Raw genomic sequence first — 144179 nt, 5'->3', positions numbered from 1 at the left:
TGAACGGAATTGAACACAATTGCAGCTGAACATGATGAAAAAGAAGGGAAAGAAAATGATCCGTATTTTGAAGCACATGTAAAGACTAAGGCACTTTTTTTATTTATAGCACAATACTTACTCAAAACAACAACCACTTGTTCCTTCCTTCAACTAGTTTTATAACATTTCAGTTGTATAATGCTTCTCACAAAATGTGCCAACCATTGCATTTGCTTCACAATATAGAACTCCAAATGTTGAAGGCTTTTTTTGGGGTTTGGATAAATAAGTATTAATCACTCTATTTGTTTATTGCAGTACGTCATGGTAAGCATTGTAAAGTTTTATGAAACATGGTAACAACAGTGTGGCAAAAGTTTTCAAAAAATCAACTGAACAAAAATGCATTTTTATCTTGTCTAAAAGATCATGCATTATAAAAAGGGAATTCATTCATCTTGCTTGAGGATGACTATTCTGGCTGTTCATGATTAATACACTATGTAACACAGTTTTTGTTCCTGGGTAGTAAGTGCTCTGTCCTAATTGCTTATGCCACCAAAGTATAGAAAATGGCTATTATTCCCCACAAACTTTGCTTTTGTGACCAGGACAGTGATATTTCAAAATATCACTATTTCCAATGGGAAAACGGGCAAATGTGTGTCTTTTCGTTCACATAAAGTCAGAAAAAAACAACATATGAATCCAAATTAACATGTATTTATACTAAAGTAATACAAAGATGACTACAAAAGATTTAGAAGTGAGTAGTTTTTCGAGATTTACAATTATACTGTATTTACAAAAGCAAAGTTTGTGGGGAATAATAGCCATGTTCTATATTTTTGAGGCATAAGCAATTAGGAAATAACACTTACTACCCAGGAACTAAAAAATACAATTTTGTTACACAGTGATCTTAGAAGAGAATCAGACAACACATCCTAAATATGAGAAACTTAAAAGTGCATTTAGTAAATGTGTCCATAGTGTCTATAAAGTCATATAAACGCAGCGCATTAAAGTTATTTTGTCCAGTATTCCTGCTGGACTTTGGCCTAAAGCAAAGCATAGCTCGAGTGATAATATAAAAAGAGAATTGCTGAAACAGTAGGCTTCAAGTTACGATGTGATATTTAAATTTATAAGAATACAAAGCGTTGCAGTACAAACAATGGTCACAGATAAGCTAGCTAGGTTACCAATTGAAAATTAAACAGGTACATTTTTTTTTTTTTTCTTATCTTCCTGATTTACTGTACAACTAACGGTCTTAGCAGTCCGACGCATAGCCACTCCACTGTGGGCGTCATGTTGCTCAGGTTGAGCGTGAACATAGCATATGATGATAGATTGCTCTGTAATGGTGATAGCATTTAATTCCTGCCGGTGAATAAATGCAGCTTGATGGGAGTTCAACCTTATATTTATCCTACTCAACAGCATAGAGTTCCAGCAGCACTCAAACCACACCATGTAGCAGCTTAGGTGCGTGCTTCATCATGTTTACAAAGAAACTCTTCAGTTTACAGTACACATACGAGTATAAACAATCACGTTGCTCGATTCCGGCTGCTTTGTACATTCCTTACAGTCTTTAGACTGTGAAAACTAAACTAGTTTTATCAAAAATAATATAATTCCAACCTTTGTTCAGGGGAAACACCAAACGCAGGACATGACTGTATTAGGAATGCATACCTAAATTAAACCATCTCATGTTTCCCATAGACTGGTTCCTGGTTACACAGTATTGTACAACTAGGGCCAAAAGTTTTACATCCCCCTACAGAATGAACTCATTTAGTTTCATAAAGTCTGCTGAAACCTGCTGAATAATGTAACACTCCCACATTGAATTACATACCCCTTTGTAGTTTTCCATATACTTAACAAAAAACTGACAATCTGAAAAAACTGAAAATCTAACATGAAATGCTGTACTACTGCTAGTAGACTTTTGCGATCTAAGTTATTTTCATACATTATTATAATTTATTTATTTATTTATTTTTTAATGTCGCAATCCTAAAATTCTAGGGGATGCAAAACTCTTGGTCACGGCTGTACACTCTATGCAAAATAAGTCAGCTTCCTTACTTGACATTGAACTGCAAGGTTTTACTGCACGTCATGCCATGGAGTGCAGTCGGTCACATGCTTTCATATCTAGTGTTTTGAGGAAAATTGTTGTAACACTGCATTTTTTGTACAGATATTATTTTGTAGCCATTTCTGTACTTTTGCAGCTGTTATTTGTGTGTTGCTATTTTAACAAGGGTATTTCCATTAGTTTCCAGGAAAGCGTATGTTCCTCACACCGGTTTCAGGCAATGTGAGTCACATGTTATTTCTTAAGATAACCCTTGCTCCCCTCCTCCACATCAGGACACGGTCCCAGTGGTGCAGGAGTCATTTAGACCTTGTGGAGATAGATAAGAGTGTAAAGCTTTACTGTAAGACACCGTGGTAGCGCTCCAGTACACTGGGTGAAATCAAAGCATAAGTAAGCATTGTAAATCACACAAAAGTATGTTAAATAATAAAAAAAGCATGAACAGCGTAAGTACACTCCTCTCTGAATCTATTTAAATGAATAAAGGACTGAAAGGGGTAATAACGGATAAAGCATGTTATCATGGTATGCTTTTTCAAGGCATTACACTACACTTGGGTTTCTGAATACACTTGTGTTTTGTTTAGGGTTAGGCTCCTGGTTGTATATGCCATGTAGTGGCAGCCACATGGTTTCAGAGATTTGCCTCGTCCTGATTTTTAAACTGTATATTCCGGATCTTTGAAATAAAGCCTCCCTGGTGTTACTTCGTAATGTTTTGTTACTGTGCATATTAAAAGTGAATGTGAACTAGTTGCACATAAAACCCTGTATGGTAATAGAAGGCACATTAGAAAGAATATAAAAGCTGATAATATAAATGACCTCTGTGTTAAATTAAATATGCAATGCGTTTGTTGTTGAGTAGTTCTGTACATTCCGTTGAAAAATCCAAGGGAAAGGATTGTGATGGGGAGCAGGTTTGTGAAGAATTCATGTTAGGGTTTAAAACACTGTTTGTAAATGAGTATGGGAGGCTGACACATTTTAACTACCCTCCTAGACAGGTATTTACTTTCAAAGCAGTCCTCTTGTTTTAATAAGTCATCTTTAAATTTTACTAACTCAACAGCTGAAACTCCCAAGGTCATTTTTTATGAACATTAATCTGCTGTGACCATGCGTTGCAGATATCTAAACTGCCTTGCTTTTCTTTTTGGTCTTTCATTCTTTAGATCTAAGCACGAATTGAATGGTTTTGACATAATGACAGCTGAAGATTCCACTGTCACCAAGAGCAACAGTTCCTCCAACATGTCAGCATCCAATGTCCCAGAAGGAGTAGCGGGAGCCCCCAATGAGACCGCACTGCTGGCCCTGATGCAGCATTCGGGATACGGAATGATCCAAGAGAATGGACAGCGCAAGTACGGCCCACCACCTGGCTGGGAAGGCCCCTCACCTCCCCGTGGCTGTGAGGTCTTTGTGGGGAAGATCCCTCGAGATGTATATGAGGATGAGTTGGTCCCTGCGTTTGAGACTGTGGGGCGTATCTACGAAATGCGATTGATGATGGACTTTGACGGGAAGAACCGGGGATATGCTTTTGTCATGTACACGAAGAAGCATGAAGCCAAGCGAGCTGTCAGAGAGCTCAACAACTACGAAATCCGCCCAGGCCGGCTCCTTGGGGTCTGCTGCAGTGTGGACAACTGCAGACTCTTTATTGGGGGCATTCCCAAGATGAGGAAGCGGGAGGAGATCCTGGAAGAGATCTCCAAAGTGACAGAAGGCGTGTTGGACGTGATTGTTTATGCCAGTGCTGCTGACAAAATGAAGAACCGGGGCTTTGCTTTCGTGGAGTATGAGAGCCATCGTGCCGCTGCCATGGCCAGGAGGAAGCTGATGCCCGGCAGGATCCAGCTCTGGGGGCACCAGATCGCAGTGGACTGGGCAGAACCTGAGATTGATGTGGACGAAGACGTCATGGAAACAGTCAAGATCCTCTATGTTCGCAACCTGATGATAGAAACAGCAGAAGAGACCATCAGGAGCATCTTTAGCCAGTTCAACCCAGGCTGTGTGGAGCGGGTTAAAAAGATCCGAGACTATGCCTTTGTGCATTTCACCAGCAGGGATGATGCTGTGAACGCTATGAATAACCTGAATGGGGCTGATCTTGAAGGGTCCTGTATAGAGGTTACCTTGGCCAAGCCGGTAGACAAAGAGCAGTACACCCGGTACCAGAAAGCATCAAAAGGAGCAGCACCAACACCAGCACCAGAGACACCGCAACCAAACTACGTTTACCAGTGCGACCCCTACACATTGGCGTATTATGGGTATCCCTACAATGCACTGATTGGTCCCAACAGAGAATACTTTATTAAAGGTTAGGCATAATCTTTAAAACTGACTGCCTATTATTCTTAGGTTGTTTTTTTTTAATGGATGATTGAAAACTGTCACTTGCAGGAGACAGGAAGATTAAGTTCTGCTCTTACAGAGATATGTTGATTTGACAATTGAAAGGAAACCCTCTTCCTCACTTTCTGCTTGAGTGTTTTCTGACTTGTAATCACCATCTTGATTTGGTGTATCCAAGTAGCCTGGGTATAATAGAAGGTTCAAATTGAAATCTACATAATCCTTATGTTTTTTACTCTTCATCTTTCAGGGTAAAGCTGTAGTGTAACCAGCTATTGTCACGGTCTGAAATTAACCATATTGTACATCTGGTCTTCACTGGGGTACAAGGTGGCTAACAAAAGGACTCTATGGGTCAAGCAATGAATCAGTCTTCCAAACTAAGGCTGCTTCTGACACCTACACTATTACTGTTCTTAGAGCAGCTGTGCTTTAACAAAAAGAAAGCTTTACAGCACATAAACAAAAAGGTTCTGAACACCTACCTCTCTCATCTGTATCTCAAGCAGGTACTGTAAGGGGTCGTGGGCGAGGGGCGGCTGGGAATAGGTCCCTGGGTCCCAGAGGCTCCTACCTGGGTGGATACTCTGCAGGTCGTGGCATCTACAGCAGATACCATGAAGGGAAGGGCAAGCAGCAGGAAAAAGCCTATGAACTGATACCCAACTTGGAGCTGACTGCAGTCAACCCAGTGGGCATGAAACCCGGCACAAGTTAGTGCAAACCATTAATACCTGTAGATCCTTCACAGCTCTGCCCTTCAGCTCTGATTGTATTGTTGTTCTCAGTGTTTACCGCTTTGCTTTTGCATGCTCATGTATAATCTTACTAACATCTTCCTTTTTTTTGATTTATGCATGAGCTGATTTTCTGTTGGTGGTTCATCTCTATCAAACGACAATGGGTCATTAAATTTAAATATGCCAAAATATTAGCCTCACGTGAACTTAAATCTTGCCCGAATGATCAATTCAGGGTAATATTCATGAAGCATTAGAAAGCAGGTTTGTATCTCCTTATCACCTTCTCTGTTCTTAATAGGTACTATTTTCTATGTTGGACAATATTATAATTAATTGACTTTCAAGGTGAAAGAGTCTTCACATAGATAACAAAAGTTAATATTTGCTCAACAGTCTTTTGTTTTAGTGGTTAATGAGTTAGGACCTCCTTTAAGTGAAGTTACTGTCGTAATCAAGCAGTACTGGGTATTATTTCCCACTATGTGGTAGTGATAAGCAGTGATAAGGTAGTGACATTTAATTTTCCACTATGAGCTGTGTCTGCAGTACGTATTATAAGGGCACGGTAGTTGAGTTGGGTGCTCGGTGTTAACGCCCTAAATTTGTTAATCTTTCCCTTTTCACCCTATTCTTAACATGTTTTTTTGGGGGGTTTTTTTGCACTCGTATACAGGCTACTTGGACCAAAGACGATAAGGTACATGTGGCCTGTTCTAAGGTAGGGCCTTTCTAAGGTCCGATTAAAAAATATTAACCGATTACTGAATTATAATGAAAAATAAAAAGCCGCCTGGCATCCGGGTAGTTGTAGTACACGTCACGACACTCTGGGTTCTGTAGTTCTGATAGGGCCTGTAACAGTACAATCACTTAGGAATGCTCTCCAGTTTGAACTACAGCTCCCAAAATGCACGCTGAATGGTTGCTATGTAACGTTAAGCCTTTCACAAGCGTGGCAGAGCATCACATTGTACTGTACTCAATAAATAAATAAATAAATAAATAATGCACACAGACTGAGCGCTAAAACAGCGATAAATAATAGCAAAACATTTCAAATGGGCCTACCATTACTTGCACAAAACTCACCATATAACATATTAAAACCCAGAACGTCCAAAGAAACCCTTTGTTTATTTATTTAGAAGCAGAACAAAACCAAAATAAAAAGGCTTGATTTGCTTACAGGTAAATTTACTTAAAATCTTAAAAAAAAAAAAAAGGGAGGGCTAGGTCGGCCAGGGTGTCCTCCAGGCTTGCCTATAAGCTGCCCAGGGCTGCGTTGTCCTCCGACGCTGTAGCTCTGAGGTGGCTGCATGGTGAGCCCGCAGTGTGTACAGAAGCGGTCTTCGCCTCTCTCGAGTCAGCGTAGGGTTGGTAGCGGTGAGCTGAGCCTAAAAATAATCAGACACTACTAAACGGGGGAGAAAATAATAAAAACAATAATAATTTGCGACGACTACATTTTAAAAAAACACACCTTATTATTATTATTATTATTATTATTATTATTATTATTATTATTATTATTGTTGTTGTTGTTATTGAATTCCTCATATTTAAAGAGTCAAGAATCACAACTGCAGTACAGTTAAATTGTTCTTGCCGTTTAATAGTAGATGTAAATTTAATAGAATCATTTTTAAAATGTATCATTTTAGTAAATAATGAGAGCAATATGTTAAACATTTGCCCTCAATTGTAACATACAGTACAACCTCACATATCCGACCCCCTGTGGACTGGGCTATAGGCGGATATGTGAAAAAGTTGGATTTGCGAACATCTATAGAAAAAGCATTTACACATCCATAAACAGGTTAATAAACAGAAACAACACGCAAACTGCTTTAAACATGGGGACATTTTTGCATTAAAAGTAAACGCAAGCAAGATTAATTAGGCTACACAGTGTTGCTATGCGGTTTACTACAAGCCATCTCCAAGCAAAGCTTAAAAAAAAAAAAAAAAAAAAAGGTAAATGTACAGTAACCTGCAACTGATGGCTTCTTTCTTAACTCTGGAAGTCCCTGCCTCCTTTCTTAATATCTCTGTCACAGTACTTTGCGCTCTTTCTTGATATTGCTAACAGCCGATAAGCAGCGCGGTTTGAATATTACTTCGGCTATTTTAAACAAACAGCCGGTAAGCATTGCATTTATGAAGCTTGCTTTGTTTAATTCAAATGCATTTAAAAGCTACAACAACACGCTGAAAATATCTAGAAAGAGTAGCATGTTCTGTGTGTTCCCTGACGACGGCAGTCTGCGGTTGCTTGTTGTTTGCTTCCTTTGGCTGCTTGTGTAGGGGTGTGAATGGTGAGTTAGGGTTGCAAACACCAACGCTACATTTCCTTGCTTTTGTGGTGATGAGTTCACCCTAACTGCTGCATTAACGTAGTATTTTGCAATGAATTTAATAAGAGAGTCAGTCAAAGTAATAAGAGAGGCAAGGTTGGGTAGTAAATATGACTTTATATGCTGTAAAGCCATAAATATTTGCGGGCCTATTATAAAGCGTTTTTCGCATATGTAAAAAAAAAAAATTCACATTTTTGACACGAATATCTTAGTGCTGTACATAGAATAGAGTAATATACTACTACCAGTGCAACAGGTTGCAAACATTTCTGGAGCAAAATAAGTTTTTATGGGTGTCATTCGACAAAAATTTTGGTTGCAAATATTTATGGCTTTACAGTATTGTTTAAATATAGCTGATACAGCATAAGTAAATACCAAATAACATAAATAAATAACAGAAAATGCTTTCATACCGCAAGTTTTTTTTTCTTTGTTTTAAATTCATTTTCTGCTAAGTCACAGAATTGCCATTCAGCAGTTTTTTTCATTCAGCCATTTTATATTGCTGTTATGAGTGGAGGTGGAGGCGTTCCTTTCAAAAGGGGTGGGACTGACAGTGATGTGAACCAATCAAATGACAGAAGGAGGCTATTGCCTGGTGATGTAAGGATGTCAGGGCAATAGTTCAATCTATTTTTGCTCCTATGATGAGGTTTGAACCAATCACAGGACAGAATTTCCAAGCACTGACGTAACTCTTCCCTTAGTTTGTACTGACAATCCATTTCTCTGTTTTTAGTGGCCATCCCTGGGTTGAGTGGCCAGTATTCCGTGTTTTCAGCTGGTCCAGCACCTAAGCTAATGGAGGACTGCAAGATGCACACAATAGAGCATCTAATCAATCCTCTTGCAGTCCAGCACGATCCCTCATGTGGTGCTACAGCAACAGCGATCCTCCCTGCTGTATCCACGCCCCCTCCATTCCAGGTAATGCTGGTATTTCATCCAGAACACTCCATCATAAATAATGTTTAATACCTATCAGGCAGATTTTCAGAGCGCTTTTGCTGCGATGCAAATTTTGCAACAGCACAGTTAATGCTTTTTCGGTGTTCTGTACCACCTGCTAATTACATAAGCAGTCAGTAAACTCTCCATTCCTTCCTTCCTCTCTCTCTCTCTCTATTTCTCTCTCTCTCTCTCTCTCTCTCTCTCTCTCTCTCTCTCTCTCTCTACAGGGTCGACCCATTACTCCAGTGTACACGATGGCCCACAATGTTCAAAGAATTCCTGCTGGCAGTCTCTATGGTACAAGTTACCTCCCCATAGCAAACCCGGGAGCATCAGCCACCCTCGCAGCGCTACAGAAGAACGCGGCTGCAGCTGCAGCGGCCGCTGCCTACGGAGGCTATGGCAGCTATACCAGCTACATGCCACAGGCTTTCCCTACAGCTACCTTTCAGGTCCCTATACACGATGTCTACCAGACATACTAAACACTCGCACAGGAAACGCTGAAGGGACACTTTAGTATTTATGAAGAGAGAGCCCCGCGATGAATGTTTTTTTTTTTTTAAATAAAGACTCCAAGAAACTTCCAACTGGAAATGAAAGTGAAGACTTGAATAATATTGTGCTTGCATGAACATATATAGAAAATATATATTTCAAGGATATACTTAAGGTTAACGTATTCATATTAGAACTATTAATATAAGTGAAATGCCATTTTATTTGACAGTTATTGATGACTTACCGTCCATAGCTGTAAGTGTATAGGTTATTCTTATTATCTGAAGGTGTTTAGTAGGAAAGTGTATCTGCACTCCAGCTACTGTCTCTATTATATACACAGTAGTGCCTTTTATAAAACTCCAGCTTCTTAAAAAGCAGTTTGACTAAGAAAAAAAAACTGTTCTCATTGCTCCAGAAAGTTAAGATTTACTAAACTAATCTATTAGTTTTTAGAACTATAATACTAAAAAAAAAAAAAAAAGGGGGGGGGGGGGGGTTTTGGGAGGCTTTAGTTATTTTTTTAAATAAAGACTCCATCACACCACTGAGAGGTACCATTGCATCCTGTATAACTAAATGCAATACTAGTTTAAAAACAGCCTAAGACAGACAACCAAATAGATTTGAACAGAATGATTTATATTCCCGGTAAGATGAAAAAAAAGGGTTAAGGAATATGGGAGTTTCCACTGTAAAAAGAAAGTTACCTTTAACTGCCAGTCTCCATGGACTGGAAATATCAGACAGATAATATCTGCTAATACCTTCAGGTTTGAAAATACAACCGTTCAAGTATTTAGTTTAAAACATACTAAATACCCAAATGCCTACATAAACAATATAGAAACTTGTATCTTGTACCTCAAAAATACTGTGCCTTACAACAGGAAGTAGAATACTGTTTCATATGCTGTAAAGTTGTTTTCTCAGTGGTTTTCAAGGAACTCAAAATTAGTTGCCATTCATTTTAGCAATGAGTAACAAACAGTAAAATGGTATTTCAGCATACACTGAAGTACACAATTAAAACCCTATTACACCTTAATAGGGTTTATAGTAAATAAACATATACTGTGCAGGAAACAAAATAACTGATGGCTTTATGAAATGGGGAAAAATTGTCCTAAATCTCATTGCTTTAAAGTAAACATAGCCCTGCCGCCCCCCCCCAAAAAAAAAAAAAAAAAAAAAAAAATATTTTGTGTTATTTAAAATATATGCGTAGACATTTTTTTGTAGGCTGGCTTTTATTCATTATAAATGGTTTCTTTCGCTTTTATTTAAGATTTGTATAATGTGGTGGGGAATGTCTGTATTTTGCATTATTGTTTTTTTTATTTCATGGACAAGACCCAGTCTCTTGTCAGAAGGAGTTCTACTGTATCCCAATGACCTCTATCATTTTCAAGCCTAAATTCTGAAAACAGATTGAGGGGTGTGTACAAAAAATGTGGTATGTAAATATATTATGGTCTAAAATACATTTTAAGTAAAACATTGTTTAGTGTGTCATGGAATGCAATTTACCATTTATTTCAATGTTATCTAAGCAGGTATTATTGTCAGGTTAGGAAGATTATCATTGTAGTTTTTATGGCCTGTTTTAAAGGCTTCATTTTGGAGAGTACATGCAATTAAAATGCAGCCTTCCCTCTTCATGGTTGTTCTTTCTGGGTACATTTCCCACAACATGCAGGGCATGAGGAAACAGTCTAGTTAAGCATTATATACCTTCAACATGGCAGCGGGGAACATTATTTGGCATATATTTTCTCTCAAGCAAACAGGAAAGAAAGCAATTTGCAGGTCTCAACAAAATTAGAGCGAACAGTAAGAACATAAGAAAGCCCATATTGCTTATTTGGTTGTTAATAGCTTACTGATCCCAGAATCTCATTAAGCAACTTCTTGAAGGAACCCAGGGTGTCAGCTTCAACAACATTATTGGAAAGTTGGTTCCAGACCCTCACACCACTTCCTATGCCACATGTTTTTAATTAACTGAATTCAAATGCATAGAGGTTGAAAGCATTACTGTGTTTTGCATGTGGTTTGAGTTCAAATGTGTAAAATGGAGCTTAAGTACCCACCTAGGCTTAACATTATGCTATTCAGATTCAGGTGATATATACCGTAGATTAATTTAAAGAAAAATGCCTGTTAGGGAACTGCCTCCCTCCTTTTCCAGAAAGCCTTTCTCTAACCCATTTCATTTATACTACAGGAGTACTATTTCAACTCCAAATGTGAGTTCCTTAGTACTGAAACAAACAAGGTGTGCATAGTTTAAATAATAATAATAATAATAATAATAATAATAATAATAATAATAATAATACATTTATTGTGCCTTCTTGCCAAAAAATGTGTTTTACTATTAGGTATTTACAGTCTTTTAACTGTATTTGTTTTTATTCCATGTTTTTAAAAGCATATGCGTTTATGCAGGATTGCATTTATATTTCTGCAGAAGTAGTCAATAAAGCATTTTAAAACCAGACCTGTATGTCTTTATTTAAAGATGAGCTTGTACTGCTGTGACCAAGTTATTTAATAAATGGGGATATATATATATATATATATATATATATATATATATATTATATATATATATATACTTTATTTATATATTTAACCCTTCTCAACCCGATAGCTGTGGAAAATTGAGACAGTGGTACTAAAATAATGTTGATTTTATTATGCAGCGAAAAGGTTTGAAAGCACTTCCTTTTGAAGGGGTGGTGTTTTAAATTGCAATGGAATCACTGAACCAATAGCCGCTGATATTATGTAATGTGGGATCCCACAATAAGAGGCTTTGCTCCACTGTTTCCAATTTGGGCAGTCTTGTTTTTATCTAGATCTGAGCTGTCACTGCACCCTCTTTTTTTCTGATTTGTGTATGACCATATTGAGCACTTGTATCAAAGAAAGGTTGTTGAGGGATAAATAGTTAATTACAAATAAAGGTAAAAAAAAAGTACCAGCAAGGTAGCAGTAACATGAAGGGTTTCAGTTACAAATTGAATGTTTTTAGCTAAATACAGTAAATGACTTCTAATCTAATTATTTAGCTGTACAATGTAAAAAGATAAGTTATATAATTAATTATACCTCCAAAAAGGTGTTGTTATTTATTGTATACCTTCAGAAGGAATACATATTCTTCAGCCTCCTCATATACCATTTTATATTGTTTTTAGGTTTAAATTAATTAAACTCTTATAGTTTTTAACTATAGAACATGCAACAGGTCATCCATTAACTCCTCAAGATGAAGGGGAAATCACATTTGAAAAGCTGTATTGGAAAACTAACACAACTCTGCAAGTAGCTGATTAGGGTTCTGAACTTTAATGCAGAGGCTTTTCGTGGCTGGAATGTTCGTAATTATAAGGGCCTTATAGGGAGGGATTAAATCAGTTCTGATGTATAGTTTCCTTTGATGGAATTACATTGGGCACTAAGGTTTCAAAACCCATTAAAACATTCTCATTCTGAGAGTACCCTTTGTCCACTTCATTGTTTGTTTGTTTTTTGTTTTTTTCAGACTTGCAGGTGCCATGTTCCCACATGTTTTGTACACATATCATCTTCCCTGCTAGCTGTAGTGTGACAATGACCTTGGAGAAAAAAAAAAAAATTGTGTGAATGAAGTGCACTATACTATACTATACTATATACTGCTAAACGTTCCATGTATATTTCATATTTATATATTTTACATCCTCACATACAAACTACTGTATAGATCACTAAGCAAGACTAATTCAATCGCACAGCATCATGCAGCATAATGTAACTTTTTGCTAGAACAAACAAGCTAGAGAGACACCACATTATTATTTGTAGCTTTTCCCATTGTTTTTCAATGTTTGACAGAGAAATGCTCAGAGTTTCAAGGTGACTTTTATTGAAATCAATATTCTTCCAGGATTAAGTGTTCTTTTTATGAAATCCTTTCTCCCCACCTTTTCTTTCTTACCGATAGCATTTATTTTTAACTGTAACTACTGCCTTCATCAATGATTAACTTGAGGGCTGCAAGGTCAACGCATGCCTGAGTCATTCAGGAACTGTTCACATGAAACGTGCGTTTGAAACAAACATGTCTGCCTGAGCATGAGTTCCCATGGCAACAGAGACACCTGCCAAAGTAAGGCTGTTTTTCTTCCTTTACTTTAAACCTGTGACCATAATGAGGCTTTTTAACTTCTACTTTTTGTGACGGGCATGTATTTTACAGTTAAGACAGTTAAGACACTACAGCAACAACACGCTGAATTTGCTTTACTAGTTTGAGTATTGCGGTGAAACAGCCTTGAAGCTGCAATGAAACAGTGCTTGAAATGTGGCACCAGTCCAGTACTGGCCCTTTATATATCTAGAAGTAAATACACGGCAATGTACCAGGGTTTAACCTGTGGAGATCTGCTACGTCGTTCTCGTATATGAAACAATAGCGCTAGTGCAATCCCTATTGTTAATAAGTATGCAGTGCAGTGGGCTGCTTTTTTACACTGGATCCCCTGAGCCCAGAACTATCAGTTCACAAATGAGTTACTTGATTGTTGCTGCATAGACCTTATTAAAGTCCTTAAATTGGCAAAGGCGGCAGTTGCTATAGAAATTATGTTGTAACCACATGTAGCTTAAACAAGCACAAAAAAAAAAAACATTAACAAAACATATGTCTGCCAAAAACCAGTCACCCTGAAGTTGCTCCTCCTCTCCCCAAAACCAGTCACCCTGAAGTTGCTCCTCCTCTCCCCAAAACCAGTCACCCTGAAGTTGCTCCTCCTCTCCCCAAAACCAGTCACCCTGAAGTTACTTCTCTTCTCCTCCACAGCACCCAACAGTGCACAAATATAGGAGAATTCTTTTAATAGACGCTATTTCAGGTTTTACATGAATCCACACATGCTTGGCAAAGCAACAAGCACTCTGGAAACTGACATTGTGGCATTCAGGTAGCAGGATGTTGTCAGTTTCACAAGATTTCCCTTTGTTTAACGTTCAGAGGGTGTGGTCTTATTGCATCAGCCCTACATGCCGAAGGAATTAATGTTTGGCTTCCTACTACCTGGGTGTTCCATACAGGCAGTACGACTCATCACAGCTTTCTCTACACCTGGGGCCATATTAATAACATTTAACCTGCTCTGTGCACAGAAACCCATAGGTGAACTGAAGCCTGTATAACACTGATATGTTTCCCCACCTCAATTCCTCCCAATCACCCTTTCCAGAAGCACTTCATGATCTAAGCAAAAACAACCAAGGTTTCACTTCCTCAAGGAACATTTCTGTTTATTTTGTTCAGCCATATTTTTGTTGCTTGAGACACAGCATGAGCCAAATTGCAGCAGGGATGTAGAAACATTTGCTCTAATCAACAATTCGGCTGATGGTTCAATCCAGAGAAGCTTGGATGGCAGCGTCTGTAACAAGCTGCTTCCGGGGCATTGATACAAGCATTGTTTACTTGCATCTGTCACCCAGGTCAACCGTGCTTTATCAAAAGCAATGTGAAATCACGTATCCGACCCACATGACCCCGGGTAGTTTCTAACCCGGGTAGGTCCTGACCCGACTAGGTCCTGACCCGGGTAGGTTCTAAGCCGGGTAGAGCATGCCAGTGTGAAAGAGCTTTAGTTACCTCTAGTGCTCAGGTGACACATGTTCTTGTGTAATGCTGTCTCTTGTATATAATTTCCCTACCAAGAACCTCTACTCGTATTATATGAAGACTGAAGCTTTAATAAGGTTGCTTACCTTTCTTTTAAAGCACTTCTAATTGAGTTGTTCTTATAAAGAATGCAATGGGCTTCAATTCAGAGTTTGCATTAATGCAATGTTTTCACGTATTTTTGAGAACTTTAAGTTCGGCGCTCTGACACAAACAATCGGTATACTTCTCTCTCTCTCTCTCTCTCTCTCTCTCTCTCTCTCTCTCTCTCTCTCTCTCTCTCTCTCTCTCTCTCTCTCATACCTTATTTCTTGCTTACTTGTGTACTGTCCATAAATGTAAATACTATGCAATGCACTCCTTCATCCACTAGAGGGTACTGGAGAAACAAGCACTGCAATAAAAAAGACATTCTGAAGAAAACCAACAACCAGACCCAGCTCCATCCAACCAAAAGCAGCCTGACTGGCTGTGGATGCATTGTTTAAACTGCCGTAATTAACCCATTTTGTGGTGTTGTGACATTGCAGCAATACAACACCCTTCAAGTATAGTCCCAAGGACCAGGGGTACCAGGGAGGGACATGTATCCCAGCATGCTGTTCTTGTGTACCTTGTTTTTGTGTTTGCAGACTGCCAGCAAGCAATAAAATAGAAGGCAGAAAATGAAAACAACATTCTGTTCACACACGTCAGCAGCAAGTAAAGCACAAGTGAGATTACCCATTTCTAAGGTTTAAATGCCAAGGTTTTAATGCCTTATGCACATGTTGATTAGAGACTCAGATTGCTGCTAGAAGTAAAAAGATCCATGCCCATTTGGTTCATAAAATGATGTACACTGTAATGGCAAGCAGGTTGCTTATATGGCATGAGTAAAACCATAAGCTGAAAAGTCTAAATCTATGTTTCTATTAACCTATTGTATTTACTTAATAAACAGGTTACTATTACCAATATAATTAACAGCATGTGTTAATATTGATAGGAAAGTAACTGTTTCTGCTAAGCGTTAATCAACATAAATATGTCCCTTGCACTGAAGTTATCTACAAGCATATTGGTGGTACTGATCTCTGAAGAAAGAGAAAGTTTAATGTAACGATATTATCTTGAAATTGCATTGTGCAGTGCACTGGTACTACAGTATTAGTAGAACTTTTATTGTTAGAAATTGGATTCTCGTGGAATTGTTCATGACATGATCTTCTATAGATTGCGTATGTTTAAATATGTATACAATTACATGAAAGTAATAAAACGTACAATACCTGAAACTGGAAGCATCATTTCAAATAAATTACTTCCCTTGCTTTTTTTTTTTAATTACCACACAGACTTGATGCTATATTATAGATTGAGTGCTAACACACTTCTCCAGAAGCCTTTTCTGAAATAAGACAATAATGATCAAACTGAAATGAAATGGAGACAGATGGAGCTCACTGAAGCCTCTTTCAGCCCCAGTTGCAGGGTTTCTTCTGTTGCTGATCAGATATCCTGTGATTCTTACTTATACCAAAGGGCTTTGACAGTGAGAGGTCTTCCTGCGGAACATACTGAACTGTTAACCCCATTTTATGTATGTGTCATTAATTTAGGCTTTGTACGTGTAATTGCTGCTGGGGGCTGGTTATTGTGCAGTGTACTATATACTACACAACGTTTGCAGAGTAACTGGTGGGCTGAAGTCAGTGTTGGGGAAGTTACTTTTAAAAAGTAATCCATTACTTGAACAAATGTCTAACTGGTTACAGAAAGATTACTTTGGAAAAAATAAACCAGTTACAATTACAGTTACAAATAGGCACAGTTTACCCAATGACGTTTGGTATAATAAAATATAAAAGGAGTCCCTGTCTCTTGCTTGCTTTACCTGTTTTAGAACTGAGAATATCAAACCTACAGTTCAAAGGCACTGACAATCCTGAAAAATATGTTGGAAAGGTCGACATAACTGTGTCATTACAGTGTAGGATTTATGACTATTGAATGTAACATTTAGGATTTAGGATTTTTTTTATGGACTACTGGTTTGTTATGTATTATGCAATATTATGACAGTTTATCGTATTCTGTTAATCTCTATATTTTATGCAGTCTGATTTGAGTTGTTTTAGTTTTCATATATTAAGGGTTTTTTATACTGTCTATAAAATTTTTTTAAAAAATCTCTCCTTAACTTTGTGTTTAGTCTGATTATAGCAAGAACTCCATGGTGATAACAGATGAATAAATATGGCCTTAAGATTCTGCAATGACCTAATGGTAACAAATCACCCTGCTTATCTCAGGTCCAGTTTATCAAATACATATTATTATTCAAGCCCAGTGGAAACTGATTACCAAAATGTTCCTCCAAACTGTTTGTCATCCAGCTTCAAGATTATCTATTGTGAAGCACAGATCCACATACATAATACATTCAAATGTATTATTTATGTGAATTTCCATCGATGAGGATTGACTTCCAGCTGCAACCCTGAGGAAACTAAGTTGCTCATTAAAAATTCACTGGACCATTTTGAAACCATCACTCTCGTTTATCCATTAGGGGAACCTTTGATGGGAGGGGTTGGATAAACGAGTGCTGACTATATTGTAACCTGTGATGGGAGGGGTCAGTTGAGTGCTGACTATATTGTAACCTGTGATGGGAGGGGTCAGGTAAACAAGTGCTGACAGTACCTGTATATTGTAATAATTTATATATATTTTTAAAAATACCAGCACTACTTCCTTGTTTTCAGTGTTATTCAGAAAAGAGATACTGTTCAAGAACATGGTATAATAAAGGGAGTGTCTTTTTATGAACTGAATGCTGCCCTAAAATGTATAAGCCTTATCTTTCACAGAACATTTCCTTGTATTTTCACTATCTGAAGTTAACTCCCAATATGATTAATGTGGAGTTTACGGGGACGGCAGTTTAGATCACTAAAATAGACCTCTCTCAAAGGTTGTGTGTTGGATTATTCATATTGAAAAATAACAATGTATAAACCGTATGGGTAATGACTGCCATGTGTACAAGCACTGTCCCACGGCTGCACTAGTGGCATGCATGCGGCAGAACGTTCTCTACTATCAGGCTGCCTATCGTATAATGGAAATGCTCATGAGGAACACCATGATAAAGAAAACCCACATGAAGAATCTGTCCATAACTTTGGCCACTTTCTTCCACTCGGCTCCTTTTGCACAGGTGGCTTTCTGCTCCCTAAAGCAGTTGGCGATATATTCAATGTTCTTTGTAATTTTATTGTGATGGGCGCAGGTGCACATGTACAGGTTAATGTTCTCAGGGGAATGTTCCTCTTTCAGATCCGCGTTTGGGTGGCCGTTGGGTTTGTCCGCAGCAGATACATTGTACTTGTTATGAGACATGGATGCTTCACCTTGTACTTTTGCACTGGCATTTTCCTTCATCTGCAGCTTGGCCTCTTTCTCTTTTTCCTTTTGAGACGTTGTGCAGTTCTCACCTACTTCGTAGACGAAGAATATCTTGGACATGTAGTCCAGTATGAACACTTTTGCCCAATCCGGTACCGGTTTTGCTTCTGCTCCACAGTGGTGGATATTCATAATAAAAATAGTCAGTGCAGTGGATGCTGTAATCATTGTCATCGTCGCTATGTAATATTTACCTGTGAAAGATAGACTAAAAAGATTATATAAGCAATCAAGCTTTAGTTGATACCTAAAACAGAGCAAATCAATATTTTTAAGTCCCATCTCTACTGATGAATATCATTTTGTTCTTTGCTTGTATTTTGTACTTTGATTTGGAATATGCAGATATTTAAAAGACAATGCTATGGAAGTTGCTGCTGGTGTTACAGAATAATTTTACGTCTTGTGTTTTCAACTCATTCCAGTGATTTTGCTACAGTTAGACCTTGTGATCTGCAGCATAGGTTCAAGGATAGGGTCTGTATTTGAAATATCTGAAATATAACCAAAAATAGGTATAGTTGAAGTCAAAAGTTTACATACTCCAATGGAAATGTATAATTGCTCAATTTCTCGAAAACAAATCATTTTAAGAAAAATCTTTTGTAGTAAAAGTTTTGCTTTTGTGGATGTGGAAAAAAGTTACAAGAAATAGATGTCTGCAATTATTTATTTATTTCAGCGATTTTTTTTTTTTTTTTTGCAAAAATGCTAATTCACAAGTATTCATACCCTTTGATGCTATGCTAGTATTGTCAACAAGGTGCTAAAAATTTCAATATGATGATGCAAAATCTAATTCTTGAAAAGTCTAGAAAATGCTGGATTGTAGGTGAACATTCTTTCAGAGTATAAAAGGGTTAGGCATAGGACGATTGCTGTCATTACCAATAAGTCAATATGGGACAAAGTAAAGAGCTATCTGAAGACCTTAGGCAGAAAATTATTTATTGTCATAAAGCTGGAGAAGGATACAAGAAGTTTTCCAAGCATCTGAGTATCCCAATTTCAACTATTGTTTCTATTATCAAGAATTACAAGACTCATGGTACTGTCACAACACTCTCTCGGCCAGGAAGAAAGAAGGTTCTTTCAACAAGAACAAGTAGAAGAATTGTGAGGAAGGTTAATAACAATCCGAGATTGACTGCCAAAGATATTCAAAGTGACCTGGCTGCAAGTGGGACTGGGGTTTCCATTTCAACCACAGGTTGAGTATTGCATGGTTAAGGTCTTAATGGTCGCAGGACAATGAAAAAGACACTCTTAGGAAAACATCACAAGGACAATCGCTTAAGTTTGCAAAACAGCATTTCAATGATGGATATGAGTTCTGGTCAAAGGTTTTGTGGAGTGATGAAACAGAAATCAAGCTATTTGGTCACGCTGATAGTCGATATGTTTGCAGAAAGTCTGGTAAGGCGTACAAAGAAAAGAACACCATACCTACTGTCAAGCATGGAGGTGGTAATATCCTTCTAATGGCACAGGAAATTTAGTTCCAGTACATGATAAAATGAATTCCATCGCATACCAAAAGATATTGGCCAATCATTTGAAACCCTCCGCTACAAAACTTGGTTTAAAGCAAACCTGGATGTTCCAACATGGCAACGATCCAAAGAAAACATCAAAATATACTTCAGAATGGTTAAGAATAAAATCAAGCTTATGGAATGTCGTAATCAAAGTTGAAGAAGGCTGTGCACAAAAGAAATCCTCTGAATATGAATAAACTGGAACAATTTTGTGTTGAAGAATGGTCAGAAATCACTGAATAAACATTTTTGGAGCTTTGCAAAAAAAAATGCTGAAATAAATAGACATCTATTTCTTGTACCTTTTTTTCCTCATCCACAAAAGCAACACTTTTACTACAAAAGATTTTTCCTAAACTTATTTGTTTCTGAGAAATTTAAGAGGTGGGTAATATGATAGCGACATAAATGTACGATGCCTAAATCAGATTAAAGGGTTCTACTCGGTTTTATATCTCCTATTTGTACATTTAGCAGTGATAAAGCTACAGATTTTTGAACAGCAGTATTCTGAAGGACGTTTTACTGTCTATGAAGGTCCTTTTGTTTGGCCTGTCTAGGGAAGACCACACCCACCTATTAAGGGTACACTCTCAGAAGGCGGCATGCTCTCAGCAACCATCAGCTGAAACACAGTGAGGGCGAGGAGGACGGTCACTCCCAGGGAAACCTTCTCTCCTGAGTCTGCAGGCAGGTAAAACCCCAGAGGGGCCAGGAAAGATATCATCACACAGGGAATCAGGAGGTTGAAAATGTAAAACGACGACCTCCGCTTGAGAAGCAGAGTGTAAGTGATGTCAGGGTAAGGGTCTGAGCAGCAGCCATACATGATGACGTTCTTAGCGGCAGGCATGCCGTGGCATTCCCACTCCACATTCTCCACAAAGTCCGACAGATCCCCGCTGTCCATTCCCATGTCAATATCGATCTGATTGCCATTGTAGGTCCAGGAGCCAAAGGTAAGGTTGCACTGCTGATTGTCAAACGGGAAGTAGGACACGTCTACAACACAGGAGCTCTTTGTTATCGCTGGGGAATCCCAAGTTATTTGACCATCGTACCTCAAAACAACATTGGTGTCTACTGGTCCCGAGTACTCATCATCTGCCCTAGAGAGAGAATAAAAACAGCTTTGTAACCGAATGCTGTAATAAGAGAGACACAACAACCCAGCCCATTGATGGAATTCTTATTAGCTTCGCTGAAGGAGCCAGTGAAAGGCCTAGGAGCAGAAGCTTATGAGTTGCAATCCTGAGATCCTCAGTGCAAGGTTTCAGCAGCTGACTCTTGCATAGGGTGGGATATCTCCAGACCAAGAAAATAATTGACCTGGCAAAAATGTGGGACTTCTCCCAGAATGCCTGAACAAGCTTACCTGTTGAGAGGTGCATCACTCATCAAATGAATCAAATCTAGGTCATACAAGCACACTCCTGCTATCTTATATATAGCATTAATTAATTGGAGAAAAGAAAACTGGTGGGTAAGAACTGCACAACATCTCCTTGTCACTGGCTTCTTTTCTGTCAATAACCAGTCAGCTGCTTCTGCTATTGACTGACATGCATTGCCCCAGAAGAAACTGATGGAGTGAAATGACCAAAGAAGAAAAGCAGTAACAGACTTCCTGGAAGGCAAGACAAGCAAACTGAAAACTGTCTTTACCTAGTGCAGTGCCAGATGTCTATTTTTAAAAGACATTACCTGTGTGCTATAACATGTGTTTCCTTCAAAACTGCACATTTAAGACCTATGTCGTTAATAAAAGTGCAAACTATGTATGATTTATGGGATTCTTTTGTTAGCTACAATTAACATAGGGATAAATTAATACATTGGTATATAATGTACACAGTTGGTTGGTTTATTACATGTAATAGATCTCATGTTAACTCCTTAGGACTGGATTTGATATCATTTTGAATGTGTATGATATAGTAGGTTGTCAAATTTGCCTTTGTGTTTTGGTAAAGAGATCCCAATGAGAAATCTGAAATGATATGAAGTGAAAATGGAATGGAAATGCTACTAAAGCTATTTGAAGGCATGGAGATACATTGTACACGTTAGCTGCATTTCAGAAAAAAATAACTTGTTAGCTTACTGCAATTACTAAAGTATTCAAATTAACTTAATAAAATAATTCTGAAGACAATGAAAAAGACTTCTTGTTCAATTACTTCATTGTGCTACCATTGTGTGTTTTTAACAGCAAGCGTAATTCACAAGCAATAGATGATTACTTCCATAGCTAATTGGAGGACAAAGTAATCAGCTTGCCCAAACGCAGGTTTTTGGTGTGTAATTCCAAAGACAAAGTAACCTGTAGGCTCGATTCTGCTGGTAAAAGGCCTGCATGCTTAGCCCAGCTAAAATATTCATGCACTGAATCAAGTTCTCCCTTTCGTCATTGCAATTGACACAGGGACAGTGGGTCATTCAATCTTGGAATGGCTGTGTAACAAGACCCTGTTCAGGTTTTACAGTCTCCCTCACAAACCAAAGAAGAATTGGTGTAGTAAAGGTTATTTAGTGATTGCCAACTGCAAGGGAAGTGCCAGTTGCTTACACAACTTAACCGACAATGTAAAGCAAAGGGGTTCAGGCAAAATGTACGGGGCATTGCTGTTAACAGCCAAGAAATAGCAACACCAGTTGCTTACTTTGTCTCTTGCTGACAAGAACTCTCCCTTTAGTTTGGAAGGTAATTAAATGTCACCACTACACAATGAAGTCCCGTAGCAGAAAACTACCACCCGCTTCTGCATAGATAACCCTTAACACAGCCTATAAAAGAAATATGTTTATCACCAGTGAATACATCGAAACATACATGGACACCAATAGTTACTGCTTGGCCCTTGCAAAATAATAATCATTTACTGTTCTAATGTCATAACAGCGAGTCTTCAATTTCTCTGTCAATAACAATTTCAATTCTCACCCAGATGCATACTTTTGAATGAGCTGTACTAGCGTACTGAGGAAGGCTTTTGTTTACTGAAAACCCCAACCTTTGATTTCATCTCCCAATCCATGAGCCTATCCTCAAAATACCAGTAGAGCATAATACGAGTTTAATAAAAAGGGTGTATTGTGTACCTGCTGCAGACATCTCAAGCATACATTAGCAGAGCTCTCATAATTTTTCATGTAATGACCCTTCGCCTCTGACAACACAATTTTATCTCTTTTTGGTAATTCGCTTTCCATTGTTGTTGAAACCCTTCAGTCAGATCAAAAAGTCATATTTTCCATTTATTTTTTGCTTTCAGAAACGTCCCTTTGTTTTTGCACTCAATTCAAAACAAAGCCCAGTTCAAATAAATGTATAACCAGCATTACAGTAGCTTTATTCACATGTAAAACACATCTCAGTCTGGCTTCAAGGTCTGCTTACTGTAACAACACAAAGGGAGCTGCAATTGAACAGTACTTACTTATTGTACAGGACAATGTCAGGTCTCCATACCAGATTGCTAGGGAGCCGGATACTGTCAAGGCCATCATAGTCATCCTTGTCCCATTTGAGATAGGCATCATACCAGGTCTGCCTGATCCACAGGTACGCGGTCAAGATCTGATTCCTTTCATCCTGTGGGGAAAGGAAGCCCTCAGGACTGGACTGCAGTCACAATGTCTGGATATTACAAATGAAATACTGTGACTGCTCAACTCAGGTGACACTATACTGGGTATTGTGTCGTGGTAGACAGTGAGAATGATTCATTCATCTCTACTTTGGAAAACATTTGTTTTCTTTTTTTAGCAATAACCACAAGACTGGTCAAGACGTGTTAATATGGAAGGTCATCCGGGTCAAAAAACCTGTTATTTATTCTTTAGTACTGTTTCAGATATTTAGTACACAGTCTAATTTTACATTAGTACGTGTTGTAATTACTAATTTGGCCAACCAGATCACTGAAAATGAAATGAGAACCAATGAATTTAAAGAAAATAGTATGTGTAATAAATGATCCAATTAAAAGTCACCTTACATCTGCAATTCCCGCCCAATTTATGGCGGTATATGGACTTGGCTTTGGGTAAAGTGAATGATGGATCAACCTGGACCCTCCAAGACAAGCATCAACCAGCGGCTTCAGAGCCTCAGAAAGCCATGTGCACCATATACTACAGTATTTAACTATCCATCATGCATATAAAATATAAAAATGTGTTATTATTTTATGCCGTATAACCATATTTTCTACCTTATAGTTTATGTCTTTTAACCAACATTTTACTAATGCACTCCCAAATGTTGTTCTTTTTGACAGAAAAGTTACCTATTTCTAAACTAATAGTGAGCATGTTATTTTATAGAAACCCTGCTCTTACGTGCCAAACACTATTGCAGTTTAACACATCCTCAGGAGCTCCTTCAGTCACGTGTATCTTTATATGAATGATACCGCTGGCCTGGAGCTTTCTGAACAGGTTTAGGTGGCCTTTATTATTGTTCTTGGATCATTTGGATTTGAATCACCAGACTTGCGCTGCCTGTAGTTCTGTTTCTGAATTTATTCAGAGCAGGAAAACACTGACCACGTCATTTCAGTCATTTCAAACACAAGTCAGTCTTTTATCTCACCATGTCTTTAATCTGCGAGAGGGTGATTTGCAGGGTGACATTTAAGGCCTTGTCTGTGTCCTCCACTGGCCTCAAAGCATTCGAGTAGTCCTGGAGTAAATCGTGAAACAGCATCTGTGCATATTTCCCTTGTGCTGAATCTGCAACTGTGCAAATATGAAAAACAAACACAAAATGCAATCTAAAAAACATGCCATGGGTTATTATTATGCAACAAGGCAGAACAGCACAAGTCAAAACATACATGCAATAAAGGGTACAATGTTGTACCACACAAGCTGGAGTATCACCTACATTGCTATAATTTTTGACAGTATTTCATGGATTTAGAGAAAACAACCAGCTGACATTATGATTTTTTTTTTCATGCAATGTCATGTAAAGCATTATGATATTTAAGACATTAAGACATTCATAACATCAGCAAACAGTTATTAAAACACTGTGAGAGCTCACACTTTATTTATCCCAAGAGTGTGCTTCAGATAAACATGGTCGAAACAGCAAGTCACTACATTGATCAGCCACCAGAGGGAGTTTCATCAGCGTTTCATACCAGCAATAACTGAAACTTTGTTTACTTGAAACAATGTTAATTTTATTTTATTTTTGAGCTTCTAATACGATAAATATAACACGCTTAAAATATGTCATGAATATCTAAAATATCCAGCTTTTTTTTTTTGTGTAGATTTCATGTCTAATTCAGATGTAAAAAAAAAATAAATAAATACATGATTTCTAGGTAAACAGATATGTTAGCATTATATATACACTGCACTTCGACGTGTTTTGGGACACTATTATGATGTAGGGTTTCTTAATAGGGTACGTTTCAATACCCATAGTTTTAAAAATCATAGTTACCCATTTTATTCTGTTTAATACAAAATTCCCAGTAAAACACCTCTCTTTAATAACTCAGAAATAAAATGAAAAACATTTTGAAGACTATAAGTCTGAAGTCTATTAACAGTTTACATGTCTCCCATAGGAATGCATTGTGCTAACGTCACAATTATTCATCAATGCAAGTATCAGCTACGCTACAGGTTAATGGTTATACAATCAAACCTAACAATACAACTGTATAAAGCTACAGGTAATACAATTTTGGGTAAATGCAAGAACAAGTTTAGGTGCCAAATTAAGAAAAATTGTGCAAAACGCTCATACTGAAGCCAACTGAGTAAGTATTGGCCAAAGTAGTAATAGCGGTACTACAGCAGTTACATTACCACATCAAACGCTTGCTGTGCAAAGTTCAAATCCTGTCGCAGGAACTGTTTCATCGCCTACCTCGAAACAGCACAGAAAAGCTGAGGCACTTCAACAGGTAGCTGAAGACGCAGTTCTTCATTCTTGCTGACATCATCATAAAATAAAGAGAAGAAATGTAACTGAGCTCTGAATGCAGGGCCTTATATTATACCACGGGTCTCACAAGATCAGCATTGTCAATTAAATACCAACTGTCCACTGGAGAAAAAGTATGTGGCTGTGTAACCAGCTGGGTTCAGGTTGCATAGTGCTGTCCAGACTCTCAAGTGAGTAAAATGCTTTGGCAGTCTGGAATGAGAGATGGGATATCACGTTGCACAGGGCCCTTTTGAGAAATTGGAAAGGTTGCACGCACTGTGATGAGCTGCAGCTCTCAGAAAATAGAATAGCGACAGATTCCTGCACCTTGTCATTTGTAGAATAGGCACTGTACCTGGTAAGTAATTGCATTGTCCCATTTGCCTTCCAATCTATAATTAGGCAGGTAATGCAAATATGTAGTTATCATGTATCGAAACACATGAAATTAATCTTTTACTTGTGTCAAACTGATGCACCGTTTTCCTGGTTAATAAAAGTGTGGGTAACACTATATACTGCTTCTGTGGAATTCCTGACAGAACCCTGCTCAGTGTATGATCATGCAGTCATTCAATAGCAGGGCAAAGTACCCATACTGCAGACCTTTCCAGGAACAGTTAGGAACAGCTGTGGCCTCTGTAGCTGAAACACAGTCGGGCTTCTCACCTTGCTCATCACATCACATTAAAATTGTGGGAAACTGCCAGCACACAACTGTGCCAGAATAACTTAATGCACCTTAGAAACTGGTGGCTGGCCACTGTCCTTAAAAGAAAGTGGAAAGAAAGCGTTCCCACAACTCTAGCAAAGGTTACAAGCATACATCCTATTTGTTTCTAAATAGATTTAGTAGGTTATTTTGTTTGTTATGTAAATTTGGCCGTAGGCGTTTTGCTTTTCAGTGTTAAATTCATATTCCTGAAGAGGGCACTAGATAACGTAGATTCCTTTGAAACAACGTGTGTTTTTTGTTTTGTTTTAAACAATAGAGACTTGTGTTTAGAAAGCCCAGCCTCATTTTGATTGTGTCTGAGTTGGGTGGCATATGTTTGCCTTTCTTTGGTGTAGCGGGTTCTGGAGCTAAGAATGCTGGGCAAAATTCTAAAGTGACAGCTTGTGATAAGTGTACAGGGACACAAAAAACAAAGCAATCAAGACTATCCTTATTTATGGATTTGAAGCTCTACAAAATTAACCTGCTAGTCAACACACAGCACAGCATATCAACACACATACACAGCCAATGCGTCCTAAATATGTTTCACTGGTTGAATACAACCACTTGCTGCTTTTGTAAGTCCAATTGCATTTCCCAGAACGAAAGTCTTTTTCTCATCTATGTTACTTTCCCTTCTCTGAGTAATGTTTGAAAATCCTGTTTTATTGTCATTTAAATCAGATTAACAAGGCATGTTCAGAAACTTGAGTCGTAAAAGAGAAACACATTGGCCTACAGTCCATGTGTAAAGCAAACATGACAAAAGAGAAATATTACACATTCAAAAAGAATTCCCGCTCTATGAAATTTGAATTATAGAACACCTTTACCAGTTTCAATGTCAAACCGCTAATCCAATTTGGCATTCATAAAACAAGAGAAACAAATATTGAAACAAGAAAAATTGGAAACACATTAATTTTAATGGGTACTATTTAAAGTTTATTTACTATTATTTACTAGATTAATAACCTGTTAACAAATGTGTTTCGATATGACTTGTGACTTGTTTATCAGTGAAGGATGGGTATGCCCGTCTTCCTTACTTATGATTCTTTACTTAGAATGGATCAGTGAAATGGGCTGAAGTTTGCTAAAAGCATTTTTAACCCTTTACTGACCTGATGTGTTGCCGAGGTTACATACACTTCCGCAATGCCCTGTGTTGCCTATAATAAGCACAACGCAGCTATATGGCTACAAAGCCTACAATATCTCTAAAATGAAACTCCGGTGATCTGGACAGTCACCGATTAACAATTTGATCAGTTTTAACGCTTCACTACTCTGGGTATGTTCCCATACCTATTTAATGTCAAATATATTAGACACGGTCCATCAGAGTTAAAATTATATTCAGTGTTGATTTTTTTAAATCTACCATGATCAAAAGTGTGGTAAATCTTTCAAGAATGAAAAAAGGCCATTCGGCTAGCCTATCCTCGCTCTCTTTAGTGCCAGCGTGGTCCTTTAGCACGCAAGAGAGGAAAAACAAACCCCCCCTAACCAAGTTAGTAGGGGAAATGAAACCTCTGGGAATCTGTGGCTAGACAGACCGCCCTTCCTCCAGACGGCTAGCTAAGGTCTTATTGTGGTCACTGTAAGATTTTAAAGTTTTATATAAAACATTGTAATCATTAAAGGCTCTCTCCCTGCGTAAGCTTTGCACACAACCAAAGGGTCCTATCTGTCTGGGAAACTTAGTGAGATGTATGAACTTTGAAGTTCAAACAGCCCTTTAAATTTGGATGGAAGATCCTGGTTTTCAAGGTGCTATTTCCACTATAGAGAGCAGATTTGAGCATAGGTGTTAAAAACATGATCACAGCCGACAAAAAACGGTTCTCACAGACAAGGTGTTGGCTTGGGCTGGTGGAGGGTGGGGGCTAGCTGTATATAGATTCTGCAGAATTGTATGTGGGGACGCTTCTCAAATTTTGTTTGTTTTATGATTTTGCTTGCAGTTTGCCTGTGATTACGTTTTGGACTGTATCTTTGGATTTTTCTCTGTTCCAGAATTAAACTGTTTTGATTGACGACGGTTATACATTATTGTTCATGACAGCATCCAATCTATTCTTGAAGAACCCGATAATCTCTGCTTCAACAACTCTGTCTGGCAGACTGTTCCAGTGGTTCACTAATCTTTCTGTGAAAAAGCCCCTTCTCCCTTCGGTTATGAATATGTCCTTCTTCAGCTTCCACCTGTGGCCCCTGGTTCTGTTCTCTGTGACCTGTGAGAAATAATTCTCAGCAGTTACTTTGTTAAACTAACACTGATATTAGTAAAGTGCAAGTGAAAATTGAAATTATCAAAAAATCTTTGTCAGCAGGTACACAGACCATTGAACTCTGATCGTTTGCCATTTAATATGTTAATAGGGCCTTAGTTATGAAACTTCACAATGGTTTTAGCTATTTTCTAATATATTTTATAGTACAGATCATTTCTAAACAGATTATACCCGCACTATCTACAGAAAATAATGTGTTTAAATTGTGATTAAAATGCTATTTTTATTTTTAACATTAATGACACTGTTATTATACATGATTTAAGTTTTTATATTGTTGCTATTATTTACACATTAACTAAATAGCGACTACTATTTAGTCTTTTATAGCTGCTATTTAGAACCAATACAGTTACATGTCAAACAAATATAAAAAGCATGTCAGCATTGCAATTACACATTAACTATTGTTTTTTCATAGTAATTACTGGGCAATTAAGTGATTCATTTCCCTAGACACGGCTTTTATACCATATACCAAGAAAGCCAGAGAGGGAACTATATAACTAAGTATCCTCAATCGTACGCGTGCGTGTGTGTGTGTGTGTGTGTGTGTGTGTGTGTGTGTGTGTGTGTGTGTGTGTGTGTGTGTGTGTGTGTGTGTGTGTGAATCACTGTGTGTTGGGTATGGTTCTAGTGTGTGGGTGTTTGTCAATGCGTGAATTGGTGTCTGTGCCAGTGCGCATTATCTATACAATTTTTCCATTGAAAGTGGGTGCCCTCGGTAAGATGTGAAACATGAAATAGCAACCGCAATAAGATACTGTATTTTTTGAACATGTGAAAAGGGAAGAGAATGGATATAATGAAAGTTAAAGAAGGATTACACATTAGATGGTTTAAAAAAAAAAAAAAAAAAAAAAAAGACAAACTGTGCCCTTGTAGCAATAATATCGAACACACAGGCAACTGCCAAAGATTCTGGAGCTCTTCTGCAAATATGTGTCAAAGATCTGCCATGTGCATTTCATTTTCTGTCATGTCTGTATTATTTGATGCACTTTATCTTTTGTGAAGTTATGCTTTTTTTCCCTTACCTTGTGGTATGAGGGGGTGTTATGACCAGTCTATGTTGATGACGTGTCAGGCAGGTTTACACAGTTTTTTGGCAATCACCTTGCTAGTTTTCTGCCTATGAACATACAATTTCTGGTAAGGCAGAACAAATTAAGCCATTTACCTTGGACAAAATAAAACTTACAGAACAAAACACCAACAAAACAACTCAACATTGTGGATTTCACATTGCAATAATAAAAGTATATATTCTGATAATAGTAATACAATGAATATTGACAATGTGTACCTTCTGTACCCTTGAAGTTTGTTTTTCCACACAATTCTACAAACCTTGTTTATACTGTGCATTTGCCCTTACATTTTATAATGCTTTACCATACTTCCACAATTTACTATCATTCAATGTGTTCAATATTTTGAGATGCTTTTATGAAGCATGCTGTAAACACAACCCAAAGCACAGCCCTTAAACATGAACGCTCTAACACAGCGGTCCTCAAAGTCATTTTGGCACTGGCGTAAATTGATCTTACTTGGCTGTTTGCGGGCACACTGACTATTGCATAGGATCTTATCTTACACACTACGTTCTCCACACACACACACACACACACACACACACACACACACACACACACACACATATATATATATATATATATATATATATATATATATATATATATATATATATATGGACAAAGAAAATAAAACCGAATCAATATGGGTCAGAATAACGGACAAAAATTCAAAGGGCATAATAATAGGAGCATGCTATAGACTGCCAGATTCAGACGGTGAGCACAATAATCTGTTATACAATGACATTAGAAATGCGTGTAGCAAAGGAGAAGCCATACTAATGGGGGATTTCAACTTCCCCCAAATAAAATGGGAAAACCCAGTGGGTAGCACGAAGGATGAAATAGAAATGGTGGAAATGACAAATGACTGCTTCCTAACACAATTTGTCAAGGCACCGACTAGAGGGGAGGCATGCCTTGATTTAGTCTTTTCAAATAACGAAGATAGAATAACTAAAACAGAGGTCAGAGAACCACTGGCAAACTCAGACCACAACATGGTCTCATTTGAAGTGTTTTTTAAATCCCCAAAAGTAAAGACTAAAGCTAAGGTTTACAATTTTAGAAAAGCAAACTATGAAGGTATGAAACAGAGACTAACAGAAGTAGATTGGAGTAAAATAGAGAAAACACCCACAGAAGAAGGATGGTTGTTCTTCAAAAATGTAGTACTAGAGGCGCAAAACAATTACATCCCTAAAGTAGACAAATCTAAATGTAAAACAAAATTGCCAAAATGGTTTAATAGATCAATTAAAAAAAATATTCAGCGAAAAAAAGGCACTTTACAGAGCATTAAAAAAGGACCAAAAAGAAAGTACGCAGAAAGAGTACACAGAACTGCAAACGCAAGTCAAAAAGGAAGTTAGAAAGGCCAAGAGAGAAATAGAAATGAACATTGCTAAGGGAGCTAAAACCAATTCCAAAATGTTTTTCCAATATTACAACAGCAAGCGAACATTCAAAGAGGAGATTAAATGTTTAAGAGATACAAATGGCAAAATCGTAGATGAAGAAAAAAAATAGCAAATATATTAAATGATTACTTTTCACAAGTTTTTACAAAGGAAGATACTGACAACATGCCCCACATGTCATCCAGTTCCTATCCAGTTTTAAATAACTTTAGCATAACTGAGGCAGAAGTGTTAAAGGGACTAGGAGCTCTTAAAATAAACAAATCCCCTGGGCCGGATGAGATCCTCCCAGTAGTACTCAAAGAAATGAAAGAAGTAATTTACAAACCGCTAACCAAGATCATGCAGCAGTCTCTTGACACAGGGGTGGTACCGACAGACTGGAAAATTGCAAACGTAATACCGATCCACAAAAAGGGAGACAAAACTGAACCAGGTAACTACAGACCAGTAAGCCTGACTTCTATTATATGCAAACTTATGGAAACTATAATAAGATCCAAAATGGAAAATTACCTATATGGTAACAGGGTCCTGGGAGACAGTCAACATGGTTTTAGGAAAGGGAGATCGTGTCTAACTAACTTGCTTGATTTTTTTGAGGATGCAACATCGATAATGGATAATTGCAAAGCATATGACATGGTTTATTTAGATTTCCAGAAAGCTTTTGACAAAGTCCCGCACAAAAGATTAATTCTCAAACTGAACGCAGTTGGGATTCAAGGAAACACATGTACATGGATTAGGGAGTGGTTAACATGTAGAAAACAGAAAGTACTGATTAGAGGAAAAACCTCAGAATGGAGTGTGGTAACCAGTGGTGTACCACAGGGATCAGTATTAGGTCCTCTGCTATTCCTAATCTACATTAATGATTTAGATTCTGGTATAGTAAGCAAACTTGTTAAATTTGCAGACGACACAAAAGTAGGAGGAGTGGCAAACACTGTTGCAGCAGCAAAGGTCATTCAAAATGATCTAGACAAGATTCAGAACTGGGCAGACACATGGCAAATGACATTTAATAGAGAAAAGTGTAAGGTACTGCACGCAGGAAATAAAAATGTACATTATAAATATCATATGGGAGATACTGAAATTGGAGAAGGAATCTATGAAAAAGACCTAGGAGTTTTTGTTGACTCAGAAATGTCTTCATCTAGACAATGTGGGGAAGCTATAAAAAAGGCTAGCAAGATGCTCGGATACATTGTGAAAAGTGTTGAATTTAAATCAAGGGAAGTAATGTTAAAACTGTACAATGCACTAGTAAGACCTCGTCTTGAATATTGTGTGCAGTTCTGGTCACCTCGCTATAAAAAAGATATTGCTGCTCTAGAAAGAGTGCAAAGAAGAGTGACCAGAATTATTCCGGGCTTAAAAGGCATGTCATATGCAGACAGGCTAAAAGAATTGAATCTGTTCAGTCTTGAACAAAGAAGACTATGTGGCGACCTAATTCAAGCATTCAAAATTCTAAAAGGTATTGATAGTGTCAACCGAAGGGACTTTTTCAGCCTGAAAAAAGAAACAAGGACCAGGGGTCACAAATGGAGATTAGACAAAGGGGCATTCAGAACAGAAAATAGGAGGCACTTTTTTTACACAGAGAATTGTGAGGGTCTGGCATCAACTCCCCAGTAATGTTTATGAAGCTGACACCCTAGGATCCTTCAAGAAGCTGCTTGATAAGATTCTGGGATCAATAAGCTACTAACAACCAAATGAGCAAGATGGGCCGAATGGCCTCCTCTCGTTTGTAAACTTTCTTATGTTCTTATGTTCTTATGTTCTTTATATATATATATATATATATATATATATATATATATATATATATATATATATATATATATATATATATATATATATATAATCGTAGAAGGCACTCTAATAAGGCCAAGTCTCAGGTAGTAATTGTGCATGCTGCGCTTATTCTTTAAATAATTTACATAAAATATGCAATGCAAATATTTTTTAAATAGCATGTTTACACAGATAACCGTGAATAAACTAAAATTAAAAAGTGTAGATGGCGTATCGCTTTGTTTCAATTTGACAAATCTGTCAACGATACTCTGTTTTAAAGATCGCTCATCTCCAGCACAGTTATTCAGAGAACGTGGATTCGTAACTAAGTCGACTACTGTATTTCCATTGTCTTGTGAATACTGAAATGCATTATTTTTCTCAATAACAGTGGGCGAAATTCAGTGCTTCCCCGGCATATTAACACCCCGTCTCTGCTCACGAATGATTGGACAGCTGTCACATCTTTCACTTTCCTTTTGGTTACTCACTCGCCTTCAATTTTCATGCAAACGCAGTGAACGGCCTCTGCTTGCTTATGATTGGAAAGCTGCGTAAAACTTGCTTGACTCTCTATTGGTTAAACTTACAGTTAATACCTGCATTTGAAACAGACACAGTTTGTCACACCTCGCTAACTTATGATTGGGCTAGCGCAGAGACAATGCAGCTATTCAATTGATCGATAGTATCGCAAAAGCCACGCAGGAAAAAAAAAAAAAAAAACGTACAAGCACAGCATAAGCGAGCAGCGCTGTCAACAGACGACCCGCCAGAAATGTGTTCACGATGCATAATTTGAGAACAGCTGCCGCGGCACCAAGGCCCGGCTTCGCGGCACGACTTTGAGGAGCACTGCTCTAACAGAAAGAGACTGCAGAGAGCTGAATCTGCACAGCTGTATTTGCAGTAGGGTGTGAATGAACACCATGTGAGTGCGATAGATACGCATCACAAAAATCTGGTAGAAAGCTGTGAGGCAGTGAATCTGAAAGCTGTGTTTCCCTCCGTAATGTTGCTATTCTCACACTCTTATTGAGCACAGCGGCTGTGGGGGTGCTTCTGAAAAGACCCCCAAGAGCTGAATTTGTGAAGTCAAGAGGTATTGTGTAGGGACGAATATAGAACACAGTTATAGTATATTAAAGATAAATAATTTGTATTTCTTAAGATATATGACATGCATCTTTTCACAGTATTTCAGATTTATTTAAGATCAATGGATATTACAAATCAACTCCGAGCAATGTGAAACCTCAGTAGAGTTATACTTCTTACAATTTCTAGGTGAGCTATAAATGGTCATTTAACTTATTTAATGTTCTCTGGTGCTTCGTTTCTCAGAGATGATAATATCACCATCACAATATTAATGTGTATACAGTAATGCTTTTTTTTAAATGTAAGCAGTATTTTCTGAAAGAAAGATCTGTAATAATTGGGGGGATTCTGCTTGGATTTCTCTGTTCCTTATAAAAGCAGACTCAGGACACACAAGATTGTATTTGGGTAGTTGTCTACTTACTTGAAAACATAAGAAAAACATACTGTGTTTTATCTAGAACATTATGTTGTCTCTGCATTGCCCTTCACCAGTGTTGATCTCCCATATGATGTATGGCAGAGGTGTCCAATCACGATCCTGGAAGGCAATCTCACTCCAGGTTTAATTAATTACTTCAGGATCTGGATGGAGGTCCAGTTAGTTCAGAAATGATCAAGAACAGGGCTGGAACAAAGATGGCCTGCTTTGCCTGCCCGTGATGCCTGGGAATCCATTTATACCCAAGTGTAGTTCTCTCAAGTCTATTCTGGGCATGCGCTTCCACCTTTCCAGTATTAATGATTAGTTACAACCATTCAGATATGTACTCTAGTCTTAGTTCAACTGGTAATATCGCATATGTTGTATATTGAAGTTCAGAAAATTGCTTTTAAGAAACAAGGCACACACTATTAGATTTGTCAACAAAACATTTTTTGCTTTATATTACTTTATGTATAATGACACTTTAAATTGCCACACTAGAAAACCCAAATGAGCTATATCACAAATTTATGTTTAGCATCGTGTGAAAAAAGAAAACACATTTTATTTCAGACATCATAGTTTTACAGGAAGTCCTTAGTATGGTTTATACCAAAGACTGCGGTTATTTACTTAGAGAATATATTTTTTGTTCAGTGTGTATCACCACCATTGTCAAACTATTTTTTTTTAAACTATACAGGAACTGTTTACTTTTTGTATGTTTTTTTTTCTGTTTATTAATGTATGTATTAATGTATTCATTAAAGTCTGTGTTAATGTATTCATTAAAGTCTGTGTTAATCTATGTATTAATGTATTCATTAAAGTCTGTGTTAATCTATGTATTCATTAAAGTCTGTGTTAAGCTATGTATTAATGTATTCATTAAAGTCTGTGTTAATGTATTCATTAAAGTCTGTGTTAAGCTATGTATTAATGTATTCATTAAAGTCTGTGTTAATTTCAGGAGCTGCTCTTCAGCTCCTAGTGCCTGTTTTAGACATATGTAACATAGGCTCCCATTATGATCCCAAAATATATAATTCATATATGTGTACTATAGTAGGTTCCATATAAGTTTTTGTTGTATGAACCATATAAGCATTGTGGTACAATTATGGCCACTTTCTTGTAAGACAATGTTTTAAAAGACACAAATACTTTACATAAGCAAACTTGTACAAATCATATATGAACTGTAGTGCAAATATGGCCAATTACCTGCAAAAAAACCCAAAGTAGTAAGTAGAAATTTGGATGAAGAACAATCAAATGACCTGAAAGATAGAATCTAATCATTTTTTGCCCTACACATGATTTATGCTTCACATCCACTGTTTGACCTGGATTGTAGATGCAATAAGGCCCTTCAGGGCGCCCATATATGCCCGAGGCATCCGTATAAATATATACAGACGCCTTGTCGGGCCTTACTGCATACTTATAACAGCCCCCCCAACGTTTAATTACCCCAATTCCTCAGTTACAGGTTACCCATGATCCTACGCACTATGCAACCAATCTGCATAGCAACCCCGCTACAACTTTTTTGTAATTTGACCGATAAAGCTGTGTACTATTCTCATATAAAAACGCATATGAAAAATTACAATACAATGATGGCCACTTTACGTTACCTGACTATTCAAACACATGCACACATAAATACACATTTATACAATGTGTGCTTAAAAAAAAAACAATATGCACAATCTTCACCAATCTTTAGAGATATTCTGTGATAACACTTTCCGAGTCTCTGTTAATCTTGACATACTCACTGCATCTTTCCTTATTAGGACGTGTACTTTTACTCATCAGGAATACATTTATTATCAAATGCATCACACAAAACTTACATAGCTCTGGAAATGTGGATAATTTATCATGTCAGTGCAGTCATCTTTTTTTATTATTATTTTTTTTAAACAAATTTGAGACTAATTATAAAATTAAAATTAAATTTTAAAAAGTAATAAGGCTTTTAATTGTTTATACTTTTAATACATCTACAACGTATGTTGCTTTTTAAATAATAGAATAAGACCAATAAAAACATAATTTCAAAAATTCTGCCTGTGTTTTGTTTTCAATATGAAGCAGAATTTTGACTGTACTGGCTCTCTTATATGTCAGCACAGCTAAGCAGTGTGATCTCAAAACACAGCTACAGACACAGCTTGAAGCAGTATGATCTCAAAGCACAGCTACAGACACAGCTTGAAGCAGTATGATCTCAAAGCACAGCTACAGACACAGCTTGAAGCAATGTGATCTCAAAACACAGCTACAGACACAGCATGAAGCAGTGTGATCTCAAAGCACAGCTACAGACACAGCATGAAGCAGTGTGATCTCAAAACACAGCTACAGACACAGCATGAAGCAGTGTGATCTCAAAACACAGCTACAGACACAGCATGAAGCACAGTGTGATCTCAAACAGCTACAGACACACAGCTACAGACACAGCATGAAGCAGTGTGATCTCAAAACACAGCTACAGACACAGCTTGAAGCAGTGTGATCTCAAAACACAGCACAGACACAGCATGAAGCACAGCACAGCTACAGACACAGCAGAAGCGGTGTGATCTCAAAACACAGCTACAGACACAGCATGAAGCAGTGTGATCTCAAAGCACAGCTACAGACACAGCATGAAGCAGTGTGATCTCAAAACACAGCTACAGACACAGCTTGAAGCAGTGTGATCTCAAAACACAGCTACAGACACAGCTTGAAGCAGTGTGATCTCAAAACACAGCTACAGACACAGCTTGAAGCAGTGTGATCTCAAAACACAGCTACAGACACAGCTTGAAGCAGTGTGATCTCAAAACACAGCTACAGACACAGCTTGAAGCAGTGTGATCTCAAAACACAGCTACAGACACAGCTTGAAGCAGTGTGATCTCAAAACACAGCTACAGACACAGCTTGAAGCAGTGTGATCTCAAAACACAGCTACAGACACAGCTTGAAGCAGTGTGATCTCAAAACACAGCTACAGACACAGCTTGAAGCAGTGTGATCTCAAAACACAGCTACAGACACAAGCATGAAGCACAGTGTGATCTCAAAGCACAGCTACAGACACAGCTTGAAGCAGTGTGTGATCTCAAAACACAGCTACAGACACAGCTTGAAGCAGTGTGATCTCAAAGCAAGCAGCTACAGACACAGCTTGAAGCAGTGTGATCTCAAAACACAGCTACAGACACAGCTTGAAGCAGTGTGACCTCAAAACACAGCTACAGACACAGCTTGAAGCAGTGTGATCTCAAAACACAGCTACAGACACAGCTTGAAGCAGTGTGACCTCAAAACACAGCTACAGACACAGCATGAAGCAATCTCAAAGCACAGCTACAGACACAGCATGAAGCAGTGTGATCTCAAACAGACACAGCTACAGACAAAACAGCTACAGAACAGCAGCAGTGTGATCTCAAAACACAGCTACAGACACAGCTTGAAGCAGTGTGATCTCAAAACACAGCTACAGACACAGCTTGAAGCAGTGTGATCTCAAAACACAGCTACAGACACAGCTTGAAGCAGTGTGATCTCAAAACACAGCTACAGACACAGCATGAAGCAGTGTGATCTCAAAACACAGCTACAGACACAGCTTGAAGCAGTGTGACACTCAAAAAACACAGCTACAGACACAGCTTGAAGCAGTGTGATCTCAAAGCACAGCTACAGACACAGCTTGAAGCAGTGTGATCTCAAAACACAGCTACAGACACAGCTTGAAGCAGTGTGATCTCAAAACACAGCTACAGACACAGCTTGAAGCAGTGTGACCTCAAAACACAGCTACAGACACAGCATGAAGCAGTGTGATCTCAAAACACAGCTACAGACACAGCTTGAAGCGGTGTGATCTCAAAACACAGCTACAGACACAGCACAGCTTGAAGCAGTGTGATCTCAAAACACAGCTACAGACACACCCTGAAGCAGTGTGATCTCAAAACAAGCTACAGACACAGCATGAAGTGTGATCTCAAAACACAGCTACAGACACAGCTTGAAGCAATGTGATCTCAAAACACAGCTACAGACACAGCTTGAAGCAGTGTGATCTCAAAACACAGCTACAGACACAGCATGAAGCAGTGTGATCTCAAAGCACAGCTACAGACACAGCATGAAGCAGTGTGATCTCAAAACACAGCTACAGACACAGCTTGAAGCAGTGTGACTCAAAACACAGCTACAGACAGCAAGCTGTGAAGCAGTGTGATCTCAAAACACAGCTACAGACACAGCTTGAAGCAGTGTGATCTCAAAACACAGCTACAGACACAGCTTGAAGCAGTGTGATCTCAAAACACAGCTACAGACACAGCTTGAAGCAGTGTGAAGCAGTGTGACCTCAAAACACAGCTACAGACACAGCATGAAGCAGTGTGATCTCAAAACACAGCTACAGACACAGCTTGAAGCAGTGTGATCTCAAAACACAGCTACAGACACAGCTTGAAGCAGTGTGATCTCAAAACACAGCTACAGACACAGCTTGAAGCAGTGTGATCTCAAAACACAGCTACAGACACAGCTTGAAGCAGTGTGATCTCAAAACACAGCTACAGACACAGCTTGAAGCAGTGTGATCTCAAAACACAGCTACAGACACAGCTTGAAGCAGTGTGATCTCAAAACACAGCTACAGACACAGCTTGAAGCAGTGTGATCTCAAAACACAGCTACAGACACAGCATGAAGCAGTGTGATCTCAAAACACAGCTACAGACACAGCATGAAGCAGGTGTGATCTCAAAGCACAGCTACAGACACAGCTTGAAGCAGTGTGATCTCAAAACACAGCTACAGACACAGCTTGAAGCAGTGTGATCTCAAAACACAGCTACAGACACAGCTTGAAGCAGTGTGATCTCAAAACACAGCTACAGACACAGCTTGAAGCAGTGTGACCTCAAAACACAGCTACAGACACAGCTTGAAGCAGTGTGATCTCAAAACACAGCTACAGACACAGCTTGAAGCAGTGTGATCTCAAAACACAGCTACAGACACAGCATGAAGCAGTGTGAAAAGCACAAAGCACAGCTACAGACACAGCTTGAAGCAGTGTGACAGACTCAAAACACAGCTACAGACACAGCATGAAGCGGTGTGATCTCAAAGCACAGCTACAGACACAGCTTGAAGCAGTGTGATCTCAAAACACAGCTACAGACACAGCTTGAAGCAGTGTGATCTCAAAACACAGCTACAGACACAGCTTGAAGCAGTGTGACCTCAAAACACAGCTACAGACACAGCATGAAGCAGTGTGATCTCAAAACACAGCTACAGACACAGCTTGAAGCAGTGATGACAGCTACAGACACAGCATGAAGCAGTGTGATGACAGCTACAGACACAGCATGAAGCAGTGTGATCTCAAAACACAGCTACAGACACAGCTTGAAGCAGTGTGATCTCAAAACACAGCTACAGACACAGCATGAAGCAGTGTGATCTCAAAACACAGCTACAGACACAGCTTGAAGCAGTGTGATCTCAAAACACAGCTACAGACACAGCTTGAAGCAGTGTGATCTCAAAACACAGCTACAGACACAGCATGAAGCAGTGTGATCTCAAAACACAGCTACAGACACAGCTTGAAGCAGTGTGATCTCAAAACACAGCTACAGACACAGCTTGAAGCAGTGTGACCTCAAAACACAGCTACAGACACAGCATGAAGCGGTGTGATCTCAAAGCACAGCTACAGACACAGCATGAAGCGGTGTGATCTCAAAGCACAGCTACAGACACAGCTTGAAGCAGTGTGATCTCAAAACACAGCTACAGACACAGCAAGCGGTGTGATCTCAAAACACAGCTGAAGCAGTGTGATCTCAAACAGACACACAGCTACAGACACAGCTTGAAGCAAGTGTGATCTCAAAACACAGCTACAGACACAGCACAGTGTGATCTCAAAACACAGCTACAGACACAGCTTGAAGCAGTGTGATCTCAAAACACAGCTACAGACACAGCACTCAAAACACAGCTACAGACACAGCATGAAGCGGTGTGATCTCAAAGCACAGCTACAGACACAGCTTGAAGCAGTGTGATCTCAAAACACAGCTACAGACACAGCTTGAAGCAGTGTGATCTCAAAACACAGCTACAGACACAGCTTGAAGCAGTGTGACCTCAAAACACAGCTACAGACACAGCTTGAAGCAGTGTGATCTCAAAACACAGCTACAGACACAGCTTGAAGCAGTGTGACCTCAAAACACAGCTACAGACACAGCATGAAGCGGTGTGATCTCAAAGCACAGCTACAGACACAGCTTGAAGCAGTGTGATCTCAAAACACAGCTACAGACACAGCTTGAAGCAGTGTGATCTCAAAACACAGCTACAGACACAGCTTGAAGCAGTGTGATCTCAAAACACAGCTACAGACACAGCTTGAAGCAGTGTGATCTCAAAACACAGCTACAGACACAGCATGAAGCAGTGTGATCTCAAAACACAGCTACAGACACAGCTTGAAGCAATGTGATCTCAAAACACAGCTACAGACACAGCTTGAAGCAGTGTGATCTCAAAGCACAGCTACAGACACAGCTTGAAGCAGTGTGACCTCAAAACACAGCTACAGACAGCAAGCATGAAAAACACAGCTACAGACACAGCATGAAGCAGTGTGATCTCAAAACACAGCTACAGACACAGCATGAAGCACAGTGTGATCTCAAAGCACAGCTACAGACACAGCATGAAGCAGTGTGATCTCAAAACACAGCTACAGACACAGCTTGAAGCAGTGTGATCTCAAAACACAGCTACAGACACAGCTTGAAGCAGTGTGATCTCAAAACACAGCTACAGACACAGCTTGAAGCAGTGTGATCTCAAAACACAGCTACAGACACAGCTTGAAGCAGTGTGATCTCAAAACACAGCTACAGACACAGCTTGAAGCAGTGTGACCTCAAAACACAGCTACAGACACAGCATGAAGCAGTGTGATCTCAAAGCACAGCTACAGACACAGCTTGAAGCAGTGTGACCTCAAAACACAGCTACAGACACAGCATGAAGCGGTGTGAAGCTACAGACACAGCTGTGATCTCAAAACACAGCTACAGACACAGCTTGAAGCAGTGTGATCTCAAAACACAGCTACAGACACAGCTTGAAGCAGTGTGACCTCAAAACACAGCTACAGACACAGCATGAAGCAGTGTGATCTCAAAACACAGCTACAGACACAGCTTGAAGCAGTGTGATCTCAAAACACAGCTACAGACACAGCATGAAGCGGTGTGATCTCAAAGCACAGCTACAGCACAGCATGAAGCAGTGTGATCTACAGACACAGCTTGAAGCAGTGTGATCTCAAAACACAGCTACAGACACAGCTTGAAGCAGTGTGATCTCAAAACACAGCTACAGACACAGCTTGAAGCAGTGTGATCTCAAAACACAGCTACAGACACAGCATGAAGCAGTGTGATCTCAAAACACAGCTACAGACACAGCTTGAAGCAGTGTGATCTCAAAACACAGCTACAGACACAGCACAGCTCAAAACACAGCTACAGACACAGCATGAAGCGGTGTGATCTCAAAACACAGCTACAGACACAGCTTGAAGCAGTGTGATCTCAAAACACAGCTACAGACACAGCATGAAGCAGTGTGATCTCAAAACACAGCTACAGACACAGCTTGAAGCAGTGTGATCTCAAAACACAGCTACAGACACAGCTTGAAGCAGTGTGATCTCAAAACACAGCTACAGACACAGCTTGAAGCAGTGTGATCTCAAAACACAGCTACAGACACAGCTTGAAGCAGTGTGATCTCAAAACACAGCTACAGACACAGCTTGAAGCAGTGTGATCTCAAAACACAGCTACAGACACAGCATGAAGCAGTGTGATCTCAAAACACAGCTACAGACACAGCTTGAAGCAGTGTGATCTCAAAACACAGCTACAGACACAGCTTGAAGCAGTGTGATCTCAAAACACAGCTACAGACACAGCATGAAGCGGTGTGATCTCAAAACACAGCTACAGACACAGCATGAAGCAGTGTGATCTCAAAACACAGCTACAGACACAGCATGAAGCAGTGTGATCTCAAAACACAGCTACAGACACAGCTTGAAGCAGTGTGATCTCAAAACACAGCTACAGACACAGCTTGAAGCAGTGTGATCTCAAAACACAGCTACAGACACAGCTTGAAGCAGTGTGATCTCAAAACACAGCTACAGACACAGCTTGAAGCAGTGTGATCTCAAAACACAGCTACAGACACAGCATGAAGCAGTGTGATCTCAAAGCACAGCTACAGACACAGCTTGAAGCAGATCTCAAAACACAGCTACAGACACAGCTTGAAGCAGTGTGATCTCAAAACACAGCTACAGACACAGCTTGAAGCAGTGTGATCTCAAAACACAGCTACAGACACAGCTTGAAGCAGTGTGACCTCAAAACACAGCTACAGACACAGCTGTGAAGCACAGCTGTGAAGCAGTCTCAAAACACAGCTACAGACACAGCTTGAAGCAGTGTGATCTCAAAACACAGCTACAGACACAGCATGAAGCAGTGTGATCTCAAAACACAGCTACAGACACAGCTTGAAGCAGTGTGATCTCAAAACACAGCTACAGCACATCTCAAAACACAGCTGAAGCTTGAAGCAGTGTGATCTCAAAGCACAGCTACAGACACAGCTTGAAGCAGTGTGATCTCAAAACACAGCTACAGACACAGCTTGAAGCAGTGTGATCTCAAAGCACAGCTACAGACACAGCATGAAGCAGTGTGATCTCAAAACACAGCTACAGACACAGCTTGAAGCAGTGTGATCTCAAAACACAGCTACAGACACAGCATGAAGCAGTGTGATCTCAAAGCACAGCTACAGACACAGCTTGAAGCAGTGTGATCTCAAAACACAGCTACAGACACAGCATGAAGCAGTGTGATCTCAAAGCACAGCTACAGACACAGCTTGAAGCAGTGTGATCTCAAAACACAGCTACAGACACAGCTTGAAGCAGTGTGATCTCAAAACACAGCTACAAAGTGTGATCTCACAGCTACAGACACAGCTTGAAGCAGTGTGATCTCAAAACACAGCTACAGACACAGCTTGAAGCAGTGTGATCTCAAAACACAGCTACAGACACAGCTTGAAGCAGTGTGATCTCAAAACACAGCTACAGACACAGCTTGAAGCAGTATGATCTCAAAACACAGCTACAGACACAGCTTGAAGCACTGTGATCTCAAAACACAGCTACAGACACAGCTTGAAGCAGTGTGATCTCAAAACACAGCTACAGACACAGCTTGAAGCAGTGTGACACAGCTCAAAACACAGCTACAGACACAGCATGAAGCAGTGTGATCTCAAAACACAGCTACAGACACAGCTTGAAGCAGTGTGATCTCAAAACACAGCTACAGACACAAGCACAGCTACAGACACAGCTTGAAGCAGTGTACAGCTACAGACACAGCATGAAGCAGTGTGATCTCAAAACACAGCTACAGACACAGCATGAAGCATCTCAAAGCACAGCTACAGACACAGCTTGAAGCAGTGTGACCTCAAAACACAGCTACAGACACAGCATGAAGCGGTGTGATCAAAACACAGCTACAGACACAGCTTGAAGCAATGTGATCTCAAAACACAGCTACAGACACAGCTTGAAGCAGTGTGATCTCAAAACACAGCTACAGACACAGCTTGAAGCAGTGTGATCTCAAAACACAGCTACAGACACAGCTTGAAGCAGTGTGATCTCAAAACACAGCTACAGACACAGCTTGAAGCAGTGTGATCTCAAAGCACAGCTACAGACACAGCATGAAGCAGTGTGATCTCAAAGCACAGCTACAGACACAGCATGAAGCAGTGTGATCTCAAAACACAGCTACAGACAGCACAGACACAGCTTGAAGCAGTGTGATCTCAAAACAGCTTGTGAAGCAGTGTGATCTCAAAACACAGCTACAGACACAGCTTGAAGCGGTGTGATCTCAAAACACAGCTACAGACACAGCTTGAAGCAGTGTGATCTCAAAACACAGCTACAGACACAGCTTGAAGCAGTGTGATCACAGCTACAGACACAGCTTGAAGCAGTGTGATCAAAACACAGCTACAGCTACAGACACAGCATGAAGCAGTGTGATCTCAAAGCACAGCTACAGACACAGCTTGAAGCAGTGTGATCTCAAAACACAGCTACAGACACAGCATGAAGCAGTGTGATCTCAAAGCACAGCTACAGACACAGCTTGAAGCAGTGTGATCTCAAAACACAGCTACAGACACAGCTTGACAGCTGAAAGCAGTGTGATCTCAAAACACAGCTACAGACACAGCTTGAAGCAGTGTGATCTCAAAACACAGCTACAGACACAGCTACAGACACAGCTGAAGCAGTGTGATCTCAAAACACAGCTACAGACACAGCTTGAAGCAGTGTGATCTCAAAACACAGCTACAGACACAGCATGAAGCAGTGTGATCTCAAAACACAGCTACAGACACAGCTTGAAGCAGTGTGATCTCAAAACACAGCTACAGACACAGCTTGAAGCACAGTGTGAAGCAGTGTCAAAACACAGCTACAGACACAGCTTGAAGCAGTGTGATCTCAAAACACAGCTACAGACACAGCTTGAAGCAGTGTGATCTCAAAACACAGCTACAGACACAGCTTGAAGCAGTGTGATCTCAAAACACAGCTACAGACACAGCTTGAAGCAGTGTGATCTCAAAGCACAGCTACAGACACAGCACAAGCTACAGACACAGCTTGAAGCAGTGTGACCTCAAAACACAGCTACAGCAGACAAGCAAAACACAGAAGTGTGATCTCAAAACACAGCTACAGACACAGCTTGAAGCAGTGTGATCTCAAAACACAGCTACAGACACAGCATGAAGCAGTGTGATCTCAAAACACAGCTACAGACACAGCTTGAAGCAGTGTGATCTCAAAACACAGCTACAGACACAGCTTGAAGCGGTGTGATCTCAAAACACAGCTACAGACACAGCTTGAAGCAGTGATCTCAAAACACAGCTACAGACACAGCTTGAAGCAGTGTGATCTCAAAACACAGCTACAGACACAGCTTGAAGCAGTGTGATCTCAAAGCACAGCTACAGACACAGCTTGAAGCACAGACACAGCATGAAGCAGTGTGATCTCAAAACACAGCTACAGACACAGCATGAAGCGGTGTGATCTCAAAACACAGCTACAGACACAGCTTGAAGCTACAGTGTGATCTCAAAACACAGCTACAGACACAGCATGAAGCAGTGTGATCTCAAAACACAGCTACAGACACAGCTTGAAGCAGTGTGATCTCAAAACACAGCTACAGACACAGCATGAAGCTACAGTGAAGCAGTGATCTCAAAACACAGCTACAGACACAGCTTGAAGCAGTGTGATCTCAAAACACAGCTACAGACACAGCATGAAGCGGTGTGATCTCAAAGCACAGCTACAGACACAGCTTGAAGCAGTATGATCTCAAAACACAGCTACAGACACAGCTTGAAGCAGTGTGACCTGTGATCTCAAAACACAGCTACAGACACAGCTTGCAGAAGCGCTACAGACACAGCTTGAAGCGGTGATCTCAAAACACAGCTACAGACACAGCTTGAAGCAGTGTGATCTCAAAACACAGCTACAGACACAGCTTGAAGCAGTGTGATCTCAAAACACAGCTACAGACAGCTAGCACAGCTTGAAGCAGTGTGATCTCAAAACACAGCTACAGACACAGCTTGAAGCAGTGTGATCTCAAAACACAGCTACAGACACAGCAAAGCAGTGTGATCTCAAAACACAGCTACAGACACAGCATGAAGCAGTGTGATCTCAAAACACAGCTACAGACACAGCTTGAAGCAGTGTGATCTCAAAACACAGCTACAGACACAGCTTGAAGCAGTGTGATCTCAAAACACAGCTACAGACACAGCTTGAAGCAGTGTGACCTCAAACACAGCTACAGACACAGCATGAAGCAGTGTGATCTCAAAACACAGCTACAGACACAGCTTGAAGCAGTGTGATCTCAAAACACAGCTACAGACACAGCATGAAGCAGTGTGATCTCAAAGCACAGCTACAGACACAGCTTGAAGCAGTGTGATCTCAAAACACAGCTACAGACACAGCATGAAGCAGTGTGATCTCAAAACACAGCTACAGACACAGCTAAGCAGTGTGATCTCAAAACACAGCTACACAGCTTGAAGCAGTGTGATCTCAAAACACAGCTACAGACACAGCATGAAGCAGTGTGATCTCAAAACACAGCTACAGACACAGCTTGAAGCAGTGTGACCTCAAAACACAGCTACAGACACAGCATGAAGCAGTGTGATCTCAAAGCACAGCTACAGACACAGCTTGAAGCAGTGTGACCTCAAAACACAGCTACAGACACAGCATGAAGCAGTGTGATGACAGCTACAGACACAGCTTGAAGCAGTGTGACCTCAAAACACAGCTACAGACACAGCTTGAAGCAGTGTGATCTCAAAACACAGCTACAGACACAGCTTGAAGCAGTGTGATCTCAAAACACAGCTACAGACACAGCTTGAAGCAGTGTGATCTCAAAGCACAGCTACAGACACAGCTTGAAGCAGTGTGACCTCAAAACACAGCTACAGACACAGCTTGAAGCAGTGTGATCTCAAAACACAGCTACAGACACAGCTTGAAGCAGTGTGATCTCAAAACACAGCTACAGACACAGCTGTGAAGCAGTGTGATCTCAAAACACAGCTACAGACACAGCATGCTACAGACACAGCTTGAAGCAGTGTGATCTCAAAACACAGCTACAGACACAGCATGAAGCAGTGTGATCTCAAAACACAGCTACAGACACAGCTTGAAGCAGTGTGACCTCAAAACACAGCTACAGACACAGCTTGAAGCAGTGTGATCTCAAAACACAGCTACAGACACAGCATGAAGCAGTGTGATCTCAAAACACAGCTACAGACACAGCATGAAGCAGTGTGATCTCAAAACACAGCTACAGACACAGCTTGAAGCACAGCTACAGACACAGCTTGAAGCAGTGTGATCTCAAAACACAGCTACAGACACAGCTTGAAGCAGTGTGATCTCAAAACACAGCTACAGACACAGCATGAAGCGGTGTGATCTCAAAACACAGCTACAGACACAGCTTGAAGCAGTGTGACCTCAAAACACAGCTACAGACACAGCATGAAGCGGTGTGATCTCAAAGCACAGCTACAGACACAGCTTGAAGCAGTGTGATCTCAAAACACAGCTACAGACACAGCTTGAAGCAGTGTGATCTCAAAACACAGCTACAGACACAGCTTGAAGCAGTGTGATCTCAAAACACAGCTACAGACACAGCTTGAAGCAGTGTGACCTCAAAACACAGCACAGCTACAGACACAGCTTGAAGCAGTGTGATCTCAAAACACAGCTACAGACACAGCTTGAAGCATCTCAAAACACAGCTACAGACACAGCTTGAAGCAGTGTGATCTCAAAACACAGCTACAGACACAGCTGTGATCTCAAAGCACAGCTACAGACACAGCTTGAAGCAGTGTGATCTCAAAACACAGCTACAGACACAGCATGAAGCAGTGTGATCTCAAAACACAGCTACAGACACAGCTTGAAGCAGTGTGATCTCAAAACACAGCTACAGACACAGCTTGAAGCAGTGTGATCTCAAAACACAGCTACAGACACAGCATGAAGCGGTGTGATCTCAAAACACAGCTACAGACACAGCTTGAAGCAGTGTGATCTCAAAACACAGCTACAGACACAGCATGAAGCAGTGTGATCTCAAAACACAGCTACAGACACAGCATGAAGCAGTGTGATCTCAAAACACAGCTACAGACACAGCATGAAGCAGTGTGATCTCAAAGCACAGCTACAGACACAGCTTGAAGCAGTGTGATCTCAAAACACAGCTACAGACACAGCTTGAAGCAGTGTGATCTCAAAACACAGCTACAGACACAGCTTGAAGCAGTGTGATCTCAAAACACAGCTACAGACACAGCTACAGAAGCAGTGTGATCTCAAAACACAGCTACAGACACAGCATGAAGCAGTGTGATCTCAAAACACAGCTACAGACACAGCATGAAGCAGTGTGATCTCAAAACACAGCTACAGACACAGCTTGAAGCAGTGTGATCTCAAAACACAGCTACAGACACAGCTTGAAGCAGTGTGATCTCAAAACACAGCTACAGACACAGCTTGAAGCAGTGTGATCTCAAAACACAGCTACAGACACAGCTTGAAGCAGTGTGATCTCAAAACACAGCTACAGACACAGCTTGAAGCAGTGTGATCTCAAAACACAGCTACAGACACAGCTTGAAGCAGTGTGATCTCAAAGCACAGCTACAGACACAGCTTGAAGCAGTGTGATCTCAAAACACAGCTACAGACACAGCATGAAGCAGTGTGATCTCAAAACACAGCTACACAGCTTGAAGCAGTGTGATCTCAAAACACAGCTACAGACACAGCTTGAAGCAGTGTGATCTCAAAAACACAGCTACAGACACAGCCTGGCAAGACTGCAAAATCTGCATGCAATTATACCATAGGAAACTTCTGTATGGGTTTGCCTGCACTTTAGTTCTGTTGGAGTTGACTGTATATCAGCTTGGTCTAAGGTAGATATTGTATGGTGTCAATGATTTGAATTTCATACACCTCACGACAGTACACTTCTTATTCACTAAGTAAACAGAGGGCAAAAGACTTATTTGCCTTTTTATCCATAAATCATGTGTTTGGATTCTAAGGAGGCAAAGGGCTAAAATGTATTTATTTATTTGTAGGCTGTTTTGTATCATTGTATTGTATTTGGCTTCATTAAAGCAATAACATAATCGTCATCTGGGCAACTAAAAAAATGCAAAAATTGAAGGCTTAACATGATTAGTAAGATGTACTGTACTTCTCTGTGGTTTGCCAAAGTGTAAACCTTCCTCTTCACTGGTGTGAGGGCCTGGGCTGCCATGTCACAGTGAACCATTTCCTGCCTGAGCAGAGCCACTGGCTGAAAAGCAGTAGGTTGGTTTGATAAGTTTGCTTCATTTCAAAAAGTATAGGCTCTTAATTCCAACCTTCAGGGTTGTTACTTGTTGTGATTTATTGTACTGTGGTTAATATTATGTGTCCACGGGGCAGGAGCTGGTACATTCCTGGGAAGGGACTTTTTTAAGGAGACAATCATTATTAATTATGATCCTTTTATTAATGCCTTGAGGTATTGCCATTGAAACTATAATCTAAAGCCCAAATGTAAAATATCACAAATGATTCTAAGTCATATATAAGCATGACTGTTTTCCATAACTTTAAACACAGGGCCAGATTCTCCAAAGCTCTTTACTCCTGATCGACATTAGCACAGTTTATTCACAACAGAAAAACACCCAATAAAGTTACTAAGTTACTAAATTAATCTAGCCCTTAATCACAAGTTGTTCAATAGTACAAAAAAGAAACAGTGGTAAAATGAGCCATGTGTTTCTAATTTTAATACCTTACCCTGTTCACAATAATAACCCGATTCAAAACCACATACTGCTCTTCACCTCCTTAAAACTAGAAATATTGACCTATTATTGATTTAAGTAAGATGTGCAGTGTACAATTAGTGTTTAAGGAACACCAGCTTTCAATGTCAGAGTGTAAAATATATGTAATAGCAGGGGGCAGGGGTTTGCCTTTCAATATTTTTGGGAGCGGATGGATACATTGTATACAAGTATAAAATCTATGAAAGTAAATAACAATTATACACCAGAGAAGTGATATATTATAATAACTGCATGTGTAGCATTGTAGGTAAGTTTTGAAAAAGATATATATAATATATATATATATATATATATATATATATATATATATATATATATATATATATATATATATTTTTTCAAAACTTACCTACAATGCTACACATGCAGTTATTATAATATATCACTTCTCTGGTGTGTAGAATGCACTTGGCTTCGCCTCGAGACTCATTACACCAGAGACACCCTGTGTTATTGCTGACATAACACTTCCAATGTCTCTGATTGTACAACACAATAGCACAGCCCTCTGCTCCTTGATGGTGCGCAGGTATGAGAATCACCCCACTCCCTCATTGCTCCACACAGTCAAACCCTTTTTCATTGAGAACGCTCTCCCAGAAAAAGGCATAATATTAGTAAATCACCTTTAATGTGACATACCTGTACTTATTTGTGGCTCCCAATTGCAGTGCTTTGAATGAACACTCTCTTAGTGTTGTCTGTTCACTCTAGCATGCCCGCTATTGTTTCCTTTATTGGCTTTAATTAGTGGTTGCCACCTTCAGTGCTTCCTCACAGCACAGCTCTAATGAGGATGTGTGTAGCAGGGCAGAATGCACCTGTGTCCTTTACTGCACATTAACACAAGGCTGTGCAGCATTTAGGTTTCCAGCAGTCTGTTAGACATTACATTTACTCAGCATGTGTTCCACAGCTAACAAACCGTTTATCAGCATGTATTCATCATTAGTAACAGGCTGAAATAAGTACATGAGCATCTGCGTGGCGTAAAGTATTTTTAAAGTTGAATTTGAATCTAATTCCTGGCTGATTAATAAAGTGAGTAGATGTATATGGGAGTGTAGGAGGCTGGAAAGGGACAGTGTTACATGTAGCACATTATTGTAATCTGATTACATTTTTCAGTAACTTGTAACAGTTCCTTTTCAGACAGGTACAGAAATGTAATAAGGGATTGCCATCAAAGGAAGTGGACCTCTTTTGGCAGCTGCACCCTACTTTGTTCACTAATTACACGAAAACACAAGTTTAAAATGCAACAAATGTTTGAAACAATCATTAACATGCAAGACTTCCAGCAGGGCAGAATCAATTTCAGATAATCATTTATTTCTTTTGGTCCATGTATATGACTAAACTGAACAACAGTGTAGCCCATCCTAACTGTACTGTCCTTTTAACATACAGTATTAAACAACATACAATGCAAAGGACACTTACTGCACTGATACTCAAGAAGAACACTCTTTAAATACAAGTACTAAGCATCTGTTACTTGTTTCAGTCAACTAATTTACACAAATACTTTTTTTTTTTTTTTTTTTTTTTTTTTTTTTTTTTTAAATCTAATTCTCGGAGTGGTTAAGGAAGGAGAGAGGTGCGCTCTATAATTATTAAATAGCCCTTTCAGAAAGAGACAGAGGAAGAGACAGAAAATACACGCCATAGCCTAATGTTCTATTTAAAATACTGCAAAAAAAAAACAAAAAAAAAAAAACTGAATGCTGACATTAGAAATCTGCTGAAGCTAAATGCTTAATTGCCTCCTTACTTTAAATTATGTTTCTCTTTTTACTTTCCTGGTTTTGGCTAAACTTCCTGTTAAATTGAGCGCAAAACCTCAGTCAGAGGTTGTATTTTGATGTGTATCACGGTGACGAAGCGAAGTAGCGTGCAGTATTTTAGAGTGAATTACATAAAATTGGGTGTTTCCTTTATTGCTGTTAGCTTAAAAATATTATTATTATACTATAGAGTTGGAAAAATGTACAGCAGTCCGAGATATAAGTTAATATTTAAACATGCCTGCGCTCACAATCATGTTCAGTTGTACACAGAAATATACCGTATAATCAGAGTGTAAACAAAATGTTTATAAATAGCGGGTAATCAGTATATTACAGTTTACACTTAAAGGACAATAAATAAATAAATAAATAAATAAATAAATACAAAATGTGAGTATTATATACTTTACCACACATCACTTCTGAATGGTGTGAGTGAAGACAGAGTGCTCCCAGTGCTTCTGTTTTATAGAAAGGGGAATATATAAGGTATTGCAGTATCTTTTTATAGGCAGATTTACTGAGCTAAAGCTCCCTTTTGGCTTTCTCATTCTCAAGATCTGTTTATTACTAATTGTAAATTAATCTCTATCTTAAACTATATATCATATCTTATTCTGAAGCTCATTTCAGAGCAGAAAAAACATTTAAAACGGTAAACAGCTATCAGGAAACAACTTGGGTTCTGAGAAGGAGAGGTTAAAGTTTGTATTTTTTTTTTTTTTAATATGGTTAAATTTGTATTATTCCTCTTTGCTTTAATACAAATATATGGGAATGAATCTCATTGTCGTAAAAAAATATTTTTACTTGTTTTATTTAGATGGCAAGAGAATTTTGATTTAAAAAAATACCCAATAGGTCATGTAACCAAACGTACATATTGACAATCGCGATTTTAAATGTTGGAAACATGCACGGGTTGCAAATGTACATCAGCGGACTACGAAATAAATGACCAGCCGGCTCAATGTGTAACATACCTGCTATTTCTGTCCAGTCTCCTTCACACAGAGGAAATATTTCTTAACATTCTCAGTTTTAGCTCTTCCTCTCATTTGTCCTTTCTGATCTTACAGCTGCAGGTCCCTGAACTAAGGTACTATAAATTGTTTAAAGATCCGTGTTTCTATACAGTCGCATGCACCGTTTTGAAAACAAGAATTTATATTTTAAATAAAAAGCTCATGATTTCATATCTATTGATACCACCAGCTGTATACTGTCTGGCACCCATTAAAAACCTTTACTACTGTTAAAATCACATTGTGTTACTTGCATTCACCGGCCGTTCGCCAGGCACTGTTTCTTCAAATTCAATTCTGATTAATTAAATCCAACTTGCAGTGAGGTATATGAAGCCTTTTTACTGCTGTTTTATTAACGGTTAGCAGTGTTTCATCTGAGAGAAAACGCTCTTCAAAAAATGTTCTTCAAAATAAGGTTTTGTGAATAGGTTCCTGTATTTATTTATTTGATTAAATAACTGGAAAAGTACAGGAATAGTACCATTATGCCAAAGGTATATTTTCTGTTCGAGCTTATGTAAGTTTTCTTTTTTTTTTTTTTTTTTTTTTTTATTATAAAACAAACAAAAAAAAAAGCAAAATCTGTCAAATGTGTTTAATTAGCTGTAAATGTATATCATACATACTCACATTAGTGATGTTATTACAACATTTCTAACAAGGTACATAAAACGTGGTGTAAAATCTCCTTATCGTCATTTGAAGCTTTACATTTGTAATGTAAACAAACATGCATTGGCAGGCATGGTAAAGCCATGTGAGTGACAAGGTGTGTATAAAATTACTACAATGTTTTGTGTTCAAGAAATGATGGAGAGGTGAGCAGTATAAGAAGTTCTTAATACTCAACAGAAGATACAAGTTTGATTAATACATTATAGAACCAAACGCTGCCTGCCTATAGCATTCATGAGCAGCTCTTGAAAGTTGTTACAGCAGAAAACAATGATGTTCCAGAACAGTCTGTGTCTGTGTATACATTCCACAGTTAATTAGTCCACAATAGAAGTGAAGAGATCTTTAGTATGTCCAGGAGCTGAAACAAAGAGAGAACTTTAAAATATTGTACACTGATTTATGTCAAAAAGCTTCCTTCTGGTCTGTTTTTTCCCTTGGTTGATTGCAGTGCGAACGGCACATTCGAAGACCTGCTGTACTCCTCTGTTGCTGAGAGCGGAGCACTCCAAGTAGCCCTTTGCTTTGATATCATGAGCCAGTCTCTTGCCGTCGACAGGGGTGATGCAGGAGGCACGGTTTGGTCCCATTTCCCGCTGGTCTGTTTGGGTAGCCACCACCAGCACCGGGGTTTTGGGCAGGTAGCTCCTGACCTCATTGATCCACTTGTGGCGGATGTTCACAAATGAGGTGTAGTTGGTCACAGAGTAGCAAATCAGAACCACGTCAGCCTGCTGGAATGACAGCGGACGGATTCCTTTAAAGGCGTCATTCCCTGCGGTGTCCCACAGCCCCAGACTGATCTGTATTCCGTCCATGAAGACTTCCACGCCTGTGTTCTCGTACACTGTGGGCTTGTACAAATCTGGAAAGGTCTCACTGGTGAATCGCACCAACAGGGCAGTCTTTCCAACCGCGGTGTCACCAACCAGGACACATTTAATGGAGTTCATTTTCCCGACTGTGCCGGAGGCACAATGTCTCACAGGGCAAGTAAGCTTTCAATAATCATGTAACTTCTCCCTGGTACCTACAAAAAAAAATAATAATAATGCCACCTGTTTGACTTCCCTCCTCTGGAGAACGCCAAGTCCTTGAACCAGTTAAAACAGCAGCCACTGAACACATCCACAAATGGTTATTTTCTTCATATGTTGATTCTGTCAGAGATTAAGTAAAAACATAGAAATATGTTAATACCAGGTTGAAAAAGTCCAAATTGGGAACCATGTATATAAAAAAAAAAATGCAAGTAGTAACTTAATTAAAGTTAACGTCTGGTAGTATTCATTAAATAAGTTCTTCATTAAATAATACGTTTTGTGACTATGCTCCTGTTTATCTTCTTTTGATTCAACAACTGGAATGACAAGTTTAACTTCAATTATCTTATACAACAAGAGCAATCAGATTAATATGGTTTTCAATTTGTTTCCTAATAGAGAGTTTCAGGTTTTTTAATATACATCATTTAACTCCCAACCCTCCCACATGCCACCTACAAAAACAAATCAAGATAAGAAGATGTGGGTATCGATTTATTTTAAAGTTCAACAGAATGAGCTCCTACTTTTTTTAAAACAGAAAAGGTGTGGCGCGTTGCTCTCTTTGAAGGATCATTTATAGGAAGCCCTCGTAAACTAAATGGACACAACCCATTGAAGTCCATCAAAAGAAATCTGCATAAGAAAACTGCTTGCCTTTAGTGACAACATCTCTGTTGACCCACGCTTTATATCAACAGCATTGTAAGAAAAAACTTATTTTTTATGTAAATATATCTCTATATATATATCAATATATATATATATATATTAATATCTATATATATATAATCCATATATATATGCATATACCAAAAATCAATTATATTTTTGAAGCTGTTTAGTAGTAACTGTGTTCATTTTCCCACCTTATGCCTGTGTTTTATATTTAGACTTTATAAAGCATGGGGGGGAGGGGGGCAAAACATAATGGATTTTTTAGAAGTGAAGTTAGTAAATAATGGAGAGCCTCTACTCATTCTGACTGTCACTGACCAAAAAACTCCTCGTGAAACAGTAAGCAAAATACATTTAACCCAGATGATAAAACAGATCAATCGACTCGCACGTACATCAATGACATATTTTCGTACTTTCTAAATATCAAGACAGTCAGGCAGATATTTAGACAGACATGTATAAAATGCGTCCAACCATTTTCAGAGACTAAAAGCGCCTGACTACTTCACCCATGGAACCCACCGACAGTAAAACACATCATCGGTTAGCGTGTGTTTGGAGAAGTGGTTAGAGCAGTGTTTCCCAACCCCAGTCCTGGGGGCCCTCTGTGTCTGCTGGTTTTCATTCCAACTAAGCTCTCAATTACTGAACTAGACCCTTAATTGAACTGAGAATTTGCTTAATTAGACCTTTTTAATTGTTTTCAGCTCTTAACAGTTGCATATTTCAAGTTAGCTATAACATGTTATAACTTGAACTCTGCAACTCTTCAACAGCTGAAAACAAGTAAACAGGTCTAATTAAGCACTCAGCTGGAATGAAAACCAGCAGACCCAGTGGGGCCCCAGGATGAGGGTTGAGAAGCAGTGGTTCAGAGTACTCCTTTGTACTCTTGTCTTACCTTGTTTTAATGAGCATCTAAATGCACACACTACAGAAATGAAGAGCTGTAGTGTACAGGGCATGTTGAATGTTCCAATTGGTTGCAAAGGTTGTGATGGTGTATAATATACAAACCACCACCAAAGTGTTCAAAATAACCTGGGTTAGGAAGATAATTTGCCACTTCCTTATCTAGAATCTATACTATCAATCTGCATCTCTTATTTAAAGCAATTCAAAACTCAAAAATTGAAATGCATAAATTCCTCACTTTTTTTTTTTTTTTTTTTAATCATCTCTCAGGAAGACTTCCTTAACATTGCATTGAACATTATCTTTAAAATACTTCTAAAACAATTTATTAATTGTAACCCACTTGTACAACATTGCTAAAGTAACAAACCGGTCTTTAAAGGCATTTTTCAGCATAGAATCCTTTGTTAGATAGAAAACCCTTTCTAGAGCAAGCCTGGTGCATATTGTAAGACTACGTGTACGGTTCCTCTAAAATGTTTTGTGCCCATTACTGTGGGCCTACGGGAAAAATCATTGCGTGTCCATTTACTGCGATACAGATGGTGCTCAGAGAAAAGTTGTTTTAATCTACAGTAGATGTTGATTATGCTCGTCTGTACTGTACAAACCTTTCAATTAAACAACATTGTATCTGGTTTCTGCTGTGTAGTATAAAAAACCAAGGCCATGCTTCCTGGTTAGCGGCGTTTGTTTCGAGGTTCTGAGCAGCCCTGTTTGGAATGCTGTTTGTACCTCTGCATGCTCTAATCTAAAGCCTTGGATTCACTTTCCGGGCTGGACAGAAAACACTGCTCTGGCTTTATAAGGCTTTATAATCTTTGTTTAAAAAAAATAAAAAAAATAAAATACACAGCACTGTCATCTTCCTGAAACTTTTCAGTCATTCTTTAGGGAATTTTATTTAAAAACAAACTGTTTTTAAGTTAGGTTTGGTATTTCAAGTTTCAAAATATTCAACCTTTGTTTTTATCCACTAGCAAAACGAAGCACAGTACAGCAAGCCATTAGCAGCCATTTAAGTTAGCGATGTCCGTTTAATCGCAAGTCTAGATTAAATTAACATCACATAAATAGAAGGTAGTTTACAGTAAATGTAGATAAACTGTATTTTAAGAGTCTGTTTAAGGCACACTGTGAATTTAAAATGATTTCAATGTTAGTATCTCATGAATGAATCACTACTGGCAGCGGCTTACAGTATTGAAGCTTTATTATCATCAATGAGAATTCCATTGCCAGTCATTTAATATGAGGGCCGAAGAAAGAGAGCATATTTACCAAACACACTACAATGGTAGCAAGGTCTGCCTAAACAGATTCTAATTATATAAAAGTTATACAGAAATCAAAGTCATCAATGAGCTTTTCAAGTCAGTTGGAAAATAATATTTAGTGGATTGTCCCACAGACATATACAGTTATTCAGTTAATCAGTACAGTAAGTCATATATAATTATAGCAGATCTGCAATATAAAAGTTCAACCAACAGAACTATATTGGCTTTTTTTATTAGTTGGCTTTTTTTAAATGCTTCATAGTGTTCCTAATTTAGCAGGACATTGCCTCATATTAAAGAAAGAACGACAAGTTTATCAGTAATAACATTAGGGTAATAAAGTGAAACGATACAAAATTAATGGTAATTGATATTATCTTTTAGCATTCATAATCAATGGTATCTATTTCCTGGTTAACTTAATTTTTCAGTGAAGCTTAAATTGAATTTCCTTTCTTTGTTTTTGAGTAGCGCTGTCGGGGGGGGGGGGGGTCTCCTCTAAACTCTGTTTGACGGATACACCTGTTTTTAAAAACGACAGAACAACGGCTGCACGAAGAAAACAAGTCAGTCAGAATAAAACTGAACAAGGTTTTGAAAATCACAAGTGGGTTTTTTTCCCTAATTGGTTGTACAAATTAGCACAGACCTTATGAAACCTGGGTTCCATGCATGAAAAGTGACGCTTGGCAGTGTATCACTACACCAAAGAATTGCCTTTTCAAAATAGATTCGTTTGCCCTTTGGCAGGCCACCAATTTTTATTTAGACAGGTGTTTCTCTCATCAATATGATTATTTGAGAATTATGTATTATTATTATTATGCGTTACCCACCAGCCCCTGCAGGTTTCACAGTCTGACATTACTGCTCCCTTGTTATTTCTAATTTACACCTCAGTTAAATACTAAAAACAGTAAATCAGTGAAGACCCTTATACAGTATACTTTATACAATTTCCTGTCAACCTTTCAGTTGTCATATCATTAAATAACAATGGAGTGCTGTATCAAAATCAACAAGTACCTAACACACAAAAGATGAACCGTAAGTCTTTTGGTAGTATATTTCTAACCCTATATTCCAAGCCAAGTGTGTAAGCATATTTCCAATTATCCTTTCACAAATCTCCCTGAACATATTTTTAACGAATATAACAATTGCAAATATAAACGATGATTTCACGCAGTTCAATGCAAGTATTGTAATGTTGTTCAACTAAATCTAAATGTTTATTTGGAACGGTGAGGGACAAAGCCTTATGCACCATTTTATGCATGATTAATTATAGCTTACTATACTGTTTCCTGACAATTAGTTTGACATATTTAAAATGTGAATTTACTGTGTGTATAAATAATGCTACTTTTTATGGATGGAAAATTATGCATTAGTTCAAGACAAACCACCTACACACCTTGTACAATAAACAAGTGGAAATATTGAAAACCACCTTCACATTATTACACCTAGCAATAGACTATCACTTCTCTAGAGAAGAGCTGCAGTCCCAAATGATATACTTACTTCTTTATGCGTTCAAATGAACAGCAATAATTCTGTAACTTTTTAAAACAAACACTTATAAAGATCATACACAGTAACAAGCAGAGTTCATTGTGTAAGCTAAATTTACTTGGCATGTTCTTAATTAAACAACATAAGATCATACTGGAAGATCATTTTATTCTATTTTTTAAAGTGATAATAGAACGTGCAGAAAACTACGTTACAAGTGATCTAAAATCGCTTTTAGGCATTGATCTTTTTGTTACTGTAATAGTAAAGACCAAAACACACTAAGAAGTATAAAAATGTGAAAATGTGTTGAGATAATGGACAACAAAACTGTCTTACCTCTCACTCCGTAACTTTAGCAGTGGATGTTGACAGCATGCAAGATGCGGATGCAGGACTGCTCATAGAACAATTTCAACATAATCTGTGTTAAATGCACTTTCATTACAAATGAGTCAATCTGTATTGTGTACTCTGTTTCTCCTCAAACTGTTTAATCCCATTCACTTTCAAACTGGAAGCTGCGATCTTTGTATGTTGGATAGATACCTGGATGGACTTTAAACTCTCTCCACTGCGAGTTCGTCTTAAGTACAAGAAAGCGCATGTATAACACCAGTGCTGTGTCGTTGCAGCATCTTCCTTTCTCTGTGGGGGGGGGGGGGGGGGGGGGGGGGGGTTGGGGGGGGGGGGGGGGGGGGCCCTGTCTCTACCCCCCCCCGCCCCCCCCCCCCCTGGGGGGGGGGGGGGGGGGGGGGGGGGAGTGGGGGGGGGGGGGGGGGGGGGGGGGGGGGGGGGGGGGGGGGGGGGCCCCAATCCTCCCCCCCCCCCCACCCCCATCCCCCCCCCTCCCCCCCCCCCCACCCACATTCCCCCACCCCCCCCCCCTCACCGAGCCCCTCACCCGCTCCCTAACACCCCACACCTCCCCCCCCCCCCCACGCGCGTGGGGGGGCCCCCCGCCCCCCCCCCCCCCGCCCCCCCCCCCTCCTCCACGCCCCCCCCCCCCCCCACCCCCCCCCACCCCCCCCACCCTACCCCCCTCCCGTATGACACCTTGTTCAACATAGGAAGCGCTTTTTACTGAATAACACCCCCCCCCCCCCCCCCCACACCCACACACAATTTTTGATTGACTAGATATATAGGAATTGGGGAATTTGGCAGTCAACGTGCATTACCACGAACACAGATAAAAGGAACATCATTTTTAATTTTAGCATCTTACAATTCTAGTCAATTTAAATGATACAATCTTTACATTCTAAATTCTTTTAAAGACACAATAAAATCACAAAACAAGAGATTAGATCTTTTAGTCTTAAATAATAAAAACCCCACTTTAACCAACCATATTTATTGTTTTACACAAAAGAACAAAATCAGTAGTTAAAAAAATATTCCCTTCCCAAAATATACATATATTGTACTGCATAATTAAAAAGCAAAAGATCATCTCATCATGACTGATCCTTGGCTTTAACCCATTAAAAGTACCAAAATTAATTGTTCTTAAATTGGGGGGGGGGCAGAACAGAAGCTATAGTTATGCAATTTGATTATATTACATTCAGACTTAACTTTTGCGATTAACAAAATTAGAGTAAGTTATCATGACAATATAATTAAAATGTCAGTTATACATGCTCCAAAAATTACAAAGTAGCCTGTCCTCAAATGAGGTAAATACATCTTAACTATAATATATTCCATTGTAGGTTAATTATAGCAGTACATCTGGTCCATAAAACATGAGTTTAAATGTTCAAACCCTGCTTTAGAAAAGTTTTACAAGGATATCACACTAACCCACTAAGCACTGGTACTGAGCATCGGCTGTATCATCTATGCTTTCCCACAATCGAATTCACATAATCTTAGCACCAGCTGGGTTTACATTAAACTAAAACATATCTTCAAAACACACTAAAAGCATAAACAAACAAACAAATCAAGTTAAACACACTGACAAACTGTTAAAAAATAAAATGGTACCCAATTCCCTGCCATATTACACAGAACCATATTTTGAGAACAAAGCAAGCATTAGGGTTAAAGCAATAATGGAAATACATTTCGGATTACGACTGAAGTGACTACGTGACTGAAACGCCATTTACAAAGACATGTAGTACACTTCCTTCATAAGACATAATACATACAAAGAAGAATCAACAAAGCAGATACTGTAGCACCTTACAAGGGGCACAGTTCATTTGATAATGTCCAGGACTATAACGGTACATTGATTTGCATGTGAATGGTTGTGCAATTATTGTGTCATGAAAACAACTTGATTTTCAACAGGGTTGTCTAACATCAGGACAGCATCATATACATTATTTACTTCGTGCATTTACAGGGTTATGTTTATTTATTTATTTATTTTTTTGTTTGTTTTAATTATAAATTTGAATACCTTTGGGTGTCGATACTCATTTGGTTTTAATGTTTTATTTTAAAGAATTAGAAGAACCTTTCCAGGTGTGTGTGAGATATATAATTTAAAACAGCTTCAAAAAATGTTTAAAATGAAATGAAACAAAGGACTCTAAAATGTGGCATAAACCCTAAAAAGAGAGAATTTTTTTTTTTTTTTTTACAGTACTTAGGTTCCCCTTTTCTTATACATATATAAAACACAGCAGCGAAAGGGCGAAAGGTACCAGTGTGCACCTGTGTTTTTATTCACTTCAAAATACTAAGAAGTTGGTTTGCTGGTATCCTGTACCCCTCATCTTAGCAAGATGTGCACAAGGCCAGGTTTCGGCTCAGTAAATCTGCAAAACAAAAAAAACAACAAAAAAAAAGCACATAAATTGGAAGTGTTTGCTTCTGAAAGTTTACATTACTCATTGCTTAGGGTTTACCTTAAATTTAGTGAAAAGGTAGCTATACAAATTGCCTACAGCATTTATGTGTGTGTGTGTGTGTGTGTGTGTGTGTGTGTGTGTGTGTGTGTGTGTGTGTGTGTGTGTGTGTGTATATATATATATATATATATATATATATATATATATATATATATATATATATATATATATATATATATATATATATATATAATATATATGAATGAGAGAGAGAAAGAGAGCCTATAGATAAACATTCACCTTTTGTTGCCTTATAGCCTGGAATTAAAATGCATTAAAATCGTGTTTTTGTTTTTCATTTATCTACACGTCCTACCCAACAACTTAAGTGAAAAAAAAATTTCTAGAAATTTGTAGAAAATTGATTAAAAATAAAAACTGAAATAGCTTGGTTGGATAAGTGTCCACCCCCCTTGTAATAGCAATTTGCTCAGGTGTAACCAATCGCCTTCAAAATCACACACCAAGTGGCCTCCACCTTGTTAAATTGTAGTGATTCACATGATTTCAGGATAAATTCAGCAGTTCCTGTAAGTCCCCTCTGCTAGGTAGCGCATTTCATAGCAAAGACTCAACTATGAGCACCAGGGTGCTTTCAAAAGAACTCTGGGACAAAGTTGTTGACAGATCAGGGGATGGGTATACAAAAAATATCAAAAGCCCTGAATATCCCTTGGAGCACAGTGAAGACTGTTATTAAGTGGAAGGTGTATGGCACCACCAAGACGTTGCCTAGATCGGGCCGTCCCTCCAAACTGAATGACTGAGTAAGGAGAAGCCAAAAAAGACCAAAAAAGTAATATGAAACGTATGTACTTATACCTTATTACTTCAATTTGGTGCCACCCTCGAATTAATTGTATTAAATAGTATTGACGCCACAGTCATATATCAGCTTAATAATAGAGGCCGCCCTCCAATAAACACAGTAAGGTATTTTTTCCTCACCCTACTAAAAAAACCACACACAGTAAACCAATAAACAAGCAACACTGACTATGTACATGCAACGCCCCTGTAGAAACGGATGCCTCAATCTAGCACGTACATTACAAACTAATGGACACACACACACACAGTAAGCACATTTTATTTAACGGTAGTACAGTTCTGAAAGAAAATGCAAGAAACTACGTACAGAACAGCAATCCTTCTGAAGTTCTTATAGGTGGTTTTGTTGTTTTGTTTTTAGTTCAATTTCTATTCCCGTACTCAATCCCATACAATTAAAAACAATGTGCTTACTATCTATGGAAGAAGTTTTGGTTTCTCTTGCTTGTTTGTAATTTCTCTGCAAGTTACAGTGAGAAAAAAAATAACCGAGCAAGACATACTGTAGTTTTTACAGAAATCAAGCTCATATTCTGAGGTAATTTTTGCTGCAGAAAAACATCTACATCACTCTCTTGGAGTTAACTGCCACGCCAGCATTGTCCCACCCTGACCTTTCAAGTCCCATCTAATAGGCTCTCGGTAACAGTCACCGATAAATGTACTGTAGTCAAAGTAAGCTACCCACACACGCTGCTATATACAGGCAGGTTATCATATTACAGAAAATAAGCTACCGGAACACTTCTAACATATGTCATAAATCATGTAATAAAATATTGCAGCCTTTGAAAATTGTAGGATTATTGATAAAGGTCGCCCTCTTAAGCTCCGCAGTAATTTTTATCAATTTAAAATAAACGCTGCAATGCCAAATTGAAGTAATACTGTATTTTATATATATATATATATATATATATATATATATATATATATATATATATATATATATATATATATATATATATATGTCTTAAACCACTAGCTAACATCATACTGGTCATACCATTGCTAAAAGATTTAGAAAAAACACCACCACTTAAACATTTCTGGCCATGAATACCTAGCTTACGTAGTCCAAGATGAAAATACTTTGAATGTATAAGTTTATTGTTAATACTATTGAGTGTTTAATAGTTATGGACAAGATTATCACTAATCAGGTTTCTTGAAACCAGATGTCAGGGGCCTATTCTCAAAAATGTTCAGTTTTAGAGACTGGGCAACTCTCTGGCTTGGTTTTATTGTAATATTAACATGTTTTAAGCCCTTTGACTTTTAAAATAAGCTACTTAAACTGACTAGAGAGAGGACAGCAGGTGTTCTAGTGGTCAGATGATTCTGATAGCAGTACATCCTTCTTACATCATAACCATGCTCACTGCGGTGTTCCAACTTGAAAAACATAGTCTTTCATATGATGTTAACAGGATACTTTACTTTAGTACAGAGCCTTACTGTCAGTTTAGTGTCTACCTAAACTTTCTCATTACAGGTTAGAATAAGGTCATCTTTTGTCAATGTATGTAATGTGAACGATTTCAGAAGTTTTGAAGATATTTAAATGTCAAGAGTTCCAGTCTAACTGGTTTCTTTTAGTGTTGCTACTGTACATATAAGTTAAATTGAAAGACAAGTTTTGCAAAATTTAGAATTACTTATTCGTTGTTGTGTTTTGTATATAGGCATTTCTCAACAGTGAATTCATTAACTGGTAAACCATCGCTTACAGCACAACTCCACAGAGGATGTAATGTTCCTGAGATAATCAAAGTGTTCAGTCATTTATAATTGGCATAAATGTGGCGGACAGGACTGCACTCTGCAAAATGAATTGAATACCGATACTTTCCTCAAACTGAAGGAAACTCGTAAAAATGTTAAACTCTGACAGAATTACAGTTTGAGAAAATGAACATACCTCACACCCAGTGGTACACAATGGATAAGAAATGAGGCCCAATGCAGTTAAATAGAAAGTTACATGCTAATTACCCAACTCCTTTCCCTCATTAGCAGCATCATGTTTAAGAACAAGCAGCCTGTGTTCCAAAAGAAAAAACAGCTTGCAGACAATCAGGCTGCTGTCATTTACCTCAATTTATCTCAATAAAACAAGTTCAGATGCAGGTGAAATTATCTACAACAGAAATCTAACCTTATATGAAGCTGTGGTTGAAACATTTCACACACAGCCGCTTTTCCCATTTAGCTGTTCAAAGGCTCTCTTTATGCTTAGTTACACAATGTAAATATGCATGAAATAACTTTACTTTATTGTATTTGGTTAAACATTGTACACAATCACGTGTGATTTAAATTTAAAGAACTTTTACTGAATAAGTCAAAATCATGTCTTATTTCATGGCACTTAACATTGTTATTCTCCCTATGTGACCTACATAAGTCTTACCACTTTACCTTTGCATGTGTTGCACAATGACAACATCAGAAAACACACTTGTGCAGACTGATGAACACTGGTGGTAATCCTGTACTACAGGTAGACTCCTTTAATTTTGTTTTAGTTGCATAAAGACATGCACAATGTTTGCAGCAACAATGTAAGGGATAAACCACGATAAGTGTTGAGGCATGAGAAACTGTGGATTATTTTATACCGATTCAACACTTAATAAACATGCCCTACAGAAAGATTGTGTGCACATCACTAGTAGGGAGGAGAGAATACAACCAGACAGAGAGAGACAGATGGGTGACTGTTGGCCAAAACAGAAAGAAAGGACGTGCTCACCGCAAAGGGGTGACTTCTCCAGAACTTGCTGTGTCCAATCAGTACCAGCCCTTACTAGATATTGATTTTGACAGTGAATTGATTTTAATTGCACACTGATATTATATCTGATTAGACATCTATGGACTTTAAGTCTATTAGACTCTTTTGAGTTTACTCAGCATGTAGCAGGGCCTACACACAACCACGGTCATACTTTAGATTTAGTCATCTCTCGAGGACTAGAAACTATCATGTCCCCAACTATCGACCCTGCATTATCAGATCATTTCTTAATTTCCTATTATTGCCTCAATGTATAAAGACTGTAGTGAGTTCTGTTAAAAGGCGCATTATAAATCCTGCAGTTGTTCAAAAGTTTTCTGAAGTAGTTAGTCTATGTCCACCCATCTCGGCAAGTTCTCTATGAACTGATGAGTTAGTTGACAGATACAACCATCAACTACAAACTGCTCTTGATACTGTGGCTCCAGTAAAAATGAAAGTCTCTGTAAAACGTAGGACACCGTAGATGAATAATGATATACATCAAATAAAAAGATATTGTCGCAAAGCAGAGCGTAAATGGAGAGATACAACACTACAAATACATTACGATATTTTAAAGCTCTCCCTATCAGTATAATGCAGCATTAATGTCAGCAAGAAGTGCTCACTTCTCCAGTCTTATTGCAGAAAATAAGAACAATGCTAGAGTCCTTTTCTCAACTATTGATAGATCAGTAAACTCATCTCCTTCACCTGAATATTGCATTGTGGCCTCACCTATCAAGTGTGAAGAATTTCATATTTATTTTGATGAAAAAATACTTCATATTAAGGATCAAATTCAACAAAATGATTGAGCTCTGTCTGCCACCAAAAACAATCGGAACAGAATTACATTATTTTTCTCTGATTAACTTACAAGACTTTTTAGATCCTATACCAACCAGTCTCGAAGGAGGTGTTTAGTAAGCTGTCCAATGATGTCCTTGAGAGAGTGAATAGCGCTTTGTCATCAGGAAGGTTTCCTTCTTTAAAACCCGCCTTAGTGAAACCTTCACTTAAGAAATTGAATCTGGATAGTTCAGTTCTAAGTAATTTTAGATCTATCTCAAACCATCTTTTTTTTTTTTTTTTTTATCAAAAAGGTACTACAAAAAGTATTTTTTAAACAAATTAATAGTTTCCTTGGAAATACTAACATCTTCGAGAAATTTCAGTCAGGATTTCACACTAACCATAGCACTGAGACTGCACTTATCTATATTAATGATTTAGATTCTGGTATAGTAAGCAAACTTGTTAAATTTGCAGACGACACAAAAGTAGGAGGAGTGGCAAACACTGTTGCAGCAGCAAAGGTCATTCAAAATGATCTAGACAAGATTCAGAACTGGGCAGACACATGGCAAATGACATTTCATAGAGAAAAGTGTAAGGTACTGCACGCAGGAAATAAAAATGTACATTATAAATATCATATGGGAGATACTGAAATTGGAGAAGGAATCTATGAAAAAGACCTAGGAGTTTTTGTTGACTCAGAAATGTCTTCATCTAGACAATGTGGGGAAGCTATAAAAAAGGCTAACAAGATGCTCGGATACATTGTGAAAAGTGTTGAATTTAAATCAAGGGAAGTAATGTTAAAACTGTACAATGCACTAGTAAGACCTCGTCTTGAATATTGTGTGCAGTTCTGGTCACCTCGCTATAAAAAAGATATTGCTGCTCTAGAAAGAGTGCAAAGAAGAGTGACCAGAATTATTCCAGGCTTAAAAGGCATGTCATATGCAGACAGGCTAAAAGAATTGAATCTGTTCAGTCTTGAACAAAGAAGACTACGTGGCGACCTAATTCAAGCATTCAAAATTCTAAAAGGTATTGACAGTGTCGACCCAAGGGATTTTTTCAACCTGAAAAAAGAAACAAGGACCAGGGGTCACAAATGGAGATTAGACAAAGGGGCATTCAGAACAGAAAATAGGAGGCACTTTTTTACACAGAGAATTGTGAGGGTCTGGAATCAACTCCCCAGTAATGTTGTTGAAGCTGACACCCTGGGATCCTTCAAGAAGCTGCTTGATGAGATTCTGGGATCAATAAGCCACTAACAACCAAACGAGCAAGATGGACCGAATGGCCTCCTCTCATTTGTAAACTTTCTTATGTTCTTATGTTCTTACTTGTCAAAGTGGTAAATGATCTATGTACAAGTACAGATTCTAAGTGTTTATCTGTACTGATCCTTTTAGATCTGAGTGCTGCTTCTGATACTGTGGATCACAAGATTTTAATTAATTATCTTAGAGAATGGGTGGGCCTTTCTGGTAGTGTCCTAAACTGGTTCATATCCTATTTAATGAATAGACAGTATTTTGTTGCCTTAGGAGAATCTGCATCTGGACTAGCTAATATTACATGTGGTGTTCCGCAGGACTCCATTCTTGCTCCCATGTTATTTTCTTTATGCATGCTGCCACTCAGGGAGGTTATTTGTAAACATGGGGTGCATTTCCACAGCTATGCAGATGACACACAGATTTATATATCTGTTAAACCAGGTGACACAACAGCTATCAATGCCCTTTTCAAATGCCTAGCCGATATTAGAAGCTGGATGTCTCAGAATTTCTTGGTTAAATTCCAATAAGAGAGAAGTCTTACTTTTAGGCTCTAATCAACAAATGGATTTGACAAATATTGATGTAGGTATGCTAAAATCAAACATAAAATATAAAGTGAAAAACCTGGGAGTTATTTTTGATTCTGCACTTTCCTTTGAACCACATACAAAATACATTACTACAGAGTCCTTCTACCATTTAAGAAACATTGCAAAAGTTAGATCATTCTTGTCCTTGGATGAGGCAAAGAAATTAGTACATGCTTTTATTTTTTCTAGGTTAGATTACTGTAGCGCCTTATTTTCTCGACTTACAAGTCATGCTATATCATGCCTACAGCAAGTGCAAAATGCTGCTGCTAGAATGCTAACTAGAACAAAACAAAGGGCTCATTACACCTGTGCATTACAGAATTGATTTTTAAATTATATTACTAGTTTTTAAAGCACTGAATGAACTATCTCCACAATATCTAAATTATATGCTAATTCCTTATCAGCCTGAATGCACTTGGAGATCTGCAAATGCCTGGACGGGAGAGGCTGCTTTCTGTTTTAATGCCCCCACACTCTAGAACTCCTTACCCCCTTTTATCAGAGATTCACCTTCAATTGCAATCTTCAAATCTCAATTTAAAACATACATTATCCTGAATTTTATTGTTACTTCAGTTTTTAATAATTGTACTCTCTTCTTACTGTTTATTATTGTATTGTTGTATTTTTTTCTGTACGTAAAGCGCTTTGAATTGTATTGTACATGAATTGCAGTATATAAATAAACGTTTATTATTATTATTATTAAACACTTATCATGGTTTATGCCACTTAAAACATTTTCTCCTAATTGATTCCATAACAAGCTGCAAGTGATTGTTAATTTGGTCATTGTCTCTCACATTGTAGAAACGTTTGTCGTGAGTCTGATTGAAATAGCACTTACACAGGCAAATGTGTGTTGCAAGTGAAGATAGTAGCGATGCAATGCTGTAGATACAGAACATGAGTGGCATTAGAGTAAAAAAAAGCAAGAACCAAAAGGAATGTGAACTTGTAACAGAGAGTGACATTTTAGTGTTATCAGATTGTGCCTTTTAAAAGGGCATTCTAGAGAGAGAGATGCACCTGTGTTTACAAACCGATATATATCTATATATATATATATATGTGTGTGTGTGTGTGTGTGTGTAAGGGATTGGTCAATAAAAAACTTGTGAAAGATTGAAAAGACAATGTAAACAAACTGGTTGGTAAACAAAGTAATGTAACGTGTTTGGGATTAAAATCTAAAGATGGGTTAATGAATACACTGGTAAATGATAATGATGTGTTAAATAAGGGAGTTTAAAATAAATATTTCTTATTATGCAGAGACAATACATTGGGGGGCATTAGGGCCATGTGGAAGCTACTGGATGTGGAAGCTACTGGAGTCAGTTCAAATTAATTATTCAATTTAATGTCTTGTCAATTGTCTTTAACGATGTAATTGTTTAGAATTTTAAAACTCTGTTTGTGAGTGTTGGTTGAGGGAGAACGTGAGTTGTTTGGTTGGTGACTGGGAGAGTGAACGGAGGAAATTATTTGTTATTGATTTTACTGGTAAATGAACACTGAAACATGTATTTGGTTCACGGCTTTGGATTGTGAATTGATTGGATGTTAACTTTCCTTTCATCTGGGGCAGCTACCACTGTGGAAACTAGGATATGTATTTCTTTGTTGAGTTTAAGGACTACAATCACACAATTCATTGCAGGAATTATATATTTCTAAGAAATGCAGTAAGTGGGGGGAAATTGCATATCAAAACGATAGAGAACGATAAGCCAAATTAATCGCTTATTTAAAATCTAAATGGGTTTAGTTAGTTTGATTCCGATAAGAGTCGCATTGGTATTTATTGATTGGTATTCAATAACTATAAAACAAGGGAAGCGAGGGACCGTATTGTTTTGTGTTGAGGAATTGCCACGCTTTATTCAATTTAATTAATACCTGACAACTTCAAACTTCTCAAAGGCAAGTACTCCATACACGAGCATCATCACACCCCTAGTAGCCATCTTCTTTCAATTCTTCGGTGTTTACAAGCCACAAAGCTGCTCACCTGCTCACAGAAGTGCAGGTCCCGTATCTGTCAGGGACATCAGCGAGCTTACCTGAAGCCGTGGCTTGCGAGGTAGTCGAGAACGGCTGGTTTGATGCGAGCCACTCCCCCCTGGCTGTGGTTTCCTCTTCCCGTAATCACAGAGAGGTGTGGTTTACCACCGCTGTGCTGGCACTCTAGAGAAGCAGGAATTGGAAGGGTTACAGAAGCTTTTACTGTGCGTGGCTCACGGCTATCATAACGACTGAGGATCCACACATCCTGACTTAGTCTTCTGTGAGGAACAAAAGACTGAAGCCTGAAAACCCCAAATAAAACGGTTTCCAGTCCATCTGTGCATTCACTAGTTAGATGGATAACAGCACTTGAGTGATCATCTGTCAAGCCCAAATATAAGGAAAACAGCTGCATCTTGAATATTACAGTACTTAAAGTCTGAACAGTTAGTTTATTGTCTTCAGATCCCCATCCCCCCAGGAATAGGTGCACACCATTCAGTCCTATTTTAATAACCTGAACACCAGGTACCACAAATATCCTTTGAATCTATAACAACCCTGCTTGGATTTAACATCATTAAAATGCAATAAAAAATAGGATTACAAATTTTCCTAATCTAGGTCTACAGCTATAGCCAAAAGTTTTGTATCACCCTATAGAATGCACTAATTTTGCTTCATAAACTCAAATGAAACCTGCTGGATAATGTTACATTAACATATTGCATTACATACAGCGTTGTAGTTTTCCATATACAAAAAAAAACTGAACACAATTGAAAAATGTGCCATTTCGAAATCCTGTCATTTTGTAATCCGATTACATGACGTTAATAAAATATCTAAATTATGCTCATATAGTTGATTTTTCAACTATGATGTCTCAATCCTAAAATTCTAGGTGATGTAAAACTTTTGGTCATAGCTGTACAGTATTACAATTTTTAAAGGCTTTTTTTTCCACTTAAAATCAATGTTAACAGCGACCTTACCAACATGTCCCAAAGTTATTTTTCGTAAATGGTAAATTAGACTATCAATCAATCAAATTTATTTTGTATTATTTTATTTATTTCGTTTCGGGCCAAGGCATCTGTGATGAGTCAAAGGGGTTTCGGTCTGTGATTCAGCCTCCCGACAGTAGGTGGCATCAAACCAACTCGGGACTTCCCTTACCAAGATCTCGTGACCATGGCAAAAGTCATCTTTTGAGGGGCGGCACCTTGGTGAGGGGCGGAAGTACGAGTATGTAACTTCCAGCCACTGGAGTCAAGTGAAGGAAAAGGACACGTGTCAGCTGGGGATTGGTGTTCCACTGACTACAGAGGCAGGACATTACATACTAAAGGGAACGTACTACTGTGTTCGGGGTTTGGTCCGAAAGAAAAGTAGGAGGAGTCACGGGTGAAGGGAGAGACTGGTTTTGTGCAGCGGGTTTTTTTGAAATACTAACATTTCTTTTGTCTTTTTTTTGTTTATGGTCACGACGAAGACAAATTAAAGACGTGTCATCAGTTTGTTTTGGATTTCACCCCTGCACTCCTTCCCTCACACCATTTTGTTTTTTTGTTTTTTATTTAATCCTTTTTGTGGTGTATAGAAAATAAAAATAAATTATTTTATTTCTGTACACATAAATTACTGTCTGGACATTCCATTTAATACACTCTCGCCTCACACGTGGTGTCAGAAGTGAAAATGGATCCAGCTACAGTTTTGACAATGTTTAGGGAGCAGGAGGAGAAGCGAGAGGAGAGAGAGACACGGCACCTGGAACAGCTCGCCCAGTTCTTGGGACAGCTGGTAGAAAAACTATCAATATCAACATCAGAGAGAGCGGTTGCCCGGATGTTTGCAGCTCAGCCTAATCTTCAGAAGATGACCTCGGAAGATGATCCCGAGGCTTTCTTGATTACGTTTGAGAGAGTGGCAGAGGCTGCAGAGTGGCCTAGGGAACACTGGGCCATGAAATTGGCACCCTGCCTGACAGGGGAAGCTCAGGCAGCGTATCGAGCCCTGACGGCCACGAATGCAGGGGACTATGTTAAAGTTAAAGAAGCCATTCTCTCACGCCTCGGGATCACGGAGGAAACATACCGGCGCCGTTTTCGGGAATACCAGCTGTCCAAGGGGATGCGGCCCCGGGTTGCGGGACAATATCTTTTAGATCAGTGCACCCGGTGGCTGCGGCCAGAAGAACATACACCCCAAGAACTGGTGCAGAAAATAGTTATAGAACAGTTTGCGTCTATACTACCGCCAGGGAATCGAGAGTGGATTAAGAGGAATAGACCTACCACTCTCGAGGATGCCCTCCTCCTGGCGGAGGCCTACGAAGACGCAAACGAAGGTGCCGGGTCAGACCCCACTCCTGCCCCTAAACTAACTCGGACCAACCAACCAATGAAGCCCAGAGGGGGTAACCGGACCTTCAGACCATGGAGGTCAAGGTTAGCCCCATCCTGGGCGAGAGAGAATCCCCCTAACCTGCCGGTCGCGGACTCGCAGGACAGATTAACTCCGTTGATGCCTCCTAACCAAGTGTGCTACCAATGTAATGAGCCTGGACACATTGCCAGGAATTGTCCAGTAAGAAAGGTGGACCTGGCGACAAGATCCTGGTCAGCAGTAACAGGTAGGAACACTGGGGAATGTCGGGAGGGCCCTTATCAGTTAAGAGTACAGGTCGGGGGAAAGAGTACTTACGCATTTGCGGACTCTGGGTGTGCACAAACATTGATTCGGCAAGCTCTCTTGGATGGGGTAGCCTGGGAGCCACAGGGTAAAGTGGCTATCTCCTGTATTCATGGAGAAACTCGGGTTTATCCCACCACTAAAGTTAGACTTATTGTAGGTGATTATTCAGCTTGCGTTAAAGTGGCTGTAGCGCAATGTTTACCATACCCTGTTCTCCTGGGAAGAGACTGGCCGTTTTTTGATCGTATTTTAGGTCGGGAAATGGTCTTAGTTTCTACCAGGGGACAATTAAAGCAACAGGAGAAAACAATTGGCGAGATTTTTCCGTTGCAATCCGACCTGTTTAACCCTAAAATCCGCCCAAGAAAAACAAAAAGAGAGCGTCGGGTGGAAAAATATGAGGGAACTCTGAGACGACAAGGGGAGGGGTCTGACACAAAAGTAAACCAATCGTTGAAACGGCAAGGAAAGGGAGTAGGTATTCAGTGTAACCGGGGCTGCGAGGTTACTGAGGTGGAAGGTCATGTAATAAAAGACACTCCTCTCTGTGTACCTAACCATTGGGACCGAGATATTGACTTGGGATATGAACAACAAAATGATCCCACGTTACAGTATGCTTGGAAACGGGTTAGATATATCGAGGGGAAGGATATGCAGGAAGGACAACCGGTGGTATTTCCGCATTTTTCTGTATCTGGGCACTTATTATATAGAATAACCCGGGCTCCCGGGACGGGACAGCTCGTAAAACAGTTATTGGTTCCTAGGCCTTTTCAGTCAGAAGTCATGAGATTGGCGCATGACATTCCATTTTCAGGTCATTTGGGAACTGAAAAGACTCAGGAACGAATTCTGGCCCGGTTTTTTTGGCCTGGGGTTTATGGTCTGGTGCGGAAGTATGTATCGGAGTGTCCTGAATGTCAATTAGCTGCCCCTAAGTCAGTTCGCCCCGCACCTCTGGTTCCACTTCCAATTATTGGGGTTCCGTTTGAAAGGATTGGTGTAGATTTAGTAGGCCCTCTGGAGGGAACAGAGTCAGGATATCGGTATATTTTAGTAGTAGTGGACTACGCAACGAGATATCCAGAAGCTGTTCCCTTACGCTCTATGAATGCAATAGCTGTAGCGAATGAATTGGTAAAAATATTCTCTAGGGTGGGAATCCCGAAAGAAATTCTCACTGATCAGGGCACTAATTTTATGTCAGACTGTATTCAGCAACTATATAAATTATTGAAAATTCGTTCAATTAGAACCTCAGTTTTTCATCCACAAACGGATGGGCTTGTTGAACGATTTAATCAGACTTTGAAAAATATGTTGCGCCGCTTTGTAGATCAAGAAAAACGCAATTGGGCTAAACTGCTTCCCTACTTGCTCTTTGCAGTTCGCGAGGTACCACAATCCTCAACGGGGTTTTCCCCGTTTGAGCTCTTGTACGGTCGGCAGCCGCGGGGTATCTTGGATCTCATAAGAGAAGGCTGGGAAGAACAGTCAAAGGAGTCTAAAAATGTAGTAAAATACGTGTTGCAGTTACGCGATCGCTTAGAATTAGTCGGTCGATTGGCACATGACAATCTCAAAGCGGCACAGCAGAAGCAGCAACAAAGCTACAATAAAAATGCAAGAATTCGGAACTTTCGACCTGGAGATAAAGTGTTGTTATTGTTGCCCTCATCGGAATCTAAGTTGTTTGCTAAATGGCAGGGTCCCTTTCAGGTTATTCGAGCAATTGGTAAAGTCAATTATGAGATCCGACAGCCTGGGCGTCGGAAAGAAAGTCAAATTTATCATGTTAATCTCCTGAAACCGTGGAAAGAACGGGAAGTCCATTTTATATCTCCTGTACAGGAGGGAGAGGATTTTGGACCCTCAATTGAGTCAGAGTCAGCAATTGAGGTCCCGATGGGGGAACAATTAACTCCTGATCAGCGTGAAGAGGTAAGCAATCTAATTAAAATGTTCAGTGATGTGTTTTCTAACGTGCCTGGAAGAACGCATTTGATCGAACATGCTATTATCACTCCGCCAGGTCTAAGAGTTAGACAGAGACCGTATCGCATTCCAGAGAGTCGGAGAGATTCTGTTCGAAGGGAGGTGGAGTGTATGTTGAAACTTGGGGTAATTGAACCTTCCCGAAGTGAGTGGTGTAGCCCAATAGTACCAATAGACAAGCCAGATGGGTCACTACGATTATGTATCGATTTTAGGAGGGTGAATGCTATCTCCAAGTTTGATGCATATCCCATGCCTCGAGTAGATGAACTCTTAGACAAACTGGGGCAAGCTCGGTTTATTTCAACTCTGGATCTGACGAAAGGATATTGGCAAATTCCATTAACGAAAGCCTCTCGTGAGAAAACGGCATTTTCAACCCCAGAGGGTCTTTTTCAATTTTGTACTATGCCGTTCGGACTTCATGGAGCGCCTGCTACTTTTCAGAGACTAATGGACAGGGTTTTACAACCTCATCGAGAGTATGCAGCTGCGTATATCGATGATGTAGTCATTTATAGTTCTTCCTGGAGAGAACATTTGACTAGATTAGAAGCCGTCTTACAGTCTCTGAGGAGGGCGGGGCTCACAGCGAACATGGCAAAGTGCGCTATTGGAAAAGAAGAAACTAAATATTTAGGTTTCATAATGGGTAAGGGTAGAGTGAAACCGTTGGTTTCAAAAGTCCAGGCTTTGTTGGATTCACCGGTACCTACCACGAAAACCCAGGTGAGATCACTGTTAGGGTTGGCTGGTTATTACCGCCGCTTTATTCCACACTTTTCCACTATAGCCGCCCCTCTCACTGATCTCACTAAAAAGAACGCTCCAAATAAAGTTAAGTGGAGTGCAGAGTGTCAGACAGCCTTTGAATCTATTAAAACTAATTTGAGTCAGGCCCCAGCATTAATAAGCCCGGATTTCAGCCGAGAGTTCGTCCTGCAGACAGATGCATCGCAGACTGGTCTGGGGGCGGTTCTGTCCCAGGAGAGAGATGGTATAGAACACCCGATACTATACATCAGTCGGAAGTTACTGCCCAGAGAACAGAGGTATTCGGTAGTGGAGAAAGAATGCCTGGCAGTGAAATGGGCAGTGGAATCTTTAAAATACTATCTTCTGGGACGACCCTTTGTACTCATCACAGATCACGCTTCTTTAAAGTGGTTAGACACGATGAAGGATTCAAACGCTAGGATTACGCGGTGGTACCTGGCGCTCCAACCCTTCGCCTTTCAAATAAGGTATCGTGCGGGTAAGTTACATCAAAATGCTGATTTTTTTTCCCGGGAGGGAGGTAAAAGGGAAGGGTTAGAGGTTTCCGAGTGTTCCTTCGGCTCCACTCTGAGGGGTGGGATATGTGATGAGTCAAAGGGTTTTCGGTCTGTGATTCAGCCTCCCGACAGTAGATGGCATCAAACCAACTCGGGACTTCCCTTACCAAGATCTCGTGACCATGGCAAAAGTCATCTTTTTGAGGGGCGGCACCTTGGTGAGGGGCGGAAGTACGAGTATGTAACTTCCAGCCACTGGAGTCAAGTGAAGGATAAGGACACGTGTCAGTTGGGGATTGGTGTTCCACTGACTACAGAGGCGGGACATTACATACTAAAGGGAACGTACTACTGTGTTCGGGGTTGGTCCGAAAGTAAAAGTAGGAGGAGTAACGGGTGAAGGGAGAGACTGGTTTTGTGCAGCGGGTTTTTTTTGAAATACTAACATTTCTTTTGTCTTTTTTTTGTTTATGGTCACGACGAAGACAAATTAAAGACGTGTCATCAGTTTGTTTTGGATTTCACCCCTGCACTCCTTCCCTCACACCATTTTGTTTTTTTGTTTGTTATTTAATCCTTTTTGTGGTGTATAGAAAATAAAAAATAAACAGCTCGTCAGATCCTTAAAACTCATCGTTTTATTAACAGCAACATTATTTGCCCTCCCCGACACTTAGTGTTGAAGATTTTTAGTGTTGAAGATTTTTTCACTTTCCATGTTTCTTAACCTTAATTAATATTCAGATATTTTAAGTACCACACAGTATATTCATTGAAGTTTATCTAATAACTTAAACACACAACGCATTACAGTATTAAAATCAACCTTAAGATTTTGAGAATGTATGTTTCTGGAAAGCATAAGCCTTTTCACGCTTACAAGCAGTGTATGTGAAGTAATTCTATAACAAGACAAACATTACCGGTTTTCAGAGTGATTTCTCTGCATGACGTACAGTTTCCATCAGCAGGCAAGTATATCTAGCAGCTTACTGAAAATGTTAAGTAAGTTGACGTAAGTGCATTACCGTGTGGGCAGACACAGATAAAACTAGCCTCAAACTGGAAAGTCTTCATAGTTAAAACCTCAATACAGCATTTAAAATATATCTTTTAAACTGAAAAATGTGAACGGTTCACAATTAACCTTACTCATGTTCTATATTGCCAGTCCACTGTAGCACATATGACGCTTATAGATCCAGCATCACAGTTCAACCTTCAGTGTTGTACGTGCATTATTTTTCAATTAGAAACAATTTTATCATTCCTAAAAAGGTTTTTGTGCTGTGTTTCGCTGTTCTCTCATCCCCCCCCCCCCCCCCCCCCCCATTTCAAACCCACCTCCTGCTGGGTTATCTTTTGTGCATTTCAGATTATTTCTGGTTATTCTAGTCTGTATCCTCCAATCTCATCTACACTTTTCCTAGGGTGCCCAGGACTGGGTGTTGGTGGAGATCTGCGTGGTAGAACTTGCATGTCAACAATTTGTTACGACCGTCTGGTTTCCACTGTCAAACCTGAACTTCGAGTTTCTGTTCTTCATCAAGCAGGATGTTGTCATCGTGACTGTTTTGGTTAAAGATCTTATGAACGACTCATGCAAAAAGCTAAGGGTCAAATGAAGACGGGCTATTTTAACTTTTTTTCTAGTAACTAACGTATACAGTGCTACCTCGTTATAACGGGACCTGTTATGGTACGGAATAGGTTATGACAAGGTAAAGGTCGTGGCTCCCATTGCCTCCCATAATGCAATGTGAGTCGCAAACGTTGGGTTAACATTCCAGATACTTTGTCACCAATTCTGCTAGGATAAATTTTAATAAAAACTAAAAAAAAAAAAAAAAAAAAAAAGAACCTACAACACTGTGATTTGGTTTTCTTGTTGTTTTATATTCGCGTATTTAAACCCATTTAAGTTGAAACTGGGACATACATTGTTTATAAAGCTCCCATGCTTGCACTGTATAATATTTTTTTTTTTTTTCGAAAAGTAAAAAAAAAAAAAAAAAAAAAAAAAATATTGTCCGTTAATGTTACAAAACAATACAAGTGTGTATAAATGTCCTTGGATTGGATTTTATTCCAGCGTACAACATTTATTATAAAAAACTTATAACTGAGTGGTGTAAACTTTAAACTGGTGGAATTGCAGTTTCTATTATACTGTATATATTGTAATGACCCGGGATTTATACTGTTACACGAATGGTCTCTTTGTGTGCGTGTTTGTTAGCAGGGAAGCCGTAAGCTTGCATCAGCTGGGATTGGTGGGTGACGTTAGGGGAGGCAGGGACATAAAACCACATAGGGATATATATACACACACACACACACACACACACACACACACACACACACACACAGTGCCATGAAAAAGTATTTGCCCTGTCAGATTTTCTACATTTTTGCATACTTTTGGCACTGAATGTTAACAGATCTTCAACCAAAATCTAATATTAGATACAAGGGACTCTGAGTGACCAAATAAACACAAAATTGATACTTATTTCATTTATTTATTAAAGAAAGTTATGCAACACCCAATGTCCCCCGTGTGAAAAAGTAATCGCCCCCTTAGACTCAGTAACTGGTTATGCCACTTTTACCAGCAATAACTGCAACCAAATGCTTCCTGTAGTTACTGATCAGTCTCTCAAAGCGCCGTGGAGGAATTTTGGCCCACTCCTTCACGCAGAACTGCTTCAACTCAGTGACATTTGTGGATTTTTGAGCATAAACTGCTCATTTCAGGTCTTGTCACAACATCTCAATGGGGTTTAGGTCTGGACTTTGACTAGGCCATTCCAGAACTTTATTTCTTGTTCTTCAACCATTCTGATGTAGACTTGCTTGTGTGTTTCGGATCATTGTCTTGGTGCATGACCCAGCTGCGCTTCAGCTTCAGCTCACGGACGGATGGCCTGACATTCTCCTGTAGAATTATCTGATACAGAACAGAATTCCTGGTTCCTTCAATGATGGCAAGTCGTCCAGGTCCTGATGCAGCAAAGCATCCCCAAATCATGACACTACCACCACCATGCTTGACTGTTGGTATGCGGTTCTTACCATGGAATGCAGTGCTTGGTTTTCACCAGACATAAGAGAGCCCTTGTTGGCCAAAAAGTTCCACTTTTGACTCATCTGACCATAGAACATCGTTCCAGGACTCTTGAGGATCATCCAGGTGCTTTTAGGCAGACTTGAGACAAGCATTCATGATGTTCTTAGTGACCGGTGGTTTCCGCCTTGCTACTCTGCCATGAATCCCATTTTTGCCCAGTGTCTTTCGGATGGTGGAAATCATGACCACTGACCTTAGCAGAGGCGAGAGGCCTGCAGTTCCCTGGATGTGCAGGGGACACTGTATATATATTAAAATAACACAACACTTCAAATAAAAAAGCAATGCGTGCTGCATTGTTTTGTTACAATAGCAAATCGCTATACAACAATGCCTCTAAAAACACCATCTCTCACTGTAAAACACCAATTCAGCAGCTGCCTACCCTAATGGTCTGCAATAAAACGCGTAGGAGTCATTTAAAAGGGTAATGTTTCATTTACAACATATCAAAATATGATCAATATGACCAAACTGCCCCATCAAGTCACTGGAGAAATATATAAATGACCTATCCAAAGAATCTGCCAGCTTTCTTTCTTTATCTACAAACCGAACTAAATCCAACCAATGTGAGTGATAAATATCTAGTATACTGGCAGGCCATGAGGGAGGAGAGAAAACAACGTTCCTGTACATATGCAGGAACAGTTTTAATTCCATAATATTCAAGCCATCTCAGATGCCAACATGTCTGTGTCAGATGTTGTCATTCAATACCCTTGGAGTACAAATAGCAATTTCATTTGGGCAAATTATGATATTGCCGATCGCTTTGCCAGTGGAGATATTGGTGATGGATGGCTTTTGGGAGACAGTGGGTAAGATAGTATTACTAATAATAATAAATGTTATTAACAAGTTGTGCAATTTATAACTTTTTCTAGTTATATTATTGCTTATCTAGATTGATAACAAATATCATGTTTACTTACACTGGGTCAAAGGCAGCAGGAAGAGATTTGCTATCTGCTTTTCTTTCTTTGGTTGTTGTAATCCTCTCCCTCTCTCAATACCAGCAACAGCTACTTCAGATACATTAGCAATGTTTTCATCCTCTGAGGTCTTTCATCTTCATTCTTTTCCCTTGAATTTCGTTCTGCTCACTAGACCTATCCATTTCTTTCTACTGTTCTCTGCACCAGCACTCAGTGTTTACTGCAACTGTGATCATCTGCCACTTTTTTCTTTTCTTTGTGACAAAACTTCCTGCCAACTTGCCGAACAGAACGAATTTGTGTTGACCAACCATTTCAATAATTGTGCCAATTTATTCTTTCGAACAATGGTCTTTCCTTGGCACACTTGCCATTGTATGTAAATTAGTAATCAGTTACCGGGCTTTAAAATTAATTATCGTGTTACTGATTTTTCACAACGCTAATTGCCAAAGAGTGGTCACATTGTGTTTTTTATAAAACACTCCCAGCAACTACCTCTGCGACCTCGCAAGCAAGCAACTTTTATTACAAAAAACGGGCCCCTGACTTATCCCCCAAGAGCAATTTAACCCCAACTTCTTTTTTAAATTTATTTTTTTTATATAAAAAAGGTAAATATTTTCATATTTAAAAAAGGTAGAATTGTAAATAAATAAATAAATAAATTGTTTGTTTGACACAGGGCAAGAAAGGTAATATTTGATCTCATCTAAATTTTGTGTTACGTTCAAAAGAAAATGAGTTTTGCTCAAATCACATTCATGTACTGTGCAACATGTCTTTCACTCTCCTTTTCGAGTGATAAGGACCACTGCACCTGTAATTCAAGCAGGACATTTGCAGACTCTTTTTAAGCTACAGAAAATTGATTGCATTTTGTATACAGAAATGTACAAATTCAAGAATACTATAAATAACCATAAAGTTAAATATTAAACATCCATGGTTTCATAGCAGGTAAGTAAACTATTCATAGTTTATGTTTATGCTTACCTGCCACTTTCTCTTGCAGTACCCTCTTCAAGTGGTGAATGGCCTCATCCACATGAAGTCCGTGGAGATCCAGAACGTTCTGTGGTAACAGTGAGGCGTTGACTCTCTCAAAGATCCTCACAGCAGCACGGTGGTTGGCCTCTTTCATCTGCTGTCCATGAAGATGCCCCTGTGAAAGAGTCAAGACACGTTTCTTTTTTCTTTTTCTACTGTATTTACACAGTGAATCCATTCTGGCATGCATGCACGCATTCTGGTGCTTTTGGCAGAATTGGCCACTACAGCAAATACTTTGCTCTAGTTCGCTTTCTTTCATCTCATACAAAATGCTCTCCTACACCAAGTTGTGATGCCACTGAAGGTAGCAGTACTAAGACAGAAGCTACAATGGAGCAGCACCAAAAAGCAGATGAATCTTGCAAAAACAGGAGGAGAGGCAAACACCATTGCAGCAGCAAAGGTCATTTAAAATGATCTAGACAGCATTCAGAACTGGGCAGACACATGGCAAATGACATTTAATAGAGAAAAGTGTAAGGTACTGCATGCAGGCAATACAAATGCCCATTATAAATACCATATGGGAGATACTGAAATGGAACGAGGAATCTATGAAAAATATCTACGAGTTTATGGTGACTCAAAAATGTCTTCATCTAGACAAATGTGGGGACGCTATAAAAAAGGCCAACAATATATAGTGAAGAGTCTTGAATTTAAACCAAGGGAAGTAATGTAAAACTTTACCATCCATTAGTAAGACCTCATCTAGAATAGTGTGTTCAGTTCTGGTCACCTCACTACAAAAAAGCATATTGCTGCTCTAGAAAGAGTGCAAAGAAGAGCGACCTGAATTATTCCTGGTTTAAAAGGCATATCCTATGCAGACAGGCTAAAATAATTAAATCTATTCAGTCTTGAACAAAGAAGACTACACAGTGATCTGATTCAAGCACTTCAAATTCCAAAAAGGTATCGACAATGGGACTTTGACCTGAAAAAAAGAACAAGGACCAGGGGTTACAAATGGAGATTAGATAAAAGGGGCATTCAGAACAGAAAATAGGAGGCTTTTTTTTTTTTTTCTTTACAGAGAACTGTGGGAGTCTGGAACCAACTCCCCAGTAATGTTGTTGAAGCCAACACCTGGGACCCTTCAAGAAGCTGCTTGATGAGATTCTAGGATCAATAAGCTACTATCAACCAAACGAGTAAGATTGGCCGAATGGCCTTCCCTCGTTTGTAACTTTTTTAATGTTCTTAACCCTTCCGCTCTGGTGAACATTCGACCTGCTTGACGTCTGACTGACATAACATGACTTTCAGCTTGTGTATCAGGACAAATATCCACCGAAAGCATACCTTTCTAAACAGATGAGTCTGAAGATGATTAAGAGAGTAACATTTTTACTCTATGATGAAATATACCCTACGATTACCTAGTTTGAATGTAAAAAAAAAAGTTTTAAAATGTACTCAAACACAAATGTCTTAAGTGTAATTTAGGGATCTCATACCTAAAATACTGTAAACGTGTCAGTGGTAGCCACAACCATCAGGAACTAGAATTAGAAAGAATTTTATAAATACTGTGTCTGGTTTTGATTTTACAGGTTTGACGGGTGCGTAAAGTGAAGAAGTTCTCCATCAGATAGATCTGTCAACTCATCAATATCTTCTGTTAAAAAAAAAAAAAAAACTATATATACAGTAATATAAAATACACACACAGTATATATATATTATACACACACAACATATTACATATATACACAACTCTGGAAAAAATTGAGACCACTGCAAAATTATCAGTTTCTCTGGTTTTACTATTTATAGGTATGTGTTTGGGTAAAATGAACATTTTTGTTTTATTCTATAAACTACGGACAACATTTCTCCCAAATTCCAAATAAAAATATTGTCATTTAGAGCATTTATTTGCAGAAAATGACAACTGGTCAAAATAACAAAAAAGATGCAGTGTTGTCAGACCTCGAATAATGCAAAGAAAATAAGTTCAGATTCATTTTTAAACAACACAATACTAATGTTTTAACTTAGGAAGAGTTCAGAAATCAATATTTGATGGAACAACCCTGATTTTCAAGCACAGCTTTCATGCGTCTTGGCATGCTCTCCACCAGTCTTTCACATTGATGTTGGGTGACTTTATGCCACTCCTGGCGCATAAATGCAAGCAGCTCAGCTTTGTTTGATGGCTTGTGACCATCCATCTTCCTCTTGATCACATTCCAGAGGTTTTCAATGGGGTTCAGGTTCAGGGTCTTGATCTGGTGGTCCTCCATCCACACCTTGATTGACCTGGCTGTGTGGCATGGAGCATTGTCCTGATGGAAGAACCAATCCTCAGAGTTGGGGAACATTGTCAGAGCAGAAGGAAGCAAGTTTTCTTCCAGGACAACCTTGTACTTGGCTTGATTCATGCCAAAGCTGCCAGATTCCAGCCTTGCTGAAGCACCCCCAGATCATCACCGGTCCTCCACCACATTTCACAGTGGCCGCGAGACACTGTGACTTGTAGGCCTCTCCAGGTCTCCGTCTAACCATTAGATGACCAGGTGTTGGGCAAAGCTGAAAATTGGACTCAAATCAGGGGTTGCTTCAGCAAGGCTGGAATCAGGCAGATTCATCTTTGCGAAGGGCGCATGAATCATGGCCAGCCCAATCTCCAGACCTGAACCCCATTGAAAACCTCTGGAATGTGATCAAGAGGAAGATGGATGGTCACAAGCCATCAAACAAAGCTGAGCTGCTTGCATTTATGCGCCAGGAGTGGCATAAAGTCACCCAACATCAATGTGAAAGACTGGTGGAGAGCATGCCAAGACGCATGAAAGCTGTGCTTGAAAATCAGGGTTGTTCCATCAAATATTGATTTCTAACTCTTCCTAAGTTAAAACATTAGTATTGTGTTGTTTAAAAATGAATCTGAACTTATTTTCTTTGCATTATTCGAGGTCTGACAACACTGCATCTTTTTTGTTATTTTGACCAGTTGTCATTTTCTGCAAATAAATGCTCTAAATGACAATATTTTTATTTGGAATTTGGGAGGAATGTTGTCCGTAGTTTATAGAATAAAACAAAAATGTTCATTTTACCCAAACACATACCTATAAATAGTAAAACCAGAGAAACTGATAATTTTGCAGTGGTCTCAATTATTTCCAGAGCTGTGTATATGTGTGTGTAATATATATATATATATATATATATATATATATATATATATATATATATATATATATATATATATATATATATATATATATATACATACACACACACACACACACACACACACACACACACACACACACACACGATTTCTAATGGCTGTGTAGTGGAAGGGTTAAGGCAGGAAAAGCAAAACTGGAGCCTTTATTGTACCTGCTGTGCGTAATAAGTTGCCACTTCCTTCTTGCCTTTGCGATAAGCTTCAGCTGCTTTGCTGAAGCATTCCTGCTGACTACGCCGCTGAATCAAGGCTTCAGTCCTGTAATCATCGTAATCAGGGTCCTCTGTGTCCTGGAACAGCAAGTGTACTGCTGCCGCCTTGGCCTCCTTCGCTCGCTTCTAACACAAGAACAAAATGCATGCCATGTGTATTAAAATACTTCAAGTAAAGTCAGCTTTACAGCTGGGGCACTGGATAAATATGTATTGCATAAAAGAAAAAAAAAAAAAAAACAATCCTAAGACCTGTTATTTCATATAATACAAAATATTTAACCCTTTTCAGTCAATTTATTCAGCGCTTGTCAGGCGCATCAGGTCCAATTTATTTTCACATGCGCTGTTTATTTTACATGAGCTTTTTAATTTTACTCCTTGAAGAAAAAAAAAAAAACAGGTTTAAAAGGCAGTGCATGGCAAAATGACAGTACTGCATCTCCAGCCAAGCCCCACCCCTTGTTCGCTGTATTTTTCACATACCTCTTCATAAACGTGCATACCGATAATTCCTCTCCTGATCACTCGTTTCATCACCAAACTCCTCAATAATGAGATCCAAGTCATTATTTTATTACTATAACATCTCAAAAAGCTCTGCAAATGTCTGTGATATTCTTTGAGGTCTGGATGCGGAAGCAGCTATCTCCTTTGTTTGTGTCCGTGTTATCTCTGTGGTGCATGGGGCTACTGTATTGCTCAGATACGCTCTTTTTTTTTTCGGCTCCTATTGCTCTCACTAGGCCATTGAAAGATTTTCTTGGCTTTTTCAGGAGAAAAAACGACTAGAGACTAGTGTCTCGTTTTTTGTATTGGTGTTAGTACAATTACGTACAGGGACTGTAATAAAGGTATATCCACCTTAAATACATATTATAACATTTTATTTTACTGTTTATTAGAACCACTGGCTTAGAAGGAAGGAAAAAAAAAGAATACAACTTGCAAGACTTGCTCTCTGGTGCTTTCCTTTCACGGCAGTATTACTAGTTTATCTTATCTGAGTCGCAAGTAACTTGACTTTTCTTTTAAACAATGTATTCTGTTGGTTTAAATCTGTACCAGCTATAGCCCAAGTCTTAATTACGACATATTCAGCTAACTAAAATTAAACTAAAGTAACATGGCACTCAATTCAATAAATTACGTTAGGTTAAAGTTTATACGAAAAAACATCCCAACAGTACTGGTTGTAGTACTGCTGCTAATTCACAGCAATGCATGACACACTAATTTACACATTACATTAATAGACTTGCTTTTGCTAACTTCAGATTACATGCAAGTAAACATTTTCATTTATTGTCAAATTGTTAAATTAAAGTTGTCTGTAAAATGTTAAATGTCATAAATAAATGCTTGTAAAAAATAGCATTAACACCAAGTGTTACTTTTAATTGTCTTTCAGTACAATTGCATATTCTAGCAAAGCAGGTGTGATTAATCAATTAATCGTAATTAAAAGAAAATGCCAAGATTAAAACCTCTGATCTAGAATAAATGTTCGGATCATTTCCAGAACTCACCTTTTCCTTTTGCGGACAGGGAGTCTCGCTGCGATGGACGGAACCTTGGGCTACAACCGTTTTTACAGGTCCTTCGTCAAGCAAAGACTTCAGGAACTGTTCAGTCTGCTGCAGGGAATAGCTTGCAGTGTAAAGAAAGATTTATTAATGGAAAATCACAAGTTACAAAACTTATACCCCTTTCACACAGACTAGTTATGAAGGCGCAGAACCAGCACTGATGCTGCATTTTGGTCTGTGTGACTTGCCTACACCATCACAGAGCTGTCATATTTTATGGTGTCACGAGGTGGTTCAGAGGTGGCACTGAAGAGTCTTATGTCCTGTGTGAAAGGCTACGTTGGAACTGAAGCGCTACAGTGGGGGTGGACTGAAAGTCAACATCCCACATGACTGTATACCAGACGTCGTCGGAGTTACACACTTCCATTTTTTTCAAATAAAATGGCCGATCAAGAATAAGATATAGTATTGGAGAAGTTAAGGAAATGCTAACCTTGCAATAGTGGCAGCTACTAAAACAGATGCACCAATTTGAACTGTGCAGTAGAATTTGGTGGCACAGACCCTGCGCAAATCTAGTTCATGTGATCGGGGGACTTCGAGAATGCAGAGGAAACTCAAAGCGAGCAACAGATACAATAGGCTGTTAAATATATGTATCAATGTATATGCAATTTCTTTGTAGCTGTTTGACAGTATATGCAATAGGCAGAATTTTTTTTTTTGATGGTCAAGAAGCCTACAACTTAAATTAAATATTTATTTCAATTTTTCACATATATGTTATTAATAGAGATGACAATGTGAGCACAGGGACATTTACAGTACACTACAGCCATTCACTAACAGATAAGAAATTTACATATCTGTGTGAAAGGGCTATGACAGTATTACACCGGCATACAATGCACAATTCTGTGCTGTATGAATGGCTTTTTTAAATAATTACTTGAATGTTTCTGAGATGGCTCAGTAGTGGCATTTGTGTGTGAAAGTGGTATGAGTAGTAGTAAGCAGGTCTCAAGTTTTTATTTTATCTTTGAATGTAAATCAATGCATTAACTCACAGATTACATCACTTTTGACACTTCACAGCAAATTAAAAAGGCAAGTAATACCCCAGAATACATCAATGTGAATGTTAAGTTTTTCTTTTTTTCTTGGGAAACCAAATAATCAGAAATGAGGAGGGTTGTACAAATACTTACTTATTATCCCTGAAGATATCTATAAGGAAATGACGATCAATGTTGGGAAACGTATCAAAAAGCTGTTTCTCTTTTAGCATGGAGGCACCATCTTTTCTACCCAAGACAGGATTCGCTTTAGCCTAAAATAATACAAAATTGCAGAAATACTATTACATTTTAAAAGTACCTTTTATATATATATATATATATATATATATATATATATATATATATATATATATATATATATATATATATATATATATATAGATATATATATAAAATAATCACGAGTGCTCAATAATTATGTTTTCACCGTAGTCATGAAAGACACACATATTTGTCAAGTAAAACGTATCCCTACCTTCTTGTACTGCTCCTGCAAGGCCATCTCCTCAGACATAATGGCCTTGAGAGAGACATGGGGTGCCTGAGCACTCCAGTGATCCATAAAGGGCAACCCTTCCAACGACTCCCACTGGCCAAAAGCATTATCACCGTCAGCCCCAGGGACAGAAGCGCCACCCCAGCTGCCTTTCTTACCCTCCATTTTCAGCAGAGTCTGTCAAGCTCGTGATCATTAGATAAACTATGTTTCCCAGACCCCCCCCCCCCCCCCCCCCAGGGCGGGGGCGATCTGTGTGCCTATCTTTATTGTTCTGTTGCGATTTGTATCATACATTCTAACGCTAAAATGTTATGACCCAGGAGACACTATTGTGTAACATGATTTATAACAGTTAAATAAATTGGATATAGACAATGTGTTAAACAATTTGTTTTTTGCAGCAATTTCTCAAAATATAAACCCAGTGCACTATCTTGGAAGTTTTAGTTCTGACAGCACAAACTAAATTTCATTGCAATTATTTAAAAAGAAGAAAAAGAAATTACCCAGCAGTTGCATGAATGTCACCTAAATTCAAAATAGCAGTAAAAGGTACTGCAATTACATATGTTTTAAAAGAAATGGAAATTATAAACTGAGATATGCATCTGTTCTTGTGAAGGCAGCATGTGCAGTTAGCCTCCTGCATCTTTACACACTGCAGACTCACTGTGCAGACTTTTTTTTTTGTTCTTTTTAGTAACATTAAAACAAAAATGAGCTCATGTTACAGGCTGGTATTTGATCTCCTTATTATTTATATTAAATCTCAATGTGGACCATATAAATTCTGACAGTCTGCGTACGAGAACTACCCAATTATTTTTATTTGAGCCCCCAATTACCAATATATCTTGTATTGTAATGTGAAAAACAAATACATAACACACTTACTTTCTTGAAGTAGCTGGTAAGACAGAACCTCTTGTTTTTGACGCTCCTGTGGGAAAGAAAAAAAACGTTTCAGTGAAAGCTTCCAAAATCTTGAGCAAAATCTTGGCAAAATATATATCTTGATACTGGACCGAAAAAATGAATGCTGCTAAATGTTTACTAGTTTTGGTAATGTTGAAGATAAATACTATTTGGATCTGATTTTATTCTTTTTTTGTTTCCCTAACTTTATTAATCCATTTAATTTGTTCTTGCTTCTCCATAACAACAACACAATTCTACCAACTTGTATGGCTTCCTTCCACTTCTGGTGTATGAGTTTAGCAAGATTCAGGTCTATCTGGACAACACAATCCTCTAACGACAAAGTACCTTAAAAGAAAAAAAAGCAGCAGCAGATTAAGGTCAGCACACAAAATTGTACAAGACAATAAATCTATACAGTCGTATCCTAACAGAACACTTTGGTTTATGGAACAACCTTGTGGTTAAATGGAATTTCCCCATGGTCACGCTCCTGGAAGGTGATTCCACTCCTGGTCTTTGTTTCAACCTTGTTCTAAATTGTTTAATTAAAGCAATTAAAGCTCCATAAAGACCCTAAAGTAGTTAATGGTCTCATTTCACCTGGAAAACCTGGAGTGGAATGGATCAAGAACTTTCATTTAAAAGAGCACCTTTTTGGCACAGATAGCAACTCATTGCTAACCAATTCAGAACAGGTAAGGTACTGACATAAGTAATACACACATTTGTTTCATAACGAGCCTTGGCATATTGTGTTCAGTGGTCAACTCTGTCTCAGAGAATGCTTTGCTGGCTTCCCGAAGGGTGTTCTACTAGCCAGAGACTATTGTATTACAAAACTTGGGAAAAACCAAGAACAATTCCAACCACAAAGGTTTGGACACAGGAAACACAATGTAAAATGGGTATAAAAGCACGCAATTGTAGCAAAATGACATCTCTTACCTGGATCAATTCCAACTGGTCCAAAGAGATCACTGAGTTGGAAAGCCAGTTCTGGAGGTAAACACAGCTCTAAGGACTGGATATTCAAGGATCCTAAAGACTTCTGGCTTGGCTGTTTTGGCATTTCTTCAGGTCTTGAAGACAATGTTGAGCTGGCCTGATTCTCTGCAGGGTGCTTCAGTACCTCAGTGCTTTCCCCTTCACTTTCTCCAGACGGTAACTCCAATAACAATGACAGGTCCAGGCTGCCTGGCCCCTCTCTGGTTTCTGCTACATCTGAAAGTGCACACTGTGCTTCTGCCTCCAAGCTGTCCTTTAACGTTGGGTCTTCGCCGACGGTTTGTTTACACTGCTCAGGCATCAGTTTATTTGTACCGGCCTCCATGGCTGTCTGACAGTCAGAATTCCCTCCCTCTACACTCAGTTGTCTTGTGCAGTCCTCAAGTCCAATGGAAAGGTCGGTTTTAACAGAACCACCATCAGCAGGGTTCTCAATCCCAAATTCCGGCTGACCTTCCGATAGGACCTCTTGATCATCAAGATTATCTGCAGAACTGGCAGAATGCTCATTTAAAATGCTTAAGTTTGAGGACTCCTGGTTAAGAGCGTCCAGGGGTATTTGGGAAACACCTGTGGGTGATTCAACAGTTTCTGCATTTTCCAGATCTGTGCATACAACCTCATCCTCTTTGTACAGCTGCTCACCGGAATCCAATAACAGATTTGTAGTCCACTCCATATCCTGATTGCATTTTTCATACAAGTCTTGTAAGATATCGAAAGAAATGGATTTAAAGTGCTCACTGAGGATCTGTAGATTATGATGTTTGTCATCTGTATCAAATTCAGTTTCTTCTACCTGTGTGCCTTTATCGTGGTCGACTCTATATGGAACTTGCTGAAGCTCAGGTAATACTGCGGAGTCCAAACACTTGGGTTCAAATTTATTTGAATTCCCAAGAAGTACTTTTACTCCAGATGCATCCACTTTTTGGTTCTCAACCCTCCACAGAAATGCAAAATCTTCAGAAGTGGCCTGTGTTGAAACAGTTACAGAGTCAGGGATTACTTCATCAAACGGGGGAGTTTTAGGAGATTCATCAACGGATTTCAGGGAAGTGGGACTGTTGTTTGTAAAAGTTAGGGCCAATTTACACTGTTTGCCTGATCTTCTAATGTGCTTAAACTTTTTGTCTCGACTATTCTGAGGTCGAACGTCTTTTATCACAGGCTGAATTGTGCATGCGATTTGTGACTCACTCCGATCTAAAGAGCTTTGCACCTCCCCTACAGAGTCACTGCTTTTGTTTGAATCACTTTCACCGATATCAACAACTGTTATACTTTCCTTGACTGCCACTAGCTCTTTTTTCTCTTCTACACTTGGGTGCTCTTCAACATTTTCGATTCTCAGTCTCTGCTGACGCTCCCTTGATGAAGCAGTAGTAGGCCAATCTTCAACAAAGTTTAACAGCTCAGGTCTACAATCCTCCAATTTGACACTTGTTTCAGAAGACCTACACGGTTCTTCAGTGTTCACATTGCTTTCCAGGTTGAATTTTTCAAGCTCTGAACACAATGCAGATCCTTCTTGTTCAAGAACATCTCCGGTTGGTGCTTCACATTGCTCACTATTGGACGTTTTGGCTGTGTCTTGTAGAAGGTCTAGAAGTTTCTTGAGTTCTATCCCCATCTGATCTTTTCTTTTATCTATATGGCTTTCAGTTTCTTCCCTGGCACACTGTGATGCCTGTGACCCCCTTGATCTTTGGTTTCTCTGTCCCAGTATCTGATGTGTAGGCCAGTCTCCAACAAAGCTAAGTAACTCTGGCCTTGTAAAGTTATTCCCATCGCTTGCATTGTCATCTTCAGAATTACTCTGATCAGACTTCATAACAGCTTCATGTGTCATTAAATCACTTTGGTGATCTTCGTCTTGATTCCGTCGCCTCTGCCACCTAACTCTCTGGCCAATAGATTCACAGAAAGCTACTGGAACCTCCCTTGCAGCAAATCCCCCTGTGTTGTCAGATAGGGCCTCATTATTTCTACTGTCTATTCCTTTACTACTGGTTTCATAATCTAAACATAATGCTACATCAGTAGAGCCTTTGTCTTTTAATTTGTCTTCTACAGTTGGGTATTGTGATTGGCCTTCTACCCGTACACTATCATTACTTAAATAGTGAGTATTAGAGCTGCTCCTATATGTGCCGTCATCTGTATTGATATTTTCTTTCACTGATGACACATCAGGTAATGATTTGACTTTGAAGTCATTGTTGGCTGGCTGCGGTCTGAAGTGCGGTTCTTCAACGACATCGGGTTTCATTAATGTGTTGCTACCTCTGTATTACAGGAGAGACAGGAGATAAGAGTTGTTTAAACTTACTCTTTCTATCATGCCATCTGAATACTAACAGAGATACTGCTTGTGTGAGAAAGTACTCTGCAACATAACACCTGTGCATACTAGCCATCACAATTAAACTGCTCCAGAGTGCCAGTCAGACCCCATAACCCTCACACAATATCAGTGTAAGTATTCTTCAACCTATACCCTGCTGGTATGAGAAACAGCATTTTAAGCACCACAGATAGGTGCTGTAAAGTGTTAATACATTCCAGCAATGGCTTATCCTGGCATGGTGTAGGGTGATCAAACCAGCTCCCAAGCATGGTTAACAAATGACAGTAAGAATGTACAATTATCCCATTTACAGACAGTAACAATCACTGCAATGGGTGCCCTTAATTAGTATGTTTATTTTTTTTTAATTAGCCTCTGCTGCTAAAACTATTTCAATATAAATTAAACAAAACAGTTCACTTACTCATCGGGTCCTTCCTGTTCTTGTGAAGGCTGCACATCTTTTCTCTGTTCAGTTGCCTTAGGGTTTGTAGAACCCATTATATTTTGCACAGTAACATAACGTTGGTAATGCTCCAGCATTCTTTTGATCTTTTCCTTAGGAACGCCATGCTTAGTGTGTCTAGAAAAAGAAACAATTACAACAGGGTTTGACTCGGCAGCAGTGTGAAAAGATGGAATGCACAAACTGACCAATTCTCTGCCTGTTCAGTCATAAGATATCCCTATCCAAAAGTAAAAGGAATATTTTGAGAAATGTTTGCCATCTTTCTGAAGCCATAACAAATCCCACTCCCAATCTCATGATACAAGATACAGGTGTAAGTCAATTACATCAGCCTGAAGACTGGAACCACCTGCAAAAGCTTTACCTTTCCAGTTCCCGTGGTTTATATTTCCACCATGTGTCTGGCTCACGAAACATCACCTTGTAGTTATACTGGAGAGCCTGCAAAACAGACAGCATATGTCCTTCATTTTTGCTGCATTTAAATATTATAAGGAATCGGACTTACAGTTACAGTTCTTAATGTATTTCTTCAAGCATCAAGTAAAACTTTGTAAGTTATGTACAAAGCAAGAAATCATTAAAGGATGCATTTCTGTAAATCTGAATTAAAAAAAAGAGAACAAGCTCTGTCCCATGTAATTCAATGCTTTTGCTTCAATATCTGTATCTCCCTACAATGCTTTCAAATTTATAATTAGAGCCCCTAGTTTTGCATTGCTTGCCTTATAACTCCTGCTGCAACAAATTACATTTAACACTTCCTTACTGGCATCCATTTTGCAAACAAAAATTAAAAAGTTATATACTTAAAATGAACTCATTATCTGAAATGTACAATCCTTATCTTGAAAATGCAAACACTGACAAAAATCATTATACCATATGCTTTTTTAAAATTTTAAACAATTAACAGACAATGCTTGGAGACAAGAAACAAAACAAAAAAATGCCCACGTGCTTTTTAAGTCAATTCCTGGCTAACAGTTAAAAACAGCCTATCAGTATTTACTGGTATACTAAAATAGACAGTATAGTGTAGTGAAGCATTTATATATGCTGCTGCAGGCACTCTGTACAGGGTAAGCAGCTGGGGTTGAAACTGGGTAACCACTAATAAGCCAATCAAAAGTAAATCAAGATTAATAGTAGCTCTCAAATCTTACTGACTTGGATTGAGGTTTTCTACTGGTGCCCATTTGAAGTGTAACTGCTAGTAAACGCTAGACTTGATTACAGTACACAACCCCTCGTTTCAATACGGAAAAGTAACTTCAAACAGCCTTAGTATTTTGGAAGCCATAGATTGTGTACAGCTTATCCCCAGTAGAGTGCTAGGTTGATTTAATGACTATTCCATACTAGCAGGCACTGATTTAAAGGTATTGTATTTGGTGCCGAGGTACACTGTTCTCAGGTTTCTCAGTGTATTACAAAGAGGGAGTGTATAGTCAACCCATAACAATCCCTTAATTGGGTTCCTAAGAAGGCCTTACATTTGTTAGATCAAAATGGCCACTTATTTAGAAAGTGGGAGCGACAGCAGTGAAAACAAGGAATAAGAATAGTGTTAGCATGCCTATTTAAATCAGCATGTTTTCTTATCTGCACTGCGAGAACAAGTAGAAAGCCTGTTACCCATTAGATTCACAACCCCTCCCCACCCTAGAAAAGCATGATAGATAACATTTTACCTTTTTTTTGTTTGTTTCAACATTTACTATTGATTTGTCAATATTGAAGATTCCAAAAATCATTAAATCGATTCGAGAGTATTACATCAGACTACTACAAGCACAGTGAAAGCAAGCCACAGTTCATTATTACAGATTATATGCCAGCAATGCATTGGCTGAACTGCAGAGTGATACCAAAGCAGTTAAAACAGCAGTGAAACATAAGCATTTTCCTGACCACTAGGTGTCAGTGGTTTAAGCTTTTCTGTAAACAACTGCAACACTAACCAGAGCAACATACGGTTTCATTTCCCAACCTTGAATGTTGGTGTTGTCGATTATAATTGGAGAAAGACCTTTCTTGAAGCTTTCTTTAGCTGAAATAAAACAACACGCAAACAACATGAAAATAGAACATGTAAAACAAAAAAACAGTTCTAAAATATACACTAAAGATAGAACCAATATTGAGATATAGGTACAACTAGGGTCTGTACTAGTAAATAAACAGAACAAACCAAAATTACTAAAGTAAATAAACTTGGTACTGTAATTGCTGTAAACAAAGTGAGATGAATTTACGATAGTGATTTGCTATATAAACCCTTCAGACCAAGGTTATACATTATTATAGGGTACATTTATTATGCACAGTATTGATCAGCTTTACCTCGCTTCTGGGTCCATTCGTGAGCCTCCCCAAGGGCAGTCCTGTCATACTGGTAATGTCCATCGCAAAGGAAGTAGTCATCTGTACTTAAAATAACCCCAGTGGGATTTTGTTCCAACAGATTCCTGAACAGAACAGAGTTTGCAAAGTTTAACCATCTTTGGTATTTAATTGTTTATTTGCTACTTTTTGGCAAAGTGGAAAACATGTTTTTTACCCTTGATGCAATTACAGCATTCAACCGCTAGGCGAGAGGTGACAGTGTCCATGCAGAAATAGCATGAGTAAGGGCTGGTTCATTCTGATGTGTGCGATACGTCAGGCGCAGACAGCTATAAACGCTGTGCAGCTTCACAGACAGCATGCAGCAAATGCTGACATTTTTCACATATTACACATCCAACCACATACTATGTTGAAGTCTGAAGCATGAAACAACCTTAAGAGTAATTTCAGCTCTAGCATTCATCCACACAAACTATTTACCTATTCTCTTAACACCTAAAATCAATCAGATCAGATTAATTCATCCAATACAGTAAAGACTGAGTGTTTAACATGTATCGCTGCAGACTTTTATGCTGAGGCGACTGCCATGATAATCTGAACCCCTAATCCAGCAAAAATTGAATGGCCCTTGTCAGCACAGTGCTGGCTCATGACCTACCAACCGCAGTAACAGAGGAGCTCCACTAGGAGGTGCCTGTTCACTAAATATACGCAGCTATTTATTATTTTATTTACATTTTAAAAACGAATACATTAATCAACTGTTACAACTGTGTACATGGGAAGAATGACATTGTGCATGTAAAACTGGAAATAGGGTTGTGGGTTCAAACACAATTATAAGAACATATTGCACTATCCCTCCCATCTCCTCTCTAAAGTCAGTAAAATGGAGTAATAGCATGTATGTCGGATATTTTATGTTTTGTCTCTATTGTTTGTTAACCTGTTTCACAAGCACTTTCTTTTATTCTTTTTCTACCTCACATTGCCTACGTGCTATTGAAATCAATTCTCTCATCATCAGTCAAGATGCAGAATTGGCATCCCTGGATACTCTAGTCCTACTTTCATCCTTTAGAGATATTCCACACCATTGAAGAAAGCTACGCCCATCAGAGAGACTCCATGCCCACCCAGGTTTTGGGTTTATTTGTGCAAAGGTGGCTAATGGTGTCAGAAGACACAAAATCCCACTTAGGCTTACAATATCATTTTTAAAATGTATCTCAATGCTAAACATACTAAAGTTGTTAAAAAAAAAAAAAAAAAAAAAAAAAAAAAAAAAAAAAAAATGCAAATGGAGGAAAACTTACATAAGAATTTGCAACTCACAACATTTTTCAAGGGGATACCTCCTTCCTACTTTCCATCAAAACTAAATTCATACATGCACCATTCACCACAGTACCTGGCCAAAGTTGATTTTCCGGAGCCCGGGGCTCCTCTCAACAGCACTAGCACTTTGCCCACAAGCACAGCTCTCTTGGCAGAGCCTTGCAGTGGAGGTCTCACTGGGGCGGACACTGGCTGAGTCCCATGCTGGCCTCCCCATGATGCTGGGGTAAAAGCTCCAGAGCTGAGATGAGGAGCTGCCCTCCCGGAGGATCTCAAGTTAAGACCAGACCTCCATACCGGGCTCATTGCGACAGGTGTGATAAACACGTGTGGTCCAGGAAAGTGAACTTCAGAGGGCCATCTATTGCAGTCATTGTCATTGCCCGTGGCTGCCTGTATGTTTTTCTCTGTACTGGGCATTTTGAAATGAATCCGGTCATTAGTACCACTGTTACCATTTACTCTGTGCTGATGGTGCGGAGTGGCTGGTTCTGTAAATGGAAATCCCCCAAAAGCTCTGTTGTTGTCGGCGTCCCTTGAAACAGTCTTACTTTTCATGGAAAAGGGATTGCCATTATATTTTGATCTTTTGAAGGCCACAGATGTGACATCGTCAGAAAAGGATAAAGGGGGTTTGTCACTTTCCACCTCCTTTACTAAATAACTAAAGTCAGTCAACATGGAACCACAGGAACTGGCCTGATCAGGCTGTGATGAGATCTGACCTGCAAGGGCAGCTAAATTCAAGTTCCCATGATGCGGTGTGTTGTCAGCTGGCTGCTCTTCAGTAGAAATGTGCTGATCGTCTGTAGAATAGTTGCACAAGCTAGATTTGATAAGTTCGGGCAACTCATTACTAGAACTGGAAGCACTGGATGGTAAATGTGAAGGCTGTGGCCTTTTAAAGATCGTCTCAAACTCGTACTCTATTAAAGAATCATAATCCTCTGTTAAATATGTCCCGACAGTGGCAGACTCAAACCCTGACAGAGGTGCAGGGGGGGCGGCTCCTTCAGCAGCATTGGACAGCTCAAGCAAAATATCCATCGCAACTTCAGCTGGAAATGAAAGAGGGGAGAAAGGAGGGTTAGAAAAACTGTGCTGCCATTATACTAAATGTGGGGAATATCAGGAAGCCACCACATTACGTGCTGCATTTGACCATAATCACCATATATAAACTGGAGATCAGATTTATAATGTCTTACAAAAACTGCTTCATTACATGAATAGACCTGGCACACTCCTAGACAACATCTCACAAAGCACATAAAAACAATCAACAAACATAACTTTAAAATAAAGAAAAATGTAACTGAATCCCACCATATGAAGTCTCAATCACTCAACGCAGTGACATCCCTAGCACCTTCATCACAGCAGCTTAGCTAGGAAGACCACAAAAACTGGTTTGTCTGTTCTCTCAAGAATAGAAAATAACATTCCCACACTTGTCTTTTAATTTTGCACGAGACACAAACGCCAGGCATACATTGTGGGTATGACCTGCAACTTGTTCTGTCGGGTATCTTTTATTATTACTGTATTACATTATTCAATATAGTCAGGGAGCAGACCTCCAGACAAAGCGTTCTGATAAAATTAAAGGCTTTTATTGATAGCAGGATATATATACACACACACACACACACACACACACATATATATATATATATATATATATATATATATATATATATATATATATATCACACAATTTCTCATGTAACATCAGTCAGGGATGATGGTGTTTAATATAAATGGTGGAATACACGACAGTGCTGTCGGTCAGAGTACATATGTGGCCTCCTTTATGATAACGCATGACATGAAAAGATAACCATAGTAACTACTTAGTTTGTTGAAAAATTAATAAAGAACGTAATGTTTAAGAAAAGGCTAATTTAATTATTTCTTGCATTACAATTTTTTCCGGCAAAGATATAGCATTATACATTCCGGCATTTCACAATAATTGCATTATGCAAAACTTACATTTCAAAAACTGATACCATCTAAATGTGTTGTTACAGTGGCACTCTTAGTAGCAGTACCGCGACTTTTTTGTAATCACATGACAGTAATAATACTAATACCGGACGGCAGTGATAGCAATTTTGTCAAGAAATGGAAGTCTTCTGCTTTTCACAATTTCAGTACGCTGTGCTTCTAGTGATCACGACGGCACCCACATAGGCCATAAAGACCTGGATCTCGATTTATAAGACATTAAATTGCCGCGAGTGGATGAGTAACTAACACAGCATCACCCCACGTACTGTATACTTCTGACGTGCACATTTATTTACCTTTAAAGTCGCATTCAGATAGTACCATATAAATCACTTCCGAATCCAGATGAGAAAACATCTCCAACATGCTGTTCGCAATGCCTTCTTTGCCAGAGCTGTGGGAGTGTGAGGACACCCTGCAATCAAACCCTCCAGCACTGCTTGCTAGGTCTAGCTCGGTGCTAGTACGCGTGCTGCTGTCGCTGGCATTTCCACAAGTCCTCGCGGGGCTCTGCGCTGCACTTTTCTTTTTTTTCGGCATTTTATGTCGAATTTAGCTTTCTTTCATAAAGTTGCAGTTTATTTGCCCTTGCACATCAGCAGCTGGAACATTAAAAAGCGCGGAAGAGCCTTGCTCTTATCAAAACAAGCTAACTTTTTTTTTTCTCAACAAACCAGTCGTAGCTTAAATACGGTCAACCCTGAACTTTCTGTATAGCACACCAAGCGGACGAATCGTGTAGCGACACTGACACAAACAAGAGGGGGGCGACGATATTGCGCTAATTACATTGCCCATACAGACAACAAATTTCACATCTGTAGCGCTGCTAGCATCTGTTGTAACCGTCTAAACTGCGGAATAACTAACTGACTGTTACATTACTGTTGATCCCCCCGGTAATGATGGTGCTTTAACCAACTGAACTGAAAGTAGCTGCTGCTTGTAGAGACATTGGCATTAATGGCGGACGAGGCTTCAATTCAATTTCAGCTCTTTGGTTCAGTTGTGTCACACGGTACGGTACCTCTCCTTTTGAGAGCTATACCATCTAAATCTGAAAATGCTTTCTAGTTCCGTGTGTTACACTGTTTTTGTATGAAATTGTTAGGTTATTGGTGTATCGCAGTGCTTTCGACAGAGCAAGGTTACGTTTTTAGAAACATGAATAAAGTACAAAGGAAAGCACAATTGTAAAGTCTTGTAATGCAATGACGATTAAGTCATGTCATGTCAACAAATGGTATTGTTTACTTGTTCTCTGTATATGAATGCGGTTTGAACCCCTGCCACAGCGCTGTCAATGAGGTAGAAGCGAAGTATATATCTCCTGAATTGTTACGTATACGTACGTCACTTAACCTCCTTGTGCTTCGTCTTTCGGGTGAGACGTTGTTGTAAGTGACTCTGCAGCTGATGCATAGTTCACGCACCCTAGTCTCTGTAAATTGCCTTGGATAAAGGCGTCTGCTAAATGAAATAGTAATAATAATATGGAAGCACCTGCCAACTGAGCGCCCACCATTAGACCTCTATCAAAGTCAGCTGGATTGCCCGCCCTGATCAGATATTGCACACCAGTAATACGGGCAGTTTTGTTTTTGTTTATTTTTTTCTCACAGTACTAATTTCTTACTTCAAGAGAATCGGGTGCAACTTATTAATATTATTCACATTAGACGTTAGACGGCGCTATGCTTTCTGTTCGCATTCATTTTAGATTCTCGCTGCTCATTTAAAGAGTTGTTTTGTTTTGTTTTTTAATGCATGCTCATGCGCGTTACCGGTTTTGTCGGTAGGCGGTGTTACCGTCGCAGAGCGCTTCAGTGGTGAAGTGCAGTTTCGGAGTGCGCACTCCCGCCTCTCTGAGATCTCTATCAGTCTAAGTTCAGACCGAAGGCGGCGCTGTGTTTCATTCTCAGAACAGACACTGAGAGAAACGGGGCTGCCTGAGCTTTGTGTTGAAACTAAATCTCATATAAACCTGACTCATGCAGTAAAACAACACATTCATGAGGTAAATATTGCAGTGTAATGTATGTGTAGTGTGGGGCCGTGCGTAATGCTAGTTAATGTGTCGTTTTTGTTTTAAAAACATCAACAAGCAAGTTATGTGAGGGGAGGACGGAGATAGCGTGTAGGTTGTAAGAGAGCCGGGACCTGAAGTTGAAGAAACAAACAATAAGTAAATAATTTGAGGTTTCCCGCAAAATAAAGTTGGTCTATTTAGAGAGGTGATGCAGCGGTAAATACCTGGCTGTTTTCCATAAAAGGCTAACGTAACAATTGATAGAAATGTATATTTAGATTCTGCCGGTTTATATTGTCGCTATATCTGTGTGTATCTTTTAAATAGTTTAGAGGCCTAGCATTTGGGCCTCTACACGAACGGTGTACCTACATTTTCATCACACTGCTTAGGGACATTTTGCGTCTGGTGATGTATTTTGTAACGGTTTAGTGAATCTTCAGTAACATCGGTTAGGCAAAACCGTATAATTTTGATTTACATTCCACTGTAAATTGTGCACTTTTAATTAAATGTTGAATTTGTAATTAGTGGAATGAAAGAAACATGTTATATCAGAACGTATTTCATATGACATCTTTAGTTTTTTGTGAAGTTACTGTGCGAATTGGGGTGGGATTAAACATTTCTTTGGTGCTTATAAACCGTGTAAATGTCAACGTCTGTAAAATTATTTTTAAAATGAAAATAGCGAAGTGCTGTGTTTTATTCTCTTGAACTTTTGTTTTCTGACCGATAGAGGCCAGTAGAGTACCGTGGAAGAAAAGTTGACGAGAATGGAGTTTCCTCAGCAGCAAAAATCTGCAGATGGAAAAGTCATCTATCCCCCCGGAGTCAAGGAGATCACAGATAAAATCACAAACGATGAAGTTGTCAAACGACTGAAGGTATATGACTTTCCTTCTTAAAACTTTTGTTGTTTAATTATTGTAGTTAAGTGGCTTTAACAATTGCTAAAAGGATAATGTGTGATATCTTAATATCATTTGTCGAAGGTATCTTTCCTATAAAAAATGTAGCTTTAAAAAAATAATAATAATGGCTTTGGAATAAATCGAACCTGTGGAGAACTGATTGGGTTAGCCCTCTGAAATTTACCCCAAAATACCCTGTTAGGTGCAGAATTACAATGCATGTTACAGATACTAATTTGTGAACTTGCATTTACATCAATTCTGTTTTAGTAATTGTTGGGTTACACAGTGTTAGTACAGGTACTGTATTCAGGACTATAGGATTTATTGTCCTGTTGGTGTGTTGTTAACATCACTAAATACTGCACAGTGGAATGTTTACTGGAACCAGTTTACAAGTGTAAAGATACAGTAACGTTATCTTCAATAATAAGCAAAACAGTTGGAAATTGTTACAATTTACACATACCTTACACATCTTTGATTATTGGACTATGAAACTGAAATGTATTTAGAATCAACAGATGAGTGAATTAAACCGGCCAGGTACAATACAATTGCAAAAACTTTACAAAGTTTACATTGCTAACCAGCAAACATGCCTCTGCCACTCAGAGCAAGGGCAGTTTGTATAATGAAGCCATTACGAAATGTGACCATTTGTTGCGTCTACCAATAATTTCTTCCCCCTTGAAATGCGAGTTCATTTCCAAGGCAAATAAATTATTAGCAACATGCTTGTGACTTTAAGCATGTTAAATATTCATGACTGATGAAAGAGTTCTAAATTGTTTAAGAACACATCCTGGAAAATTAACAAAAAACAAATGCACAGGAATATAAGGTGTTACTGCAAGTTTATTTATTTATTGGCAGACACCTTTATCCAAGGCGACTTAAAGAATAACAATGCAATATTATTATTATTATTATTATTATTATTATTATTATTAATCTGCCATTTAGCAGACTCTTTTATCCAGTGACTTACAGAGACTAGGGGTGAACTACGCATCACAACTGTTGCTGCAGAGTCACTTCCAATAGGACCTTGTTTGTTTTACTTAAGATCCGAAGGACGGAGCACAAGAAGGTTAAGTGACTTGCACAGGGTTACGCACAGAGTGAGTCAGTGGCTGGGATAGAACCGGCAGCCTGCTGGGAACAAGCCCCTTTAACCTCTGGGACACCAAGCCTCTTCAACCATTGGACCACCAATTAATATTTAAATAGTCAGTGCACATAATACTACTAAAGTACAATATGAAAAGGGATGCAACGAGTTAGGATTACAAGAAGTTATATCTACAATAACATGTTAATAGTGCAGTGGTCCAATGATGGTACATCATTGATGATCCAGTAACGTGGTGTGTAGGTCAGGTGAATGCAGTGCTTTGTAAGAGGGGTAGATGAAAAGATCTACAAGTGCATTCTAAACAGGTAGGTCTTGAGGAGGCAGTGGAAGGTAGTGAGACGGAGCAGTCCTGCAGTTCTCTGGTAGCTGGTTCCACCATGGGGGGATGGGACTTCCACTTGATAAGAACCTCTCATGTTTACAAACCATTGTATCAGAGGCTTGTCTGCTTTCCTATTAAACCAGGGGTGTGTTTTTTTGTTTTTGTGTTCCTCCACAAAACACCAGTGTGGTCAATACTGTACTGTAGACAGGTAGTTAAGCGCAGTATATCTTAAATTAGGCCATCATGGTACACCCTCTACAGCCCTCTGAAAATGAATCTTCCTTAATGCCACCACTGCATGCAATTGTCATTTTGCCGAGGCACTATAGTAAACCCCTGTGTTAAGCTGTACTCTGCTTTTTTTACCTCTTATATTTGAACCCACTCCTTCACAGTGAATGCAAACAGAGTAACAGTTGATTTTAAGCTGATGATGCAGTGAGGGAGGTAGTAAACAAGGGTTGTGTGTGAATCAGTGGAGGCTCTTAAAGGAGGCAGAGCCTCCTCAACTTTTCAAAGAAAAAAAATTATATATATATATATAAAAGCTTCAGTCCACCTCGAGTCCTATTAAATAGTTTCTTTTTTTAGCATTATAATATAAAGTTCACTAAAAATACAATTATTGGGTGAAATTAATATTTGTGTATATATATGTATGTACATATATATGTATATATATATATATATATATATATATATATATTATATTTATATATATATATATATATAATATATATTATATATATATATATATATACACACACACACACACACACACACACAAAAACTCCTATCTCCCTTTTAAATGTAGTAGAAGATAGCGAAATTGTTTTTTTTTTTTCAGAGGAGGCACTGCCTCTGATTACGAAGTCCTGTCTGTCTGAAACACAGTAGTAGATCGCGTGATCTGAGCACAGGTTTTAATTGGAGGAATCACACACATCTTCACGCCCCATGCTGAAGCACTACTGTAATGCACCGAGTATGCGTTAATTTGAGTGTTGATTGAAATTGCATCATTTCGTATCGCATCAGAAGTAAGAAGCGCAATGTATTTTGTTGTTTTATTGTGTTGCATGTCTTGTGCAGGCGTTAAATGTAAAATGGAGGATAACACAGTTCGGCTGATTAAGACTCCATTTGCCACGCTAGATTATACTGGAAAAACTTCTGAAGGGAGACCAGAACTAAAAATTTAAATTTTTTATAAGAACAGGTCATTTCATAGTGGTTAGTATGACAGAGTGGATTGGCTGACTGGAGGTTTAGCAAATAACCATCTTTATTGATGGCTTTGTTTACTTTTCAGTAACTGCTCGCATGGTCAAAGTATGGCTTTATTGATTTAACAAATCTGGATCGTGCTGTAAAGTGTCAAAGTAATGCCCGGGACAGACAGGCGTGGCATGCGAGGTATTTTGCCTCCTGTATCGCTGTCATTGCTTTCATATGGTGTTGGACAGATCAGCGTGGGATGATACCCGCAGTGACGCTGAGCGTACCGCTCAAATCAAATCCAGAGCGATTTATTTCTGGCTGCCGCACGGTACAGTCGGATTAACCAATCTCAGCAAAATGCTGACAACACGTGCTTGCCAGGAAAAATCTCTTCTCTACGGGGGTGCCCAAGCACCCTGAAGTATTTGATCCCTTCCTGTGGCAAAGTGCCCGCCCCTGTGTGTGTATTGTGTTATATGTTCTGTGTTAATGTTGGTGTATAGTCATTAGTACACGGGATATAAACGGGTCTGTGTAACAAGTGTTTAAAATGTATATTTGTATTTAGGCACGAGGATTGCACAGCACTTCAAACGCAAGTAAAATGTAATAATATGTGAGTACGGGGAATTGCACTTTATTAATTCACGTGCAGTTGTACCGTGACTCCAATTGAATGATTGATTAGCAATCGAGTCTCGGTAAAGCTGCATAAAAGCTGCATGTTTTCACTCACTCGGGGTTGTGTTTTTGGTGATTGGAGACGGAGGTAATAATAATAATAGTAATAATAAGTAAAATATCAGCTCACCGTGTTTGTTTGTGTAGTCTGTTTTGTTTGTCTCTTTTGTTTTGGCGAATGTGCCGTGTCCTGTATTTTTGTTAGTTACATAAGAACATAAGAAAGTTTACAAACGAGAGGAGGCCATTCGGCCCATCTTGCTCATTTGGTTGTTAGTAGCATATTGATCCCAAGATCTCATCAAGCAGCTTCTTGAAGGATCCCAGGGTGTCAGCTTCAACAACATTACTGGGGAGTTGATTCCAGACCCTCACAATTCTCTGTGTAAAAAAGTGTCTCCTATTTTCTGTTCTGAATGCCCCTTTTTCTAAACTCCATTTGTGACCCCTGGTCCTTGTTTCTTTTTTCAGGCTGAAAAAGTCCCTTGGGTCGACACTGTCAATACCTTTTAGAATTTTGAATGCTTGAATTAGGTCGCCACGTAGTCTTCTTTGTTCAAGACTGAACAGATTCAATTCTTTTAGCCTGTCTGCATATGACATGCCTTTTAAGCCCGGAATAATTCTGGTCGCTCTTCTTTGCACTCTTTCTAGAGCAGCAATATCTTTTTTTATAGCGAGGTGACCAGAACTGAACACAATATTCAAGATGAGGTCTTACTAGTGCATTGTACAGTTTTAACATTACTTCCCTTGATTTAAATTCAACACTTTTCACAATGTATCCGAGCATCTTGTTAGCCTTTTTTATAGCTTCCCCACATTGTCTAGATGAAGACATTTCTGAGTCAACAAAAACTCCTAGGTCTTTTTCATAGATTCCTTCTCCAATTTCAATATCTCCCATATGATATTTATAATGTACATTTTTATTTCCTGCGTGCAGTACCTTACACTTTTCTCTATTAAATGTCATTTGCCATGTGTCTGCCCAGTTCTGAATCTTGTCTAGATCATTTTGAATGGCCTTTGCTGCTGCAACAGTGTTTGCCACTCCTCCTACTTTTGTGTCGTCTGCAAATTTAACAAGTTTGCTTACTATACCAGAATCTAAATCATTAATGTAGATTAGGAATAGCAGAGGACCTAATACTGATCCCTGTGGTACACCGCTGGTTACCACACTCCATTCTGAGGTTTTTCCTCTAATCAGTACTTTCTGTTTTCTACATGTTAACCACTCCCTAATCCATGTACATGTGTTTCCTTGAATCCCAACTGCATTCAGTTTGAGAATTAATCTTTTGTGCGGGACTTTGTCAAAAGCTTTCTGGAAATCTAAATAAACCATGTCATATGCTTTGCAATTATCCATTATCGATGTTGCATCCTCAAAAAATCAAGCAAGTTAGTTAGGCACGATCTCCCTTTCCTAAAACCATGTTGACTGTCTCCCAGGACCCTGTTACCATATAGGTAATTTTCCATTTTGGATCTTATTATAGTTTCCATAAGTTTGCATATAATAGAAGTCAGGCTTACTGGTCTGTAGTTACCTGGTTCAGTTTTGTTTCCCTTTTTGTGGATCGGTATTACGTTTGCAATTTTCCAGTCTGTCGGTACCACCCGTGTCAAGAGACTGACAGATTTAGTTTTACATTTAGATTTGTCTACTTTAGGGATGTAATTGTTTTGCGCCTCTAGTACTACATTTTTGAAGAACAACCATCCTTTTTCTGTGGGTGTTTTCTCTATTTTACTCCAATCTACTTCTGTTAGTCTCTGTTTCATACCTTCATAGTTTGCTTTTCTAAAATTGTAAACCTTAGCTTTAGTCTTTACTTTTGGGGATTTAAAAAACACTTCAAATGAGACCATGTTGTGGTCTGAGTTTGCCAGTGGTTCTCTGACCTCTGTTTTAGTTATTCTATCTTCGTTATTTGAAAAGACTAAATCAAGGCATGCCTCCCCTCTAGTCGGTGCCTTGACAAATTGTGTTAGGAAGCAGTCATTTGTCATTTCCACCATTTCTATTTCATCCTTCGCGCTACCCACCGGGTTTTCCCATTTTATTTGGGGGAAGTTGAAATCCCCCATTAGTATGGCTTCTCCTTTACAACCTTACAACCTTTTTATTTACTGTTCTGTTAATTCAGTAAATGCTGAGCGCAAGCAAACGCTCAGCTCCATCCAACTCCAGCTCTCTGTTATTTATTTCCTGGTTGCTGTTTCTGGTCTGACGTCCCCCACTCCGACCATCTTTGTGACACTCCCTTATTTCATACAAGGACAGGCAAGTCGGTATTATATACATTGCCCCGATAAGCATCCTTCCTGTAGCCAATTTGACACTTATCACATTTTATTATCTATTATTTCTGTAGTTCAGGCTACTTGTTGTTAGCAACGTATTGTATGTTTCTTTGCTAAGGTGATCATTCATTTCTTACACCTGCATATAGATGACAGAAAAACAAACCAGTGTTTATTTAGTCGATTATATGGGGGGGCATTGCAGTTGTAGCCAAAAGCATTGCATCACGCCTGATAGAATTAATAATCTTACAGTGACATAATGAAATTACATATCGCTTTGTAGTTTTCCAAAACTTGAAAAATGTTACATTTTGAAATCTGACATACTGTACAACTATTGTAGTTTCCGGTAGATTTTTTGCAATACCATTTTGTAGTTTCTTAGATTGCATGATGTTAAATAAAATATTGAAATTGTTCATGATTTTATTTTTATTTTTTTTGTTATGTCTGCATCCTAATATTCTACTAAATCGGCGGTTCTCAATCTGTGGTCCGCCAGCTTCCTTCAGGTGGTCCGTGGAAAGGTTACATAATTACGGAAAGCAAGTGGCAGCATATTTTATAGATCCCATTGCAAACCCAAAATGTGATACCTTAAACTCGGCTACAGAAGCAGGAAGAAAATGCATACATGGAGAATATCTCCAAGTTAAAAAAAAAAAAATTAATAATAATCTGAACTCCCTGCAAGGGTGCTGGAACTAGGGGTGCTGGTGGTGTGGCAGCACCCCCTTGGCTTTGCATGGCTTCCTTCATATACAGGGGTTACAGTTTTGTTCAATGGCTTTCAGCACCCCCACTTTAAAAATTGTTCCAGTGCCACTGACTGACTCCCTGTTATCTACAGTTTTGGAGTGTCTAAAATTATGCTTTACTAGGGAGTTTTTGTGTTTAGCGCTCGTGTGCACTCAGTACAGCAGCTTGTAAAGTAAGATATAACAGATGTGGTGTGTTGTGTTGCATTGGCACATAGCTGTAGTTGGGTTGGAGGCTGGAGGTTTTCAGTGTTTCCATTTATTGTAATTAATAAAAAATGAACTTGCCTTAAGTATGTAATGTGACAAAGAATTTGAAAAATGTGTTGTCTTTTGTTGACTGTAACTGGTTGCGCTTTTTTATGTTTTACATTGTCTTTTTTGTTACTTTTTTTTATTATGGTAAATTACTGTGCTTATTTAGGCACTCTGCGATTTGACTGGGGAAAAATAATGTAAGTTTATTAGAGTTCACAAAAAAAACCAGTAACCTTTTCACTTCCTTTTTAGCTTAATTACTGAGCTTATTGCTTCATTTAAATAGTTCTCTAAGTTTTCAGGGCATTTTGTTAATGCAAGTCTTTTTGTTTTTCGCTATTTTACATTTTTTGAATGCAGCTGTACATTTTAGCCATTTTCTTTACACAAGAGTACTCGCACAAGTTTGGTCACCATCATAACTAGCATGAAACCGGAGTGTAATAATCCAGCACCTCTGCACTTAAGCATTTGTATGTCAGCTGACAATAGCTGATATCCCATCATGCCTTTCTTCTTAAAGGCGTTTTTGTGCATATGTGTACCTATTATGTACTAGTGTCACCTTACAGTACAGTAATACCAAAAATAATTGTAATATTTTTTTAATAAAGTAGCCGGTGCTGCTATAGTATTAGGTGGTGGATTGCGCCGATCGCTGGCTTATTTTGACACCCTGCATTCATTGTCACTATTTGCTTTGAAAATAATTGGTTATTTTTTTAGCAGTCATTTTTAACGTTTTAGCCTCTCGAAGTGCTTCAAACAGAAAACCTGCCCATTCAACTGTCTGATTGGTTAAATGTGTCAAGACGTAACACAGCTGTCCGGGTCTGGTGACCAATGGAAAAAGCCCCGGCAATACACACCAATGTGTAATGCGCGGCGCTAATAATAAAAATGGGTTACAGCTCAAACAATAAACACTGTCTGCCCCACAATAATACCAAACACTGTCGCCAGTCCTGGGTGCATATAGTAGTGCTCGTGGTGGGTGGTAACAGTTATTTGTGACTGTGTGGTGTAGTGCTGTTCTGGCTTTGTGCTGGCCCAAGGCGACTGCTCTGGATACGTGTTCAGGGGTGGACAAATCATTATTATGTGTGGTAGACTGATGGGCTACCGAAATGGTACAGTATGGTAGCCCACCAAAAATTTTGGTAGCCCACATTTTTCAGTAGGTAAACATTTACATTTAACGCTACTCGCCATTAAAAAAAAACGTAGACAGATACAGTTGTGAGGTGGTAAAGTTCAGAAAAGAAATCCGACACTACTAATAAAACGTGTTTTTTTTTTAACCCATATATAACCAGATACTGCCAAAGTTTGCTAACAACCTAGTTGCTGTTAATATTTCTACCAAACAGTAACAAGCTAATAATAGTTTCCTTATATAAAATGTAGGGAATTGTGTTGGACAGCATCATTTGCATTATTTTCCCAGACTATCCAGGCCCGGCGTTATGGGCGGACCTTAGGGGTCATGGCCTGTCCAGTTTAGATTAAGTGCACCCCCCCCCCCCGATTCATATTGCAATTGTGTTATATTTTTCTGTGTTTTTGGAAGACTTTGATATACGTGCATAATATCGATGTACAATTTTTATATCGTTGCCCACCCCAAATTAAAAGAAAAAAAAAAATCCGGAGAGAGCTGTGCTAATTCGTGCTGTGTGGATAGTTCAGAATATTGCGCTATCATATGATTTATTGTCATCACAGTGAAGTAAAACAGAGTACGAGCTAATTGATTTTTCTCAGCGTTCATGCTGCCACCGGGCCTGACTTGTTAGTCCTGGGGACTTAGTCTGGGTTTTTGATCCAACCTATATCTTCTCATTAGTGGCAAAATATTAACTACATAACAAATTAAAACAATCATGTTCTGGGTGGTAGGGTTGATTTTTATGTTTTCTCACCTGTGCCATTAATAGAACCTAGCCCCACCTTTAACCAGTCTTCATTAGCTAAACAATTTCGTACCGTTTACTTTTATATTTTTAAATATTCATACAAATATCTATCTTATATATAAAATCAGTGCGCATTATCAGTAACTAAACTGTGCAAGTGTTGCATTTGTTTAAGATGTGGTGTTATTGTACAATCAATATACAGTAGTACCGTACAAAGAAACTTGCTGGCCTAAACGTGTACACAGAATATAAACATGAGCAAGGCTTTCTGCTGACTTAATACAGAATAACGTTAGCTAATTGTTCAGTTGGAAATAATAAAATAAACTAACGCACCTTTATTAACTTTCTAGTGTGCTCAAGCTGCAGTGTCCATGCACCTCTGGTAACACTGATAACCACTGAGGGTACGGTGTTCTCTCCTGTTTATTAATTTGTTTTATATATGTATATTATCTCAGCCATAACTCCGGTAAAATATAGTGACCTACTGTATACCTGCAGTCACTATATACCGCTGATGCCATTCTTTAAAGTATAAAGCACATTCTCCGCTGATTGGTTTATCTGTCATGTCGCTGATCTTGCAAGCAACTAATATGCGATTTTTTAAAAAAACATTTAAAAAAAAAAAAAATGGAATGTAATGAATCTTAAGGCATGAACCAATCACGATTAGATTTGCTGGTTACTATAGCTACTGCTTCAACTGTATGGGCGTGTACTAAATGGGAAGTAAACTGAGCTGTTTTATCAGTCTTTCTGTACAAAGTAACCAAAAAGCTTCTATATAGAAGATCTTTGAAGTAACTGCTTAAGACAAAAAAAATCTTTAGAAGCCGCCGGTAGTCCTGCATTACAGTTCAGTAGTCTGGGCCCAATTTTTGGTACTACTGATTTGTCCGTCCCTGGGGAAGTCATTTGCCTTTGTTTTATTAATGTGAATGTACCCCTCTGTTATTTAGCATATGTTTAGCTAGTGTTACTATTCCGTTGTAGTAAAGCAGCCTACAGACCAAGTAGCCTAGGTTGAGCCTTGTTACACTAGCTACAGTGCCGTGAAAAATTATTTGCCGCCCTGTCTGATTTTCTGCATTTTTGCACATTTTTCACATTGGGTTGTAGTAGTATATAGAGGGAGTCTGAGAGAAAAAATGACAGCAAAGTTTGGTGCTTCTTTCATTTGTTTGGTGTGCAAGGTAATCAAACATGCAATCTTCAGGTGTGAAAAAGTTATTGCCCCCCTAGTTAACTCAACCCAATTAAAGGGATAGTTAGGGTCAGCTGTTTGAATACTTTGGTTAACAATCCGGCCTGATTTGGGCCAGCCCTGCCCAATATATATCTGACTAACTTTAGCCCTTACCATCAGATTGAAGTTGTCAGCACACATGTTCTAGAGGCACATCATGCAACGATCAAAAGAAATTCCTGAAGACCTCCAGAAAAAAAGTTATTGATGCCGATCAGCCTAGAAAGGGTTACAAAGCCATTTCTAAGGCTCCGGGGGCTCCACCAAGCTACAGTCAGAGCCATACTGTCCAAATGGAGAACGTTTGGGACAGTAGTGAATCTTCCCAGGAGTGGATGTCCTGCCAAAATCTCTCCAAGAGCGAGGTGTAAAATCGTCCCGAAAGTCACAAAGAACCCTAGAAAAACATCCAGGGATCTGCAGGCCTCTCTCGCCTCGGCTAAGGTCAGTGTTCATGACTCCACCATCAGAAAGACACTGGGCAAAAATGGGATTCATGGTAGAGTAGCAAGGCGGAAACCACTACTCTCTAAGAAGAACATGAATGCTAGTTTCAAGTTTGCCAAAAAGCACCTGGATGATCCTCAAGAGTCCTGGAACAATATTCTATGGTTAGATGAGTCAAAAGTGGAACTTTTTGGCCAACAAGGGCTCTCTTATGTCTGGTGAAAACCAAACACTGCATTCCATGGTAAGAACCGTATACTAACGGTCAAGCATGGTGGTAGTAGTGTCATGATTTGGGGATGCTTTGCTGCATCAGGACCTGGACTACTTGCCATCATTGAAGGAACCATGAATTCTGCTCTGTATCAGAGAATTCTACAGGAGAATGTCAGGCCATCCGTCCGTGAGCTGAAGCTGAAGCGCAGCTGGGTCATGCAGCAAGACAATGATCCGAAACGCATAAGCAAGTCTACACCACAGTGGTTGACAAACAAGAAATGTAAATGTTTTGGAATGGCCTAGTCAAAGTCCAGACCTAAACCCCATTGAGATGTTGTGGCAGGACCTGAAACGAGCAATTTATGCTCTCAAACCCACAAATAGCACTGAGTTGAAGCAGTTCTGCGTGAAGGAGTGGGCCAGAATTCCTCCACGGCGCTGTGAGAGACTGATCAATAACTACAGGAAGCGTTTGGTTGCAGTTATTGCTGCTAAAGGTGGCGTAACCAGTTATGGAGTCTTTAAGGGGGCGATTTACTTTTTCACACAGGGACATTGGATGTTGCATAACTTTCTTTAATAAATAAGTATCAAAATGTTGTTATTTGTTCATTCAGGATCCCTTTTATCCAGTATTAGATTTTGGTTGAAGATCTGATAACATTCAGTGTCAAATATGCAAAAATGCAGAAAATCAGACGGGGGCAAATACTTTTTCATGGCACTTTGTATTAAAAATGACTTTCTTTTGATATTGAATATTAAACTATTTATTTGCCCTATGTTTCTGTTGTATGTTAGTAAACATACTTCGTGTATAAATACCTACAATCCATGGTGAAAGAGTAAGTAACTTAACATAATATATATACATACATGCATACAGTGCCTTGCAAAAGTATTCAGACCCTTGCTATGATATCCCATTTTGTGAAATTACAAAATGATGCATACGCATTTTTTTAAACTTAATATTTTATTCAAAACTCAAACTGAAGACTTCTTAGGTAAGAAGTTACAGTAAATCTCAGCAAAAACTAAAGAGAAACAAATGAAATATGTTGATTGCATAAGTATTCAGACCCGTCAACTCAATATTTGGTGGAAGCAAAGGGTTTGAATACTTATGCAATCATGACCCATTTTTATTTCATATTATCTACTTATTTTTGTTTTTGCTTTGAATGTGTGGAGTAGGTTGTGTATAGAACACATTAATTCCTTCTTCAAAGTGTCATGACTGCAACCTTTAAAGTAACAAAATGTGAACATGGTGAGAGGGTCTGAATACTTTTGCAAGGCACTGTATATATGTGTGTGTGTATGCATGTGTGTAATATATATATATATATATATATATATATATATATATATATATATATATATATATATATATATATATATATATATATATATAAATTTATTTGTCATGGCCATAATACGTGAAAGGAAAGAATGTTATGTTTTGAAAATCATTTAAACATACAGTGTTAGACGCATTTTGAGCCTGTAGTATTACATAAAAGCAGTTTAACATACAACTGCAAAAAAAATTAAAACCTTCATCAAAGTTTAATACATCGTCTTGAACTTCTAAAATATCAGAGGTATATTTTTTGAGGTATATCGTTCACCCTTATTTCTAAATACAAAATGATGAAACATTGTTAGAATGAATGTGGTGCACAAATGCCTTCAACCCATTTAATTGTGTTATGTGTATTGTTGAAGTTTAGATTTTGGCTGAATTGCAGAGGTTTAAGATCAATGCACATCATTATGCTCTGGAAGCATGAATTTAGATGCAGATAAGCAACACGGGTGCCTTGTTTTATCTCCCCAGATGGTGGTGAAGACGTTCATGGATATGGACCAGGACTCTGAGGATGAGAAACAGCAGTACCTCCCACTGGCTCTGCACTTGGCCTCAGAATTCTTCCTCAGGAACCCAAACAAAGATGTGCGGCTCTTGGTTGCCTGCTGCCTGGCAGACATCTTTAGGATCTATGCTCCAGAGGCTCCATACACCTCGCATGACAAGCTCAAGGTAATCCTTTTGGACCATTCACGCTTGCTTTTGAAAGTAACCCCAAGACAGCTACCCATTATATTTTCCTTTTTCCTTTTTAAGGTCTAAAAACATGAATGGATTTGTTTAACACCCTTTTTTGTTTTTGTTTAACACCTAAAGTGTTGAAGTGATTCACTTGTGTGCTCTGCTTCATGAAGTTTAATCCCTGTTGGTTGGGTTTCCAATGTAAACGTAGCGAGGCTGGTCAAAGAAAGGCCTAATGTGAGTGGATGAAAATAATTTCAGAATGCAACTACCAAACATAATGCATTCAGTGGCAGTCCAGTGCTAATCATTATATCTGTATTTTGTACTTTTTGAAATCCTTTACATTTTCAGTTTAATACCAATCCTAAACAAATTCTTGTTTTCCAACAGGATATTTTCTTATTCATTACAAGGCAGCTGAAGGGCTTGGAAGACACCAAAAGTCCACAGTTCAACAGATATTTTTACTTGTTGGAGGTAATATCGTGTCATCTTTTTTTAACGTTCTTTAATTGTTTAAATGTTCAAGTGATCTGATACTGCAACTCGCAGGATGTAAACACAGGATGCTGTTGAGTTGTGGTGTTTGGCTGACTCCAATGGTATGGCACAATTTCTGCACTTACTAATCCTACCCTGATAACAATGACAGATTCTGATGCATCATTCTTTGGCTTGTTTTCTGCAAGTGCATAACTGTCTCCTTTTTTAATTCCTTGTTTGAAGAATATAGCTTGGGTCAAATCTTACAACATCTGCTTTGAGCTGGAAGACTGCAATGAGATTTTCATACAGCTGTTTAAGACTCTCTTCTCTGTCATTAAGTAAGTATAAACATTTTATAAAATCTACTAATAAAGAAGCTAAATAAGTAACTTACTTGTTTTATAAATTAACATTGTTTTCTCAGCAATAGCCACAACCAGAAAGTACATATGCACATGCTGGATTTGATGAGTTCTATCATCATGGAAGGGGATGGGGTGACTCAGGAATTATTGGATTCCATTCTCATCAACCTTATACCTGCACACAAGGTTAGTCAACGACATGCCTAAATCCTGATATTTGCAGTATTTTGTCACTTTCAGGTTACTTGTAACTAGCTGTTTTACTAACCACTTTAAATATGTTTCCTTACAGAACTTAAACAAGCAAGCATATGATCTTGCTAAAGTTCTCCTGAAAAGGACAGTACAGACCATTGAGACATGTATTGCCAATGTAAGTATTGACACCAGCCCATAGCTGCACTTAGACCAATTCTTTGTTGTGGTATTTTTGCAGAGAACTCCAACAACGGCATGATATAATTATATTTGCTGGCTGTGAAAATTGTTTTTGATAAACTATAATGCATATCTGTAATGTGTAATTGTCTGTGTAAAAGTTTTATGTGTGTGTATGTATGTGTATATATTAGTATAGTAAAGACCGTGATCTTTTATAACTACAATTTATTTCAGCAACTTTTTTGTAAAACTCCAAATATGCGAATTCAAAAGTATTCATACCCTGACAAAAAGAAAATCAAATAGCTAGTTGAGCAATAATAACCTCTTTTAAACAATTAGGATATTTGTCAATGAGCTTTTCGCATGATTCTTTAGTGATTGTTTACCATTCTTCATTGCAAAATTGTTCCAGTTCATTCATATTCAGAGGATTTATCTTGTGCACAGCCGCCTTCAACTCATATCAGATTCTCAATAAGTTTTAGATCCGGACAAGTTTTGTAGCAAAGGGTTTCAGATGATTGGCCAATATCTTTTTTGGTATGTCATGGAATCCATTTTACCATGTATTGGAACTAAATTTCCTCTTCCATTTGAGGAAAAACAGCCCCATAGAAAGGTATTACCACCTTCATGCTTGATAGTAGGTATGCCATGCAATACTCAACCTATGGTTAAAATGGAAACCCCAGTCCCATTTGCAGTCAATTTACTTGAATATCTTTGGCAGTGCATCTCAGATTGTATTTAACCCTCCTCACAATTCTTCTACTCGTCCTTGGTGAAAGAACCTTTCTTCCAGACCAAGGGAGTGTTGTGACAGTACCATGAGTCTTGTTCTTCTTCATAGTAGAAGCAGTAGTTGAAATTGGGTTATTCCAAATGCTTGGAAATCTTCTTGTATCCTTCTCCAGCTTTGACAATAAATAATTTTCTACTTAAGGTCTTCGGATGGCTGTTTACTTTTTCCCCATATTGACTTATTGGTAATGACAACAATCATCCTATGCATAACCGTTTTATACTCTCTAAGAATGTTCACCTACAGTCCAGCGTTTTCTCGACTTTTCTAGAATTAGGTTTTCAATACTATCATCGCATCAAAGGATATGGAGTTTTGCAAGAAAAAAAATAAATGCTGAAATAAATCATTGTATCCAGCTATTTCTTGTAACTTTTTAAATCACAAATATTAATGTTTTAAGTGCATGTTTACGTACATATTTAAGTCCTGTATAGTACACAGTCCCTTCAGATCTAATATAGATACAGTGTGTTAATCTACATGATTAGTATGAGAGAGACATTACTAGCACACTTATTTGTGGCACTGACGCACATTATGTATTTATTCTTTAACCCAAAATGAAATGGGTCAAAATTTCGTAAATGTGTGTGTGAGTAAATGTTTCATAAATGTGTGTGTGAGTAAAGATAAAGCATTCCTTATTGGAATCCACGCAGTTATTATTAATGGATCATCACTGACATAAACCCGACAGGATATTTTCTTTCCGATTTGGTTCCTGAGAAGAATAGTCTGTGCAGTTATTATTATTGAAGCATACTTGCCTCTTGCTGTGTGTTACTGTTTTTTGTAAAACATTGATATCCTGCCAGTTAAAGGCTCAGTGCAAAGCTTGTTTTACGCCAACCAGAGACCCGCGTTTACAGCTGTATTGCCATATTTTCTATATGTTCTTTAAATTTTCAAATTTAATAATCGATACCCAGGTGGTAGAGAGAGACCCGGGTAGTGTCGGGTAATTTAACCTTTAATTCAACGGGTAATTTAACCAACCTTGTGTGTGTATTAGTATTGGGACAAATATCAGAAATATTCAAAATAATATTTTTTTGACATGTATTCAGTTATAAAAATCAAATGACAAAAATACCTTTACCACATTACCACCTCACCAGAAGTTGTGCGACAAAAATGGCAAATGAAAAATAGCTCTCTGTGATATGTGAGATTACTATCTATCAATCTGTCGATCTATCTGTCTAGCTGTTAAACAAAAAAAAACAGGATCAGCACAGCAGCTCTTGAGCCTCTATTTAAAAGTTTTAGACAGCAAAAAGGAAACAAACTAATATTTAAATTGAGCGATTAGCTGAACATGAAAATCAGGTGTTCGTCACAGCACTAATATATACTATTGTTATGATATAAAGTTGCTCTGCATTGAATGTAGATGACAATGGTGTACTACTACTATTATGTATCAATATATAACATTAATATGTTGTGTTCTAGTTTTTTAATCAGGTTCTGGTGCTGGGAAAGTCATCAGTCAGTGATTTATCTGAACATGTATTCGACTTGATTCAAGAGCTTTTCGCCATCGATCCGCATCTTCTGCTTTCTGTCATGCCACAACTTGAGTTTAAGCTGAAGGTGTGTACTTAGTTTTATTCAAGTCTGAGCAAAATCTGATTTCTTTTCATTTTTAATAATAAATAAATAAATAATAAATGCTTAGCAATCATGTTTTCTTTGGAAGCATGATGTGGTACAAAGGGGTGTGTTTTGCAAAGGATACTAATGATGACTGTTTATTTAGAGCAATGACGGGGAGGAGCGTCTTGCTGTCGTGCGACTGCTTGCTAAGCTTTTTGGAGCCAAGGACTCGGAACTGGCTACACAAAACCGACCGCTTTGGCAGTGCTTTCTTGGAAGGTCAGAAATTATATTTTTTGTCAAAAGTCGGTGTACAGTTATTTATAATATTAGTACCAGTAATCAAATACCTATTCTACATATAGAAAATGCCTGTCTGTTTGTTTTTTTAGGTTTAATGACATCCATGTGCCTGTTAGATTGGAGTGTGTCAAATTTGCCAGCCACTGTCTGATGAACCACCCTGATTTAGCCAAAGATCTCACAGGTAAGAATGCAGCCTTTTATTTAGTCCATGAAATGATTAATGTCATGAACTTCAGACAAAAGCTTGAAACTTGCCAAAGCTATTGTAGGGCCCTATGAAATGAGTTTTACTATTTTGAATTTTCAGATTTATATTTTCCTGATTTCTGATTTTTCTGTTTTAAAAATCTGTAATTTTGTTAGTTTTGTTTTTTATAACCAGAAGTGTTTGATACATTGACAGCAAGAGATAACGGTAACTAGTAAGTGAAGGCTTTTTTACAGTTAAATCACGGTTGTGTATGGGTATTTCTTAAAGCCTCTTGTCATACAAACGCAGCTATTTCAATGTAATTTTTTAAATATATACATATATATTTTGTTTGTCTAAACTGATTTTGTGGTAATGTTCTCGGGTGCCTGGTGCCATTTATTTTTTTCTCTGAATTCTGCGATTCCGTCCGTGTTCTCTGCAATGCGGATTTCATAGGGCCCTACTATTGGCTAATAGTGTCACTTGACCAACAGTCACTATAGTGGTCAGTAGTCAAATAACTGTTGCCCTCTGACTTCACTCAGCAGTCAATAGTCAAAACAATATTGCTGTCTTACATCACAGGTTTAAAAACAGGTATTGCCTTTGGTTTTCACATTAGCGACTGACCTCCAGTGAGCAATGTCACATTTACATCTCTTGGATCAACAGTTTTATAACATTTTATATGCAACTTTCAATTCCCCTCCCCTTTTAATTTAAAATAAATTGCAAACAAATAAGATTAAAGATTAAGTAGTGGTGTTCCAAAAAGTATAGCATTATAGGTCCCCATGTTATGCTACGACTGTTTAAATAATGTACCTGTAACTTATTTTCTTTAACATCCTAACAGCTTTTTTACACATCCTTTTAAAGACTGTTTCAAAGCTCTTTTCAAAATGGCTGCTCAAGTGCACTGATAGTGCACTTGATTTTTGTCAAACGGTAACACAGCAATAACAATCCAAGGAACAGAAAAGCCAGAGCACTTTTGTGTTTCTATTTGATAATCGCTCTTCCTGCATTGATTCAGAGGACAGATCTCAAACCACAGTGCACTAGAGTGGCCATTTTGAAAATAGCTTTGAAACAGACTTTGAAGTTACAAGTGTAAAAAGTTGTCAGGATGCTAACAATGAAAAGAAAAATCACAGGTACATTATTAAACAGTTGTAGCAACACATGGGGACACAACACTATTTTACCAAACCCCGCTACATACTCTGGCCCACTCCCCATCTAGTCTTGTAATAATATTTGAGATCTCTTGCTCTCGTAGCTGTTTTTTTTTATTATTATTATTTATTTTATTTTTTTAAACATGTTTTTGTTTTGTTTTTTTTACCTAGAGTTCCTCAAAGTTAGATCTCATGATCCTGAGGAAGCTATTCGCCATGATGTAATTGTTACCATAATAACTGCTGGCAAGAAAGACCTTTGTCTCGTTAACGATCAGCTGCTTGGGTTTGTGAGGGAAAGGACGCTGGATAAAAGGGTAAGATTTTGAATGCTCAACACATCTCTTAACAGTCAATACAAAGTAAGTTGTCACATTAAGTTTTTTGTAATAAACATTATATCTAATTATGATTGAACTTTGTTAGAATGTTCTTTTCAGTGGTGTAAGATTTTATCTTCTTGTATGTAATCTTTCAAATTTGTATTTCTATCCATGGCTGCCAATGTATATTACATACATATAGTGACATCTTGCTTAACAGCCACCTCAGTAAAAAGGACATCTTTTTTCATGTGGAATATGCTTCTATTAACTTTGTATTTTGCCACAATATACTGTATAATTACCACAAAACGAACTGCAACTATGTGTGTGTATATATATATATATATATACATACACACACTATATATATATATATATATATATATATATATATATATATATATATATATATATATATATGTGTGTATGTGTGTGTGTTGTGTGTGTGTGTGTGTGTGTGTGTGTGTGTGTACACACATTATATAAAAAAATGTATATAAAATTTGCTTGTGTTTTAATCACTGGATCATTCATCCTTGTCCATGACACGCTTGAGTGACTATGACTGAAGCATATGCACTTAATCACCTAAGTAGTGAGACAGTTGATTGGACACTGGATATGGAGTGATTTCAGCTGTTGAATTGCAAGCTTGAATAAAAGCAATAGTCACAGAAAAAAAACAATATGCCACGTCTGTCAAGAGAGCAGCGCCTTCGTGCAATCGGCATGCTGGAGGCTTGACTAGGGCAGTGTACTGTGGCTCGCCTTCTTGGGTGCTTACAGCTAGCAATTTCAAACCTGGCGAGATGGTATAACCAGACACGCTCTGTCAATGTCAGGCCGTGAACTGGGAAACCAAGAGTCACAACGCCTGCCCAAGATCATTGACAGATCATTTTGCAGCACCTTTGTGATGTCAATTGTTAATCGGTACAATTAAAAGTCACTGCACCTTCTGTAAAAGTCTGTCATTTTTCGATCACATCTAGTGAATTTTATCCAAATATAAGTGATGTGTTTCTTTTGATGCTCAATATGTAAATGATTTTTCCATTATTAAAAAGATTAATTCCTTTTGGATTTAACAGTGATCACTACTGTAAACTTAAGAAAACATGGAGAGCTCCCACACCCTTTTAAAAATGTTTTTATGTTGATATATATATTTCCCTTCTATGTAGTGGCGTGTCAGGAAAGAAGCAATGATGGGACTTGCACAGCTGTACAAAAAATATTGCTTGCACCACGAGGCAGGAAAAGATGCTGCACAGAAAGTGAGCTGGATCAAGGACAAGCTTCTCCACATCTATTACCAGAACAGCATTGATGACAAGTAAGTCCCGTTTGCTGTACCACATTGATTTGTTTTTAGGTAGAAATACATTTGAATTAACTGGAATTATGTGTGTATTTGTAAACAACTTTTACATTATACTATCATTGCATTTAGGCTATTTTTCAAACTAAAGCTATTCTAAACAAGGCACACTTAAAACATTCTACAGAGATGTTTGCTATTAAAAAGCTAAGGTAACTTGAATTGTTTCTTGCTACAAACACAAGTTTAGGGACATGTTATTTTATTAGCAACCCTTAGCTCCTCTTGGTGTTATTAATTACTGTAGCAGAGGCAGCATTTGGAAGCGCTAATTTTAATGCTGTGTTTTTTTATCGAAGGTTACTGGTGGAAAAAATATTCGCTCAGTACATGGTCCCCCATAATCTCGAGACTCAGGAGAAAATGAAGTGTCTTTATTACCTGTACGCTTGCCTTGACCCTAATGCTGTCAAGTGAGTACTGTTAATGACTCTTAAGGGGTTGAAATTCTGTAATTAACATACATGTGTATGGCATCGTATAAACTGCTTGTTTGAAAGTTTTTAAGCATTGAATGTGTTATTCCGCAGAGCACTCAATGAAATGTGGAAATGTCAGAACATGCTGAGGAGTCAAGTACGAGAGCTTCTGGATTTGCATAAACAACCACCTGTAAGCAGCTGTGGGCCAGGGAGAGGGTTAAGCTCTTTATATTTGTATTTTCTTCCAAATTAGAAAGTACAGGTTTGTTGTGCAGCAATTATAAAGTTGACTCTAACAGCCTAAACGTTTTCAGTTTCTTGGACAATAATACCAAACAACAATGCTTGTCATCCCAAGCCTCAAAGCCGCTAAAGTGCAAAAATGTAAAAGGTCTTGGGATTTCGAAATGCCTGTATTTTCCCATGTAATTCATACACCTGTGCATGTCAGTCAAATTTAATTTCTGTTTTTCATTTATTTTTCCTAGTCTGAAGCAAACAGTACAGCTATGTTTGGGAAGCTGATGACTATAGCAAGTAAGTGTTTTTTTTCGTGGTTTGTTTATTTGGTAGATTTTAAAGGGAGGTTGTGTATCTGTGTGGTTTTGAGGTTTCAAGGTCTATGGCTTCATACACAGTATCATTTTAACAGAAAACCTTCCTGACCCTGGAAAAGCACAAGACTTTATGAAGAAGTTCAACCAGGTTCTGGGTGAAGATGAAAAGCTAAGGGTCCAGCTTGAGTTGCTGATCAGTCCAACGTGTTCCTGCAAGCAGGCTGAAGTCTGTGTGGTGAGTAGATATATTTCTGTATCAACGAGAACCTCTGCAGTATTAAACTATATACAAGCCAAGCTCAGCAAACAACTTAAGTTCGTACCAGCTCTGCACTCAGTACTGGGTTTCAGAACTGCCTTCAATGAAGTCTAAGCCAGGAGTTTGTTAAATTGTTCCTCCCTTGACGTGCCTTGAACAACACCTATTACTAAACCAATAGACACAGGTGTCATTTATTCGTGCTGTGATTAATGATATCAGTTTACAGCAGGTTTAGGTCCGATTTGTTCAAACCTAGTCATTTCAGTAATATGCTATTTTGCCATACTGCTTGTGGTGTGTTGTTTTTTTTTTTATTACTTACCTGCCTTGTTTGTTATCTTCCCCAGAGGGAAATAACCCGCAAGCTGGCAAATCCGAAGCAGCCAACAAATCCTTTTCTAGAAATGGTGAAGTTCCTTTTGGAGAGGATTGCGCCTGTGCACATTGATTCCGAAGCCATCAGGTAATGTTTCTCTTCATTCTCTTTAGCAGGGGGAAAAAAAAAATGACTCATGTTAAAAATGACAAGTATTAATTGCAGCGTTTTGGTGTTTTGGCAGTGCTTTGGTAAAACTGCTGAATAAATCGATAGAAGGCACTGCTGACGATGAAGAGGAGGGTGTAACGCCCGATGCAGCCATCCGATCTGGGCTGGAACTGTTAAAGGTAATGAGAAAACTTTAGTAGTATTGGCCTGTTTTATAAGTTTGGACTAATGGGAAGTATAATATTGTATTCTTTTTTTTTTTTTTACAGGTTCTGTCTTTCACTCACCCTACCTCCTTCCACTCTGCAGAGACTTATGAATCCCTCTTACAGTGCCTCAAGATGGAAGATGAAAAGGTGGCAGAGGCAGCTATTCAGATTTTCAGAAACACTGGACACAAAATAGAAACTGAACTTCCGCACATTCGATCGTGAGGACTCTGCTCGTTTTATTGGCAAGCCAGCCCATACCTCTCAAACTGCAAACATTAAAATCTGGGACTGAAAAGGAAAATAAATATAGCTTTTTGGTTGTTTTTTTTTAAGCACAAACTGTTACCTTCCTAAATTGTTCTACATGTTAATGAAGTGCCATAAAGAAAATTACTTTTGGTTTCAAAACAGGTTCTCGGATATGGAATGCCCTGTTTTATGTGGGTCAGTTGAGAGATATGGACCAGCTATTACTAGACTTGTGTTTTGTTTTTATGGTATTTTTATTTATGTAAACTTTCAGATAGTCTAATTTAGACACTTTTATATAAATAAATGTGTACTTAACAGCATAAAAACGCATTTCCAGATGTGTCATAATTTCAACGGAGAAACAACATCATGAATCTGTTCTGTTATGCAGAAATCAAGATTAATACAGCCAAAGTAAAAACAATCTGTTGGTAATACAGCATGATGTAACAGGGTCAGCTTCCACCTGTGAAATGTAGTTGATTTTAGCAGAATACTTGCAGGGTTCCTGCTCTCTTTAGGATGTTAATCTGTATTTGTGTTTCACAGAACCCTTATTCCCATCCTACATCAAAAGGCAAAGCGAGGTACACCCCACCAGGCTAAGCAAGCAGTCCACTGCATACATGCAATATTCCACAACAAAGAAGTACAGCTGGCACAGATTTTTGAGGTAAATTGGTACATTTAAAGAGCAACTTGGCATGGATATGAAACCAGTATGTTCTTGTTTTCATTCCCTTAGTGTCTTTTGTCTGTTTTAATCATATTTTTTTTTACTTTTATCCCAGTTTATAGTTCCTCCACAACACTGCCCCTAGTGGCTGAAGGGGCTATAGTTGAGGCAGTACGTACATGTGGATTGCTTATTTAATTGTCCGTCCATTCATCCGTCTGGCACACATGGAATTTCAGTTGCAATTGTTAACAAATTTTAATGACTTTTCACAAATAGAGCCCAAGACATTATCAACTATATGATTTATTTATTTTTTAAAGTGGTGACCGTTTCAGGATTTTTTTTTGTTCCAGCCTCTCAGTAGAAGCCTCAATGCTGATGTACCTGAGCAGCTGATAACTCCCCTGGTCTCCCTGGGGCACATCTCCATGCTGGCTCCAGACCAGTTTGCTTCTCCAATGAAATCTATTGTTGCTAACTTCATTGTCAAAGACCTCCTCATGAACGACAGAGTAAGACAAGCTGCTGACAAAATTATCTGCCTATCAGTTGTGTAGAGCTGAGATCTGTCTTCACGAAAGAAAGTCATGAAAGTATAGTTTTAGGCTATTTAATATTTGTAAAGGGTATAGTTGAGTTCATATGTGGGTTATAATGTAGTAACTTTTCTTTTTTACAGTTACATTATTAATTGGAATTGACTTTTATATAAATGACTCAACATTTTAGTATGCTTGCTTTGAAACTTAGAATTTGACTGAAGTATGCAATTGCTAATTAAATATATTAAAACTACATACTTCTGCACGACTTCTAAATATTATTTTCCATTTTGTGCAGTCTGTGGGCAATAACAATGGGAAGTTATGGTGTCCAGATGAAGAGGTTTCTTCAGAAGTATTAGCAAAGGTGAGTCTAAGCAGGCTTGGACACAAACCCAGATATTAAAAGCTCATAAAGCAAAGATGAATTATTCCTGCAAAACTGTGTTCCTTGTATTCTTTTCTGCAAATGATATTAAAAAAAAAAAAAAAAAAGTTTACAACTATAATAAAGTATTTTATTTATTTGAATACAAAATTTAAACAAATATGGGTGATATACTGTCGGTTACTTAAAACTCGAAGATCTTGCAATTAAAAGATAGTTTGACATCATTTCTTTTTAACCATCATCTCAGGCTTAAACAATGCCCTTTTTTACCACCCTATCCTTACCAAACATTTTGAATTATTCTGTTGATTTTAATGAGCTTTTGTTTGACAAACTTTTGGACAGGTTTTTTTTTTTTCTTCCTGAATGTGTGAAAACATGTGATTTGTAACGATTCAATTGGCTTCCACCTGCTTCAGTTGAAAGGTTACAGTATTGCATTATATCTCAATCAGGAAATAAAAACAGAACTGTGAACCATTCAGAATGAAAGGAAACTATGTTTAAATGGCGTGCATGTACCACTGGCTCTAAAATGTAACGTTTTTAATTTGAGGTACACGCTATCAAACTGTTAGTACGCTGGTTGCTGGGTATGAGAAACAATCAGTCTAAATCGGCCAACTCTACTCTGCGTTTACTATCGGCCATGCTGGTCAGTGAAGGCGACTTAACGGAACAAAAGAAGATCAGGTAGGATGTGTGTGTTGTTTTTTTGAGGGGAGGGGGATGGTCATTTTCTGTCTTTTATTTGTATCATGTTTTCAGTGTTTAATAAATGATATATTGTAGGTGTGTATTTTTAACTGCCTGACTAAATTAATAACACTATGTAACACAATTTTTGTTCCTGGGTAGTAAGTGTTATTTCCCAATTGCTTATGCCTCAAAAGTATAGAAAATGGCTATTATTCCCCACAAACTTTGCTTTTGTGACCAGGACAGTGATATTTCAAAATATCACTATTTCCAATGGGAAAACGGGCAAATGTGTGTCTTTTCGTTCACATAAAGTCAGAAAAAAACAACATATGAATCCAAATTAACATGTATTTATACTAAAGTAATGATAATAATAAAGATGACTACAAAAGATTTAGAAGTGAGTAGTTTTTCGAGATTTACGATTATACTGTAAATCACTTTCACGAATCAGCCCCCAAATGTAGTCTCCCATCATGTTCTTGTTTATACTGTCCTTGGTAGCGGCGTTCAAAGTCCAGTATATCCTGGTGGAAGCGCTCGCCCTGCTCCTCCGAGTACGCTCCCATGTTCTCCTTGAATTTATCAAGATGGGCATCAAGGATATGGACTTTGAGGGACATCCTACAGCCCATTGTGCCGTAGTTCTTCACCAGAGTCTCAACCAGCTCCTCATCGTTTTCTGCCTTGTGATTGCCCAGGAAGCCCCGAACCACTGCGACAAAGCTGTTCCAAGCCGCTTTCTCCTTACTAGTGAGCTTCTTGGGGAATTCATTGCACTCCAGGATCTTCTTTATCTGTGGTCTGACGAAGACACCGGCTTTGACCTTTGCCTCAGACAGCTTAGGGAAGAAGTCTTGAAGGTACTTGAAGGCTCCTTATCTAGAGCTCTGACAAATTGTTTCATAAGGCCCAATTTGATGTGCAGTGGTGGCATCAGCACCTTCCGGGGGTCCACCAGTGGCTCCCACTTGACGTTGTTCCTCCCCACAGAGAACTCGGTCCGCTGTGGCCAGTCCCGCCTGTGGTAGTATGCCTTGATGTCCCTGCTGTCCCAAAGGCAAAGATAGCAGAGAAACTTGGTAAAATCGCCTTGGAGACCCATCAGGAATGCCACCATTGCAGCCTCTTGATGCCATCTCAGAAAAATGCAGATATGTATCCACTTAGGCAGCTGGAACCAAACTGAACTGGTGGGCTTAAGGCCCCTGTATTTATACTACTATTTATATTACTGGAAAGTTCTGGAAGTTACTCCAAGTTTACTCAGCACTGAATCTATCTGGAATGTTCTAGAAAATAGGTACATTTCAAAATATCACTGTCCTGGTCACAAAAGAAAACTTTGTGGGGAATAATAGCCATTTTCTATACTGTTGTGTGAAATTTAATTACTTTAAATTTAAAAGGAAGTTGATGTGGAAGTAAATAAGACAATTACTTCACAGAGTAATTTTAAAAGGACCTTTATTATTTCACACACACGCAGTTACATACACAGATGCTATACTGTGAATAACGATATCCCTAACGGGACACAACCCAACAAGGTTACATACAAAGATTATATTAATCACAGATCAATACAATCTATGAGACGCAACTGAACTAATTCTTACCCTTCCAAGCGGATCAGGAGAGCCCTTCGACCCTGGTAAGAGAAAGCAGCTGTCTCCAAGAAATTACCGAGCAGGACTGCGCGCTAATCCTCACGGCTGACTCTCATCAGAGCAGGGGAGAACCCCGTCCTTTATAACTTACCAAGTTAGGCTTTTGCATGCGAGAGAGTAATTGGCCAGATCACTCCCTCGAGGCTCGGCCCTCTGAATAAACCATTCCTTTCCCTAGAACATTCTAACAAAAACAAGTTATATAAACGTGACAAAAACAAGTTATATAAGATAAGGGGTTATTATAGGGCAAGGGCACAGATGAACTCGAACGCATTTCTAGAACTTTCTAGAACACTTTTTTTTATTACATATACTTTTGAGGCATAAGCAATTAGGAAATAACACTTATACCCAGGAACCAAAAAAAAAAAAAAAAAATTGTTACACGGTGTAATAAACACCAAAATCAGCACACTTATATGGATATTGCATGCATTTGCTGATGACTTGTTTGCTTGTTCCAGTAAATCTGATATGTCTCGTCTGCGGCTGGCTGCTGGAGGTGCCATCATGAAGCTTTCACAAGAACCCTGTTACCATGATATCATCACTCCAGAGCAGTTCCAGCTCTCTGCTCTTGTCATTAATGTAAGGATAGATGGTTGTTTATTTGAGCTAAACTAAACAGCAGGTAGTATATTAATAAATCAACTTGGCCGTCAATCTGTTTTAAAAAGTATTTTTAAATTGAGATACATTGATGATATATATATATATATATATATATATATATATATATATATATATATATATATATATATATATATATATATATATATATATATATATATATATATATATAGACACACACACACACACACACACACATACATACACACAGCTCTGGAAAAAATTGAGACCACTGCAAAATTATCAGTTTCTCTGGATTTACTATTTATAGGTATGTGTTTGGGTAAAATGAACATTTTTGTTTTATTCTATAAACTACTGACAACATTCCTCCCAAATTCCAAATAAAAATATTGTCATTTAGAGCATTTATTTGCAGAAAATGACAACTGGTCAAAATAACAAAAAAGATGCAGTGTTGTCAGACCTCGAATAATGCAAAGAAAATAAGTTCAGATTCATTTTTAAACAACACAATACTAATGTTTTAACTTAGGAAGAGTTCAGAAATCAATATTTGGTGGAATAACCCTGATTTTTCAAGCACAGCTTTCATGCATCTTGGCATGCTCTCCACCCGTCTTTCACATTGATGTTGGGTGACTTTATGCCACTCCTGGTGCAAAAATTCAAGCAGCTCAGCTTTGTTTGATGGCTTGTAACCATCCATCTTCCTCTTGATCACATTCCAGAGGTTTTCAATGGGGTTCAGGTCTGAAGATTGGGCTGGCCATGACAGGGGTCTTGATCTGGTGGTCCTCCATCCACACCTTGACTGACCTGGCTGTGTGGCATGGAGCATTGTCCTGCTGGAAAAACCAATCCTCAGAGTTGGGGAACATTGTCAGAGCAGAAGGAAGCAAGTTTTCTTCCAGGACAACCTTGTACTTGGCTTGATTCATGCCAAAGCTGCCCGATTCCAGCCTTGCTGAAGCACCCCCAGATCATCACCGATCCTCCACCACATTTCACAGTGGTTGCGAGACACTGTGGCTTGTAGGCCTCTCCAGGTCCCTGTCTAACCATTAGACGACCAGGTGTTGGGCAAAGCTGAAAATTGGACTCATTTGGGGGTGCTTCAGCAAGGCTGGAATCGGACAGATTTGTCTTTTGAAGGACGCATTAATCAAGCCAAGTACAAGGTTGTCCTGGAAGAAAACTTGCTTCCTTCTGCTCTGACAATGTTCCCCAACTCTGAGGATTGGCTTTTCCAGCAGGACAATTCTCCATGCCACACAGCCAGGTCAGTCAAGGTGTGGATGGAGGACCACCAGATCAAGACCCCTGTCATGGCCAGCCCAATCTTCAGACCTGAACCCCACTGAAAACCTCTGGAATGTGATCAAGAGGAAGATGGATGGTTACAAGCCATCAAACAAAGCTGAGCTGCTTGAATTTTTGCACCAGGAGTGGCATAAAGTCACCCAACATCAATGTGAAAGACGGGTGGAGAGCATGCCAAGATGCATGAAAGCTGTGCTTGAAAAATCAGGGTTATTCCACCAAATATTGATTTCTGAACTCTTCCTAAGTTAAAACATTAGTATTGTGTTGTTTAAAAATGAATCTGAACTTATTTTCTTTGCATTATTCGAGGTCTGACAACACTGCATCTTTTTTGTTATTTTGACCAGTTGTCATTTTCTGCAAATAAATGCTCTAAATGACAATATTTTTATTTGGAATTTGGGAGGAATGTTGTCAGTAGTTTATAGAATAAAACAAAAATGTTCATTTTACCCAAACACATACCTATAAATAGTAAAACCAGAGAAACTGATAATTTTGCAGTGGTCTCAATTTTTTCCAGAGCTGTGTGTGTGTGTGTGTGAGAAAGAGAAGGAAAGTACAGAGCGTCAATGTTTGATTCTTCTAATAGTTTTTTTTCTATACCCCTTTGTGCAATCATAAATATGCAGATGCGCCCTGTTAATGATGTGCTTTTCTTTCTTTCTCAAGGATGAATGTTACCAAGTAAGGCAGATATTTGCACAGAAAGTGCATGTGGCCCTGGTGAAGTTACAGCTTCCACTTGAGTACATGGGCATCTTTTCTTTATGTGCCAAAGATCCTGTTAAAGAGAGGAGGGCGCATGCTCGACAATGTCTGCTGAAAAACATTAGTATCCGGAGGGAGTATATCAAGCAGAATCCAGTGGCTCATGGTTAGTATTGCCAGAGATAGCTCTTTGTATTTAGCTGTCTCACGTATTTAATTTTCATTATTTTTATAAATCCATGTTCACTCATGTTAGGTTGTGCTTCTTTTGTTATGGCAGTTTAATGATTTTTATTTAAGAAGTGTTCAGTGTTTATTTGTTTTTCATAAGAAAGCTGGCCTATTGTAAATGTTACTTGTTTAACACGCTTTGAGTGTTGGAGCAAGAGATTAATCTGAACTATTTCCTTGCAAATCTTTTTAGAAACTGATGGTCTTTTGTTTTATGTTTTTAAGAGAAGCTGTTGTCTCTTCTACCTGAATATGTGGTACCGTACATGATTCATCTCCTGGCTCATGATCCAGATTTTACCAAGCCTCAGGATTTTGAGCAGCTTCGTGACATCAAAGAGTGAGTGTTGCACAGGTGTAATAATTAGCATAAGGTCGCAGTGCGGCATTAAAGCACTTAATATGAGCGTGTAGGAACATGTAGTTAGAATTCTGTTTCATAACTACAGTGACATGAAAAAGTATTTGCCCCCTCTGATTTTCTGCATTTTTGCATATTTCTGACGCTGAATGTTATCAGAACTTCAACTAAAATCTAACATTAGAAAAAAGGGACCCTGAGTGAACAATTTGATATTTATTTCATTTATTAAAGAAAGTTATGTAACACCCAATGCCCCTGTGTGAAAAAGTAACCGTCCCCTTAGAGTCAATAACTGGTTACGCTACCTTTAGCAGCAATAATTGCAACCAAATGCTTCCTGTAGTTATTGATCTTACAGCGCCGTGGAGGAATTTTGGCCCACTCCTTCATGCAGGACTGCTTCAACTCAGTGATATTTATGGGTTTTTGAGCATAAACTGCTTGTTTCAGGTCCTGCCACAACATCTCAATGGTGTTTAGGTCTGGACTTTGACTAGGCCATTCCAAAACTTTACATTTCTTGTTCTTCAACCATTGTGGTGTAGACTTGCTTATGTGTTTCGGATCATTTTCTTGCTGCATGACCCAGCTACGCTTCAGCTTCAGCTCACGGACGGATGGCCTGACATTCTTCTGTAGAATTCTCTGATGCAGAGCAGAATTCATGCTTCCTTTAATGATGGCAAGTCATCCAGGTCCTGATGCAGCAAAGCATCCCCAAATCATGACACTACCACCACCATGCTTGACCGTTGGAATGAGGTTCTTACTGTGGAATACAGTGTTTGGTTTTTGCCAGACATAACTGGGCCCGTGTTGGCCAAAAAGTTCCACTTTTGACTCATCTGTCCATAGAACATTGTTCCAGAACTCTTGAGGATCAAAAACTTGAGACGAGCATTCAGTGAGCAGTGGTTTCTGCCTTGCTACTCTGCCATGAATCCCATTTTTGCCCAGTGTCTTTCTGATGGTGGGGTCATGAACACTGACTTTAGCCGAGGTGAGAGAGGTCTGCAGATCACTGGATGATGATCTAGGGTTCTTTGTGACTTCCTGGACGATACTATGACTTGCTCTTGGAGAGATTTTGGCAGGACGTCCACTCCTGGGAAGATTCACTATTGTCCCAACCTTGGACAATATGACTGTGGTTTGGTGGATCCCCAGAGCCTTAGAAATGGCTTTGTAACCCTTTCTAGACTGATAGGCATCAACAACTTTTTTTTGGAGGTCTTCAGGAATTTCTTTTAATCGTTTCATGATGTGCCTCTAGAACCTGTGTGTTGACAAAGTCACTTTGATGGTAATGGTCAAAGTTAGTCAGATTTGTATTTGGCAGGACTGGCCCAAATCAGGCCTGATTGTTAACCAAATTATTCAAACAGCTGACCCTAATTATCCCTTTAATTGGGTTGAGTTAACTAGGGGGGCAGTAACTTTTTCACACCTGAAGATTGCATGTTTGATTACCTTGCACACCAAACAAATGAAAGAACCACCAAACTTTGGTGTCATTTTCTTCTCTGACTCCCTCTATATACTACTACAACCCACAAAGATCTGACCAAATTCAATGTGAAAAAATGCAGAAAATCAGACAGAGGGCAAATACTTTCACGGCACTGTAGGTGAGCTACATATTGCTTCAGTCCAAATGTATTTTCTTTATTTTAATGTTTGTAATTGTAATACACGATTTAGATTTGTTTTTGGACTTGTAACTTGCTGTATTAGCGTGTTTTTATTTTATTTCTCTTCTTAATGTACTTTATTTTTTTGTTTTAATATATTAGAAGTAATTTTGTAATTCACCTTCTCCACCCCCCGCCTTAGGTGCTTGTGGTTCATGTTGGAAGTTTTAATGACAAAGAACGAAAACAACAGCCATGCATTTTTGAAAAAAATGGTGGATAACATAAAACAAACCAAGGATGCACAGGCTCCAGATGACCCCAAGACAAATGAGGTCAGCTGAACTCTGACTGATGAATCCTGTGTCCTGCTGCATTATGATCGATGAATCCTCTTTGTCATGCTGCACTGTGATTGAATGATTCCTGTGTCCTGCTGAACTGATTGATTTGAATCACTTTTTCATGGCAGCAAAGCTGCTTTAGTTCATTAAAGTGTTCAGTGTAGCCAGGGACCAAGACCTGATCTGAATCACTGCTACCTTGGAAAAAAGATTTCTCTTAATTGTATGATAAACGTGTTCAGAAACTGATCAAGCTCCTGACTACTGATACATTATTGGGTTTGTCGCTTCCATCTTGAATAACACTTGGTTTTATGTTGGATTTTCTTACAGAAACTCTACATTGTATGTGATATTGCACTGTTTGTAATTGTTAACAAAAGCACAACCTCTCTTTTGGAGTCACCCAAGGATCCTGTACTACCTACTAAATTTTTCACTCCACCAGACAAAGTAGGTTACATTTTACACTAATGCATCAAAGGGAAATAAGTTGCACTTTAATAAAATATGTACTCATTATACAACTTCCTTCCTTTGGGACTATCAAGGATATAAACATAAAGTATTTGCATTGAAATAAAGAGGCCTAATTACACTGATGGGCCTGTGAATGTAAATGACATGTTTAGCTCCATATTCAAGCTGGAGCAGTGCAAGTCACTCCAAAGAAACAGCTTTAATGTAATCTAAAATAGGTTTAATTAATATTATATAATTTTTTTTTTCTTTAGAATAGTGACTTTGACACTTAGTAATTGATTCTTGCATGCATGCAATATCTAACTTTTCTGAGTGATAAAATAAGACTTGTTACGTGCGGTAAACTAAAGATAAAAAAATATTTCATACCAACAGGATTTCATAAATGACAAGGAATATCTCTCATTGGAAGCCAGAACAGCCCTCCTAACGGGAAAGGTTTGCTTTTTTGATATTAATCTGTTCATTTAAAAAAAAAAAAAATAAAATGACATGTAACTTAAACTCTTTTGGTTTTTGTGGTTTAGCCCAAACCAGCCACTGTGTTAGGTGCAGTAAATAAACCCCTGTCTGTCACTGGTAAGAGGCCGTACAACAGGACAGCAGGTTCAGAAACTGGAAGTAACGTCAGTGGGAATTCAGAACCAAGCTCGCCATCAGGAAACAAAGGAAGGTAAGGAGGACTTGTTTTGATTATTCAGTGCAGGGGAAGATGGTGGAGGCAGGAATCCATATGTATATTTTTTGCATATTTGGGTATACATCTGAGAGCATATCAGAATCTGGTTGTGTGAAAGCATCTGAAAGCACTTGATTACAAATGAACCACCTGTTCAAAACAAATCTAAATTGTATACATGTTAAAATAATGAAGTTAAATCTGAATTTTTTGTTTGCTTTGTATAAGGGAGCAGGGCACAGATGCTTTAGAGACAGGAGCAAGTGAGAACGAAGAGAACCCAGTTATACTCCTCTCAGTGACTCCAGTTAAAACTGAACTTGTGCAAAACAAGGTAAACATAAGTGTGTCTTGCAGAGATCCACACTTTAAGACATGCCTACCGTCAGTTTCTGTAAAACCAATTCCAAATTGTGTTCTCTCTAGTTGCAATGCTCCCCTAAAATTCTGCAGGACACGGTATTTGGGGACAACCATTTGCTGCAACTGTGCTAGAGGTTGATGTGCATCCCTGGTGTCTTTCATCCCATAGGAGGTGAATTCTGAGCAGTCTGGTACAGGCAATGCCAGCGCCGAACGTGGAAAGCAGCGAGTGGCACCTGCTGATGGAAGTGAGAACATGCATGAGAACCCAGAGGAGGACCAGACAGATGAAATGGGTGGACCTGAACCCCCTAAACCCAGGCGGGGACGGCCCCCCAAATCACAGACTCCAGGCAGCACTGAGAAAAGCAGTGAGGCAAAGACAGGTGGGAGGGGGAGGAAGAGGGCAGCACCCACCCCGGAAAGTCCTGGAGGGTTGGAGGCAGCAAATGTCAAAGTACCAAAACAGCACAAGGACACAGAGGCAAAGAAAGCACCAGCACAGAGGCAAATGGATTTGCAAAGGTAAAGGGTTAAAACTTGTCGCCAACTAGATATTGGGCAGCCTACATTTACATTAAAGTATACTAAAGTGTACTAAAATGTTTATGCAAAAAAAAATACAATATGGCTTGAGTATTGTTTAATCTACAAAAATGTATTACTGCTATGAATGAATATTTAGTTTTAGTCAAATACCAGAGTGTTCAATTCACCTTGTTTGAGTACTTACAAGATTTTTTGAATTTGATCACAAGTGTTGTAGTTAAATAAATATCCATCTATGAGAGTTAGGACAGGTAGTGTTTTATCCTCTTATTTGTCCATTAAATCCAGTAAAAGTAAGATTTGCTTTTATTGTTTTTCCTGAAATTTAGCACAAAGTAAAGCATTGTTTATGTGCACTGTAAGATAGTATATAGCTGATAAAAAACTTATTGCTGTATTTGTTCCATATAACGTCAGTCTAAAGTTTAAGAATGACAAGTGTTTGCGTTTTTCAGCAGCCAGTTTCTGGGCAGTGATGGCGATTCTCTGTGGGATGTAGAGTCCAGCCCAGATTGCTTTGTAAAGGAGACGGATCTGTTTAGTAATGAGAGCAGCCAGGAAGAGCTTGCAGAGACAGAACTAACTCAGGGAGCCATTCTTCAGGTGCACAAGGGAAAGGCAGACCAAATATTACCATGGTCAATCCATTTCGTTGCACAGACCAGGCTAGCTTTATTAACCAATAACTGCGTATTTTATTTAATTATGAGGTTGATTTTTAATTTAACACTTATCCTGGAGGTTGTAATAGTTCTGACTTGTGTTTAGAATCATGCTAGTGCAAAAAAGTTTGTTCTCCTGTTTTCTACAAAAGAAGTTACACCAACTACAGTGCAAAAATTATGTTCATATAGCTGCTGCTTGTGATCATCTGACTTTTTGGTTTCCAGATGATCAAGAAACTGTATTGTTTAATTCTCTTGTTTACTGTTGCTTATGGGTAAAATTTTGTAATTTTACAAAACTGGTATGTTGATGTTGTAATACTTCAGGTTTCCTCATGATAGAAAGTGTACATTGCATTTGGTACACAGCAGCATTCTGTGATTCTGGAAGATAACGTTTTTTTGGATTTGGAACGCAGATGTATTCTGCAATTTGAACAATTACAAATTTTGTTAAAATACTTTGCACTTGGTGCCTTAATTTAGTTTACGCCTATATGCAGGTTATCTCTTTCTAGAAACATTCGAGTGCAACATTTGCGATGTTGTCTTCAAACTTGGAACGCAGTACAATTCTCTAGGTCACCTTAGAATGCTGGTATTGTGTAATAATACAAATACACCCCTCCTCTGCCACAATCTGTTTTATATATATATATATATATATATATATATATATATATATATATATATATATATATATATATATATATATATATATATATATATATATATATATATTACACACACATACACACACACAGTGCCTTGCAAAAGTATTCAAACCCCTGACCAATTCTCTCATATTGCCAAATGATAAATGGTACATTGAAATTTCGTTCTGTTCGATATTTTATTTTTAAACACTGAAACTCAAAATCAATTATTGTAAGGTGACACTGATTTTATGTTGGGAAATATTTTTTAGAAAAGTAAAAAACTGAAATATCTTGCTTGAATAAGTATTCAACCCCTGTGCTGTGGAAGATCCCAGTTTGCACCGATGAAAGAAATTGCCCTAACGAGGACACAATTACCTTACTATTGGCCTCTACCTGTGAACCATTAAAGTTGCTGTCACATTTTCTGGATAAAAACCCCATTGGTAAGGCTGTGAATCTGAAGGAAAATGAAGACCAAAGAGCATTCTACAGAAGTTAGAGATAAAGTAATACAAATGCAAAGATTAGGAAAAGGGTACAAAATAATATCCAAGTCTTTGGATATCCCAGTGAGCACAGTTGGATCAATAATCAGGAAGCGGAAGCTGCATCACACTACCCAGGCACTGCCAAGAAAAGGCCGTCCCTCAAAACTCAGTGCTCAAACAAGGAGGAGACTTGTGAGAGAAGCCACAGAGAGGCCAACAATCACTTTGAAGGAGCTACAGAGTTCAGTGGCTGGGAGTGGAGTAATAGTGCACCAGTCAACCATATCGAGAGCTCTGCATAACACTGGCCTGTATGGGAGGGTGGCAAGAAAGAAGCAATTACTCAAAAAGTACCATCTGAAAACACTTCTGGAGAGAAAGCATGAGAGTGACCCAGCTGCGATGTGGGAAAAGGTTTTTTGGTCAGATGAGACCAAGATGGAGCTTTTTGGCCAAAACTCAAAGTGCCATGTGTGGCGCAAACCTAACACTGCCCATGCCTCAAGACACACCATCCCTACAGTGAAGTATGGTGGTGGCAGCATCATGCTGTGGGGATGCTTCTCATCAGCAGGGACTGGGCATCTTGTTAATTGAAGGAAGAATGGATGGAGCAAAATACAGGAAAATACTGCAAGAGAATCTGCATCAGTCCGCTAAAAAAACTGAAGCTTGGGAGGAAATTCACCTTTCAGCAGGACAATGATCCCAAGCACAAGGCCAAAGAAACATTGGAGTTGCTCAAGAACAAAAAGGTGAATGTCCTACAGTGGCCCAGTCAAAGTCCTGATCTCAATCCCATTGAGAATCTGTGGCACTATTTGAAAATTGCGGTTGACAAGCGTCGTCCAACCAACCTGGAGCAAATCTGCCAAGAAGAATGCTCATTTGCAGGGTCCAGAGTCGGCGACTTGCACAGAGTGAGTGGCACCCTGAACCAAAAAGGCTACCACAGCAATTTGCAGCGCCATGCAATACTCTCTGGTATACGCCTAGTTGGTCAGGGGTTCATCCTACAGCAAGATAATGACCCAAAACATACCTCCAGCCTATGTCAGAACTACTTTAGAAGAAAAGAACAAGACGGTAGACTTCAAATCATGGAATGGCCAGCACAGTCTCCAGACTTAAACCCCATCGAGTTGGTTTGGGATGAACTGGACAGAAGGGTGAAAGCAAAGCAACCTACAAGTGCAACACATTTGTGGGAACTTCTGCCACAGTGTTGGGAAGAACTTTCCGAACAATATTTGATTTCCATTGTAGAAAGAATGCCACGAGTCTGTTTGGCTGTTATATCTGCAAAAGGTGGCTACTTTGAGTCAAAAATTTTAGATTCAATTTTGTTAAACAAAACGATTCCATGATTTATTTGTTCTATGCTTTAATTCCAGAGTACATTGAGACATTAAACTGTGTAAATTTCAATAAAAACTGTTCTAAAACTTTTGACCGTGTGCGTGTGTGTGTGTGTGTGTGTGTGTGTATATATACACACACACACACACACACACACGTCGAATCCACGTTCTCTCTTGGGAGCAAAAACCATGCAGCAGCTTACACCCGACCCATATTGCCTTCGGATTATATCCAAATTCAGCAGGATAGGGTAGTGATCATGCCATTTTTTGTACACAAATCTAACTGGCCTTCATGTTTTTTTCCGCAGCGAATTTAAAGTTTTTTTTTCCCTGCAGCTATTACGCTCAAGTATGAAAAGTAGTATTCAGTTCAATAGGTTACATTTTTTAACCTAGAAAAAAACGCAGCGAAATAAACAGTAGTGTGGAAAAGACAAATTAAGAATTTAAATGAAATGAAGAATGTTTTTGCGTTTCTGTCCCTGTGTTCCCGCTGTTTCTAATGTTTTTACCCGCTCTGTATTCCCTCTACCGCTGTGTTTACCTGTCTGTAGTTCAACCTGCTCGTTTGCATTCTGTGTCTCACCTGCGATTGGTCCCGTCTGTGTGTTCCCATTGGTCTGAAGTATGCGGTCGAGGACCAATGGGATGTGTAAGCTCTGCACCCTTATTTCCATACAGGGACGGAGCTAAGTGTATAAGGAGGGCTGTGTCCTGCTTTTTGTGTCATCGTTGTCACTGTCTTGAATCCTGTGTTGCTGACAGAGCTGTGGACTCTGGTGTGAGTCTGCAAATAAAAGGATTGCAAAGAAACTCCTGTTTTCTGCCTCCTTCCAAAATGCTACATTGGTGTGAGAAGTGGGATAGAGTTCGAGCCCAAGAGTGTGAAGCAAGAGCTGATAGACAGAGAGATGAATGATTGAATCTGCTGGAACCCGACGCATCCCAGACCCGGTTGGATGGTGGACTGGAGGACCTCCTCTGTGGCCTCGAGGACCAGGGTTGGTGCCTTGCCTGCATGGAGTTTGGGCACAAGGTGGTATGCTGCCACTTCCAATAGGAAGAGGAGGACCTGCCTGCCCAAAAAGCTGGAGAAGACAGAACTGCCTGTCCCAAAGCAAAAGAAGGGGAGGAGTGGCTGATCCCGGAGGCGAGTGAAGGAGCCGGTGCCAGCTCCACATCCAAAGAGGGATGAGCCATTGCCACTGCCGGAGTGCCCTGCGCTGATGTCAGCACTGCAGCTGCCAGTGTGCTGCCACTGCTGGAGTGCCCCACACCACCACCACGGGAGAGCTCCGCGCTGATGTTAGGATTGTCAGTGCCAGAACCACCACTGCCGGAGTGCCCAGCGCCACCACCACTACTGGCGTGGTGAACACTGGAGTGCCCCGCACCGCGGTCAAGGAGGGAGTTGCCCCTGCTAGAGTACCCCGCGCCGCTGCCAGGGTGGCCACGGCTGGAGTGCCCCGCACTGCTGCTGCCAGCCTTGCCACTACCAGTATTGCTATTGCTGGAGTGCTCTGTGCCACTACCAGGGGTGCCATTGTCAGCATTGCCGCTGCCAGCGCTACCACTGCCGGAGAGCACAGCATTGCCACCCTCTGTAAAATAGTAATGTGTGTGTGATTTGAGATAGATAGATATATATATATATACACACACACACACACACAGCAGTAAAACATCCGTTGCTCAGATACACGTCAGTCGTGTTTTTCCTTCGTTGTACATCCCCATTTTATATATATAGAATATCACAGACATTTGCAGAGCTTTTTGAGATGTTACAGTAATAAAATATTGACTTGGATCACATTACTGAGCAGTTTGGTGATAAAACGAGTGATCGAGAGGATTTATCAGTATGCACGTCTATAAAGGAGGTATGTGAAAAATACAGTGAACAAGAGGTGGGGCTTGGCTGGAGATACAGTACTGAGTGTCCTTTTGTGATTCAAAGATCTCAAAAAGCTCTGCAAATGTCCTTGTTATTCTTTGAGCGCTGGATGCAGAAGCAGCTATCCCCTTTATGTCTGCTTATCTCTGTATGGCGCAGCTGCTAGGGCTATTGCTCACACGCCCCCCTTTTTAACCCCCCCCTTTTCGGCTCCTATCGGTCTCATTCGGCCATTGAATGGGTTTCTCCGCTTTTTCTGGAGAAAAAACGACTACACGTTCGTGCTTTACGTCTTTTCGATGAAGTCGGACAGGGTCCAATGTTGGACTGGAAAGGGAAAATCGTAATGTCGTACCTGGTCCGACATTGGAATGCAAAGGGTTAATATTGTTTTCCTAATTGGAATGAATTTATGAAACCATCTTTTGTTTTGGATTACTTTAAACGTGGATAGCTTTAAAAGTTTTAGATTATAGGTGAATCCCTTCTGTGCATATGGAAGACTGATTTGAGTATGTTGATGTGATCATGATTATTGGCGCTCATAAACAAAAACATGGCCGCTGGCAGGAGTTCCAGTAATCTACAGGACGGGAGTTCTTTGGTTGGGTTAAAGAAGACGACCAGTAACTTTGTTTTCTTGTACTGTGAAGTACCTTCTGTGGGTTAACATACAAGAGTATACACAGCGAAGGAACCTTGAATTGGAAAACAAGTGAAACACTTGTTAATTCAAATATTCTGTTTCAATTTGCCCACATTTTCTCCAGAGGTTGTTTCTCTTTTACTAGACTGCAGTACCTAGGAGGCCGCATATTTGTGGTATAAAAACCACATCTTAATTAGTTAGTTTTGTTTTGATTTAAAAAATTTAAAAAAAGCTTGACACTGGACACATTTCCAAGTTAATTGAATACAGTGTTTATTTTCTGCCTTTCATCTTAAGGTTAACACAGGGTTCTGTGTCAGTAGCTCTCAGGTAAGGGAAGCTGGTATTTTTCACAGGTGTTCTTGTTTCTTGGTTCTAATCCTGTTATCCTGCTCATATTTTATTGCAATAATATTTCTGCTGGCTTTATATTCTTTAAAACAATGTACATTTATTACAATATTTTAACATTGCTAGAGTTTCACAAATGTTCAATTTGTATCCCAAAGATCATCCTGCTTCCAGCAGGAGTGACAGTCTTGGGTCAGGTTCTGCTCTCGGTGGGTTTGTCAAAGCCACTACAGGATCCTTTATCCATGTCTGCACATCACAGGTGTGGGTGACAATCTTTAAAAGCCCGATACTTGCAAAGAACTTAAACCTTGTTAGCCGGGCTCTCTCATTCCCATCATCCACAAATCTGGCCTGTATGGAAGAGTGGCAAGAAGGAAGCCATTTCTGAAAAAAAGCCCATGTAAAATCCCCCTTGGAATTTGCAAAAAAGCATGTGGGAGACTGAAAAGATTTGGCAAAATATTATGTGGTCCGCTGAAACAAAAATGGAACTATTTGGCCTAAATGCAAAGCGTTATGTCTGGCGCAAACCCAACACAGCACATCACCCAGGTAATACCATCCGTACTGTAAAGCATGGTGGTGGTAACATCACGCTGTGTGGATGCTTTTCATCGACAGGGACTGGGAAACTTGTCAGGGTAGAGGGCAAAATGGGTGGTGCTAAATATAGGCAAGTCCTTGAGGAAAACCTGCTTCAGTCTGCAAAAGACCTAAGACTGGAGCAGAGATTCACCTTTCGGCAGGACAGTGACCCCAAGCACACAGCCAAAGCAACACTGGAGTGGCTTAAAAACAAGAAAATGAATGTCCTAGAGTGGCCCAGTGAAAGCCTGGACTTGAATCCGATTGAGAATCTGGCAAGACTTGAGGATTGCTGTCCACCAACGTGACAGCTTGAACAATTTTGAAGAAAAATGGGCTTATTGCACTTGAAACCTGGTAGATTTTGCCAAGAATGGGCTGATATTGCACCAGAGGGGGCTAAGTCTTACCACGTATGGACCATTTCAACGGGGTTTTCTGAAGTGTCGACTAACGACGGTTTTACACAAAAAGATGGTCAAGGTTCGGCCAGATGTGCAAACCTGGTGAGAGACTTATCCCAAAAGACTCACAGCTGTAATTGCTGCCAAAGGTGGTTCTACCAGGTATTGACTCAGGGGGGTGAATACTTATCTAACCAAGACATTTCAGGGTTTTTTTTGTTTGTTTTTGTTTTTTTTTAAATACTAAGCACCAACGTGGTACAGCTTGAACTTTTGCAAATAATTAACGAATGGGTAACTAAAAATACGATTCAGATGTGCAAATCCTGGTAAATAGACAACAAAAAAACCCAAAAAGACTCAAAGCTGTAACGATTGCTGCCAAAGGTGGGTCCTACCAGGGTTATTGACTCAGGGGGGTGAAAACTTATCTAAACAAGACATTTCAGGGTTTTTTTTGTTTTGTTTTGTTTTTTTTCATTAACTGTTGTTTCACAATAAAAATTATCTTGCCTTTTCTAAGTGTTGAGTAGGTTGTGTAAATCAAATGGGAAAAAATCCCATTTAAATGCATCAAGATTTCAGGTTGTAACACAACAAACTGAAAACGTTCAAGGGGGGGTGCATACTTACTATACGCACTACATGGATAAATATCTCTGGTCGTGTTGGCGTGAGTCTTTTTTTTACAAAATAATTTCTAAAACAACTAAACGTCGAATAATTTATTTTGTGTTTATAAATAAATAGGTTCCAGAAAGATCCTTAGCAGATAGGGGTAACGTGCAAACTGGACACTAAAAGCACTGCAAGTGCTTGATAATTTAAATTAAATTAGGCCTTTTAATATAAACTTTGGTGCACATTTTAGTTCCTAGACAGTGAGAGTGTTTTAATAAAAGGTTTTTAACATAATTTTCATGTATTTTTGAGAAACTGTATAAAATAGGTAGTAAAAGAAACAGCTGTCTTTTTTAAATCAAGCAATTTTAAATTGCGATTTTAATCTGTTATTTCACAGCAGTGTGAGATTGTGACACAATGTGTTGAGGGATTTGCCCAGTATCCCATTTTAACCGAGTCTCCTTGCTCTAAGTCATTTGCTGTATCTGCTTCCCGCAGACGATAACTTGTATTCATTTAGATATACATTTTAATATCCTGTTCTTTCTTTGTCAGGTAAAAAGGACTGTACGAAGAACAAGAAAGTAAAACACCTGTTACAGGACATCATCTTCAGGGTACCCATATCTGTACAGAAGCTGAAATTCCTTAATTGCACAGCTGTTTGCCCTGAGAAAACAAGACACATTTTGAAAGCGAGCTTTCTCCTCAGTGGAAAAAAAACATTTTGAAAAAAATACAAAAAAAAAAAAAAAAAAAAAAAAAAAAAACAACTCATGGAACAGAGGCCCAAGCATTTGTTCCTGCTTCATGGAGTCTTATTTTTTATGGAACTTTTAAAATATAAATTCAGGTCCCAAAACATGAATATTTAAATTTGCTGACAAGATATCATAATCGTTTTGCTGAAAGCAATCTCTTTCAGGAGAGTCTCCAGGTTGACTTTAAAAAAATTTCAAGCCAAATAATCCCACTGCCTACTCTAGCAAATTTCATTTTTGCCCATCGTACAATGTCAGGCGGAGGGAAAACTGGTAGGTTTTGGTGTTCTGTGTAAAACCTGTGTTCCCAGTGGAACCACAAACATTGAAATCTAGCAGTTGTTTCAGAGTTAATTGTTCTAGATAATCAAAATGAATTGTACCATTCCCAACAGATGCTTATCCCTGAAGTTTTACAGATTTAGTTCTTGCCTACATTTTTAACGAAGACAATGTTTTAAAGGTGTAGCAGGTACTGTGGTTCTTATACAGAGGCCTTTTATTTTACATTTTGTTCAGATTTTACATTTTTGTAACAGAATGGAGAAGGTAAGGGTGTACAAGACCATTTTGTTTTGGGTAATGTTTATTACCACATTTCACGATGATGCTAAAGTAAAGGTTTTCAAAAAAATGTTTGATTTTAGATGCCTGCATAAAAAAATTGAAACGGTTCAGAACTGTTGATACATTCTGTGTTTTTAGGTATTGAAAATATTTTTAAACATTTTTGCCAGTTTGTCTCCTTGTTTTTAAGCCTCATTTTGTTTCGCGTTAGTGAAATACTTAATGTTGCATTGATATTATGATTGTTCGCCATAGTTGTGTACAGTTTATGTACACATGACCATATTTAATTTGTTGCATAAAATAAATGCTTCTAGGTGTCAAGTTGTTATCTTTCAAAAATAAATCTGGGTTTGATTTCTGCTCTTTGTTTTTTCGCTTCTAGATCCATGGAATTTTGAGCAACAACGTACTAATTCACATCAATACCACAAATAATAATCGTATAAAATACATGTCAGAATGTAATTAAAATGATTAAGGATACAAATTGATTAGATGTGGAATAGAGTCATCACACATGGGTGTGTTTATAACATTTTTTTTAATCTCTTGTCTATGGAAGTGAATAATGTTACACATTCCCAGGGCAGTAGAAAGGTATTTGAGTGTGTTATGTACTAATTAAAGATTGTACTTTTCTGGGTTTATGGATATGTTTCCCAGTTTTATAAAAAAAAAAATAAAATATTCACACTGGGTTGTAGATCTTGCCCTTTGGCAAGTAAGTGATAGCTG

General features: G+C 38.7%; 5 protein-coding genes across 13 annotated transcripts in view; 2 read left to right on the top strand and 3 right to left on the bottom strand.

Annotated features, from left to right (window-relative positions):
• The window catches only part of LOC121329371 (RNA-binding protein 47-like), a 42169-nt gene extending 32630 nt beyond the window's left edge, over positions 1-9539 (top strand). For 5 of the 7 annotated variants that reach the window (XM_041274983.1, XM_041274967.1, XM_041274952.1 and 2 more), the window contains 4 exons: positions 3277-4433; positions 4975-5181; positions 8314-8501; positions 8753-9539. In XM_041274983.1, the coding sequence (XP_041130917.1) occupies positions 3308-4433; positions 4975-5181; positions 8314-8501; positions 8753-9010 (1779 nt within the window). In that variant the 5' untranslated portion in view covers positions 3277-3307 and the 3' untranslated portion in view covers positions 9011-9539. The remainder of the gene's footprint in view (positions 1-3276; positions 4434-4974; positions 5182-8313; positions 8502-8752) is intronic. The other 2 variants (XM_041274960.1, XM_041275001.1) reach the window with 2 other exon arrangements.
• A 5758-nt stretch (positions 9540-15297) lies between these two features.
• Positions 15298-26007, bottom strand: LOC121329364 (neuronal acetylcholine receptor subunit alpha-9-II-like). Its single transcript, XM_041274940.1, has 5 exons — positions 25606-26007; positions 24307-24452; positions 23150-23304; positions 20286-20818; positions 15298-18365 (listed from the first exon to the last, which is right to left on the bottom strand). The coding sequence occupies exons 1-5, from the start codon at positions 25682-25684 to the stop codon at positions 17815-17817; spliced, it is 1464 nt and encodes a 487-aa protein (XP_041130874.1). The 5' UTR covers positions 25685-26007; the 3' UTR covers positions 15298-17814.
• A 27625-nt stretch (positions 26008-53632) lies between these two features.
• Positions 53633-59783, bottom strand: LOC121329348 (rho-related GTP-binding protein RhoH-like). The gene is made up of 2 exons (XM_041274917.1): positions 59504-59783; positions 53633-54887 (listed from the first exon to the last, which is right to left on the bottom strand). The coding sequence occupies exon 2, from the start codon at positions 54678-54680 to the stop codon at positions 54108-54110; it is 573 nt and encodes a 190-aa protein (XP_041130851.1). The 5' UTR covers positions 54681-54887; positions 59504-59783; the 3' UTR covers positions 53633-54107.
• A 900-nt stretch (positions 59784-60683) lies between these two features.
• Positions 60684-99136, bottom strand: n4bp2 (NEDD4 binding protein 2). The gene is made up of 16 exons (XM_041274929.1): positions 98705-99136; positions 96469-97453; positions 95049-95173; positions 94667-94755; positions 93067-93143; positions 92658-92816; positions 89824-92171; positions 89138-89223; positions 88846-88897; positions 87934-88103; positions 87588-87709; positions 86377-86497; positions 84788-84973; positions 81377-81545; positions 70397-70520; positions 60684-61944 (listed from the first exon to the last, which is right to left on the bottom strand). Exons 1-16 carry the CDS (start codon positions 98946-98948, stop codon positions 61899-61901), a joined length of 5103 nt encoding a protein of 1700 aa, XP_041130863.1. The 5' UTR covers positions 98949-99136; the 3' UTR covers positions 60684-61898.
• Positions 99137-100310: 1174 nt separating this feature from the next.
• On the top strand, positions 100311-143803 carry LOC121329330 (sister chromatid cohesion protein PDS5 homolog A-like). 3 transcript variants are annotated; one of them, XM_041274903.1, is made up of 33 exons: positions 100311-100425; positions 101177-101324; positions 113729-113932; positions 114335-114421; positions 114671-114768; positions 114855-114981; positions 115088-115168; positions 117440-117580; positions 117747-117862; positions 117976-118070; positions 119435-119580; positions 120774-120925; positions 121270-121383; positions 121501-121582; positions 121881-121929; positions 122045-122184; positions 122559-122674; positions 122772-122877; positions 122968-123128; positions 123712-123835; positions 124195-124353; positions 124682-124750; positions 125331-125467; positions 127614-127737; positions 129739-129943; positions 130234-130348; positions 132206-132338; positions 132681-132800; positions 133206-133268; positions 133358-133503; positions 133738-133843; positions 134042-134402; positions 142671-143803. In XM_041274903.1, exons 2-32 carry the CDS (start codon positions 101214-101216, stop codon positions 134399-134401), a joined length of 3987 nt encoding a protein of 1328 aa, XP_041130837.1. In that variant the 5' UTR covers positions 100311-100425; positions 101177-101213; the 3' UTR covers position 134402; positions 142671-143803. The 3 variants fall into 3 exon arrangements, with proteins under 3 accessions (XP_041130837.1, XP_041130830.1, XP_041130824.1); XM_041274896.1 differs by lacking the exon at positions 142671-143803 and adding an exon at positions 134880-135215 and having other exon boundaries at positions 134042-134397; XM_041274890.1 differs by lacking the exon at positions 142671-143803 and adding an exon at positions 134877-135215 and having other exon boundaries at positions 134042-134397.
• Positions 143804-144179: the final 376 nt, after the last annotated feature.

The sequence above is a fragment of the Polyodon spathula genome, chromosome 2, assembly GCF_017654505.1.
Source record: "Polyodon spathula isolate WHYD16114869_AA chromosome 2, ASM1765450v1, whole genome shotgun sequence".
In the NCBI taxonomy this organism is placed as follows: domain Eukaryota; kingdom Metazoa; phylum Chordata; class Actinopteri; order Acipenseriformes; family Polyodontidae; genus Polyodon; species Polyodon spathula.
This window is presented reverse-complemented; position numbering and strand designations above follow the sequence as displayed.

Coding starts and splice junctions, on each gene's coding strand:
- LOC121329348 (XM_041274917.1), bottom strand. CDS start 54,680: ATGAACTCCATTAAATGTGTCCTGGTTGGTGACACCGCGGTTGGAAAG.
- n4bp2 (XM_041274929.1), bottom strand. CDS start 98,948: ATGCCGAAAAAAAAGAAAAGTGCAGCGCAGAGCCCCGCGAGGACTTGT. Junction 88,104..88,845: donor GCTACTTCAAGAAAGTAAGT/GTGTTATGTATT, acceptor AGGGTAAGAAAG/GCAGCTGGGGTGGCGCTTCT. Junction 87,710..87,933: donor TGCAGGAGCAGTACAAGAAG/GTAGGGATACGT, acceptor GTATTATTTTAG/GCTAAAGCGAATCCTGTCTT.
- LOC121329330 (XM_041274890.1), top strand. CDS start 101,214: ATGGAGTTTCCTCAGCAGCAAAAATCTGCAGATGGAAAAGTCATCTAT. Junction 118,071..119,434: donor TTTAGCCAAAGATCTCACAG/GTAAGAATGCAG, acceptor TTTTTTACCTAG/AGTTCCTCAAAGTTAGATCT. Junction 132,339..132,680: donor ATGACCCCAAGACAAATGAG/GTCAGCTGAACT, acceptor ATTTTCTTACAG/AAACTCTACATTGTATGTGA.
- LOC121329364 (XM_041274940.1), bottom strand. CDS start 25,684: ATGATGATGTCAGCAAGAATGAAGAACTGCGTCTTCAGCTACCTGTTG. Junction 20,819..23,149: donor GACATTGTCCTGTACAATAA/GTAAGTACTGTT, acceptor TTCTCTCTCTAG/GGCAGATGATGAGTACTCGG. Junction 18,366..20,285: donor TGAGAGTGTACCCTTAATAG/GTGGGTGTGGTC, acceptor TATCTTTCACAG/GTAAATATTACATAGCGACG.